This window comes from Lithobates pipiens, unplaced genomic scaffold (assembly GCF_037356315.1).
Source record: "Lithobates pipiens isolate NorthernLeopardFrog02 unplaced genomic scaffold, aLitPip1_a1.2 Scaffold_28, whole genome shotgun sequence".
Classification (NCBI taxonomy): domain Eukaryota; kingdom Metazoa; phylum Chordata; class Amphibia; order Anura; family Ranidae; genus Lithobates; species Lithobates pipiens.
This window is the reverse complement of record NW_027507789.1, coordinates 49,672,351-49,816,529: the sequence shown is the minus strand read 5'-3', so window position 1 is coordinate 49,816,529 and position 144,179 is coordinate 49,672,351. Positions and strand designations below refer to the sequence as shown.

Here is a 144,179-nt window from a genome sequence, read left to right as displayed (position 1 = left end):
CATGTTGGAAATATTTCCCCACCAACTGGGCCAGACGGACCTAATCCGATCATGTGTAGAGCATTTTCATCGGACCAAGTGCCACGCATGCTCATATCAAATTCCTACATCAAAGCTATTGGCTACTAGCCTGAATCTAGTCACATCGTAACGAAATTACGTCATCGCGTTCTGAAAGATCGGATTTTTCGCCAATTTGGCCCGACCGTGTGTATGCAACAGTTTCGGACACAATCCTTCGGACTAAATCCGACGGGCAAAATCCGACGGATTTGGTTGGCAAAATCTCCGACCGTGTGTACGTGGGCTAAGAGATAATCACTTCCTCAATACTGCAATAGACCTGCTGAAAACACTTAAGAGAGCCAGCGCCCCACAACTTCCCTTTAGTTCCAGGAACAGTACATTGAGTCAAGCCATTGATTCATCAAGCCTGTCCATTAACAGACTGACAAGGGGAGTTCCACTCTGCATTGTTTTTCTTTATGTTGCATTATAGTGTCCAGGAGAGAAATTATAAGACAGTGAGTGATTTAGTCCACCAACAGCCATTCATAACTGAATACCAGTTTTGGGTGTATTGTCACTTTTTTAGGGCAAAATAAAGCATGCTAAGCACAGTAACTTGGCAGTAACCAGTTGGTAGTTATCTTACACTAATGTAAGTCGGTGCACTATAATAAGGCCTTACACGTGTGACCAGGGGAGGACGGTAAAAATAGGTGGTTGAGCTGCGGTTTTATGGTACCCCCTTCGACCACCCAGTTAAACTTTCATTGCCCCTGACTGGTACACATGCAAAAATGTAATTCTCTGTAGTACCGCCACCGAACATGACCCATTCAAAAGAATATGGTCACACCACAACCATGAGCAATGCATGTGGTTGCACCATAGCAGTGTGGGGTTTTCAGGATTAAAACAGGCAACATATCGTCTCCCACCCTGCAAGAAAATTGATTCTCAGAGGGGTTTCCTGGGCTGCAATGTGTAAACAAGCCCTTAAGAAAGTTCTCCATTTTCTTCATGTTAATAATTTGCTTGTGTAAGCTTTTTGTTAAAGAAGTTATGTTCATATGAATGCCTTCTCATCCCCAGGTTTGCCATAATCCAAAAACAGAGTCAGAAATATAATTGCAGAACATTGTTTCAGAAGTGATGACATCCAGTCAGATTAAACTCTATGGAGGCTTTTACGTAGTCAAACCCCATCGCAGGTTTCTGGAGGTTTCTCATGCATACACTCTACTCTTGTGGGATAACAATTAGGTAAGTAGTGTATACACCAACCGCTAGATGAGTATGACCATCACTACACATATGTACTGTAGGTTGCACCAAAAGTTTTTACAAACGGAACACTGAACGAAGATGAGCTTTTAAGAGACAAACTGTAATGTGAACCTGATGTCAATAGCTTATGTACTTTAAGTTGTTCTTGGGTACATTACATTAATTCAGGATATAAAGTTTTAGTTTCTTTGAGTTTATTCTTTTTTTTATCTTTTGCAAACAATTTAAGAAATTGTAGTTTTCTTTTAAAATCAAATCAATATTATTTTGATCTATTGTCACAGGGCCCTTAAATGGCATAGGGCCTATGGGTTGGTATGGATATAGTCTGTCTATTTGGTAATCCAGTACTGATGACATCTGTATGCAAATTACATCAAAATTGAATGACTCAAGAAAACTATACTTTTATTATGATAGACATTTTTACAGCACAAATGTGCCTAACTTTCACAAAGCATGTTATCTCCCAAATAATTTAACCACTTGCCGCCCGCCATATAGCAAAATGATGGTGGCAAAGTGGTTTTAATATCCTGACCGGACGTCATATGACGTGATCAGGATATTAAGCCGCTGCGCGCCCCCGGGGGCGCGCATCGCGGCGATCGTTGTTGCAACTACGGTAAGGAGTCTTCCGACTCTTGGCATGCATTATTGTTTGGCACTGACTGGCATCCATCCCTACAATACTTTAAATTACAATGCCGCCTATCAGTGCCCATCCATGCCGCCTATCAGTGCCCATCCTAGCCGCCTATCAATGCCCATCCATGCCCATCAGTGCCGCCTATCCATGCCCATCTGTGCCACCCATCTGTGCCGCCTATCCATGCCCATCCGTGCTGCATATCCATGCCCATTTGTGCCACCTATCCATGCCGCCCATCCATGCCAATCCATGCCACCTATCCATGACAATCCGTGCCACCTATCAGTGCCTATTTGTGCACCCTATCAGTGTCTATCTGTGTCGCATATCAGTGCCGCCTATCAGTGCCACTTCATTGGTGCCACCTCATTGGCGCCCATCAGTGCCGCCTTATCAGTGCCCGTCACTGCAGACCAGTCAGTGCCCATCAGTGAAGGAGAAAACGTACTTATTTACAAAGTTTTGTAACTGAAACAAAAAAAACATGTTTTTTTTCCAAGATTTTCAGTCTTTTTTTATTTGTTTAGCAGAAAATAAAAATCCCAGAGGCAATCAAATACCACCAAAAGAAAGCTATATCTGTGGTAACAAAATGATAAAAATTTAGTTTGGGTACAATGTAGCATGACCACGCAATTGTCATTCAAAGTGCAACAGCGCTGAAAGCTCAAAATTGGTCTGGGCAGGAAGGTGTATAAGTGCCCTGTATTGAAGTGGTTAATAATCTCTAAAAAATCACAGAAAATTGGAAAAGATAGTAATATATCAACTGGAACATTTTGCTATACAGAGGGCTTGGTGTCTTGTAGTACTGTGACTATAGTTAATGAGAATCCTCATGCCTTTACCACAAGATGTTTTCACGTATTTCATAATATTGGGCAAACGGTGGCTTTAAAAAATATAATTTTAAGTATAAGTAAAGGCAAAACTTTTTTTTAACATTTTGGACAGAGTGGAGAGGGATTAGAACATATGTAATTTTTTATTGCTGTCTCTGTCCCCATTAGGGAGATTCACCGTCTCTATTTGTTTTGTTTACCATTATCAATAAAAGTCAAAGTAAAAGAGAATCACAAATTTTGGGTTGTCCTGGGCACAAGTTCTGGGGATTTGGGGGTCCCCAAGAGATTTCCTTAACCACATAAGGACCAGCCTTTTTCAAACTTGTTGTTTACAAGTTAAAATAATTTTTTTTTTGCTATAAAATTACTTTATTACCCCCAAACATTATAGATTTTTTTTCAGAAACCCTAGAGAATAAAATGGTGGTTGTTGCAATTCATTATGTAGCACCGTATTTGCATAGCGGTCTTACAAGCGCAATTCTTTTTAGAAAAAAATACACTTTTTTAAATAAAAAAATAGGACAACAGTAAAGTTAGCCCAATAGTTTTCTATGTAATGAAACAATGTTACACAGAGTAAATCTCCATTGGCAATGTTTAAAATTTTCTACAGGCTAGGTTACCAGTTTTGAGTTACAGAGGAGATCTAATGCTAGAATTATTGCTCTCACTCTAATGATCGCGGCGATACCTCACATGTGTGGTTTGAATACCGTTTGCAAAATCGGCAGGACGGAACGCTTAAAATTTTTAAATTTTTTTTCTTATTTATTTGCTTATTATTTTTTATTTTTACACTGTCCTTTAAAAAATTTTTTATCACTTTTATTCCTATTACAAGAAATGTAAACATCCCTTTTAATAGAAAAAAAAAAGCACAAAATGACGTCTTTAATGTGAGATCTAGGGTCAAAAAGACCTCGGATCTCACATTTACACTTAAATGCAATAAAAAAAGTATTTTTTTTCCAAAAAAAATAAATTTCCTCTTTAAGACCATAACGTCACTTCAGTTATCCAATGTTATGGAGCCGATTGGGGGCCATCTTTCCCTCACTTGGCTCCAGGCCTGTGAGGGGATAAGACTGGATCGTCCCCGGGGGCACCTTCCCCTCCTCCGATAAAAGAGACCTCACAGCAAATTCCCTGCAGAGACCACTTTTATCTGAAAACCGACCGCCCGCCGTTTAAGAGGATCTACTGCCATAAATATGGTATTCCAATGTATAACGACAGCGGCTGGTCCATAAGTGGTTAATTTTCAGGGATTTCCTCTCACTGTGTGGCTGTGGGACAGGAAGTGAAGGTAAATCTGCCAAAATGGGACAAAGATGGCAAAAATAAACCTTACATGTGTTATAACTTTTCCTTACTCTATCCAAAATGAAAAAATTTCTATAATTCTACTTTAAAGTGGAGTCCCACCCACTTTTTTAACTTTATCTTATTTGATATATCATTGGCAACATTTTCTTCATTGATTCCATTTTAGTTCCTCCTTCTCCCACCCGCGGCTAATCACGTCATTTCCTGCGGCGCATTGTCTCCTAGGAAGCTTGGTGTCATAATTTCCAGGAGCCAGTGTGGATCGCCACTGCTCAGCATCGCAAGATATCTTCGTTGCCATCAGAGCAGGCACTTCCGACGATGCCGCCAGTTGTGATGGCAACATGAGAAGTTTCATACTGCACGTGCGCAAGAATGGACGGTGCATACTGGACGCTCAGCTGCACCGTATGCCGGAAGATAGTGCTTGTGGGCTTCACATGCCCACAAACATTATGGGAACTGCCAGGACAGGAGAATATGTTATTTTTTTACTCGAAATCGGAAATCGAGTGGTGATATATATAAAAAACATGAGTGGTATATGTTATATAAGTTATGATCGTAAGATATTCACGTAAAAAAAAAAATATATATATATCATTGGAACTTCGCTTTAAGACACACCCTATGGCAGACACAGAAGATACTGCCTGATTTCTTGTTGAGCTGTTTAAACATGCTGAAAATGTCACAATTAGTGATAAGGAAATATTAATTATATTAATCATTACCAGCGTAGTATGGGAAAAAAAAGTTACTGGTTGATCCTGTTCTAAAATCAAACACATTTACTGTAATTGGCTCTTTCAAAGAGAGCACCAAAGTATTCATTAAAGCTTTAAGTGCTGTTATTTTCATGAAGCCTTCTAAGGCTGGATTCATGCCTATGCATTTTTAGTGCTTTTTGCATTTTGCAGATTTGCACTACAGAACGTGTTCCATAGGAAACCATGTTAAATGGACCATAGTGCAAATCTGCAAAATGCAAAAAGCACTAAAAATGCATAGGTGTGAATGCAGCCTAAATCTCATTCTAGTTTCATTCATAGTTTATATAATAATTATAGTTTAGTATAAAAACATCCTAATTTGTTTGAGAGACTTTTTAGGTATCATGCACTATATCATAAAGATTTTTGTTATTTGTAATAAACCTTAAAATCTTAGAAATACAGTTGGGTTCATACAATTAGATGTTTTATGCCGCGTACACACGAGCGGTTTGTCTGACTGAAAAAATCAGACGGAAGCTTTTCATCGTATATTCCGATTTTTTTTTTTCAAAAATTCTGACGGACCTAGAAATAGAACATGTTTTAAATATTTCCGGCTGAACCAATTCCTATCGGGAAAACCGCTCATCTGTATGCTGTTCTGACGGACCAAAAACGGCACATGCTCTGAAGCAAGTACGAGACGGAGGCTATTGGCTACTGGCTATTGAACTTCCTTTTTCTAGTCTCGTCGAATGTGTTGTAGGTCACCGCATTCTTGATGATCGTACTTTGGTGTGATCGTGTGTACGCAAGACAGTTTCAGCGGAACTCCGTGGGAACTCCGTGGGAACTCCGTGGGAACTCCGTGGGAAAAACCTTCTGAGTTTATTCCGATGAGAAAACCATCCATGTGTACGTGGTATTAGATGTTCAATATATAACATTTCTTCCAATATATATATATATATATATATATATATATATATATATATATATATATATATTATTGTGACAGACCTAGCCGGGACACAGGCTTTTTGAGAGGACTGAATGCGAGCCTCTTGCCGACGGATTATGGGCCCTGGATTTTAAGGGGCACAGGGTGAATGAGAACCCCACTATAATCTGTGCTAGTCAGATTCAATGCTTTATATATGTATATATAATGTGTGTTGTCTCATGCTGTTGGGACACAAACTGTTAGATGCTAATGTCATGAACTCCAGCCACCTGTATGTTGTGTAAATGAGTCTAGTCTGAGTATTGAGTATTCACACATTGTTCTTTGTGCTAATTAACCCTGTGTTTATGTTTATGGTAATGTTTATTGAATTGTTAGTGAGCTAGGAGCCGAAAAGTCTTATCTCTCAGTCAACTAGTCTGAGTGTTGATTTAGATAATTAGCTCATGCTAATTAGGTTAGGTTTTAGTCTTCTACTGTATTATAAATACTTAGCATTTTGGTTCTAATAAAGGAGTCCATGTTAGCACTAAGCAAGTGTCATCTTGTTTTGTGCTTGTGAGCGGTTGGAATATCTGATCTCTATATTCAGACTTAGGATGCGGTATACTGACGGAAGCACTCAATCGGAGTGTGGGATCGGTTCCGTCACATAAATATATAATCAAATACCAAATGTTCAGCAAACACAGATGTATTTTCAATTTTATACATGAAGGATATTTTCCATTCAGTTGAATCTGATTCCTGCAGTGAGATGTGGGATGAGGAAAATTCTCAACGTGTTTCTCAGATCTGCTTCATCAAGAGATATAGGAGGTGTATCTACAATATTATATCGCAATTGGTATTAATAACGCACTGTTTTCAAATTTTAAAACACACACTCATAAGAAAAATATAGCTTACATATGTCAAAAACAACCAACCAATCAAATGATGAACTGGAGACTCACTGTCATCCAAAAGGAGATCGCAGATGACACAAGAAATGGGATGCCAGATGTCATGTAAGGCTTGAGTAAATCTAAACATGAATGTGTAATATAATAAAATATTAAATATAATAATATAATACACATTGTAAATGTTAAAATAAAAGTTTACGTGCCAAACTTATATATTGATCACCAAAAAAAAAAATCCAGTAATTAAAGTTAAATAATTAAAGTTCAGATTATATAAGGACTTGGAAGTGGAAGTCTGGTCTAATTCTTAAATCTGCCCTACCCCCCTTCTAACTCCTATTCATTGGTGTATTGTCCATGTGTGCAGGGTGTGCAGTGAACATGGGCCCACATGGTGGGGGGCCCTCTGTGCCCTGACACATACTGCCCACATGGAGTAAGTAAAAATAGGTCCATGTATTTGATCCAAACAGTAGCTCCCTGCTAGCTCCTCCCTGACTGAAGACCTTTTACATCCATGTGGTAAGCTACATGGTTACATAGTTCCACAGTTACACAGTAGGTGAGGTTGAAAAAAGACACCAAGTCCAACCTATGTGTGTGATTATATGTCAGTATTACATTGTATATCCCCGTATGTTGTGGTCGTTCAGATGCGTATCTAATAGTTTTTTGAAACTAGCGATGCTCCCTGCTAAGACCAACGCCTGTTGAAGAGAATTCCACATCCTTACCTCTCTTACAGGAAAGAACCCTCTAAGTAGTTTAAGCTTAAACCTCTTTTCTTCGACCTTTTTCGGCCACATGTCTTGTTAAACTCCCTTCTGCAAAAACTTTTTATCCCTATTGTGGGGTCACCAGTATGGTATTTATAAATTGAAATCATATCCCCTCTCAAGCATATCTTCTCCAGAGAGAATAAGTTCAGTGCTTGCAACCTTTCCTCATAACTAATATCCTCCAGACCCTTTATTAGCTTTGTTGCCCTTCTTGTACTCGCTCCATTTCCAGTCCATCCTTCCTGAGGACCGGTGCCCAGAACTCGACATCATACTCCAGGTGCCGCCGGACCAGAGTCTTGTAGAGCGGAAGAATTATCATTTTATCTCTGGAGTTGATCCCCTTTTTAATGGAAGCCAATATTCTGTTTGCTTTGTTAGCAGCAGCTTGGCATTGCTGTAAGGGGCAAGTAGTAGGCTAACATGCAGAACAGAGGGTTGTGTTGTAGCAGACAGTGATATCCTGCTATACCATCTGTTCAGAGTAGAGAAAGCCGAGAGTGAAGAAAAGTCTGTATTGGGGTTAATTTAGGGGGAGAGTAGTCTGTACTGGGAATTGTGGTGGGGAAGGGAATTGGGGTCAATATTTATTGTATACTGGCCAATGTGTTATCCACCTCTGAGCCAGAGGAGTATCATCACTGGGTACAACGTATGCACAGCACCCATGGATGAGATGTGTCAGGCACTACAGCTATGCCTGTCACTAAATAAAGGGGTCCCCAACTCCCAGGCTCTGAACCGGTATCAGCCCATGGCCTGTCAGACGCCAGGCCGCACTGCCCCTGGGAGGAGAGAGGCTGATTTTTTCTGCTGTGTCAGATCCTGTGAGCCGGGTCACCTCCTGTGAGACCAGCACATCAGCGGTACATTAGATCTCATAGGAGGATATGAGGGGAACCCTATTGTCAACTGCACATGTGCCGATTGTAGAGTCAACTGGAGAATCGAATGCCTGCTGATCTGGCTGAATCTGTAGCACTGGGGAGAGGCTGCATAGCCATACATTGAGAGGTTTTACTGCAAATAGAAAACTGCATCTAGTGGCAGGATATGGGTGGCAAGTGACACGCAGCATCTGGTGGCAGGCTACGGGTGGCAAGTGACATGCAGCATCTGGTGGCAGGCTACAGGTGGCAAATGATACGCAGCATCTGGTGGCAGGTGACAGTGGCAAGTGACACACCTGGTGGCAGGCTACGGGTGTCATGTGACGCGATACATCTGCTGGCAGGCGACAGTGGCAAGTGACACACCTGGTGGCAAGCTATGGGTGGCAAGTGACATGCAGCATTTGGTGGCAGGCGACAGAGGCAAGTGACACACCTTATAGTAAGCTACGGGTGGCAACAGCCACTCTGCATCTGGTGGCAGGCGACAATGGCAAGTGGCACGCATCTGGTGGCAGGCGACAGTGGCAAGTGACATGCTGCATCTGGTGGCAGGTGACGGTGGCAAGTGACACTGCATCTGGTGGCAGGAAATAATGCCAGGTGACATGCTGCATCTGATGGCAGGCACCGGTGGCAAGTGACATGCTATATCTGGTGGCAGGCAGTGACGTCAAGTGACATGCTGCATTTGGTGGCAGGCGACGGTGGCAAGTGACACTGCATCTGGTGGAAGGAAATAATGCCAGGTGACATGCTGCATCTGATGGCAGGCACCGGTGGCAAGTGACACGCTACATCTGGTGGCAGGCAGTGACGTCAAGTGACATGCTGCATTTGGTGGCAGGCGACGGCAATTGACACACTCTGATTCAGCATTATGGTGAGTTGAACTATTTCATTATATATTGTATAATGCAGTAAAATAAATAATATGATTCAATCATTCTGACACCATACTGAGCATGGTGAAATTTGGTGCCAAAAAGGTTGGAGTCCGCTGACTAAGTGCATACAGTGCTGTTAAGTTTAAACACCACCAGCCAGGATCCTCCTCCGGCTCCCGCTACTTCTCCCAGCACTCTCAATCAGTGTAGGAGGCAGGGCTGCCATCTGCTGCTGACAAGTGCTGGCCGAATAGGAGCTCATTACCTGAGTTCCTGCTGGGAGGCATGCTGGCTGCAGGAGTTCATTCTAAGAGAGGTGGAGGGAGAATTGAGGCCAGTGGTGTATCAACTTAGCTGCACTGCATGTATTTAGTGACAGGCGAATGTGTGGGGGGAGGTAAGTTGGAGGGGTTTAGTAAGATGTCAGGAGGGACTTGTGTGCAGGGACTCGAGGAGGGAGATTGAGATGGCAGGGAGGGGTGAGAGCAATGTCTGCAGGATGGTCGAAAGGCCAGTACTGCTGCTGTTTGCTTGTAGCCAGCGTTCGTTGCTCCATGCATGCCACTGCCCAGTGGCCTGTGTAGTGCTAGAGCAATGACTTAGGACCATATACTTTCCTACCATCTGCACTCCCCTCCCTGCACTAACTATCCACCACCACACAGTCCACACTCCTCGTCCTGCACATACTACCCACCACCATATACTCTGCACTCCTCTCCTGTATATACTACTCATAATCATACACTCCGCACTCCTCTCCTGCACATACTACCCACTGCTATACATTCTGTACCCCTCTAGCTGCACATACTACCCACCGCCAAACACTCCTTAACCCTCTCCTGCACATTCTGCTCAGCACCATACACTCCAAACCCCTCTCCTGTATAAGGATGAGCCGAACACCCCCCGGTTCGGTTCGCACCAGAACTTTCGAACGGACCCCAAATTCAAATGAACTTTAGAACCCCATTGACGTCTATGGGACTCGAACGTTCGAAATTAAAAGTGCTAATTTTAACGGCTAATATGCAAGATACTGTCCTAAAAAGGGTTTGGGGACCTGGCTCTTGCCCCAGGGGACATGGGTCAATGCCTAAAATGTTTTTTAAAATGGCCGTTTTGGCGGGAGCACTGATTTTAACCACTTGACCACTGGGCACTTAAACACCCTTAATAACCAGACCAATTTTCAGCTTTCGTGCTCTCACATTTTGAATGACAATTACTCAGTCATGCAACACTGGACCTATATGAAATTTTTGTCCTTTTTTTCACATAAATGGAGCTTTCTTTTGGTGGTATTTAATCACCGCTGGGTTTTTTATTTTTTGTGCTATAAAAGAAAAAACACAGAAAATTCTGTAAAAAAATGAATTTTTCTGTGTTTCTGTTATAAAATTTAGCAGATTAGTAATTTTTTCTTCATAAATTTTGGCCAAAATTTATACTACTACATATCTTTGGTAAAAATAAGTACAAATTGGTGGATATTATTTGGTCTTTGTGAAAGTTATAGAGTCCACAAGCTATGGTGCCAATATCTGAAAATTGATCACACCTGAAGTACTGACGGCCTATTTGAATTCTTGAGACCCTAACATGCCATAAAAGTACAAATACCCCCCAAATGACCCCTTTTTGGAAAGAAGACATTCCAAGGTATTTAGTAAGAGGCGTGATGAGTTTTTTGAAGTTGTCATTTTTTCCCACAATTCTTTGCAAAATCAAGATTTTTTTTACTTTTTTTTTTTTTTTCACAAAATTGTCATATTATCAGTTTATTTCTCACACAGCATATGCATACCACAAATTACACCCCCAAACACATTCTGCTATTACTCCCGAGTATGGCGATACCACATGTGTGAGACTTTTACACAGTGTGGCCACATACAGAGCCCCAACATGCATGGAGCACCATCAGGCGTTCTGGAGCACCCAGGACAATTCTGACATTTCTCTCCTACATGTAAAAATCATCATTTATTTGCTAGAAAATTACATAGAATCCCAAAACATTATATATGTTTTTTTTAGCAAACACCCTGGAGAATACAATGGTGGTCGTTGCAACTTTTTATCTCGCACGGTATTTGCGCAGCAATTTTTCAAATGCTTTTTTTTGCAAAAAAAAAACAGTTTTGTGCTTAAAAAAAAAAAAAACACAGTAAAGTTAGCCCAATTTTTGCATGTGAAAGATGAAGTTACACCGAGTAAATCGATACCTAATATGTCACTCTTAAAAATTGCACAGGCTCGTGGAATGGCGCCAAACGTCGCTATTTAAAAATCCCCATAGGCGACGATTAAATTTTTTTTTACTGGTTATATGTTTTGAGTTACAGAGGAGGTCTAGGGCTAGAATTATTGCTCTCGCTCTAACGTTCGCAGTGATACCTCACATGTGTGGTTTGAGCACCGTTTTCATATGTGGGCGGGACTTACGTATGCATTCGCTTCTGCATGCGAGCACATGGGGACAGGGGCGCTTTAAAAAAAAATAAAAAATGTTATTGTTCATTTTACTTTATTTATTTTAGTTTGACATTTTTTTCCCCCCCAAAAAATTTTTTGATCACTTTTATTCCTATTACAAGGAATGTAAACATCCCTTGTAATAGGAATATGGCATGACAGGTCCTCTTTACGGTGAGATATGGGGTCAATAAGACCCCGCATCTCACCTCTAAGCTGGGAAGCCTGAAAAACAAAACAAAAAAAACATTCTGGATTTGATCGTATTGGCGAGTCGGTAGAAGCACCGGAGGGCAGCGGGGGGGGGGGGGGGGGGGTGTCTATGGCTGGGTATTGCAGGGTATCACCGACTAAGGCTGGGTATGGCTGGGTATCTCAGAGTATGGCATTGCAGAGTATTGCGTTGCAGAGCATTGCAGGATATTGGAGGGTGTTGCAGAGCATTGCAGTGTTGCACGGTATTGGCGGGTGTTGCAGAGCATTGCAGAGTGTTGCAGGGTATTGGTGGGTGTTGCAGAGCATTGCAGAGTGTTGCAGGGTATTGGCGGGTGTTGCAGAGCATTGCAGAGTGTTGCAGGGTATTGGTGGGTGTTGCAGAGCATTGCAGAGTGTTGCAGAGCATTGCAGAGCGTTGCAGGGTATTGGCGGGTGTTGCAGAGCATTGCAGAGTGTTGGCGGGTGTTGCAGAGTGTTGCAGGGTATTGCAGAGTGTTGCAGGGTATTGCAGAGTAATGCAGAGTATTGCAGGGTATTGCAGAGTATTGCAGGGTATTGCAGAGTAATGCAGAGTAATGCAGAGTATTGCAGTGTAATGCAGAGTATTGCAGAGTATTGCAGAGTAATGCAGAGTATTGCAGAGTATTGCAGAGTATTGCAGAGTGTTGCAGGGTATTGCAGAGTAATGCAGAGTATTGCAGAGTATTGCAGAGTAATGCAGAGTATTGCAGAGTGTTGCATGGTATTGCAGAGTAATGCAGAGTAATGGCAGGGTATTGCAGAGTAATGCAGAGTAATGGCAGGGAATTGAGGGGTTAATTTTCAGTGAGCGGCGATGTGGGCACTGCAGATGCAGCCTCATAACATGACGCCGGTTTGTTTACAAGTGATCACTCCGTCATTTGACGGAGCGATCACGTGGTAAACGACCGCTCATCCGTGATGCGCCGGGTCCATCGCAGATGCTCTCGAGTGCGCGCCCCAGGGGGCACGCGAGAGCGGAATTCTGGGAGGACGTCATATGACGGCTTCCCAGAGATAAGAAACCGCCCTGTAGCCGTCATTTGGCTATAGGGCGGTTGTTAAGTGGTTAATGATGATTAAAGTGAGAAAAAAAAGTGAAATATTCCTTTAAATATGGTGCTTGGGGGGTGTCTGTAGTATGCCTGTGAAGTGCCACGTGTTTCCTGTGTTTAGAACAGTCCCTGCACAAAATGACATTAAACAGAAATAACATCATTGAAAACTGCTTGCGGTTTTAATGTTATATCTGGTTCCTGCAATATGGTTGAAAACCATTGAGAAAAATGGCATGGGTAGCCCTCCCTGCCCATTACTAGCCCCTTTGGGTCTTGTACGCATATCAAGGGGAACCCTGTACCCATATTAAAAAAAGGAAATGCGTGTGGCCCCCAGGCCCTATATACTCAGAACAGCAGTATACAGGCGGTGCAAACAAGACAGGGACTGTGTAGGTTTGTTGTGTTAAGTTGAATCTGTTTGTAATTTTCAACTGGTACATTTTTAAAGTGTAGCTCCAGTCAAAAAAACTATTTTTAAGCTTTTTGGAAAACATAGGGAAGGGTTATCACCCCTGTATAATTTGTTTTGTCGTCCATCTTTTTTCATCTCACTTGCTGTTGTCTCCTTTCGTTTGCAAGTAGGAGATGTTTGTAAGTTGGATGTTTGAAAGTAGGGGCCTGCCCTATATGCTCTGCAGAAATGGCGGAACAAGGTGTTGGTTTTGCCACAACATTGTAAGCCCTCAAAGTGACTCTTGGTGGGCGCTGGAGCGCCCTGCTGTGAACGATTATATCAAGAATTGTAATTACTTGCCATTTTTGAACAGTGGTAGAAAAATTGGGCCTTTGGTGGTTGTGGTGGTGGTGGTGCTGCTGCTGGTGCCATAACACTATAAGTCTTCACAGTTACTCTTGGTGGGCGCAGGAATGGGCCCTGCTGTGAAATATTATATCAAGAATTGTAATTACATGCCCCTGTTAAACGGAAAAATTGGGCCTTAGGCACTGGTGCTGGTACAAAGAATTACCACTCTAAGGTAATGACTTCTCCCAAAACAGCTGTCTCCACAATCCCACAGGGTGCTGGCTCTGTTTGCAACAGGAACTGAAGTAGAAAAGATGTAGCTGGATAGCCACACTCCGAATTATTCAACTTTATTTCAAAAATCTAATTAAAATCATAGCATGCCATTGTTGAACAGTGGTAGAAAAATTTACCTTTGGTGGTTGTGGTGCTGGTGCCACAACACTATAAGTCCTCACAGTTACTCTGGGTGGGCACAGGAACGGGCCCTCCTCTGAAATATTATATCAAAAATTGTAATTACATGTCCCTGTTAAACAGGGGCAGAAAAATTGGGCCTTAGGCACTGGTGCTGGTGCCACGACACTGCAACCTCTCCCATATACTCTAGTTTTATTGCAGGAATTAGCCCTGCTGCAAAGCATTGCATCAAAAATTGTACTTAAACGCCCCTGTTAAACAGGGGCATAAAAATTGGGCCTTAGGCACTGGTGCTGGTGCCACCACACTGCAACCTCTCCCATATACTCTAGTTTTATTGCAGGAATTAGCCCTGCTGCAAAGCATTGCATCAAAAGTTTTACTTAAACGCCCCTGTTAAACAGGGGCAGAAAAATTGGGCTAATGGCATCACCCAGAACCAGAAATGTTCTTCCAACATATCAGCGGAGGAGGAAGAGGATAGACAATCAACATAACAGGACAGTCACTCAGCATCAGCATAGGCAGTCTTGAAGGGATGTGATATTTAAAAAAAAATTATTCGGTTACATCAGCTTCAGGTTCTTGGTAGCTGTGGGTGATCCAAGACTGATTCATCTTGATGAAGGTCAGTCGATCAACTGATTCGGTGGACAGGCGCACCCTGTGATCGGTAACAAAGCCACCAGCAGCACTGAAGGTGTGTTCCGAAAGAACGCTGGATGCAGGACAGGCCAGTAGCTCAATTGCATACTGTGCAAGCTCTGGCCAGTGATCCATCCTCAAGACCCAGTAAGCCAGAGGATTTTCGGTGGGAAAGGTGTCCAAGTCTGACCTTGCCCCTAGGTATTCCTGCACCATGTAAATCAGACGCTGGCGATGGTTGCTGGAACCGATCATACCTTGGGGCTGCGGACTAAAAAATTGTCTGAAAGCATCAGTCAGATGGCCACCTTCTCCACCGCTCCTTCTGACCGATGCCTCAGCAACACGTTGTCCAGGACCAGGAGTTTGTAACCTCCCAGTCTCTGGGAACGCGTTGCACAGACCTTTCTGCAAGGCCTCCCGGAGATGTCTCATCCTCTGCTCCCTCTGCAATGGCAAGATAAGGTCGGCAACCTTACCCTTGTACCGCGGATCAAGGAGAGTGGCCAGCCAGTAATGGTCCCTCTCCTTGATCTGAAGAATACAAGGATCCTTCCGCAGGCTTTGCAGGATCAGGGAGGCCATGCAGCGTAGGTTAGCTGAGGCATTCGGTCCGGAGTCCTCTGGGTCACTAAGGGCAACATGATCCGCAGCTACCTCCTCCCAGCCACGTACAAGTCCACGTGTTTCTTGGGACTGTAAATCATCCCTACAAGACTGCTGCTGCTGCTGCTGATGCTGAGTGCCAGCCTCCACCTCCATGCTGACACAATCATCCTCCTCCTCCTCTTCCTCCTCCTCATCCTCTTCCTGTGTGATGGGTGGCACAGCAGGAACACTGTCTGGATAAAGGGGGCCTTGAGAGGCAAGGAAGTCCTCCTCTTCCTGCCTCTGTTCTGCCTCAAGTGCCCTGTCCATTATTCCACGCAGCGTATGCTCCAAGAGGTGGACAAGAGGTACAGTGTCACTGATGCATGCACTGTCACTGCTCACCATCCTTGTGGCCTCCTCAAACGGTGACAGGACAGTGCATGCATCCCTGATCATGCCCCACTGGCGTGGTGAGAAAAAACCGAGCTCCCCTGACCCTGTCCTGGTGCCGTAGTCGCACAGGTACTCATTGATGGCCCTCTGCTGCGTGTGCAGCCACTGCAGCATGGCCAACGTTGAGTTCCACCTGGTGGGCATGTCACATATAAGGCGGTTCTTGGGCAGGTTCAACTCCTTTGGGAGCTCAGCCAGCCGAGCACAGGCATTAAATGATCGGCGGAAATGCACACAGACTTTCTTGGCCTGCTTCAGTACATCCTGTAAGCCGGGGTACCTGCCCAAGAACCGCTGCACCACCAGATTAAGGACGTGAGCTACACAGGGCACATGGGTCAGTTGTCCCTGTCGGAGGGCGGAGAGGAGGTTGGTGCCATTGTCACAAACCACCATTCCTGGCTTAAGCTGGCATGGCGTCAACCACCTCTCGGCCTGCCCCTGCAGAGCTGACAAAACATCCGCCCCAGTGTGGCTCCTGTCCCCCAAACAAACCAGCGCAAGCACGGCATGGCATCGTTTTGCCTGTGTACTTGCGTAGCCCCTGGAACGCCTACGGAGCACCGCTGGTTCTGAGGACAGAGCACTGGAAGAGGCCATGGAGGAAGAAGAAGAGGAGGGGTGGAGGAGAGAGGTGTGTCACAACCAATAGTAGCATTTTGGAGGCGTGGTGGCGGAACAACCTCCAACACTACTGCACCTTGTCCTGCATCCTTCCCAGCTGCCAGAAGAGTGACCCAATGGGCCGTGAAAGACAGGTAACGTCCCTGTCCATGCCTGCTGGACCATGAGTCAGCGGTAATATGCACCTTACCGCTGACCGCCCTGTCCAGCGAGGCAAGGACATTGCCTTCCACATGCCGGTAGAGAGCCGGAATCACCTTCCGTGAGAAAAAGTGGCGTTTGGGGACCTGCCACTGAGGAACCGCACATTGTACAAATTCACGGAAGGGGGCCGAGTCTACCAACTGAAAAGGCAGCAGTTGAAGTGCTAGCAATTTAGCCAAGCTAGCATTCAACCGCTGGGCATGTGGATGGCTGGGAGTGAACTTCTTTCGCCGGTCCAGCAGCTGGGGCAGGGACATTTGCCTGCTATAATCGGACGTGGGTGTACCGCTAGCAGAGTTCCCGGAAGCACTTGGCTGTGACACACCTAATTCTACACCTTCGTTCCTCTCAGAGCAGGTTTCAGAGAGGACTGAAGGTCTAGTGGGGTTGGAGATGCCAGCTGATGAGGAGCAAGGAGAGGTCCGCTTTGTTCTTTGGTGTGGGTCTTTGAGGTATGCTTGCCAACGAGCTGCATGGCAGGTCAACATATGTCTGGTCAAGCATGTGGTGCCCAAGCGGCTGATTTTTTGGCCACGCGAGATACGCTTGAGACATATGTTGCAAATAGCAGCGGTGCGATCTGATGCACTCGTCTCAAAAAAGGCCCACACCAAAGAACTTTTAGAATAACGCGCAGAGGCAGCGCCCTGCACAGGCGGAGCTCTGCAGTGTGATTCAGTCGGTGTGCTGCCCCTAAGCTGGCCCCCGGAGGGCATCCTGCCTCGTTGGACATGTGCCTCCTCCTCCTCCTCTCTCCTACCAGGCACCCACGTGGAGTCAGTGCCCTCATCATCCCCTCCCTCTTCATCGCTGTAGCAAACCTGGCAGTATGCTGCAGCTTGTGGAACATGACTGCCAGATTGCTGTCCTTCTTGAGCATCCCCTCTCTCTGCGCTCACGCTACTGCCTTCCTCTAGCTGAGTGTCATCATCAGAGCCCACAAAACACTGGGCATCCTCCTGGAGCATGTACCCAACACTGTGCTCAAAGAGTTCAGGAGACTCCTCAGGAGGACGTGGTGGGTCTAGGGAAGGAGTCACTGATGATGACATTGAGAGGAGGGAAGACGATGCGTTGGCAGCTGCTTTGCTAGTACCCTGAGACTGGGTGAGAGAGGATGAGGAGGATGAAGAGGGCTTGGTCATCTACTCTACCAAGTCGTTGGCATGTTGCGGTTCAACATGTCCAGCTGCCGAAAAGAAGGACAAGCGTGTCCCATGGCCACGTGCTGATGACAATGCACCGCGTCCACGACCAGCACTGTTGTCTCTAGACACAGAGCCTGCTTGCCCTCTTTTATCGGCTGGCGCCTGTCTGCCTCTCCTTGCTGGCCTTCCAGACATGGTAATGGCCTGAAGGGAGTTGGGTAAAACAGCAGTGTAATGGAGTCACACAACACCCACTAAGCCCTGCAGATGGCTCTATTAGAGAACAGCAATAAACGGTAGATACAAGTGTATATTGTACTGGAGTCACACAACACCCACTAACTCCTGCAGATGCCTTTATTATAGAACACCAGAGATAAAGGGGTATACTGTAATTGAGTCACACAACACCCACTAAGCCCTGCAGATGGCTCTATTAGAGAACAGCAATAAAGGGTAGATACAGGTGTATATTGTGCCGGAGGCACAAAAAAACCCACTAACTCCTGCAGATGCCTTTTTTATAGAACACCAGAGTTAAAGGGGTATATACAGATGTATACTGTGCTGTGCTGGAGGCACACACAACTTCCAATAACTCCTGCAGATGGCAAGTGGGCTCAAATAGAGAAGAGCTATGTAGGTGGATATAGTGGTGTGTACTGGGTACAGAGCACGCAGACAGCACGCACAAGCTCCTAACACTACTGACTGCAAGCTCTATTATAAAAGATAGATCACTAGCTATATAGGTGAGGTGAATATAGCGGTGTATACTGCGGTCAGGGCACACAGACAACAACCACTACACAACAGCAAGATCGAAAATCGGCCGAAAACGATCGGTGTGTACTGTGTTGAAGGTACACAGAACACCCACTAACTGCTTCAGACGCCAACACACTACATTAGGCCGCCGCGCTGGCGGCCTTATATAGTGTGGGGCGTGTACTACACAGCCTGAGCTATTATTGGCCACAGGCATCCTGCCTGTGGCCAATCATGGCTCTCCTCGCTGCTGGCGCTGTGATTGGCCAAGCATGCGGGGTCACAGTGCATGCTTGGCCACTCATGAGCCAGCAATGCACTGCGATGACGCAGTGCATTGTGGGCCGTGAGCGCCACACTAATTTGGCGCGAGCGGCCCATAACGTTCGGAATTCGCCGAACGGGTGAACAGCCGATGTTCGAGTCGAACGTATGTTCGACTCGAACACGAAGCTCATCCCTACTCCTGTATATACTACCCACCACCATACACTCCTGCACTCCTCTCCTCCACATACAACCCACCACCACCATACACTCCCCACTCATCTCCTGCACATACTACCCACCGCCATACACTCCGCACCCCTCTCCTGAATATACTACCCACCACCATACACTCTGCACTCCTCTCCTGCACATGCTACCTATCACCATACAATCCACACCCCTCTCCTGTATATACTACCCACCTCCATACACTCTGCACTCCTCTCCCTTCACATACTACCCACTGCCTTACACCCTGCTCTACTCTCCCTGCACATACTAGTACTACCTACTACCGTACACTCAGCATTGTACATTACCTATTTAACGTTACCATATTCTGCTCAATGTAAACATCTCAGACACTATTGACCACACCCCTTTAAGCCACACCCAATATTTAGCACAATTTAAACCACACCCGCTGTTTGCTGCAGTGCGCACAACGGCACATTTTTCATTTTCTCCGTGGCTAGGGCCCACTTTTGATCTTGCACAAGGGCCCACTGATTTCATGATACGCCCCTGCTCCTTTACTAACTAGCCTCTAGAGGATGTCTTTACTTACTTACTAGTCTCAGGGTGCTCTGGTCCCGTCGCGTGATCTCCCTCAGCTGGGTACAGGGGAGAAGAGAGAGCAAAGACAATGGCTGCAATGCCTGGGCAATGATGTCACCCATAGACTTACTATGGGGCATCCATTGTCCGCTGTCCATCCTTTTCCCTGAAGCCAAGGCTGGGAGTCGATCACATGACTGGACTGAAATGCCCTTTCGTCTACAGGCAAGGTATCAGTGGCGGCTGGTGCTTCATTTTTTGGTGGGGTGTGGCAAACAAACCAACCAACCCCCCGCCGTTCGCTCGTCCACCCACCAGCCCAACTCCTTCTTGCGTCTCCTTCTCCTCATGGCTTCCTTCATGGTGGCTTCACCCTGCATATCCTACTCCTCTGCGGCTTTACAGTGGCTTCACCCTACATATCCTCCTCCTCCTTGGCGGCTTCACCCTGTGTCTCCTCAGTGGCTTCCTTCTAGGCAGCCAATACGATTGCTTTTCCTTGTGGCCAATTTGGTCTTAAGACCTGCTTCCACATTGGAGGAGAATATGAAATTCGCTATTGTCACACAACTGTGAATATTCACTATTGTCACACAGTTGCAGTGCTCTGCACCCCCAGTCCACCCTTTTTTGAAGCCAATTAGAGCCTCAGGCTCTAATCACGTGTTTAAAACAAAACAAAACATTGAAATCCCTGCGCCCGGCACCCTGCATGTAGATTAGGGACCGGGCGCATGGATTAGGAGAGTAGCACCACTGCACCCTTGTGTTCCTTATGGATGGGCTAGTTAGTATAGGAGTTACAAGGGGTTGGGAGCAGTTTTAAGATTAGAACCAGACTTCTGTTTTAATTTCCAGATTATGTACATATACATAGCAAGATCTTCATGATAGTATTTGTGACGGACCCCCATACTCAAGAAGAGTATGTCTGCCCATAAAAGCTTCTTGTGCCTGGTACCAGCACAATCCAAGGTCCCTTAGCCCACCCAGTCACTTGTCGAGACATAGTGTAGGGTGGAAAACATAAGACTGTTTATTCAAACACAGGCACAAAGATATACACAATCCCCCTGCTTTGCATAATGACACAGGGTGGGGTAAACTACATTCAGAGACACACGGGTGTATTCAAACTTCTCATCAGTAGACCATCTCATCAGCAGGGAGGGCTGTTGGAGGAATTTCCCCCTCCCTCTACCCTGCCCCAGTCTACATGCTAGAAACACATATACATCCCATAAAAGGTTGCTCCCAAGGCAGACAGAAACAATAGAACCAAGCGCATATAATATTCCAGCAGTTTTTCTGGAGGGATCTTGTTCAGAAATATTACTGTCCAAAGTGAAAGAGCCCCTTCATTCTTTCAACACAAACCACACATATAGGACCCAGGATAACAGGATAAACTGAAATGCTGAATCTGAATCTGGTGTGGTTGTACAGTGAGTTGAGTTAGCGCAGACCAGTGGTGACCCATGCATTGAGGGTGTACGGGCGCCACCCCCGATACCTCCACCACTCTCCCTATTCATGTGCGGCCCCTTTCAGGATGGGCACTAATCAGGCTGCACTGATGGGTACTAATAGGCTGCACTGATGGGCACTGATCAGGCTGCATTGATGGGCACTGATTGGGCTGCACTCATGGACACTGATCAGGCTGCATTGATGGGCACTGATCGGGCTGCATTGATGGGTACTGATCAGGCTGTAATGATGGGCGCTGATTAGGCTGCACTGATAAGCTGCATTGATGGGCACTGATTGGGCTGCAATGATGGGCACTGATTGGGCTGCATTGATGGGCACTGATCAGGCTGCAGTGATGGGCATTGATCGGCTGCATTGATGGGCACTGGTGAGGCTGCGCTGATGGTCACTGAAGAGGGTGCATTGATGGGTACTGATCAGGCTGCAGTGATGGCCACTGGTAGGGCTGTATTGATGGCCACAGGTGAGGCTGCGCTGATGGGCACTGATGAGGCTGTATTGATGGCCACTAATTGGGCTGCACTGATCGGGCTGCACTGATGGGCACTGATAGGCTGCATTAATGGGCACTGATCAGGCTGCAATGATGGGCACTGATCTGGCTGCATTGATGGTCACTGATGAAGCTGCATTGATGGTCACTGGTGAGGCTTCACTGATGGGCACTGGTGAGGCAGCACTGATGGACACTGGGGAGGCTGCACTGATGGGCACTGGTGAGGCTGCACTGATGGGCACTGGTGAGGTTGCATTGATGACCAATGGTGAGGCTGCATTGATGGCCACTGGTGAGGCTGCACATTGATGGCTGTGGGTGAGGCTACATTGATGGCCATGGGTGAGGCTGTATTGATGGCCATTGGTGAGGCTACATTGATGGCCACGTGTAAGGCTGCATTGATGGGCCATGGGTGAGGTTGCATTGAAGGCCATGGGTGAGGCTGCATTGAAGGGCACTGATGAGGCTGCATTGGTGGGCACTGGTGAGGCTGCACTGATGGGCACTGATCAGCCGACACTATGGACACTGATAAGCTGCACTGATATATGTCACTGATAGGCTGCATTGATGGTCACCGCCGATAGACTTCATTAACCACTACAGATCCGCGCTAATGCCGTCATTTGGCAATAGCGCGGACTATTGACGTCGTCCCGGATACGAGCGGCCTGCGCGCCCCCTGAGGGGCGCGCGCGGCGCGCTCTGTGATCGGCGAGTCCGTGAGTAGGGATGAGCTTCGTGTTCGAGTCGAACACATGTTCGACTCGAACATCGGTCGTTCGTGCGTTCGCCGAATTCCGAACGTTTGGGCCGTTCGCGGCAAAATTCGTGTGGCCCACAATGCATTGCGATGGCGCAATGCATTGCTGTCTCACGATTGGCCAAGCATGCACTGTGACCCCGCATGCTTGGCCAATCGCAGCGCCAGTAGCGGGAAGAGCAATGGTTGGCCACAGGCATCCTGCCTGTGGCCAATCATAGCTCAGACAGTGTAGTGCACGCCCCACACTATATAAAGCTGCCTTTCAGGCGGCCTCGTGTAGTGTTTGTTAGCATCTGAAGCAGTGGGTGTTCTGTGTACCTTCAACACAGTTACACACCAATCGTTTTTGGCTGATTTACTATTTTGCTCTTGTGTAGTGGTTACTGTCTGTGCCCTGACCGCAGTATACACCACTATATTCACCTCACCTATATAGCTAGTGATCTAGCTTTAATAATAGAGCTTGCAGTCAGTAGTGTTAGTGCGTGCTGTCTGCGTGCTCTGTACCCAGTACATACCACTATATACACCTACATAGCTGTTCTCTATTTGAGCCCGATTGTCATTTGCTGGAGTTATTGGAAGTTGTGTGTGCCTCCAGCACAGCACAGTATACAGCTGTATATACCCCTTTAACTCTGCTGTTTTCTTGTTATTGTCTGCGTGCCCTGACCGCAGTATACACCGTGATATTCACCTCACCTATATAGCTAGTGGTCCATCTTTAACAATAGAGCTTGCAGTCAGCAGTGTCACTCAGGAGATAGTGCGTGCTGTGTGCCTGCTCTGTACCCAGTACATACCGCTATTATCCACCTACATAGCTGTTCTCTATTTGGGCCCGATTGACATCTGCTGGAGTTATTGGAAGTTGTGTGTGCTTCCAGCACAGCACAGTATACATCTGTATATACCCCTTTAACTCTGCTGTTTTCTGGTTATTGTCTGCGTGCCCTGACCGCAGTATACACCGTGATATTCACCTCACCTATATAGCTAGTGATCTAGCTTTAATAATAGAGCTTGCAGTCAGCAGTGTCACTCAGGAGATAGTGCGTGCTGTGTGCCTGCTCTGTACCCAGTACATACCGCTATTATCCACCTACATAGCTGTTCTCTATTTGGGCCCGATTGACATCTGCTGGAGTTATTGGAAGTTGTGTGTGCTTCCAGCACAGCACAGTATACATCTGTATATACCCCTTTAACTCTGCTGTTTTCTGGTTATTGTCTGCGTGCCCTGACCGCAGTATACACCGTGATATTCACCTCACCTATATAGCTAGTGGTCCATCTTTAACAATAGAGCTTGCAGTCAGCAGTGTCACTCAGGAGATAGTGCGTGCTGTGTGCCTGCTCTGTACCCAGTACATACCGCTATTATCCACCTACATAGCTGTTCTCTATTTGGGCCCGATTGACATCTGCTGGAGTTATTGGAAGTTGTGTGTGCTTCCAGCACAGCACAGTATACATCTGTATATACCCCTTTAACTCTGCTGTTCTATAAAAAAGGCATCTGCAGGAGTTAGTGGGTGTTGTGTGCCTCCAGCACAATATAAACTACCCAACTACTGTTTTACCCAACTCCCTTCAGGCCATTACCATGTCTGGAAGGCCAGCAAGGAGAGGCAGACAGGCGCGAGCCGATAAAAGAGGGCAAGCAGGCTCTGTGTCTAGAGACAACAGTGCTGGTCGGGGACGCGGTGCATTGTCATCAGCACGTGGCCATGGGACATGCTTGTCCTTCTTTTCTGCAGCTGGACATGTTGAACCGCAACATGCCAACGACTTGGTAGAGTGGATGACCAAGCCCTCTTCATCCTCCTCATCCTCTCTCACCCAGTCTCAGGGTAGTAGAAAAGCAGCTGCCAACACATCGTCGTCCCTCCTCTCAATGTCATCATCAGTGACTCCTTCCCTAGACCCACCACGTCCTCCTGAGGAGTCTCCTGAACTCTTTGAGCACAGTGTTGGGTACATGCTCCAGGAGGATGCCCAGTGTTTGGTGGGCTCTGATGATGACACTCAGCTAGAGGAAGGCAGTAGCGTGAGCACAGAGAGAGGGGATGCTCAAGAAGGACAGCAATCTGGCAGTAATGTTCCACAAGCTGCAGCATACTGCCAGGTTTGCTACAGCGATGAAGAGGGAGGGGATGATGAGGGCACTGACTCCACGTGGGTGCCTGGAAGGAGGGAGGAGGAGGAGGAGGAGGAGGAGGCACATGTCCAACGAGGCAGGATGCCCTCCGGGGGCCAGCTTAGGGGCAGCACACCGACTGAATCACACCGCAGAGCTCCGCCTGCGCAGAGCGCTTCCTCTGCGCGTTATTCTAAAAGTTCTTTGGTGTGGGCCTTTTTTGAGACGAGTGCATCAGATCGCACCGCTGCTATTTGCAACATATGTCTCAAGCGTATCTCACGTGGCCAAAACATCAGCCGCTTGGGCACCACATGCTTGACCAGACATATGTTGACCTGCCATGCAGCTCGTTGGCAAGCATACCTCAAAGACCCACACCAAAGAACAAAGCGGACCTCTCCTTGCTCCTCATCAGCTGGCATCTCCAACCCCACTAGACCTTCAGTCCTCTCTGAAACCTGCTCTGAGAGGAATGAAGGTGTAGAATTAGGTGTGTCACAGCCAAGTGCTTCCGGGAACTCTGCTAGTGGTACATCCACGTCCGATTATAGCAGACAAATGTCCCTGCCCCAGCTGCTGGACCGGCGGAAGAAATTTACTCCCAGCCATCCACATGCCCAGCGGTTGAATGCTAGCTTGGCTAAATTGCTAGCACTTCAACTGCTGCCTTTTCAGTTGGTAGATTCGGCCCCCTTCCGTGAGTTTGTACAATGTGCGGTTCCTCAGTGGCAGGTCCCCAAACGCCACTTTTTCTCACGGAAGGCAATTCCGGCTCTCTACCGGCATGTGGAAGGCAATGTCCTTGCCTCGCTGGACAGGGCGGTCAGCGGTAAGGTGCATATTACTGCTGACTCATGGTCCAGCAGGCATGGACAGGGACGTTACCTGTCTTTCACGGCCCATTGGGTCACTCTTCTGGCTGCTGGGAAGGATGCAGGACAAGGTGCAGTAGTATTGGAGGTTGTTCCGCCACCACGCCTCCAAAATGCTACTATTGGTTGTGACACACCTCTCTCCTCCACCCCCTCCTCTTCTTCTTCCTCCACGGCCTCTTCCAGTGCTCTGTCCTCAGAACCAGCGGTGCTCCGTAGGCGTTGCAGGGGCTACGCAAGTACGCAGGCAAAACGATGCCATGCCGTGCTTGCGCTGGTTTGTTTGGGGGACAGGAGCCACACTGGGGCGGATGTTTTGTCAGCTCTGCAGGGGCAGGCCGAGAGGTGGTTGACGCCACGCCAGCTTAAGCCAGGAATGGTGGTTTGCGACAATGGCACCAACCTCCTCTCCGCCCTCCGACAGGGACAACTGACCCATGTGCCCTGTGTAGCTCACGTCCTTAACCTGGTGGTGCAGCGGTTCTTGGGCAGGTACCCCGGCTTACAGGATGTCCTGAAACAGGCCAGGAGAGTCTGTGTGCATTTCCGCCGATCATTTAATGCCTGTGCTCGGCTGGCTGAGCTCCAAAAGGAGTTGAACCTGCCCAAGAACCGCCTTATATGTGACATGCCCACCAGATGGAACTCAACATTGGCCATGCTGCAGCGGCTGCACACGCAGCAGAGGGCCATCAATGAGTACCTGTGCGACTACGGCACCAGGACAGAGTCAGGAGAGCTTGGTTTTTTCTCACCACGCCAGTGGGGCATGATCAGGGATGCATGCACTGTCCTGTCACCGTTTGAGGAGGCCACAAGGATGGTGAGCAGTGACAGTGCATGCATCAGTGACACTATACCTCTTGTCCACCTCTTGGAGCATACGCTGCGTGGAATAATGGACAGGGCACTTGAGGCAGAACAGAGGCAGGAAGAGGAGGACTTCCTTGCCTCTCAAGGCCCCCTTTATCCAGACAGTGTTCCTGCTGTGCCACCCATCACACAGGAAGAGGGTGAGGAAGAGGAGGAGGAGGATGATTGTGTCAGCATGGAGGTGGAGGCTGGCACTCAGCATCAGCAGCAGCAGTCTTATAGGGATGATTTACAGTCCCAAGAAACACGTGGACTTGTACGTGGCTGGGAGGAGGTAGCTGCGGATCATGTTGTCCTTAGTGACCCAGAGGACTCCGGACCGAATGCCTCAGCTAACCTACGCTGCATGGCCTCCCTGATCCTGCAAAGCCTGCGGAAGGATCCTCGTATTCTTCGGATCAAGGAGAGGGACCATTACTGGCTGGCCACTCTCCTTGATCCACGGTACAAGGGTAAGGTTGCCGACCTTATCTTGCCATCGCAGAGGGAGCAGAGGATGAGACATCTCCGGGAGGCCTTGCAGAAAGCTCTGTGCAACGCGTTCCCAGAGACTGGGAGGTCACAAACTCCTGGTCCTGGACAACGTGTTGCTGAGGCATCAGTCAGAAGGAGCGGTGGAGAAGGTGGCCGTCTGACTGATGCGTTCAGACAATTTTTTAGTCCGCAGCCCCAAGGTATGATTGGTTCCAGCACCCATCGCCAGCGTCTAATTTACATGGTGCAGGAATACCTAGGGGCAAGGTCAGACTTGGACACCTTTCCCACTGAAAATCCTCTGGCTTACTGGGTCTTGAGGATGGATCACTGGCCAGAGCTTGCACAGTATGCAATTGAGCTACTGGCCTGTCCTGCATCCAGCGTTCTTTCGGAACGCACCTTCAGTGCTGCTGGTGGCTTCGTTACCGATCACAGGGTGCGCCTGTCCACCGAATCAGTTGATCGACTGACCTTCATCAAGATGAATCAGTCTTGGATCACCCACAGCTACCAAGCACCTGAAGCTGATGTAACCGAATAATTTTTTTTGAAATACCACATCCCTTCAAGACTGCCTATGCTGATGCTGAGTGACTGTCCTGTTATGTTGATTGTCTATCCTCTTCCTCCTCCGCTGATATGTTGGAAGAACATTTTTGGTTCTGGGTGATGCCAGCAGCCCAATTTTTCTGCCCCTGTTTAACAGGGGCGTTTAAGTACAATTTTTGATGCAATGCTTTGCAGCAGGGCTAATTCCTGCAAAAAAACTAGAGTATATGGCAGAGGTTGCAGTGTGATGGCACCAGTGCCTAAGGCCCAATTTTTCTGCCCCTGTTTAACAGGGGCGTTTAAGTACAATTTTTGATGCAATGCTTTGCAGCAGGGCTAATTCCTGCAAAAAAACTAGAGTGTATGGCAGAGGTTGCAGTGTGATGGCACCAGTGCCTAAAGCCCAATTTTTCTGCCCCTGTTTAACAGGGGCATTTAAGTACAATTTTTGATGCAATGCTTTGCAGCAGGGCAAATTCCTGCAAAAAAACTAGAGTATATGGCAGAGGTTGCAGTGTGATGGCACCAGTGCCTAAGGCCCAATTTTTCTGCCCCTGTTTAACAGGGGCGTTTAAGTACAATTTTTGATGCAATGCTTTGCAGCAGGGCTAATTCCTGCAAAAAAACTAGAGTGTATGGCAGAGGTTGCAGTGTGATGGCACCAGTGCCTAAGGCCCAATTTTTCTGCCCCTGTTTAACAGGGGCGTTTAAGTACAATTTTTGATGCAATGCTTTGCAGCAGGGCTAATTCCTGCAAAAAAACTAGAGTGTATGGCAGAGGTTGCAGTGTGATGGCACCAGTGCCTAAGGCCCAATTTTTCTGCCCCTGTTTAACAGGGGCATTTAAGTACAATTTTTGATGCAATGCTTTGCAGCAGGGCAAATTCCTGCAAAAAAACTAGAGTATATGGCAGAGGTTGCAGTGTGATGGCACCAGTGCCTAAGGCCCAATTTTTCTGCCCCTGTTTAACAGGGACATGTAATTACAATTCTTGATATAATATTTCACAGGAGGGCCCCTTCCTGTGCCCACCCAGAGTAACTGTGAGGACTTATAGTGTTGTGGCACCAGCACCACAACCACCAAAGGTCAATTTTTCTACCACTGTTCAACAATGGCATGTAATTACAATTCTTGATATAATCGTTCACAGCAGGGCGCTCCAGCGGCCACCAAGAGTCACTTTGAGGGCTTACAATGTTGTTGCAAAACCAACACCTGTTCCGCCATTTCTGCAGAGCATATAGGGCAGGCCCCTACTTTCAAATATCCAATTTACAAACATCTCCTACTTGCAAACGGAAGGAGACAACAGCAAGTGAGATGAAAAAAGATGGACGACAAAACAAATTATACAGGGGTGATAACCCTTCCCTATGTTTTCCAAAAAGCTTAAAGATATTTTTTTTGACTGGAGCTACACTTTAAAAATGTACCGGTTGAAAATGACAAACAGATTCAACTTAACACAACAAACCTACACAGTCCCTGTCTTGTTTGCACCGCCTGTATACTGCTGTTCTGAGTATATAGGGCCTGGGGGCCACACGCATTTCCTTTTTTTAATATGGGTACGGGGTTCCCCTTAATATGCGTACAAGACCAAAATAGGCTGGTAATGGGCAGGGAGGGCTACCCATGCCATTTTTCTGAATGATTTTCAACCATATTGCAGGAACCAGATATAACATTAAAACCGCAAGCAGTTTTAAATGGTGTTATTTCCGTTTAATGTCATTTTGTGCAGGGACTGTTCTAAACACGGGAAACACGTGGCACTTCACAGGCATACTATAGACACCCCCCAGGCACCATATTTAAAGGAATATTTCACTTTTTTTTTTTCACTTTAATCGTCATTAAAATCAGTGCTCCCGCCAAAACGGTAGTTTTTAAAACTTTTTCTTGCAGTGACCCATGTCCCCTGAGGCAGGAGGCAGGTCGCCAAACCCTTTTTAGCACACTATCTTGCATATTAGCCGTTAAAATTAGCACTTTCCAATTCGAACGTTCGAGTCCCATAGACTTCAATGGGGTTCTAACGTTCGTGCCGAACGCGGGGGTCGTTCGCAAGTTCTGGTGCGAACCGAACCGGGGGGTGTTCGGCTCATCCCTATCCGTGAGACTCGCCTGATCACCGATCCGTGCAAGGGGTCGATCCCGACCCCTTATCACGTGATCAGCTGTCAGCCAATGACAGCTGATCATGTGATAGAACGGAGCCGGTAATCGGCTATTATTCCTCCTCGCGCTGACAGCGCGAGGAGAGAAAAAAAAAGCCGATCACCGGCGGCCGTGATCGGGACATCAGTCCCGATCACGGCCAGCAATACAGCTGACCACCTGCCCCCTGCCAGTGCCCACCTGCCCACCGCCGTGCCATCCTGAATAAAAGTAAGTGCCCCCCATCAGTGCCCCCCATCAGTGCCCATAGTGCCCACAGTGCCACCTACAGTGCCACCCACAATGCCACCCACAGTGCCATCCAGCAGTGCCACCAACAGTGCCACCCACAGTGCCCACAATCTGCCTCAAAGGTGCTGCGACCCAGTGCCGCCCATCAGTGCCCAGCAGTGCCGCCCATCAGTGCCCAGCAGTGCCGCCCATCAGTGCCCAGCAGTGCCACCTATCAGAGCCACCTATCAGTGCCACCTATCAGTGCCCATCAGTCCCATCTATCAGTGGTACCTATCAGTGCCCATCCGTGCCACCCATCCGTGCCACTTATCCGTGCCACCCATCCATGCCATCTTATCTGTGCCCATCTTTGCCCATCAGTGCCGCCTTATCTGTGCCCATCGGTGCCGCCTTATCTGTGCCTATTAGTGCCGCCTTAACTATGCCTATCAGTGCCCACCAGTGCAGCCTATCAGTGCCCACCAATGCAGCCCATCAGTGCCCACCAATGCAGCCCATCAGTGCCCACCAATGCAGCCATCAGTGCCGCCTAATCAGCGCACTTCAATGAAGGAGAAAAATGACCCGTTTGCACAATTTTATAACAAACTATTAAAACATGATTTTTTTTTTTTTTTTTGCATCTTTTTTTGTTTGTTTAGCAAAAAATAAAACTCCGAGCTGTAACTAAATACCACCAAAAGAAAGCTCTATTTGTGGGAAAAAAATGATAAAAATTTCATTTGGGTACAGTGTTGTATGCCCGCGCAATTGTCATTCAAAGTGCATCAGCGCTGAAAGCTGAAAATTGGTCTGGGACTGAGGGGGGTTTAAGTGCCCAGTAAGAAAGTGGTTAAAGGGTACTGATGAAGTTGTTGTCGATGATAATATTTTTTTTGTAACTTAATTCTGCATAAATCATTTAACAGTGTCATTTCATGAGATAACTTATGAGGGTGTGTTTAGGGGCGGGGCAGGTGTTGGGTAGGAAAACTGTTTTTAAGGCCTGGCTAGTAGCTCAGGACTTGAAATTTTGAGTCCTGTGTATATATATATATATTAAAAACCTTGGATTGTGAGCATAATTCGTTCCAGAAACATGCTTGTGATCCACAGAACTTGTATATCAAAGCAAATTTCCCTATAAGAAATAATGAAAACTCAAATGATTTGTTGCACAACCATTTATTCATACGTCCTTCAGTTTATAGTCCATATAAAAAGATTATAGTAATGTGATAGGTTGCGTAACCATAAAATGTCCATCCACAAATTAACCCCTACATGGTGTAGCAATATTTCATAAAGGTACAACATTTAGCAACTCACATGGTTGATGATTGAAATAGGCAAATGACACAGGCATCTATGGTAAAGCTGTGCACATAGACTATCCCCCGCACCGAAGACTCTCACCGCTGTCAGTCTGTAATCGTGAATGGGAAGACTACCCTACAGTAGAGCGATCTGAGAGCCTGGCTTGAACCGCTCATGGAGCGCAGCGTGGAAGGGATGACATCAATGGCGGTGATGAGGACGGTCCATGTGGACAGCTTTACCCCGGATGCTTGCTTACTTAGATGTGCCTGTTTTAATCATCAACCATGAGAGTTGCTAAATGTCGTACCTTCATTAAATGTAACCATATTGCCATATTGCACACCTAGAGGATAGTGTGTATATGTCACAGGGCAAGACCTGGGACCCTGTCACTGTGAAAACGGAGGAGAATATGACACAGGGTTCAGATTAAGGGTTATTACGTGGTTCTGTTTCTGAGCAGCAAAGCTGTGTCTTTGGTTTTCTCCAGATTCTGTGTAGTTCTGGATTGGAACCTGAGCAAACAGGTATACAGGATCATTATATACTTAAGCCTGAAGATAGCTCTGAGCTCCCTGTTTGGAGACCATTCCCATTTTGGAAGACAAAATGTCTCACATGGGGGTCAGAGGTGCCCCAGTCAGTAGCCAGGAGACAGGATGTTTCATTCCGGGGGGCAGGTAGGCTCCTATCCAGTCAGGAGTGGGCCATGCAGCAGGGCACTAAAGGCCAAAAGAACCAAGTGAAACAGTAGAGCTGGACAACAATCTCAGACGGATTGGTATGAAGAGCAGCAGTGCTGCCAACAAAGGAGCCAGGTAGCTCGGTATTTTTATTTGACTGTTCATATTGATGTGGAAGAACCTTTGCATGGGCAACTGATGTCTGTGAACTTTCCTTTTTATTCAATAAAGGTGGGCTGCCATGCCCTAAAATACAGTTTGGACTGGGGCAACACATTGGAAAATCACCTACCACATGAATATATTCTCCCCAATATCATTATATATACATATATCTCTCTCTCTATATATATATATATATATATATATATATATATATATATATATATATACAGTGCCTTGCGAAAGTATTCGGCCCCCTTGAACTTTTCAACCTTTTGCCACATTTCAGGCTTCAAACATAAAGATATAAAATTTTAATTTTTTGTGAAGAATCACCAACAAGTGGGACACAATTGTGAAGTGGAACGAAATCTATTGGATATTTTAAACTTTTTTAGCAAATAAAAAGCTGAAAAGTGGGGCGTGCAAAATTATTCGGCCCCTTTACTTTCATTGCAGCAAACTCACTCCAGAAGTTCAGCGAGGATCTCTGAATGATCCAATGTTGTCCTAAATGACTGATGGTGATAAATAGAATCCACCTGTGTGTAATCAAGTCTCTGTATAAATGCACCTGCTCTGTGATAGTCTCAGGCAGGGCTGTCTTTAGCGCAGGGCAAACGGGGCACTTGCCCTGGGCCCAAAGTTTGTAGGGGGGCCCGCACTGCTACCCGTGAATTGGGGCCCCAATGAAGGTTTTGCAGAGTGCACAGAGGACACGGGACGGGAGGCTGTATTCCCGTGCTAGCCAGCTGAGAGGGGGCGGGGCCAGGAGCTCCACTGATGCTCTGACCCGCCCCCGTACAGCCTGTATGCTCGGAACAGAGCGGCTGTAGTTAGAGCAGTGATCGGAGTGGGAGCGTCCGTGGAGCTCCTGGCCCGGCCCCCGGACCTCTGTATTCCCCAGCCAGCATTAATGTGCTCCTTTACTTGCTCAATTATTTAGGATTGCTCCACTGCTCAGTGAGAGGTAATGATGTGTATTAGCCTGTAGCAACCAATCAGCGAACAGTAGTGATCTGCTTTAACCACTTCCCGACCAGCGCACGACGATGTACGTCGACAGAATGGCACGGGCAGGCATATTGGCGTACATGTACGTCCAATCTTCAATGCCGCCCTGCCATCGGGAGCGCGCCGCCGGCGGTGCGCTCCCGCGCTGGTCGGGACCCCCGTGAGTCTGGTCGCGGGACCCGCGGACTCGATCGCCAAGGGCATACCCGCGATCGTCTCACGGGACGGCTGAATGGAGGAAATGCCGTGTAAACAGCATTTCTCCATTCTGCCTAGCAACTAGTGATGCTGATCTCTGCTCCATGTGATTGGAGCAGAGATCAGTGTTCACTAAATGAAAGCCCAACCCCCCCACAGTTAGTAACACACCCCTAGGAACACTTAACCCCTACACTGCCACCCACTGGTTAACCCTTTCACTGCCAGTGTCATTTACACAGGAATCACTGCATTTATATAGCAGTGATTACTGTATAAATGACAGTGGTCCCAAAAATGTGTCAAAAATGTCCGATGTGTCTGCCATAATGTCGCAGTCACAATAAAAATCGCTGATCGCCGCCATTACTAGTAAAAAAAAAATAATAAAAATTATTAATAAAAATGCTATAAAACTATCCCTATTTTGTAAACGCTATAACTTTTGGGCAAACCAATCAATAATCGCTTATTGCAATTTTTTTTACCAAAAATATGTAGAAGAATACGTATCGGCCTAAACTGAGGGAAAAAAAAATTTTTATATATATTTTTGGGGGATATTTATTATAACAAAAAGTAAAAAATAATGCGTTTTTTTCAAAATTGTCGCTCTATTTTTGTTTATAGCGCAAAAAATAAAAACCGCAGGGGTGATCAAATACCACCAAAAGAAAGCTCTATTTGTGGGAAAAAAAAGGACGTCAATTTTGTTTGGGAGCCACGTCGCACGACCGTGCAATTGTCAGTTAAAGCAACGCAGTGCCGAATCACAAAAAGTGGTCTGGTCTTTGACCAGCAAAATGGTCCGGTCTGAAAGTGGTTAATCTCTAGCAGCCAACCAGTAAGTGGTAATGATGTGCATTAACCTTTAGCAACCAATCGGCAAGCAGAAATTATGTGTTGTAACCTCTAGCAACCACCCAGCGAGCAGTAAGGATAGGCTGTAACCTCTGGCAAACAATTGCAATCACTGCGTGATCTGCTGCAGGAAACTGATTTTGAGTCTACCTGCTATTTTTTGTATGTCTCAGAATGGAGGGGGGGGGGGGGCAAGAAAATGTTTGCCCAGGGCCCAATCAAAATTAAAGACGGCCCTGGTCTCAGGGTTCTGTTGAAAGCGCAGAGAGCATCATGAAGACCAAGGAACACACCAGGCAGGTCCGTAATACTGTTGTGGAGAAGTTTAAAGCCGGATTTGGATACAAAATGATTTCCCAAGCTTTAAACATCCCAAGGAGCACTGTGCAAGCGATCATTTTGAAATGGAAGGAGTATCAGACCACTGAAAATCTACCAAGACCTGGCCGTCCCTCTAAACTTTTAGCTCAGACAAGGAGAAGACTGATCAGAGATGCAGCCAAGAGGCCCATGATCACTCTGGATGAACTGCAGAGAACTACAGCTGAGGTGGGAGAGTCTGTCCATAGGACAACAATCAGTCGTACACTGCACAAATCTGGCCTTTATGGAAGAGTGGCAAGAAGAAAGCCATTTCTCAAAGATATCCATAAAAAGTCCCGTCTAAAGTTTGCCACAAGCCACCTGGGAGACACACCAAACATGTGGAAGAAGGTGCTCTGGTCAGTTGAAACCAAAATCGAACTTTTTGCCCACAATGCAAAACAATATGTTTGGCGTAAAAGCAACACAGCTCATCACCCTCAACACACCATCCCCACTGTCAAACATGGTGGTGGCAGCATCATGGTTTGGGCCTGCTTTTCTTCAGCAGGGACAGGGAAGATGGTTAAAATTGAGGGGAAGATGGATGCAGCCAAATACAGGACCATTCTGGATGAAACCCTGTTGGAGTCTGCAAAAGACCTGAAACTGGGACGGAGATTTATCTTCCAACAAGACAATGATCCCAAACATACAGCAAAATCTACAAAGGAATGGTTCACAAATAAACGTATCCAGGTGTTAGAATGGCCAAGTCAAAGTCCAGACCTGAATCCAATTGAGAATCTGTGGAAAGAGCTGAAAACTGCTGTTCACAAACGCTCTCCATCCAACCTCACTGAGCTCGAGCTGTTTTGCAAGGAAGAATGGGCAAGAATTTCATTCTCTCGATGTGCAAAACTGATAGAGACATACCCCAAGCGACTTGCAGCTGTAATCGCAGCAAAAGGTGGCTCTACAAAGTATTAACGCAAGGGGGCCGAATAATTTTGCACGCCCCACTTTTCATTTTTTTATTAGTTAAAAAAGTTTCAAAAATCCAATAGATTTCGTTCCACTTCACAATTGTGTCCCACTTGTTGGTGATTCTTCACAAAAAATAAAAATTTTATATCTTTATGTTTGAAGCCTGAAATGTGGCAAAAGGTTGAAAAGTTCAAGGGGGCCGAATACTTTCGCAAGGCACTGTATATTCACATAAACAAGTCTCTCACAAAGGTACATCTATCATCCCAATGTGTCCTAATAGTCCACACGCATATGACCACTCACTAACTACATGGCTGGCCCAGCCTCAATATAATTGGTTGGGGACAATAATCAGTATACCATTCCTTAACCATATATTGAGTGGTGATAAAAAACACATATGCAACCCTATTGCAGTGTTGACCTAAGTATACATAAATTGAGATTGTCAAGCATATCAACTAGGGCTGTGGAAATTAAAGATTAATTCCTCGATTAATCAATGAATTTTCTGATCGATCAAATTTATTTTGATCGGTACTCACCTCTCCGCCGGCTTCTGGGTCTTCAGGGAGTTCCGTCGGAGATCCGGTGACGTCATAGACATCTACATCACTAGACTCCTCCCCCCTTCCCCAAGTGCCTCCATCTCCTAACGAAGGTTAAGGGGGAGGAGTCTGGCGACGTTGAAGTTCTGATTGAACATAACGCGCATGGGGAGGAGCTACGCATGACGTCACCCGCTGCTGCCCTACGGAACTAACATGATTGTCGGCTTTACATGCTGTGTTTTTATCATCTTTATGTGAGTAGTTTGTGTTTGAACACAAAAATTTAATCTTATACTTAAGCGGTGAGCACTTAGATCTTTTCTTTCTAACCATGACCTGGCGTCCTTGCTGAGATCTAAGGAGATGTGAGAGAAATTTATGGTCCGTGTTAACCCCAGTGCGTCCGTGTTAACCCCAGTGCATACGTCACTGGCTTCCCCAGTGACATACGGGTAACCCCGCCCCCTCTGATGTAACGCAACCATTATTAAAATAACTGCTCCCGCAAAAAACTGCAGTTTTTAAAACTTTTTTTTGCATTGATACATGTCCCCTGGGGCAGGACCCAGGTCCCCAAACACTTTTTATGACAATAACTTGCATATTAGCCTTTAAAATTAGCACTTTTGATTTTGAACGTTCGAGTCCCATAGACGTTAATAGGGTTCTAAAGTCCACACGAAGTTTAGGTCTGTTCGTAGGTTCTGTTGCGAACCGAACCGGGAGGTGTTCAGCTCATCCTTACTTATCATCATAAACTTATAAAAGTTTCTAAATGTCTAAGCAACATAAAATTCTATAATTAATTTCACATCATACATATAGAAGTGTAAATTATTCAAATATGGGTTTAAATTAAGATCCTAATTTAAACCAAGTACCTGCATGACTTTTAGAGATTGTGTTGAGCGAGTTTTATGCCTATGAATTAACTTGTCAGAATTATCACCCCTTAGATCTACATGTATATGATCAAAGGCCACAAATCTGATCCATAATTTATCATAATTATGATTCAACCCGACATGTCTACTGAGTGGGTTCTAGAATTTACAACTTTCAATCAAATAAATGTGATTTCATAATATGACGAAACTGACGTGTTTGTTCATCTTTAAAGCCCCACAATGGCATTGTTTGAAATAAATAATCCCTTTTGCTTGTCAGGAAATGTAATACTTAGGTTTGAGTTTACAACCATTTGGTTATATAACTGTTTCATCATCAATAATCCAAGGACCATGGCTTCAAATGCCATTCTGATATGTCTTATTTTAGAACTTTTTTTGCTATACCCTCTCTTTAGTAACCTTATTAATCAGGAATTGGACTTTTTCCTCAAAGTCAGTCTTGTCTAAAAAGGTACTAAAAACAATATTGGACATGAACAAAAATAACATATAAAGTTTGTTACTAACATTAACATTTCTTTTTGGTCCAGATGATGACCATGTGATCTATGTACCCATACCATGGCAGGTTGTGGCACAAATAGATAGAGAGCAAGGTTTATCAGAAAATACTTTTCCCACAGTATATGTTTGTATATAAGTCCCCTTCGTAACACCCTACACCTGGAGTGGGTAGTAGGGACCATAAAATGAACACATTGTCAAAATGACAAATGCATTGCATGGACGGTTGTGCCTTTTCTTTAGGAAAACTCAACCATTTTAATCCCTATAGTATAAAGGAAACTGCAATATGGGGCTTCAATAAATATGGCCATTCATAAAGCACCTAGGGAACTAATACCCGATCAAAAGACTTTTCCATCTTTCATATAAAATATTAAACTTGTCACATATGGTCTCAAAAAATTATCAACAAGTTGACTTGCGTGTTAAGGTTGACATTCCACCTCTGAAATGATTGTCTACCTGAAGCTGTTTTTGTATATTTATGTGTTTTTTAGGTGTAGCACAGACTCCAGACCAGGCTGGCTGTTTGTTTCCAGGTTTGATTTCCATGATGAGCACATGGCAGCCAGGCACACCGTAGTTCAGTCGCAGAAGAAGGAAAACAGGCCTGGCATGTCTTTTTTGCAGTTTGGTGTGGGTGAGCCTTGGGATACTCCAAAACTAATAGAAATGCAACAGAAGACATTTACAGTATAACTATTCTGCTTCTTTAGGGTGCAACCACTCTCATAAATTCAGAAGTTAAAGAACTTCAGTGCAGGGGACCCCTTGGTAGAGGTATGGCCAGAGCAGTGGTGGCTGGTGACATATTTTTATATTTCTTTGGGGGGTGCGGCAAACAATGCACCCACAGCAGCCCCCCTGTCAGTCACCAGGTCACCTGCCACCCCCCCCGGTTGGTCAGTCGATTCACTGGCCCCGCACATATACCCCATCTAAGTTGCGGCGGCTCCGGGCTTCTCCTGCATCACGCCGTGTGTCTCCTCCCTCCTCTCCTCCGTGTGCCACGTGTCTCCTCCCTCCTCCTCCTAGGTGGCCAATCAGATTACCTCTCCTTTCAGCCAATCAGGGATGGGTCTCCTGACATGCTTCCTGATTGGCTGGGAGGAAAATCAGTGTGACAATAGTGAATATTAATTTGCTATTGTATGTGTTAGGGGTGCAGTGCTCTGTGCTCCGTGCCCACCCTTTTTTGAAGCCTATTAGAGCCTCTGGCTCTAATCACGTGTTTCAAAAAAGAAAACCCCATTGGAATCCATGTGTAGGGTGCCCCGCATGTAGGTTAGGGGGCCGGATGCATGGATGGGGGGGTGGCGCCCCTGCTCCTCATATGGATGGGCAGCCACTGGAGTCAATAAAACTGTAGTGAGTTCTCCCAGAGGTGGTATGGACAGTCTCTAGGATCCTCAAGGCTAGTACCCTTGGGTACCGTAATACTTCCTGAAGTACCAGCCCACCTCTGTACTGGATGCCTAAGGCCTTAATCCTCTGCAACACTTCCTGCACTGCTTCACTGTGCTCTGAATGAGGGTCCCTGAGCTCCAGCTGGGACTGGCACCCCAAAAAGTATTTCTTCTGCCCTGTAGATGACAGCTCTCAGGTTGACTCCTTCCCCAGTGTTGTTCCAGGGTCCAAACTATTTATACCCCTCTCAGCTCCCTTCTGGTCACTGTCCTGACCAGGGACTGACTAAAGCTGTATAAATATGCAGGCCAGGATATGCCTCTCCTACCCATTATATTTCCAGAACTCAGTGGAAAGCAGAGGGAAGTAGTTGAACCTGCACCAGCAGAACCCAGAAAAGCCAAAAGCAATTGAGTACTGCTCCCCTACTACAAGGAAGCCAAATACTAAATTTACCTCAATTATAACAACCTAACTAGGAGGGTACTACATAGGCAATACACAGAATGTGGGTATTCAAGGGTACTTAATAAGCATATATTGCGTTGTATCTTGATCAATAAGGGCAGCTAAATATGCTGCATGAACAATCGCAGTGAATTTGTTTTCTCACCATTTCCCCTAGAATTGGTCTCTTGGTTCATATTATATATTGTGCATAACTACCACTTTGTTCCCTTCATTTGGTTTAATTACTATACAACAATTTTTTTTGGTAAAGTGAAGACTATTTATTGTGTGACTGTGTCAGATTGAAGGGCCCTTTATTGCCTAAGGATAGTTGCTCAACAAATGTCACTAGAGAAATTGAGCAACCATTTTTCCAGACGATAAAATTATTTGTAATCTGATTCACACTATCAGTATAATATCTTGATCAATAAAGGTGGCCAAATTTGCTTTATGAACAATCAAAATAAATCTTATGTTGAAACCTTTCACCTGTTTCATCAGAATTAGTCTATACAATTTTTTTTAACAATGCAAATCTCTTGGCAACGTGTTTATATTGTGCATTGTATATACTGTAACTACCACATTGTCCCTTAAACTGGTGATTTTGATTACTACATGATGCTTTCTGTAAGTGAGCTTGATATTTTGTCATAATGAAAAGCCTGCTAATTTTTATATAACCACTTGCTCTCTTGAAGATTTACCCCCCTTCATGACCAGGCAATTATTTGCAACACTGCGTTATTTTAACTGACAATTGCGTGTTCACTCAATATTGATATTTGATCACTACTGCATTTTTTATTTTGTGCGCGATAAATAATTAAAAAAAAAAGACATTTTTACAAATATATATATATATATATATATATATATATATATGTTTTACTTTCTGCTATAAAACATATCCAATAAAAAAAATGTAAAAAATGAATTTCTTCCTAAATTTAGGCTAATATATATATTCTGCAACTTATTTTTGGTAAAAAAAGTTATACCGTCTACAGATTATGGTATATATACTGACACTTTTGACACTATGGGATATATACTGACACTTTTGACACTTTGTGGATATATACTGGAATTTTTATTTATTTATTGACACCTTGTGGATATACTGTATACTGGAATTTTTATTTATTTATACTAGTAATGGCGGTGATCAGTGATTTATAGCAGGACTGCGATATATATCTGATGACAGTTTGACACTGACACTTTTGACACTTTGTGGGAACCAGTGATACTAATACAGTGATCAGTGCTAAAAATATGCACTGTCAATGTACTAATGACACTGGCTGGGAAGGGGCATTAAACATCCAGGGCGATCAAAGGGTGTCAAATGTGTACATAACCAGTGTTTGTGTGTACTGTGTGTGGTGTTTTTACTAAGGGATGTGATGGATTTTCATTCCCTGCTTGGCAGGGAAATAAAATCGATTACATCCTTACTGTCAGGATGGAGCTCTGCATTGTTTACATATTCAGAGCTCCATCCAGCATCTCTCCTTGACAATCAAACGGACATCCATTGGCCAACACACGCTGATCGGCTTCTGCTGTGATTAATCACAGCAGAAGTGGCGTGCCGGTGGCGGGCGCATGCAACCCCTATCCACAAGTGCAGGATCATGTATATATGGCTGCCCTCTAGCGGTAAATCTACTATGGGGTGGTTGGGAAGTGGATAATATTGTAGACACATCTATGTTTTTTGGTGAAGCAGATCTATGATCTGGGAAATGCGTTGGGAGTTATTCTCATGTATAAACATAATAAATTGATCATCTGACACATATTACTTTATGGACCAATTTCTTTTGTGATTTTACGATTTATTGGAAATAAATATATTTTTAAGATAGGGTATATGATACTCATATTTGAATTTGGCACCTAAAAAGTCTCTTCTACAGATCAGGGTTTTCTATGGTACACTATGGTCAAGTAGGTATGTGGCACATGAACCAATTACCAGCCCAATACTTAATACCCAGGTTTTTTTTTATGCATATACCATATACTATACCTGTGCTTATGCAAGCCGCTGCATATACCCAAGTACGTCTGTAGACAGGGCAAATAATTGTCTATGGGACGCTATACTCAGTTCCTGGGCTACCCAGGTGGGGGAAACGTCCAAGTGACAGTGACTCTTTGCGTCAAGGACATCTTAAAAGGTTTATGTAAAGTCAGTTTTTTCTTCTTTTAGCTTGCGTAGGCAGTTGTAAGAGCATAGCTCCCAACTGTCCCTGATTTCGAGGGACTAGCCCTGATTTGGAGCAATGTCCCTCTGTCCGTCATTCCTCCTCAAAAGTGTTTTTCAGCACTAAACCTTTCATCTGATTTCTAAATTGCTGCATTTGTAAATTCCATAAGCCAATTTAAAGGAATAGTAGTGGTAAAAAAGCACTTGTGGGTTTAACCAATATTGTTTTTTTAAACAATTCTCCTTTAAGGGGGTGTGACCAGGGGTGTATCCTATACCTGCATACATTTGCTGATAGGTGTCCCTCATTCCCATTTCAAAAAGTTGGGAGGTATAAAAGAGTTTCGTTTTTTTTGTGTGTGTCATTAGGGCACGTAGGGGACACAGACAGCAATGAAACTACAACAAAGTTCTAACCCTTCAATATTCTATACAAACAAACAAAAAAATGACTTTTTGCCTAGTATCACACATGTTTCTCCTTTATCTCCCTCACTGTGCTAACATTAAAATAATACTCTCTATTTATTTTCCCTCCTTATCACAGAAAGACAAACAGCGAGTGTTTTCCCAGACCCAGATATACAGCTCCCCTGGTTTTCCTTCCTAGTAGGAACAGAGCTCATGTTTCAGCACAAGTTATAAAGGCTCCTCTCCTGTACTAAAATTGCATATTTTGGCATTGCTTCTCACAGTGTGCATTAGAAGCTACACACAGGGCCGGACTGGCTTACTGGGATACCAGGAGATTTCTTGCTAGGCCGCCTGCCCTGGGGCTGCTTTTAGTTGCAGCTGCATTGGTGCTCTCTACTGTGGATCACAGCGCTGGCTGGCTCTGTGTTCGGCAGCCACTCTGTAACACGGGCCCGCCCCCCCCAGACCGGCTCGTGTGATAGTAGATAGAATCAATGTTCCGCCTATCACATGAGCCGGTCTGGGAGGCTGGGCCGTATTACAGAGCCAGCCAGCGCCGTGATCCACAGTAGAGAGCACCAATCCAACTTCTTTTACTGCCCCCCCCCCCCCCTTTTAGTGCTTTTTGCATTTTGCATATCTGCACTACAGTCTATTCAACATGGTTTCCTATGGAACACGTTCTGTAGTGCAAATATGCCAAATGCAAAAAGCACTAAAAATGCATAGGTGTGAATCCAGCCTTCCTGTTTCAACATCATTGGGCACGAGTGCACAAAGCAGGGTCTATAAAGACATGGATGAGCGAGTTTAGGATGGAGGAACTTGACTGGCCAGTACAGAGACCTGACCTCAACCCGATAGAACACCTTTGGGATGAATTAGAACTGCAAGCCAGGCCTTATTTTCCACATCAGTGCCTGACCGCACAAATGCGCTTCTGGAAGAATGGTCAAACATTCCCATAGACAAACTCCTAAACCTTGTGGACAGCCTTTCCAGAAGAGTTGAAGCTGTTATAGCTGCAAAGGGTGGACCAACTCAATATTAAGACTGGAATGCCATTAAATTTCATGTGCATGTAAAGGCAGGCATCCTAATACTTTTGATAATATATAGTTGCAATAAAAAGTATGTGAACCCTTTTGGAATGATATGGATTTCTGCACAAATTGGTCATAAAATGTGATCTGATCTTCATCTAAGTCACAATAATAGACAATCACAGTCTGCTTAAACTAATAACACACAAAGAATTATTTGTTACCATGTTTTTATTGAACACACATTTGTAAACATTCACAGTGCAGGTAGAAAAAGTATGGGAACCCTTTGCTTTAATAACTGGTTGAACCTCCAGGGGTGGTATTGAGACTGGCTACAGTACAGAATATCCTATCCCCCTTGTCGTCTCTGGGGGGGGGGGCCTTCTACCGCTACCCCCTTCCATGGGTAGCAGTAATTGTTAGAAGAGAGAGAGACTATAAAGAAGAGTGAAAAGAGTTAAGAGACAAGAGAAGGAAGGTTAGAAAAAAGAGAAGGGGGGAAAAGGAATTGGGAAACTCGGATGTGGACGCCCCACCGAGGGGAGTCAGACCAGGCCTAGGCATGCGGCCTGGAGCGTAGGGAACTCATAAAAGATCCACGGCTCCCAGATTTTTAAAAATGTAGCATGTGAATGTACAATACTGGACATGCGTTCTAGAAGTAGCATAGCAGTCATGTGTGTCTTTACCCCTTGGAAATCTACCCGTTGGGTCTTCCAGGCTTGGGCAATGGTCCGCTTGGCAGCTATAAAAAGGTAGGTAGCCAGCTTCTGCTGAGGGCCTTGCAAACCAGACAATGTAGTAGAGCTAGCTTGGAGTCTCTTCGGATTGTTAGATGAAAGAGTTTCTGCAGCAAAGCAAAAACCCTAGACCAGAACCCCACCAGCCCTGGGCAGGACCCCCATGTGTGTATAACATCACCCTGCTGCCCACAGTTGCGAAAGCATCTGTCAGTACTTCCAGGGAAGGCCTGAGCTGTGCGGGCTGGTACCCAGTACCATCGGAATAGTACTTTGTATGCGGCCTCTAGGGTATTTGTGTTGAACGAGCATTTGGCTACCATTCTCCAGGCCTTACTCCAGTCTTCCAAGTCTATTGGGGCCTGAAGGTCCCTTTTCCATTGGGCCATATAAGAGAGGAGTGCTGATAGCAGGCATCCATTCAGGGATGCATAAATATCCGAGATAAGGCCTGGGGACCCAGGGGCGTGTTGGCATGCGTGCTCGAGAAAGGTTTTTTGAAATGGGTAGGTGGACATTTGACACAGGGCTGCAATCCAGGGCTTCAATTGAATGAAACGATAATGCTCACTAGCAGGTGCCCCATGCGTTTCCCGAATAACCTCCCAGGAGGGGAAGAAGCATGAGAAAAGAAAGTTTTGGACTCGTGGGTAGCCATGTGAGGGCCACCAGGAGAATTCTTGAGGCTCCTCCAGACCTGGGGGGAAAAGAGGGTTATGAGTGATGGGGAGCAGGGGTAGAAAGGGGGACATGAAGTTGCCGGAGAAGCGGACTGAGTCCCAAATCTGCAGACCATGTAGCAGCATGGGACTCAAAGAGGGGGGACGCAGTTTCCGGGGGAGCCAGAGCAGTGCTTGGAGTGAACATGGGTCGCAGTCAGGCACCTCCAGAAGGACCCACAAGGGAACATCCGTGGTTGCATGGAGCATGGTTAACGGGGAGATCTGTGCCACTGTGTAGTACTTACAGATGTTGGAGACCCCCAGGCCTCTCTGGAGCCTATGGGTAAAAAGGGTCGCTCTAGGTACCCTAGGGTGTTTATCCTCCCAGATAAATTGGAGGATCTTATTCTGCAGGTGTCGAAGGAAAAAAGTGGCTACTCGGACAGGCAGAGTGCAAAAATAGTAAAGAACTTTCGTCAGGATCGTCATTTTCGCTGCCGAGATCCTGCCAACCCATGAGAGAGTGGGAAATTGCCAAGCCTGCATAAGGGTGGACACTGTACGCAGCAGGGGATAGTAGTTGGTGGAGAAAAGGGAGGAATAGACAAACATTTCAATATGGGCTCTCACTCTCTCATACTGGTCACTGGAAGTTCAACATGGCACCTTATGGCAAAGAACTCTCTGAGGATCTGAAAAAAAGAATTGTTGCTCTACATAAAGATGGCCTAGGCTTTAAGAAGATTGCCAAGACCATGAAACTGAGCTGCAGCACGGTGGCCAAGACCAGGTTCCACTCAGAACAGGCCTCGCCATGGTCGACCAAAGAAGTTGAGTGCACATGCTCAGCGTCATATACAGCGCTTGTCTTTGGAAAATAGACATATGAGTGCTGCCAGCATTGCTGCAGAGGTTGAAGAGGTGTGGAGTCAGCCTGTCAGTGCTCAGACCATACGCCACACACTGCATCAAATTAGTCTGCATGGCTGTCATCCCAGAAGGAAGCCTCTTCTAATGATGATGCATAAGAAAGCCTGCAGTTTGCCGAAGACAAGCAGACTAAGGACATGGATTACTGGAACCATGTCCTGTGGTCTGATGAGAACAAGATAAACTTATTTGGTTCAGATGGTGTCAAGCGTGTGTAGCGGCAACCAGGTGAACAGTACAAAGACAAGTGTGTCTTTACTACAGTCAAACAGTCAAGCATGGTGGTGGGAGTGTCATGGTCTTTGCCTGCATGAGTGCTGCCAGCACTGGGGAGCTACAGTTCATTGAGGGAACCATCAATGCAACATGTACTGTGACATACTGAAGCAAAGCATGATTTCCTCCCTTGGAGACTGGGCCACAGGACAGTATTTCAACATGATAAGGACCCCAAACACAACTCTAAGACGACCACTGCCTTGATAAAGAAGCTGAGGGTTTAGGTGATGGACTGGCCAAGCATGTCTCCAGACTTAAACCATATTGAGTATCTGTGGGGCATCCTAAAATGGAAGATGGAGGAGCGCAAGTTCTCCAACATCCACCAGCTCCATGATGTTATCATGGAGGAGTGAAAGAGGACTGCAGTGGCAACCTGTGAAGCTCTGGTGGACTCTATACTCAAGAGGATTAAGGCATGCTGGAAAATAATGATGACCACACAAAATATTGACACTTTGGGCCCAATTTGGACATTTTCACTTAGGGATGTACTCACTTAGGGATGTACTCACTTTATATTGTAGCAAAGTGTCCTAATTTCTTCAGTGTTGTCACATGAAAATATATAATAAAATATTTACAAAAATGTGAGGGGGTACTCCCTTTTGTGAGATACTGTATAGTACAATCATCAGGTTTTAGCAATTCCTTGTTAGTTTCACATTGGGAGGTGACTGGTTATAGCACTCATACTTTCAGGATCGTAAAAGTTAGCTGACTAACGCCCAGTAATTATAGTTCTTTCTTTTCAGATAAAAGGCAGACAAAACAGTTTAATGGGAGTTCCCAATTCTACAATGTAAGATGTGTATATGTATACTGGTCTTAGGGACTGATTTACCCAATCAACTGAAAAAGAGAAAATAATTAAATGTTTTTGACAAGGTCCACTTCACACTTTAGTAATTCACACATACTTAGTAAATAAAGCCCAGAAGCAATAATAGTTTTAAACATTATGATCATTTTGCAATTCCCCAAACAACATGTATGCAGTTGGTCCAACATAGTGAACATTCTTGCAGGTTTCTTTAGAAGCTGTCTCTTTTGCAACTCCAGTTGTAGTATACATTGCTGTAATGAACATGCAGCAGGGAATGCATATAGAATTAGATACCTTTATGGAAAATAATTTCTATCACTAAGGTGACCCTTGAGGAACATAAAACCAGCTTAGCTAAATTCAAACATTGCACTACGTTACCTTTTTCACAGTGCAACAACCCATGAAGAGCATTGCTCTCCTGATGAAAAGCCCACTCTGGACATGAGAAAAAAAAAAAAAAAACCTTTGCAGTGGGCCCCTCCATATTTCAAGGGTTAAATGCTCTTTAAGTCTAGTGGTAGAGGAAAAAAATCTGCAATATTTACCTTATTATTCCCGCTCTTGATATCTAGCACTTGGGACCCTTAATTTTTAATATGTTTATGGAGGAACTCAGCTACGAGGAAATATTGGAGGAACAGAATTTATTCTCTCTTGAGAAGAGGAGATTAAGGGGGGATATGAGCAACTTTAACAAATATATAAGGAGTCCATATAGTGAACTTGGTGATGAGTTATTCACTTTAGGCTGGGTTCACACTGCTGCGGGGGGAGATCCGGATGTGATTCGCACAGCAAATCACATCCGATCTCCGTAGCACTGCGAGTTCAGCCATACAGATAGTATGGCTGAACTCGCAGCTGTCCCGCAGCAAACTCGCACAGGACCCTTTTTTGGGTCCGCAACGGAATCGGATCGCATGGGGGTTCACACCATGCGATCCGATTCCTGTGCGAGTCGGCAGATCGCACTGCGATATGCCGACGGATCTGGGGGTGTCATTAACATAACATTGACACCCCCAGCCGTCCGCATAGGGCAGTGTGAACTGCCGGCGGGAGGTATGCGATGCGGGAAAACGCCGCGGATTCGCGGCGTTCCCGCATCGCAATAGTGTGAACCTAGCCTTATGGTCAATGCAGAGGACAGGGGGGCACTCTTCATGCCAAATACAGAAAGGTTTCTTCACAGTAAGAGCCCATTCACACAGGGGCAACTCCTGATCCGACTGCAGGTCGCCCCTAGTCGCCTCAGGTCGCCTCAGGTCGGACAACATTTAAAAAGCAATGTAAGTGAATGAGAGCCGTGTTAATGCACGCTACTGAAGTCGCTCCGACTTCAAAAAAGGTTCCTGTACTACTTCTATCCGACTTGTAGGCGACCGGTACCCATTGATTTCAATGGAGGTCGCCTCCAAGTCGGATCTCCGTCTATACGGAGGCGACTTTGACAGAATTATCAGCTCTCAAGAGGGAACTCGACGGCAAATTTCTGAAAAAAATTTGGCGTGGGTTCCCCCTCCGAGAGCATACCAGGCCCTTAGGTCTGGTATGGATTCCAAGGGGAACCCCCTACGCCGAAAAAACGGCGTGGGGGTCCCCCCCAGATCCACACCAGACCCTTATCCGAGCACGCTACCCGGCCGGCCAGGAAGGGGGGTGGGGACGAGCGGGCGGCCCCCCCCCTCCTGAGCCGTACCAGGCCGCGTGCCCTCAACATGGGGGGGTGCCTTGGGGGAGGGGGGGCGTGCGGCCCCCCCACCCCAAAGCACCTTGTCCCCATGTTGATGAGGACAAGGGCCTCTTCCCGACAACCCTGGCCGTTGGTTGTCGGGGTCTGCGGGCGGGGGGCTTATCGGAATCCGGGAGCCCCCTTTAATAAGGGGGCCCCCGGATACCGGCCCCCCACCCTATGTGAATGAGTATGGGGTACAATGTACCCCTACCCATTCACCTGTGAAATAAAGTACAATAAAACACACAACACAGAGAAAAAGTATTTTATTGCACAGCCGGGGGTCTTCCGTCTTCGGGGGTCTTCTCGCCGGACTCCTCCGCTATGTGTGTGTAGCTCTTTTGCCAGCGGAGGAGTCCGGCTTTCTTCCTCCCCGCCGCCGGCCTCTTCTCCCGACTTCGGGGGTCTTGTCCCCCTCTTCGGTTCTTCTGCCGGGCCACCGCGCCTGGTCCGGTGGCCCGGTCTTCTGTCGCCGTCTTCCGTTCTTCTGTCGCCGCCTTCGGTTCTTCTGCCGGGCCACCGCGCCTTCTTATAGCTCTTTTACAGGCGGTGGCCCGGTCTTCCGTCGCCGCCGCCGCCGCCGCCGCCGCCTTCCGTTCTTCTCCTTCTTCTTCTCCTGGAGATGTTGACTCGACGAGCTCTCCGGCCACAATGCCAGGGACGCGCTCCGCTGCCTCTTATATAGGGACAATGGGGCGGTGTCACATGGGTTGATGTCACATGGGTTGGTCACATGGGTTGATGTCACATGGTGACCCCGCCCCCTTACCATGTGACATCAACCCATGTGACCAACCCATGTGACATCAACCCATGTGACACCGCCCCATTGTCCCTATATAAGAGGCAGCGGAGCGCGTCCCTGGCATTGTGGCCGGAGAGCTCGTCGAGTCAACATCTCCAGGAGAAGAAGAAGGAGAAGAACGGAAGGCGGCGGCGGCGGCGGCGGCGGCGGCGGCGGCGACGGAAGACCGGGCCACCGCCTGTAAAAGAGCTATAAGAAGGCGCGGTGGCCCGGCAGAAGAACCGAAGGCGGCGACAGAAGAACGGAAGACGGCGACAGAAGACCGGGCCACCGGACCAGGCGCGGTGGCCCGGCAGAAGAACCGAAGAGGGGGACAAGACCCCCGAAGTCGGGAGAAGAGGCCGGCGGCGGGGAGGAAGAAAGCCGGACTCCTCCGCTGGCAAAAGAGCTACACACACATAGCGGAGGAGTCCGGCGAGAAGACCCCCGAAGACGGAAGACCCCCGGCTGTGCAATAAAATACTTTTTCTCTGTGTTGTGTGTTTTATTGTACTTTATTTCACAGGTGAATGGGTAGGGGTACATTGTACCCCATACTCATTCACATAGGGTGGGGGGCCGGTATCCGGGGGCCCCCTTATTAAAGGGGGCTCCCGGATTCCGATAAGCCCCCCGCCCGCAGACCCCGACAACCAACGGCCAGGGTTGTCGGGAAGAGGCCCTTGTCCTCATCAACATGGGGACAAGGTGCTTTGGGGTGGGGGGGCCGCACGCCCCCCTCCCCCAAGGCACCCCCCCATGTTGAGGGCACGCGGCCTGGTACGGCTCAGGAGGGGGGGGCCGCCCGCTCGTCCCCACCCCCTTTCCTGGCCGGCCGGGTAGCGTGCTCGGATAAGGGTCTGGTGTGGATCTGGGGGGGACCCCCACGCCGTTTTTTCGGCGTAGGGGGTTCCCCTTGGAATCCATACCAGACCTAAGGGCCTGGTATGCTCTCGGAGGGGGAACCCACGCCAAATTTTTTTCAGAAATTTGCCGTCGAGTTTCCCCTTGAGCTCATTCTCTGCTTGGCCGCGGCAAAAGTCGCCTGGCCTGGGGCGACTTGTAAGTCGTCCCAAGTCGCGCTTGAAGTCATCACAAGTCGTTTTGAAGTCGTCCCAAGTCGCCGCTGTCAAGTCGTGTCCAAGTAGCCTGATCAAGTCGCCTACAAGTCGTGTTGCCCCTGTGTGAATGGGCTCTAAGAGCTGTGAAAATGTGGAATAGAATCCCTCCAGAGGGTGTTCTGGCCAGCTCAGTAGTTTGCTTTAAGAAAGGCCTGGATTCTTTCCTAAATGCACACAATATAACTGGGTACTAGTAAAGTTGATCCAGGGAAAATCCGAGGAAGACATTTTTTCCCCGCTGTAGCAAATTGGATCATACTTTGCAGGGTTTTTTGCCTTCCTCTGGATCAACGGTCGGTATACGATTTGGTATATGGGATTGTTTGATATTATTTTTTTATTTGTTTATTTATTTTTATGGTTGAACTAGATGGGCTTGTGTCTTTTTTCAACCTGACTAACTATGTAACTGTGTAACTTGGTGAAGTGGGAATACCTGTGGCTTATTCTACACAATTTTGATTTAGGGCCCAACTTCATCTCTTAGCTACGGTTACTGTACTCGACCCCAGCAGCTAGAGTCTGTACAAATGGTGTATTGTCCCCTCCACTGATGCACCAGGCAGGGTTGTCCCCTCTCCCCGGTCCTCTTCGTGCTGGCTTTTGAGCCATTGGCAGTGCTACTGAGAGCTTCAGGGTGCAGGGTATTTAATTTCCCCCACTGGTTGAAAAAGTATCCCTGTATGCCAATGACACGCTTTTGTATCTCTGAGATGCCCAGCAGTCGTTGACGGCAGCCCTTTCTATTATTAACCGCTTTGGCTCCTTCTCGGATATCAAGGTGAACTGGCACAAATAGCTCTTGTTCTCCTTGACTGATGGTGGGTGTCGCAATTTAAATACCTGTGCACACACATTCAAAATGACCCAAAGCGCTACCTAGAGGATAATTTATACCCTATCCTCCAACAATTTCTTCAGCGCTGCTCAGTATGGAAAGCTTTGCCACTAACCCAAGTAGGGAGAGTGAGTTAAAATGTCCTTCCTTTCTAAGTTCCTATATGTCTTCTGTCACACCTCGGTCGCTATTTCCAATGCCTTCTTTGTTAAATTGCATCAGGCCATCACCTCCTTTATATGGGCGGGTTCGACCCCTGGAGTGGCTAAGACTACTCTGCAGCTCTCAGTGATGGGAGGACTGTCTTTGAATAGCTTTAAGAAATACTATTGGGTGGTTGTCCTGCTTACTGTGAGGTTTGCCCAAGACCTTCAAACTGGCAGTAAATTTGGAGGAGACAATCCTAGGCTTCTACTCATAATTTGGTGTACAGGGGCCCGAGATATAGCTCCCAGGTCACTACCTCCATGAAAGCGATGACTGCAGTCTGGAAGCAGGTTATCTTGCATCTAAATGACCCAGGCACTGTCTCTCTGCATACCCATGTTGTGGAGCAACCCCACCCTACCACATTTCCGATCTTCCCTCATTTGTAGAGATGAAACGTCACTTTAAATTTCCTCCCCAGATGTTCTTCAGGCACTTGCAGCTCAGGCATGCTATGCAATTTCCTGATGGGGTGATTCTTGTCGCTCACTCAGTTGAATCTCTCCTCATGGCTACTAATATTGATCATACATTGTCCTCCATTTATTTTAGACTTACTTGCAGGGACACTTCTAAAATGCTCAGGCTGTTTAATATGTGGCAACGGAATGTCCCTGCCTTGACGGAGGAGGATTGGGCTGAGGGTCTGCGAAAATACATCCCACTTATGATCTCAGCTATAGATCACTTTGTACAACTAAAGTTTTTACATAAAGTGTATTATACTCCTCACAGGCTGGCTGTTATTTACCCGGGTGTGGAGAACACATGTCCAAAGTGCAGGCAGTCGGAGGGGACCTTTATTCATATGTTGTGGTCATGCTTTCTCCTTCAGACTTATTGGTGGGCAGTGGTCGCTGACGTTAACAGGGTTGCTGGAGTTAACCTAGGCATGGCTCCGCTTTTCTTTCTCCTGGGGATCACTGATTATCTGGCAACTACTAAACATATTAAGTTATTTGTGTTTTATGCAGCCTATTATGCCAGAAAAGACAATTCTATCCCGATGGAAGCTCTCTGACCCCCAGGGCCGCCATCAGGGGGGTACAGGCATTACACATGTAAGGGTCCTGCATGTCCCCAGGGGCCCGGCTGTCACCCCCTAATATTCAGCGCACTGTCAGTGAGAGGAAGAGAGTGACACTATCTCTTTAGCCCCCCCCCCCCCCCAGCTGCTGGAGAGAGGAGAAGAGAACTTGTAGAGAGGACATTTTTTCGGAAGCAACCTCCCCCTCCTCCGTTATATCAGCTGCTGGAGAGATGCAACTCGTTTATCTTCATCCGCACCCAGCATATACTCCATCCCTTCAGTCTCCACAACCCACGCATCCCCACCCATGCCGCGCAGGATCCATCTCTCCAGTCTCCACAATGCACGCATCCCCACCCACGCCGAGCACCATCCATCCCTCCAGTCTCCATAATGCACGCATCCCCACCCACGCAGAGCACCATCCATCCCTCCAGTCTTCACAACGCACGCATCGCCACCCACGCCGAGCACCATCCATCCCTTCAGTCTACACAACGCAAGCATCCCCACCCACATCAAGCACCATCCATCCCTCCAGTCTCCACAACGCACGCATCCCCACCCACGCCGAGCACCATCCATCCCTCCAGTCTCCACAACGCACGCATCCCCACCCACGCCGAGCACCATCCATCCCTTCAGTCTACACAATGCAAGCATCCCCACCCACACCAAGCACCATCCATCCCTCCAGTCTCCACAACGCACGCATCCCCACCCACGCCGAGCACCAATCATCCCTCCAGTCTCCACAATGCACGCATCCCCACCCACACCGCGCACCATCCATCCCTCCATTCTCCACAACGCACGCATCCCCACCCACGCTGAGCACCATCCATCCCTTCAGTCTACACAACGCAAGCATCCCCACCCACACCAAGCACCATCCATCCCTCCAGTCTCCACAACGCATGCATCCCCACCCATGCCGAGCACCAATCATACCTCCAGTCTCCACAGTGCACGCATCCCCACCCACACCGCGCACCATCCATCCCTCCATTCTCCACAACGCACGCATCCCCACCCATGCTGAGCACCATCCATCCCTCCATTCTCCACAACGCATGCATCCCCACCCATGCCGAGCACCATCCATCTCTCATGTCTCCACAACGCAAGCATCCCCACCCACGCCGAGCACCATCCATCCCTCCAGTCTCCACAACATATGCATCCCCAATCACGCCGAGCACCATACATCCCTCCAGTCCCCACAACGCATGCATCCCCTCCCACGCCGAGCACCATCCATCCCTCCAGTCTCTACAATGCACGCATCCCCACCCACGCCAAGCACCATCCATCCCTTCAGTCTCCACAACGCACGCATCCCCACCCACGCCGAGCACCATCCATCCCTCCAGTCTCCACAACATATGCATCCCCACCCACTCCGAGCACCATCCATCCCTCCAGTCTCCACAACACACGCATCCCCACCCACGCGGAGCACATCCATCCCTCCAGTCTCCACAAGATACGCATCCCCACCCATGCCGAGCACCATCCATCCCTCCAGTCTCCACAACACACAGAATGTTGGGGGTCAAGACCCAGGGGGCCCAGGTCTAAAGCTATGTAAAGGGCCCCAACATTTCTGATGGCTGCCCTGCTGACCCCCCTATGCTTTCGGTCTTGAAGGCCCTAATAAATGCCGTATTTCCACTATAATGACTTATATGGGATGTAATTGTCCACAGAAATTCAACAAAATTTGGGCGGCATGGCTAGACACCTAACAGTATAAACAGTTACTGTTTTATTCCCTGTGTTGCTCTGTGAGCTTAAGCTAATTTGACAGGCCTGGGCTCCCTCTCTCTGGGGTTGTAGGTGCTTTTTGTGTCTCCCGTTGCTCCTTTTTGGCTGTGGCCTCAGGTTCTTACCTATTTCTCAATATGTGAATCATGTTGTTTATCTATTTATCTTATATTTACTGTTTGCAACCATGTGGCATTCTGCCTAATTGTATGTATGTATATATATGAATATACATACAACCCATGATTATTACCATGTACTATACTACCTACACATTTAATAAATTTGACCTTATATTTATCTGCGTGCTTCAATTAAAGTCTCACCTCTTCTCTTTTCTCAGCTCAAGATCCTTTTCCCAAGCCCGCGTGTACGAGGGGAGGCAAAAAGAATAATGGACTTTAAATAATCGCAGACAATGACAAACATGCTCAAATAAACTATATTCACACAAAAACATTCAGTTTTTATTAGTTTCACAAAATATATATGTTTAACTCCATTACAATTTTAAAATGAGGAGAAACAAAGGATGGGCGCACTCCCATACACAATGCAATTAGGATTTATTGGAAGAGTAAAAACATCAGCACACAATGGTACATATGCAGGGGGACACGGGTGACACATTTCACATGACATACATATATATGTGTGTGAGGTGGTTATTATGTGTAAGGGTCTGACAAAGCACACAAGTCATGTGAAATGCATCAGCCATGTCCCCCTGCCTATGTACCATTGTTGTTCTTGTTCTTACAATAAATCCGAATTGCATAGTATGTGGGAGTGCATAATACCAGTCTCTGTTGCAATGACAGAACGTGCGCCACTACCTATGGGCTGTTTAACTTGGAACCCTGTCTACACACCTGGAGCAGCTAAATGTATTTGTTTAAAATGAGGAGAGTCTTGCCTATAAAGCGCTTTATAATCCCTGAGTCATATATCAATATTTATCATTTATTTAACGGTCTTAAGCAATAAGCCGCATAAACCAGTAGATAGTTTCAAGCCATAAACAGTTCAAAGCTTGGACATGGAGATATGGATAGCATAACTGCTCAATAAAAGGCAACAGTGCCAAATATGTATTATTTATGCCAGTTTACTCTGGAGCTGAAGTAGTTGTCTCAAAGATTTGTTTTTATGTACAACAGGCTGCATTCTTAGTTAAAAGTTATCACGCAAGTTGCCTTTTTTTTTTTTTTTTTTTTTTTACAAATATTCCAATTAAAAATATAAATCAGATTTTTGTGCAGTACTAATTTTTGTCCATTAACCGTTGAAATATATATTTTTTTCATTATGAACTATTATTTTATCTTATGAGTTGATATTATATCTCTGATGGCCCCTTTTCTAAGGACAGCTGTTGCCCACCAGCTCCCAAGCAACACAAGACCCAAAGACCCAACTTGCCTCTGCAAACATTAAGTGGCTGACTGTCAGGGCTGGGCTCAACCCTTCCTTCTCTGAGCTGGCCACTCAGCTGTCAGCTAATTGCCAGCTCCTATCTTTCCACAGTTACTCAGCTGTTGATGATATCCTGCTCATCAGTCCTGCCTACTAAGCCATCCAGTCCAGGGGAGCTCTGCCTTTGCCTTGGTCAACATCACAGAAACTATCGCCTGCGATCCTGTTCAAGTCTTGCTTTGCTGTCATCCCTTCTGGCTCCAGATCCTGCTTGCTGTTCTACTACATTGATCCCTGACTTCTGGTTTGGCTGATTATCTGTTCCGGTTACTGAACTTTAGCTATGTGATTTAACTGTACTTCTGTCTCGGCCTGATTTCATGGTTTCTGACAATGACCCTCCCACTCCATCTCTGATAGCTTCTTCCAAAAGCAGACAGAAGCAATCTACCCCCAAGCTTAGGGAAACCTGTCCAGATTTAGTAAATCAATTGCCACCCCACTGAGAACAGCAGAGCCAAAAAAACTAAATTTAGCTTGACTAGGGCAGGGCACTACAGTGTGACTGGCAAGTTATTTTAATTCCTGCAAGGGTATGATTGTTTACACGTGTCATGTATTTGCAAATACTAACGAATATCTAACTTTATCATATCAGTGTTGTTTTTTTTTCTCCATTAATTACCAACACCATATGTCTGTTTGAGGTTACTGTATTTCATAAATATCTGTGCAACTTCCTTCATGTGACATCAGAATGACACAGTAGGTCTCATATTGCCTTGATTCACTTTTTAATAGCCTGTATTGTGTCAGGTCAATAAACAGAATTAAACTTTACAATTTGGTTTCTCATATCTCTATGGGAGTCTACTGGCAATTCATATTATGAATAATGTAATAGGAGGGACTGGAATAAGCAAAAGTGGGCATGGAAATGCAAAACTCACAGGTGGGAAGCAACAAAATTGGGAATTATGGTGGAATATTTTACTGTTGCAGTATCCAAGATATATAACCGTGGACTTTTGTCCGAAGGGCCGTTGGCCCAAACTTGTCTTGCATACACACGGCACACAATTGTTGGCCAACAATCACAAACATAGTGACGTACTATGTGGTTTTTCAGCTCTTTAGCGCCACTCTTTGGGCTCCTTCTGCTAATTTTGTGTTAGTAGAAGTTTGGTGAGTGTTGATTCACGCTTTTCATTTTGTGCTTTTCACTTCGCTTCTGAATGGCTGTTCATCAACCAGACATGTTGCGGAATCGGAGGAAATAACGTGTTATTTATTATTGGCCTTGGAGTTATTGCTCTGACATTATTTTTTTGGTTGAATAATGATTTGATTTTGTATATTTTCTATATTTTTGGATGTATAGAATGCAGTTTTTGGTAAAGTTCTATTGGCAGATAGCATGTCTAATTTCATTTGTTTCCTTTTTTTAATGCACAATAAAAAAAATTGTGGAGAAAACTACTTGGCTATGTGTTTTACTTCAAATTACAGGTTGGGAGTAGGCAGTTACATTTAAAAAAAGACAATGTAAAATTGACAAGGGACACCAACATAGTTGTATCTTTGATCTTATAAAACTACAGGACAATGGTGTTGTGGTAACTTGCCCAAAAAAATTAATAAAAATGCATGATAATATTATTCTTTTTTTTTTTTCAATTCAAATGTAGCAAAGTGAACAAACAAAAGAAAAATCTTCTTCAAATTGTAGCACCGGATCCTGAAGAGCACGCGCTATGTGTTTTGTCATTTAACTTTTCCTGGAACCGCCGTTTGGTTTTGGGTTTAATTACTCAAGATTTTGACCTCAGTACCAGTTTGGCTGGACTGCATGGTGTTCTGCCTGACCATAGGTGGCGTTATCATCCCTGGCAGGGTCAAGAATGCAGTCTAGTTGGGCGCATTAAGTGTTTACTTTCTCTCGGAATCAGCCCAGTGGGAGTGTCACTCTTGCTGTGCCTTCTTGGAGAGGGTACTTAAGGCGGGGATGTCACGTGTTTTGGGGTTTCGGTCCAGAAGTGCTTTCTGGCTGTTGGTCCTGGTCCTCCTGACCAGCCCCCAGGGCTCTCATGGCCTGGGGTGCAGATCCACCAGACTACAAGTCTCGGGGCTGGCTAGCCTGAGGCAAAGAAACTGAAAGAAGGATTCAGAGGTGGTCCGGTGCTGTCTAGGTTTGTGGAGAGGCCCAGCAACTGTGATGGTATCCAGGGGAGGACTCTTTGGGAGAAGGCTACGCAAAAGTTGGCTTCTCAGCAAGAGCCTGGACAAGTTGAAAGACCCCAAGTGAATCTGGTCTCGTGTGGTATCGCCGGACCGGCTGCAAGACACTGGTACCATACAAGGGTTCAGTGAGTTGTCTACACCTTTCAGTTTTATTCAAGTGTTCTACAACAAGTCTGTGGCAGAGACTTGGTTTGATTTAAGCACCCGGTTGGCTGCTAGGCCTGGTGAGAGAAGGACTATCCGATAAGGGTGAGGATCCAAATCGTAAATGGCTATTCTCTGGATTTCCAAAGTGAGAGATTTTTTTCCTATTTGACTTGACACTAAGAGTACCTGGACTTTCCTACCTAAACCCTCTGGATCTGGTGTCAGTCTCTGCAGTTCTTGGGCCATCTACCTCGGGATACCCCTAGACGTAAGCCCAATTAACTCAGCCAAATTATTACAGTGACTCTTTAAATGACCTTTGGCTTAACAAAACAGCATTATTTTGAAAAGGCACTTTCTTTGATTTCAGAAATATGTTTACAGTTCGAAATTCGAATTTCAGAAATTCGGATGACATTTGGACAAATTTTGTTTTGTTATTCAGAGCATTTGGTAAACTTTGTTTATACTGTAATTCGGGTATTTATCCGAATTTCTGAATAATGAAAATTAGTCTGAATATTTATTCTGAGCAAAATGAACCGCACGTCTACTTTGTAAATACAATGCAATGTCATAACAAGGACAAGGCTATGGCAATAGTTTTTCTCTGGAGTCACCAATAAGGGGGTGTGCTGAAAGCAAGTAGTTTTGACACGATTGATCTCCTGTATAGTTTTGGTGCCAACATTTCTCAGCAGAGCCAGAGCTAGAGATTAGGAAACAATAGACTCTCTCCACTCTTACATATACATAACAACCGACCACGATATCTGTTCAGCTCAGCTGCCCACACAGACCACCAGTATAAGGGGGCACTTTATAATACTAACCACCAGTTTAAGGGGTTACTTTTCCACTGACCACCAATATAAGGAGGGGACAGTTTTGGATTGATCACCATTATAAGGGGCACTTCTGCAATGATCATCAATGCAAGGAGGCCCTTCAACATTGAGTGCGAATGTAAAGGGACATCACACCATTGACATTCAGAGTAAGAAGGCACAGGGCTGCTATATACTGCTGATGAGAAAAGGTATTTATCAGTTTATATTTACTAAAATACCGTAATTGCATTTCCATATTCTGTGTACTGTGGGAGACCAGATAGTGTACTGTGGGAGACCAGATATAGTGAATGCAGGTTCTGGGTTTAGTAACACTTTAAGACAACTTTAGATCTACTCATTGCTACTGCAATACATAGCAAAGCACGAACCATGGTGCATTGTGATGTTTTTTAAAAGGTACCCCAACACACTACAACAGTGCACCTCAATGTTTCTGCATTGCAGCAAACCACACCACATACTTCTAGTATATAGATGAACCTCTAGTTCATAGATAATGTAAGTGGAAGTAATTAAGACCAGCTGTAAGTTGATATACAGAGACAGGCAGAGTGCCCATCTCTGTATGCTGTGTAGCAGGGCTGCATGTTTGCTCTTACTATCGCCTTCCCTCCCTACTTGTGACTGATTGTTAAAGCAAAGCTAAACCCTCCACTCCTTTACAGCCAAGGAAGCAGCCATCTTAGCTTCTATTTATTTGCAGTTCCAATTGTGCTACACATATGATTCATTATGACATCAGCCACAAATACCATTCACAGTATGTTTTGTAACTTTTTTGGGAAACAGTTACATGAATGGGCTTATTTCTGCTTTAAGGTTGCAGTTGGCCAACACCATGTAGCAACCAGTGATGCTAACAGTGGGTGAAGCAAGATGGGGAAGCTGAGAAACCATCGGACCCGCTCTCCTTGTGATTGATAGCAGGCAGTGAGCGGATTCTACAGCTAATATCAGACTGTCTTTTGGCTATGGATCCACCAACTGCCTGCTGCCAATCAAAATGGGAGTGGACCTGATAGAGGACTAGTGTTTCTGAATACTCATCATGATCCAACACAATGGACACAAACCACCACTCACTCCAACAATAACACTCTTGACCTCGTATTCTCCCCCTGCAATCTCCTTAACACACCCTTTCCTCTCTCTGATCACAACCTTATCCGTTTCATTCTCTCCTTGTCTTCTACATCCCATGCTGCCAACCTACAAACCACTACCCACAGAAACATTTGCAACCTCAACCCTTCCCTTCTTCACTCTGATACTGATGGCCTTTATGACAAAATCGCACCCCTGTCCTGCCCAGACCTAACCACTTCCATCTACAACAACACGCTGTCATCATCCCTAGACATACCTGCTCCTCTTTCTACGCGCAGAACAAGGCCCCGTCTGCCATAACCCTGGCAAACAGACGACACCAGCAGTCTCAAGAGACACAGCTGTGCTCTTGAGCGAGCATGGCATAAATCTAAGTCCCTGCAAGACTTTACCCTCTACAAATCTGCCCTTTTCAAATACAACTCCTGCTTCCACACTGCTAAACAAACCTATTACAACACTCTCATCAAAACCCTCTCAAAACCCTTAATTCCTTACTTCACCCATCACTGCCATGAGTCGCTACCTCATGTACAACAACCTTCTCGACCACCTACAGTCTGGCTTCTGCCCACAACATTCTACTGAAACTGCCCTACTAAAACTCACCAATGACCTACTAACTGCTAAAACCAATGGGCACTACTCCATACTCATACTTTTAGACCTCTCTGCTGTCTTTGACACAGTTGACCACCTCAGCAAATTACGCTCCCTTGGCCTCTGCGATTCTGCTTTATCCTGGTTTTCCTCCTACTTATCTTGGCGCACTTTCAGTGTCACTTACAACTCCATCTCCTCCGCTCCCCTTCCTCTTTTTGTTGGGGTACCCCAAGGTTCTGTCCTTGGGCCCCTTCTATTCTCGCTCTATACCTCTTCCCTGGGCCAGTTAATAACCTCCCATGGTTTCCAATACCACCTCTATGCCGACCACACCAAGATCTATCTCTCCACTCCTCAACTCACCCCCTCGATCTCCTCACAACTTACTGAATGACATATCAGTATGGATGTCACACCACTTCCTCAAACTCAATCTTTCTAAAACTGAGCTTGTTATATTTCCCCCTTCACGATCCCCCCTGTGACTTCACCATTAATATCAACAACACAACCATTGGTCCCTCCGCACATGCCAGGGTCCTGGGTGTAATCCTTGACTCTGACCTCTCCTTCAGCCCCCATATCCAATCACTGTCTAAATCCTGCCATCTTCACCTCCGCAATATCTCCAGAATTCGACCCTTCCTGACTAATGACACCACAAAGCAACTCATTCACTCCTTGATTATTTCCCGCCTTGACTACTGCAACTCTCTCCTTAATGGCCTACCCTTAAGCAGGCTAACCCCCCTTCAGTCTATTATGAATGCTGCTACTAGACTAATATACCTCACTAATCGATCCATGACTGCCACCCCTCTCTTCCAATCCCTTCACTGACTTCCCCTACCCCACCGTGTAAAATTCAAAATGCTAACCATAACATACAAAGCCATCCACAATATCGCCCCCATCTACATCACCAACCTCATCTGCAGATATCACCCAAATCGTCCCCTCCGCTCCTCCCAGGATCTCCTGCTTTCTAGCTCACTTGTTACCTCCTCTCATGCTCGCCTTCAAGACTTCTCCAGGGCCTCTCCCATCCTCTGGAACTCCCCTGCCCCAGTCTGTCTGATCAGCTCCTACCCTGTCCACCTTTAGGAGATCCCTGAAAACTCATTTATTCAGGGAAGCCTATCCCACACCCACCTGAAAACTGTCCCCGAGCCACCCCCATCAAATCATTCTCTGCAGCTATTACCTTTTGTACCCCCACCCTTTAGAATGTAATCACTATTAGCAGGGCCCTCCTGTACCTTTTGTATTGTACTATAACTGTGTTGTCCCCCCTTATACATTGTAAAGAGCTGCGTAAACTGTTGGCGCTATATAAATCGTGTATAATAATAATAATAATCCAGCTTCAAAACGCAACGCCACTGCTCTGTCTGTGTAACAGGTGCAGCAACAGAAGGTAGACATGTGCAGAGTAAAATATTTTGTTTCGGAATTTCGTTTTCGTCTGAAAACTTAATTTATTTAGTTACTCCCGAAATTCGTTTTTATTTATTTCGTTTTTCGTTCAAAAATTGCATTCGTCCGAAAATCCACATGAATTACGGTCGAATCTGTCTTGGAAGGCTTATGGTGTCTGTCGAATGTATAAAGAAGATTCGATGGAGCTAGTATATAGCATACTTTAGAACCCTATTAAAGTCTATGGGACTCCAACGTTCAAAATCTAAAGTGCTAATTTTAAAGGCTAATTTGCAAGTTACTGTCCTAAAAAGTGTTTGGGGACCCGGGTCCTGCCCCAGGGGACATGTATCAATGCAAAAAAAAGTTTTAAAAACGGCCGTTTTTTCGGGAGCAGTGATTTTAATAATGATTAAAGTGAAACAATAAAAGTGTAATATTCCTTTAAATTTCGTAGGGGGGGGTTGTCTATAGTATGCCTGTGAAGGGGCGCATGTTTCCCGTGCTTAGAACAGTCCCTGCACAAAGTGTCATTTATGCAGGAAAAAAAGTCCTTTAAAATCACTCGCAGCTATAATGAATTGTCGGCTCCCGTAATACAGAGAACACTCATTGAAAGTCATTGATAAAAAAATAAATAAATAAATAAATAAAAAAAAAAGCGTGGGGGTCCCCCAAATTCAATTACCAGGCCCTTCAGGTCTGGTATGGATATTAAGGAGAACCCTGCCTCAAATTTAAGAAAAAATTTGACGTGGGGTTCCCCCTAAATATCCATAACCAGACCCTTCAGGTCTGGTATGGATATTAAGGGGAACCCCGCGTCAAATTAAAAAAAAAATTGACGTGGGGTTCCCCCTAAAAATCCATACCAGACCCTTTATCCGAGCACGCAACCTGGCAGGCCGCAGGAAAAGAGGGGGGGACGAGAGAGCGGCCCCCCCTCCCTCCTGAACCGTACCAGGCCACATGCCCTCAACATTGGGAGGATGCTTTGGGGGTCCGTGACCCCTCAAAGCACCTTGTCCCCATGTTGATGAGGACAAGGGCCTCATCCCCACAACCCTGGCCGGTGGTTGTGGAGGTCTGCGGGCGGGGGGCTTATCAGAATCTGGAAGCCCCCTTTAACAAGGGGACCCCCAGATCCCGGCCCCCCCCCTGTTTGAAATGGTAAGGGGGTACAAAAGTACCCCTACCATTTCACAAAGAAAGTGTAAAAAATGTTTAAATAAAACAAACACACTTTTTAAAAATTCCTTTATTAAAAATAAAAAAAAGATTCCAGCGGCGGTAATCCACTCTTGCTATCCAGCGACGGACGGTCATATCTCCAGCGATGTCTAATGTCATCCAGCGCAGCGCAACATCCTTCTTCTGTCTCCTCCACGGAGACACTGGAGGCATTCCGGTGCTGACGTTTCTTATATACGGAGGGCGGGGCCACCCGTCACCTGACCCCGCCCCCCTCTGACGCAAGGGGAAACCCGGGGTTCCCCGTGACGTATGGGTGACCCCGCCCCCCTCTGATGTAACGGAAACCTGCCTGTGCTACATCAGAGGGGTGCGGGTCACCCCTACGTCACAGGGAACCCCGGGTTTCCCCTTGCGTCAGAGGGGGGCGGGGTCAGGTGACGGGTGGCCCCGCCCACCCTATATAAGAAACGTCAAGCCGCCGGAATGTCTGTAGTGTCTCCTCCACGGAGACAGAAGAAGGATGCTGCGCTGCGCTGGATGACATTAGACATCGATGGAGAGATGACCGTCCGTCGCTGGATAGCAAGAGTGGATTACCGCCGCTGGAATCTTTTTTTTATTTTTAATAAAGGAATTTTTAAAAAGTGTGTTTGTTTTATTTAAACATTTTTTACACTTTCTTTGTGAAATGGTAGGGGTACCCCCTTACCATTTCAAACAGGGGGGGGCCGGGATCTGGGGGTCCCCTTGTTAAAGGGGGCTTCCAGATTCTGATAAGCCCCCCGCCCGCAGACCTCCACAACCACCGGCCAGGGTTGTGGGGATGAGGCCCTTGTCCTCATCAACATGGGGACAAGGTGCTTTGAGGGGTCACGGACCCCCAAAGCATCCTCCCAATGTTGAGGGCATGTGGCCTGGTACGGTTCAGGAGGGAGGGGGGGCCGCTCTCTCGTCCCCCCCTCTTTTCCTGCGGCCTGCCAGGTTGCGTGCTCGGATAAAGGGTCTGGTATGGATTTTTAGGGGGAACCCCATGTCAAATTTTTTTTAAATTTGATGCGGGGTTCCCCTTAATATCCATACCAGACCTGAAGGGTCTGGTTATGGATATTTAGGGGGAACCCCACGTCAAATTTTTTCTTAAATTTGAGGCAGGGTTCCCCTTAATATCCATACCAGACCTGAAGGGCCTGGAAATTGAATTTGGGGGACCCCCACGCTTTTTTTTTTCTTTATTTATTTATTTTTTTATCAATGACTTTCAATGAGTGTTCTCTGTATTACAGGAGCCGACAATTCATAATAGCTGCGAGTGATTTTAAAGGACTTTTTTTCCTGCATAAATGACACTTTGTGCAGGGACAATTCTAAGCACGGGAAACATGCGCCCCTTCACAGGCATACTATAGACAACCCCCCCCTACGAAATTTAAAGGAATATTACACTTTTATTGTTTCACTTTAATCATTATTAAAATCACTGCTCCCGAAAAAACGGCCGTTTTTAAAACTTTTTTTTGCATTGATACATGTCCCCTGGGGCAGGACCCGGGTCCCCAAACACTTTTTAGGACAGTAACTTGCAGAATCTTTTCTCTCTGTCAAATCTTTTTTCTCTGTCGAATATTTTCTCTATATAATCTTGGACTAATAGAGGTAAGGTTAAGCACATTCGACCACAGGTTCTATAGACAGATTGTTATCGTCAGAGTCATGTCGAATCTCCTATTCTATATCGAACTGTTGTAACAATGAAAACGAAAATAAAGCATTTATTTATGTCGGATCTTTCGTTTTTCGGATTTTGTGCTTTCGTTATCGTTTGTGAAAACGAAAACGAAAATAGCTGAAATTCGGACGAAAATGCATTCGGACGAAAACGAATGCACATGTCTAACAGAAGGGAGTTCAGCTGCAGCAAGTACTAAGTGTCCATATGGACACTCCAGTCTCAGTACATCTACTCTTCATGCTCAGAACTTCCCACAAATTATGTATCTGTTTCCAACAAAGGAATGGTGATATCTAGAGCTTTTTGAATTCCCCTGACTGTGTGTTGTGTCATATATAATAGTGTGTGTCCCAGTTTTGCTCCTTGGTGGTGTGTGGCCAACCTATTCAAATGAACATCCTGCCTTATCGCAGAGCAGGTTAGTGTACAAGTTAATGGGAGTCCACACAGCTGAGCATATAGATCTGAATGGACCTTCAATGTTCAGTTTTGATTGGATTGTCTGAAAAAAATACATAATTGTGACCTTATGTGCCATTGGCCATGGAGGCAGGGCTTTACTTCTTTGTGTCAGAGCCTCAAGAAAGTGGAAGAGTGAGCACACATAAGGGAAATCATCAAATCCCACCCCAGATCTCCTATGGCTAGCAACCAGAGGTACCAGTGTAAGAGTAACTCCACTTTTGTTGAGAAAAAAATCATTCTCATTTGGGTGATCAATCTACTTTGCAGGGATTCTAACAAACTTTGTTGCAGATTCCTACGGTTTGTTATTCTGAAGAAATAGCTGTTTGTTTGTCTGTGTCCATGTGAGTGAGTTTGTATAGGAGGAGTATCATAATCAGATGCTGCACCTGAAAGGTTCTAATGAGGAAGATGCTGTGTCTACATCCCTTTAGACATGATTTCCCTTTGGGAGTATCTCACCACAAATGCAATTTTTGTTGCAGGGGATGCTTAAAATCTGATCTATAAAAATCTGATTTGTATCTTAGTGCAGAATTCTGGGAGAATTAGTGAGCCAATCACAGAAGAAAAAAGTGGCATATTAGGGGGGCGTTCTTTACACCATCTGTGTACAGAACATCTCCAGGTTAGCCATATTGCTTCGTATTTTACAGAAAATACAGTGCTGCAGATTGAAAACGAAAGGTCATTTTTAGTAAAATTTAATTACAATATGACTTGTGTCACAATTTTTCCCACAAAAGCAGAGTTACCCTTTAAATCTCACAGTTCAAATATGAGGTTGTAGGCACACTCACATACCAGTAATTGCATCACTATTTTTCATACAAAAGATACATTTTTTAGGGTACTGTATAAGCAAAGCCAATGGTTGTATACATAGTAAATCTTTATTTTTTTGAGTTCCAAGCCAATTAACAACAAAACACATCAAGAAGATGATACAGAGAAGAATTTTAAATAATATACTGCATATATATTGTTTATTAGACTTTTATGTTGAAGTGTTCTTCATAATTTTAGTTTTTTTAAATTTCTTATGCATTTGTAGAAAACTTAGCAGTATGTCAATGAGAAGATATGACTCCAATAAACACCTGGTTACATAGGAAGTGATATGTCTCATAAACATATTGCCCCAACAAAATACCAATCTCAGCATGTTAGTATGTAGGGCAGGGATATGCAATTAGCGGACCTCCAGCTGTTGCAGAACTACAAGCGAGACTCTGACAACCACAACCATGACACCCAGAGGCAGAGACATGATGGGACTTGTAGTTTTGCAACAGCTGGAGGTCCGCTAATTGCTTATTCCTGATGTAGGACAATCAGAAAATACAAGGGCTTAATACCAGAGCTTTCATAGGGGTTAGCAAGCTGGGAAAAATGTAAGAGATCTGGCAAGGAGGAGGAAAAGAAAGAAAAAAAAGCTATAGAAGAAGAAGGAGAAAGACAGTTAAAACCTTTCAAACCATCCCTAGTGAAGCATTGTGAAAAATATGATTTTGCTCAAAGTGCTCTTCATAACTTTAAACAGTACTTTCCTCCTATGAAGTCATAACTAACAAACAATTGTTCTTTTGATTTGTTTTACTAGGGTGTGAAGAACAATAAAGACCAATACATTTTCATTTTGGATACAGTGAGGCAGGATTATAACCCCTGTCAGATTTTTTCTCACCTGTTTCCCATCGAGGAGACTATCCATTGCTTCGTGTCTCATAGCCACGAAGTGAGAGGATAGCCCTCCAAAGCGATGGAAATCTCTGGAAGTCACCAGGATCACTAGAACTAGTGTCCCCATTGAAAGATTTCCCCCTATTTCTGTTCTGGTGACCACTCAAAATGTGGGATTTTATTTTGCTTTCATTCTTGGTGATTATGGTTACCAGGACAAGATGAGAGGGTGAATCTCCCTAATTGGCAAACAGACACCTGACAGGTGTTTTAATCCCTCTGGAAGTGTTTGCCTTTCATTATACTTTAAGCACTAAAATAGTAATAATAAAGTAGAAGTTCACTCTAAAATCGAAAATCCCTGTATCTATCTAATACTAACCTATCTAACCTTGTAAAGAAAAAAAATCCCTGTATCTATCTAACACTAACCTATCTTACCTTGTAACGAAAAAAAAATCAGTACACATACCTTTTTTGAAGCCGTTCCGACCCGATCTCCAGCAGCGGAAGCTCTGTAGAGGACACAGCTGACAACAGCTGTGAAATGAATGGGAAGGGACGTCACCCATAGAGTTAATATGGGGCTTCCGTTGTTGGATGTGTCGGATGTGTCCTCTGCACCCGCCTCCACAGCGATGCCGTGGCTGACAGCTCAGCATGTGATCGGGTCGGAGTGGCTTAAAAAAAAAGATATGTATACTAACTTCTTCTTTACAGGATTAATGAGTTTAGTGTTAGAGCGGGGATGTCTATAAATGCAGGGATTTTAGTTTTAGAGTAGACTTCTACTTTAATTGGCAGTATCTTGGCACATGAGAGCAATAGGATTAAACCTTTTAAACTGAGTAGAATGATAAAATACCAGAAGTAACATTCTTGAGGTTGTCATATGGTATATTTTGTAATTTAATCCAGGAATTTAAGATTCTTTTACCACAATGATCAGGAAACCCTCGGTAGTGACAGTTTTTTTGCAATCAACCACAATGTTTAATTGTTTGGAGCCCGCCACGTAAGGCTTGAATTCAATGGTCACAGTTGTCTTCTCTTTGGGCTTCAGTGAAATTCTGCATCATAAGACAAAAATGCATTTAATTTGGTGTTGTGTGACACATAACATGTTTTTAAAAATACCCTAAATTTCAAGGAGTTTCACTTCCACTATCTTGAGCAAGCCAGCAGTGGTCAAATGCGTCAAGGTTGGTTTTTGGGTGTAGACATGATTATATGCAGTCTTTTGTGACAATCATGAAATACATGTATGAATGGTTCAGTTTTGGAGTGGGGCTTATATTTCTGATAGTCGAACTAGTTCAGATTTGCTTCTAATGGAGAGATGTGTGTGCTTTTGTTTAGCTGTATCCTCTTCCTTTCAGAGCAGAATTATCATCCCAGTCTCAGGCTAATGTCCCAGTGGTGATTCTGCTGCTGGCCGAACGTCACCAAGGTGCAATGACCATTTTCCATAAGGGCATTGCAATAAAAAATCTCACTTGCTATGAACTTGCTTATTCTTCCTTAATGAGGTGACAGCACATCCCCCATGTCACAGAAGAACCCTCATTATTGATATAGGTAGGGTGGGCCAAGCCTGTTCATACTATTGTAGTTCAATGTAGTGGAGGTGCGGAACACCAATTCAAGATAATGAAGAGGCAAGCATCCAGATTTGAATCCATCTATCAGTAATACTAGCACAAAGAAGTAAAATTAAGGAGAACATTAATCCTAAAACATTTTTACTACTTTCGTTGTATATCTTTATACCTAAAAAGGGGTACATTTTAACCTCTAAAACATGTAGTATGTCTTTAACCCTGAAGAAGGGGTGCATTTGTACCTCCAAAACATGTCCATGTTTATCCCTGAAAGGGGGGGGGGGGCATTTTATGGCCAAAACATGTAGACAGTATTTAGCCCTGAAAAAAGAGGGTGCATTTTTACTACCAAAACATGTAGTATTTCTTTAGCCCTGAAAAAGGGGGTGCATTTTTACCCCTGAAGCATGTAGCATGTTTTGAGCCCTGAAGAAGAGGGGGCATTTCTACCCCTTATTTATGTTGTATGTCTTTATGCCTGAAAATGGGGGTTCACTTTTACCCCTGATGTAGTATGACTTTAGCCCTGAAGTAGGGGTGTATTTTTTCCTTCAAAACATGATAGCTTCTTATCTGATGTCATTATCAATAAATGGATTTAACCCTGGAAACTTGCCCCCTCCTTCGCTCTGTTTGGTGCTCTGTACCTCCAGTATATTGGAGGATTTCCCTAGGTAAGTCTTTTATATTGTGAGTGGCCTTTATCTGACCTCTTATTTGGAATCCACAGACATACATAGTCACAGAAAATGCTGCTATAAGAACACTTCTGAAAATGACATTACTTTTACGAACAAAGGACCAGAACACCAAGGGGTTGATTTACTAAAGGCAAATAGATTGTGCACTTTGCAAGTGCAGTTGCACTCATTTTCCCCAGAGGTAAAGGTCTGCTAATTTCCATCATCCAATCATGTGCAGGTACAAAATGTTTTTTTTTTAAATTTTCCTTGCACCTGATTGTGTATCTTCACTACATTACATTTACTAGGGAAAATGAGTGCAGCTGCACTTACAAAGTTCACAGTCTATTTGCCTTTAGTAAATCCACCACAAGTGTTATTACAACTTGAACAATGCATATGAGTGTTTCAACTGCAAGTGCACTTCAATGCCTCTCCTATGTCAAAGAACCAAATTGTGTAACCTAATATGCACATTTTTTCCTGCCTTAATACTAGTGGAGTTGGAAAAAAAAATATTTTTCCTAATTTTACTAGGAGGGAGGAGCATTCATGAGCCCAAAGGTAAGGTGAGTGAATGGACACACCTGGGCACTTCCCAGGGGCCCCAGGTGCATGGGGTCTCAATGATAATCTTGCATTACATCATACTTTCCAACTGTCCCGGATCTGCCGGGACAGTCACGCTTTTTACTAAGCTGTCCTGGGATGGTAGTATCCTGGAAGCATCCAAAACCTGTACTGTGCTGACATGATCCCAGTATTGTGCCCTCTGTATTATGCCCCTCTGCCTCCCTCTGTACTGTGCCCTTTGTGTTGCTTAGTCTTTCATTTATGGCATGTTTTCTTATTGTTTAAAATTAATTTTATTGAAAGGACTAATAAATAGGTTTCATTCTATCAACTATACTTCAATTCTTGCAAGTAGGTGTGTAAAATTGGGACAGGTTAGTGGGGACCCCAGGTCATTAGTTTGCCCAGGGGCCCATTAAGACAGCCCTGGGTGAGAGTCTTATTTCGTGGCGCCTCTAGAGGTTACTACCTGACCCAAAATTCTCACTTTTCCTTGCGGTATGAGAACTCATGTACAGTAGATGTCATGCATAATGGATCACTGTAGGTACATCATTCTACTTACTTCTTTTCAATTTGATCTTTAATCAGCCCACTGCCCTCTGCAAAAATTGCACAGTCTGTTAGATTCTCATTAAGTGGGTTAGTGAATGTGACTTCAGCAGTTAGTGGATTATTTACAACAGCATCTCCGAGAACCTAAAAAAAATAAATAAAAAAAAATAAAAAAAAATATGCTTACCGACCCTAGTTTGGCCGATTTTCTCCCAATAAACCAATAAAAACATGAAAGACCTTCATAGTCATTTTTTACACAGGTGAAACTAAATGTGAACAATTAAAGTGGACGTTATTTTTTTTTCCCATGCAAGTCATAATGTGCTAGTATTCATCCCATACTAACACATTATGTGACACTTACCTTAAAATGAAGCTGTTCCAGAACCACAATGTCAGCACTGCAGGGGCTCCCATCTTCACCCATCTTGCTCCTGGGTTTGTGGGCTCCGGCTCTGTGACTGCCATGTGCGTGGGAGCCGCCGGTCACAGCACAGGCTTCTGAAGGAATGACATGGGTAGCCGTTCCTTCAGAGAACATGCACCTGATTTCATTGCCTGAATGTAAATATCTCCTAAACAGTGTATGTTTAAAAGATATTTACACTACCTATAGGTAAAAGTCTTCCTCTTTAACTACTAGACGAACAGCCACCGCAGTTATACTGAGGTAGGTTGGCTCGCCCGGGCAAATCGCCATAGGTGTACGCTGGCCGCTTTAAGACATAGCCGATGCGTGTGCCCGGCAGCCATGATGTTCGTCGGGCACCCACGATTGCTCCTGAGAGACACAGAACGGAGATCAGTCAATGTAAGCAGACAGTTCTCCATTCTGTCAGGGGCGAGGAGACACATCTGCTGTTCATACTAAGTATGAACAGCGATATGTCTCCTCCTTAAGGCAGTCCCATCCCCTCACAGTTAGTCTCACTCCCTAGGACACACATATAACCCCTTGATCGCCCCCTGCGGTTAACCCCTTCCCTGCCAGTGATATTTATACAGTAATCAGTGGCTGTTTTTAGCTCTGATCGCTGTATTAATGTCAATGGTCCCAAAAATGTGTCAAAAGTGTCCGATCTGTCCGCCGCAATGTCGCAGTCCCAATAAAAATCGCAGATTGCCGCCATTATCAGTAAAAAAAATAATCATAAAAATGCCATAAATATAGCAACTATTTTGTAGACGCTATAACTTTTGCTCAAACCAATCAATATACGCTTATTGTGATTTATTTATTTTTTTACCAAAAATATGTAGAAGAATACATATCGGCTAAACTGAGGAAGAAATTAGTTTTTTTATTTCTTGGGGGGATATTTATTATAGAAAAAAGTAAAAAATATTGCTTTTTTTTTTTTTTAATTGTCACTTTTTTTTGATTATAGCGCAAAAATTAAAACCGCAGAGGTGATCAAATGCCCCCAAAAGAAATCTCCTTTTATGGGGAAAAAAGGACGTCAATTTAGTTTGGGTATAACTTCACACGACTGCACAGTTGTCAGTTAAAACGAGGCAGTGCCATATCGCAAAAAATGGCATGGCCATTAAGGGGCAAATCCTTTCCGGGGATGAAGGGGTTAAAGCTTGGCTCACAGTTGCAGTGTGATCCTGCAATGAAAACATTTTTATTAATAAAAACCAGAAGACAACAGTAGTGCCTCCTGAAGTGCCTCCTGAAGGCCTATTAGCCGTTGCTCTCTTTTCAGAGGGCAACGGCTAGAGGCTTTAATTGGCTTAAAAAAAGGGTAGGCTTGGGGTGCAGAGCACTGCGCTCTGAGCCCACCCAGTTGTGTGACAATAGCAAATTAATATTCACTATTGTCTTCCTGATTCTCCTCTCAGCCAATCAGGAAGTGGGTGAGACAAAGAGAAGCGATCATATTGGCCGTGCTGAGGGAAGAAGGATGGAACCCGCCACTGGTGTAGCCCCTCCTGCCTTTCACTCCCATTACAAATGACCTGTCCAGTGTAAGAGATCAGCCATGACATTTAGACTGGCTTTACACCTATGTGTTGGTGCAAACAATGCCATTCACTTAAAAAAGAGCTCCAGTCTCCTTAAAAAAAAAGCCTTGCGGGTTCACAGCTGGTTCCCTACTGCACATGCGTGAAGCATGCTGCGCTCTGTGAATGGGCCAGCTGTGGTGGAAGGAGGAAGGAGGCTGAACTCCCCAAAAGGTGCCAAATGTGGCAGCAGAGGGGAGGAGGAGGCAGACAAGCAGAGCTTCCCCTTTTGGGTGGTGCTCCGCTTTAACCGCTTCAGCCCCAGAAGATTTTATCCCCTTACTGACCAGAGCACTTTTTGCAATTCAACTGTGTCGCTTTAACTGACAATTGTGCGGTCAATAGACATTGCGCCCAAACAAAATTTACGTCCTTTTTTCCCCACAAATAGAGATTTCTTTTGGTGGTATTTGATCACCTCTGCGGTTTTTATTTTTTGCACTATAAACAAAAAAAAGAATGGCAATTTTGAAAAAACTTAATGTTTTTTACTTTTTGCTATAATAAATATCCCCCAAAAATATATAAAAAAAGTTTTTTTTTCCCTCAGTTCAGGCTGATACGTATTCTTCTACATGTGTATATACAGTGTATATTGATTGGTTTTCGCAAAAGTTATAGCGTCTACAAAATAGGGGATAATTTTATGGCATTTTAATTATACATTTATATATTTTTTTTTACTAGTAATGGCGGCGATCATCAATTTTTTTCCGGACTGCGACATTATGGCGGACACGTCGGACAATTTTGAAACGTATTTGGGACCATTGACATTTATACAGCGATCAGTGCTATAAAAATGCATTGATTACTGTAAAAATGTCACTGGCAGGAAAGGGGTTAACACTAGGGGGCGATCAAGGTGTTAATTGTGTTCCCTGGGCGGTGATTTTAACTGAAGGGGGGAGGGGACTGTGTAGGGGAGATAATAGATCGCTGTTAATACTCCGTATGAACAGACAATCTGTCATTTCTCCCCTCAGAGAACCGGAAACTGTGTGTTTACACAAACAGATCCCGCTTCTCGGCGGCACTCTCTTCGGCTCCATGGGTGAGCAGGGGAAGCGCCCCTAGTGGTCACAGGGCGAAGTGACGTTGCATAATGTTGCTTCGCCCAGCCGTGCCATTCTGCTGCAATACAACTGCAGCGGCTGCTCGTCAAGTGGTTAAATGCCACCCCAATGCACCTCCACATTGTGCATTTGCTCTGCTGTGTTGGAAAAAAGGTGCAGATACTTTTCTATTCAGTCTGAATGAATGGCTGCATTAACACAGTACATTTTAGCAAAGAACATTATGCACATTAATGCAGCACACCAGAGCAGGCAGGGCCCTTAAGGATTTTACCTTATATATCAATAAGGGGTTATATGTTTGAGTGCTTAAGCAATGTTTTTATTTACCTTAATGTTGAGTGATGGGTTCTTTAATGTAATAACTTGGGATACAAGCAGTTCCTCTTTCTCATCCCACTTACACAGAGCTGTCACCTCTACCACCTTATCATCCAGGAGACTCTGTATATATTTGCTGTAAGGGATCTTGAATGGAATTTCTTTTTCTGAAATAGCAAATGTATCAGTACAATCATATAGTTTATGCACTTTTCAACATTATGTTTTGTCAATGTTTTATGTTTTGTGGATGCTGAGGCTTCATATAAAAGGGAACTGTGTATATTTAGTTTTTTTGTATTCTGGATTGATTTTTCTAGAAGTGGGCAGGGTAAAAATAAAGTAACTATATTTATTATTATATTTATTATTATATAATTATTAGTTAATGGATCTGTATTTAAAGTGGTCTGTAGGTAGGCAATGAAGAATATTGACATACTACTCTCCTTTGGATGACACAGGATCTCTGAATCAGGGACGGATGGATAATTGATAGGTCCACTCCATTCATACACCCTGTGTCATTCATAAAAAAACAAAAAAGACCAAAAATTTTGAAAAAAATTTAATAAAATACAATTGTTTTTTTTTGTTTTTTTTTTAAATAGGTCATTTTTTTACTTTACTGATTTGTGCTGATGAGGCTGCACTGATGGGCGCTGATAGGCTGCACTAATCAGCACTGATGAGGCAGCACTGATAGGTGGCACTGATAGGCACTGATAGGGGGCACTGATGGGTGCTGATAGGTACTGTAGGAGGCACTGAGAGGCAGCATTGATAGGTGACACTGATGGGCACTGATTGGCAGCACTGATGTGCACTGATTGGTAGCACTGGTGGGACTGCACTGATAATCAGGACACTGATAATGAGTGCCCTGATAATCAGGACACTGACAATCAGTGCGCTGATTATCAGTGCTGATGTCCCTTTAACATAAGCTGGTTATCGGCTTTCTTATTCTATCATCTCGCTATCAGAGTGAGGAAAGAAAAGCCAATAACCAGCTTGTGTTTACATCCTGTGATTGGCTAACAGCTGATGATATGGTAAAGGTCCGCTATGATTGGCCCTTTACCTTGATCTGCGATCAGCTAAATCCGAAGGACTCATGCTGGCAGCATCATCACAGGAGGACATCCATGGATGCCCTAACGGCAAACTAAGCCTGCACTGTAGCTGTCTTTTGGCTATAGCATGGGCAGGAAGTAGCTGAAGGAGTTGTAAAGGCAGAAGGTTTTTTTATCTTAATGCATTCTATGCATTAAGATAAAAAAAACTTCTGTGTGCAGCAGCCTCCCCAGCACCCCTCTAATTACTTACCTAAGCCCCAACTCTTTACAGCAATGTTCAGTAATAGTGATGGCCGAACGGTTCGCCCGGCGGTCGTTTCGCGGCGAATTTCCGACTTTCGCCGTCCGCGGGTTCGAACGCCTTTTTCCGTCGTTCGCCCCGGCGGACTTACGTGTTTAATGTATACAAGAACTTTAACCTTTCGTGACACGTTTATCATGTGTTACAGGACAACCAATTGAGACATGACAGCTCATGGACACTTGGACATTCCCCCTAACCTATAAATACACCCGATCCGGTGGCCATTTTACATTCTTTCTTCTGTCACTGTAGGGAAAGGATCCTGTGTGGAGTAGGGACAGAGAAAACGCTAGCTATTTGGTACACAAAAGTTCTTTTCAGGACTGGTATAGGTGTTAGGTCAGCAGCCTGAGTTTCTTTTGTCAGTTTAGATAAAGGGACAGAGCGCTGTATGCTGCTATTTTAGGGACAGCTCAGCCAGATTAGTCTTTCTTCATCATCATCATCATCATCATCATTAGCTGTTACTATCAGGTCCACAAAAGAGCTGTTCCAGCTAATCGTTCCAGCCTACTCTTTTTTGCCAATTTGTATAGGGACAGGCAGGAAGCAGTGTGTCAGGCAGTGAGGATAATTTTAAAGACTTGCTGTTACTATTAGTTCCACAAAGGTTCTTTTCAGGACTGGTATCAGTGGTACGGTAATAGGCTTGTACACGTATAATATTCTTTCTTCCAAATATAGAAAGAATATTATACTTGACTGCTGCCCTTCTGCTGCAGTCTGCTAATCATTCACAACTCACTTGTTCCACAAAGCTCTTTATCAGGACTGGTAACTTGGTCTGTCTAGGGTGCTACGGTACATAGGCTTGGGTGCGGTACAGTCTGCTGTTCTGTAAGGACCGCTATCGGTCCACAATACATAGGGTTGCCGTGCACTACTGCTGACCGCTGCCCTATACTGCAGCAGTCCTTCATTGGTATAGGGACTGACGTACAGTCTGCTAATCACTAACACACAACCTGCTTGGTCCACAAAAGTTCTTATAAGGACTGGTAACTTGGTATAGGGTGCTACGGTACATAGGCCTGAGTGCGTTACAGTCTGCTGTTCTGTAAGGACCGCTATCGGTCCACAATACATAGGGTTGCCGTGCACTACTGCTGACCGCTGCCCTATACTGCAGCAGTCCTTCATTGGTATAGGGACTGACGTACAGTCTGCTAATCACTAACACACAACCTGCTTGGTCCACAAAAGTTCTTATAAGGACTGGTAACTTGGTATAGGGTGCTACGGTACATAGGCCTGAGTGCGTTACAGTCTGCTGTTCTGTAAGGACCGCTATCGGTCCACAATACATAGGGTTGCCGTGCACTACTGCTGACCGCTGCCCTATACTGCAGCAGTCCTTCATTGGTATAGGGACTGACGTACAGTCTGCTAATCACTAACACACAACCTGCTTGGTCCACAAAAGTTCTTATAAGGACTGGTAACTTGGTATAGGGTGCTACGGTACATAGGCCTGAGTGCGTTACAGTCTGCTGTTCTGTAAGGACCGCTATCGGTCCACAATACATAGGGTTGCCGTGCACTACTGCTGACCGCTGCCCTATACTGCAGCAGTCCTTCAGCGGTATAGGGACTGACGCACAGTCTGCTAAACACTAACACACAACCTGCTTGGTCCACAAAAGTTTTTATAAGGACTGGTAACTTGGTATAGGGTGCTACGGTACATAGGCCTGAGTGCAGTACAGTCTGCTGTTCTGTAAGGACCGCTATCGGTCCACAATACATAGGGTTGCCGTGCACTACTGCTGACCGCTGCCCTATACTGCAGCAGTCCTTCATTGGTATAGGGACTGACGTACAGTCTGCTAATCACTAACACACAACCTGCTTGGTCCACAAAAGTTCTTATAAGGACTGGTAACTTGGTATAGGGTGCTACGGTACATAGGCCTGAGTGCGTTACAGTCTGCTGTTCTGTAAGGACCGCTATCGGTCCACAATACATAGGGTTGCCGTGCACTACTGCTGACCGCTGCCCTATACTGCAGCAGTCCTTCATTGGTATAGGGACTGACGTACAGTCTGCTAATCACTAACACACAACCTGCTTGGTCCACAAAAGTTCTTATAAGGACTGGTAACTTGGTATAGGGTGCTACGGTACATAGGCCTGAGTGCGTTACAGTCTGCTGTTCTGTAAGGACCGCTATCGGTCCACAATACATAGGGTTGCCGTGCACTACTGCTGACCGCTGCCCTATACTGCAGCAGTCCTTCATTGGTATAGGGACTGACGTACAGTCTGCTAATCACTAACACACAACCTGCTTGGTCCACAAAAGTTCTTATAAGGACTGGTAACTTGGTATAGGGTGCTACGGTACATAGGCCTGAGTGCGTTACAGTCTGCTGTTCTGTAAGGACCGCTATCGGTCCACAATACATAGGGTTGCCGTGCACTACTGCTGACCGCTGCCCTATACTGCAGCAGTCCTTCATTGGTATAGGGACTGACGTACAGTCTGCTAATCACTAACACACAACCTGCTTGGTCCACAAAAGTTCTTATAAGGACTGGTAACTTGGTATAGGGTGCTACGGTACATAGGCTTGAGTGCGGTACAGTCTGCTGTTCTGTAAGGACCGCTATCGGTCCACAATAGATAGGGTTGACGTGCACCACTGCTGACCGCTGCCCTATACTGCAGCAGTCCTTCAGCGGTATAGGGACTGACGTACAGTCTGCTAAACACTAATACACAACCTGCTTGGTCCACAAAAGTTCTTATAAGGACTGGTAACTTGGTATAGGGTGCTACGGTACATAGGCTTGAGTGCGGTACAGTCTGCTGTTCTGTAAGGACCGCTATAGGTCCACAATAGATAGGGTTGACGTGCACCACTGCTGACCGCTGCCCTATACTGCAGCAGTCCTTCAGCGGTATAGGGACTGACGTACAGTCTGCTAAACACTAATACACAACCTGCTTGGTCCACAAAAGTTCTTATAAGGACTGGTAACTTGGTATAGGGTGCTACGGTACATAGGCTTGAGTGCGGTACAGTCTGCTGTTCTGTAAGGACCGCTATAGGTCCACAATAGATAGGGTTGACGTGCACCACTGCTGACCGCTCACCTATACTGCAGCAGTCCTTCAGCGGTATAGGGACTAAGAGTTTTGTCACAGGGTCATTTAAAAAATGACATGCAGAGGAAGAGGCAGGCCCTTCCGCAGGGGTGGTAGGGGTAGGGCAGGAGCAACAGGCTTGAGCCAAAGTGGGAAGTTGCAGAAGGTGCGTTCAATTACTTTAAAGGATGCACCAGACTTGGTTGAGTGGCTCGCTCAGCCTTACTCTTCTGCACCCTCCTCATCCTCTCGATCTGCACCCTCTTCTTCACTCTCTGCTATGTGCACCCCCAAAGACACTACCACCAACAACACGACCACCACCACCACCACCACATACCTTCCGCTTGAGTCACTGGAATTATTTTCCGATCCATATCAAGAGGACATTTCTGATGCGCAGCCACTCTTGGTATTGGATCAGGAAGAGGAGGTAGCAACAAGCGCTACTCAGCAGTCTGACGCCAGTACCCAGATCAGCCCAAGGAGGAGGTTGGTCCCCGGTGTTGCTGCCTACTCTACTTATAGCGGTGGGGAAGGTGACGTTGATGATGACGTGTCTAGTGATGTCACGTGGGTGCCCACAAGAGAGGAAGAGGAGGGGAGTTCAGAGGGAGATATGGACCAGCAGATAGGGAGGAGAAGCAGCAATGACTTACATTGCACAGCAGGGACAAAGCAGACTGCAAATGTATCAGGAGCGAGTCATCGACCATGTACGGTCACATCTGGCGCTCCCAGGACACCGGCACATGGCTCCGCAGTGTGGGCTTTTTTTAACGTGTCCGCTGCTGACAATAGCGTTGCCATCTGCAATCTTTGCAGTCAACGCGTTAGTCGCGGTAAGCCCAATACTCACCTAGGGACGACCGCCTTAAGAAGGCACATGAGCAGCCATCACCGAGCCCAGTGGGAGCAACGGAACACACAAAGCCACACTGCAGGCTCTCACCGTCCAGCCTCGTCTTCTACTTCTCCTTCTCCTCTCTCCTCACAATTGTCCTCCACTCCACCTTCCATCACGCCAAGCTCACATTTTTCTGCAAAAAGGCAGGCTTCCGTGGGCCTAATGTTTGAGCGTAAAAAAATGATGACGCCGGATAACCCTCTTGCCCAACGGTTGGCGGCTGGCTTGTCAGAACTCATAGCCCGCCAACTACTGCCATATAAACTGGTGGACTCGGAGGCCTTTCACAAATTTGTGGCCATTGGAACACCACAATGGAAGGTCCCAGGAAGGAAGTATTTCTCAGAGAAGGGCATCCCAGAGCTATATGGCCATGTTCAGCGGCAAGTGAATGTATCTCTGGCACACAGTGTCGGTGCCAAGATACATCTGACCACAGACACGTGGTCTAGCAAACACGGGCAGGGAAGGTATATCAGTTTTACTGCCCACTGGGTGAACCTTCTGACGGCCGTCAAGCATGTAACCCGTGGCACCCGTGTAGATTTGGTTTTACCGCCACGGATTGCATGCAGGCCTGACTCTTCTTCTCCTCCTCCTACTCCATCCTCCTCCCTCTCCTCCTCAGCTGCCTCCTCCTTTTCCGCTGCTAGCGTCTCTTCCACTGCACCGCCCAAGCTCCCCAGAACCTATTCCACATGCCAGGTGAGACGTTGCCATGCCGTGCTGCGTCTGTTGTGCCTGGAAGCAAAGAGCCACACTGGCCCGGCACTCCTTTCAGCTTTGCGTTCACAGGCAGATGAGTGGCTAACACCGCTCAATTTGACAGTTGGTAAAGTGGTGTGTGACAACGGTGCCAATCTGCTTAGCGCATTGAAACAGGGCAAAATCACGCACGTGCCGTGCATGGCACACGTCTTAAACTTGGTCGTGCAGCGATTCCTTGTCAAATACCCTGGGGTCCAGGACATCTTGCGGCAGGCAAGGAAAATCTCGGCCCATTTCAGAAGATCTTACACGGCCATGGCTCGCCTTGCTGACATTCAGCGGCGACACCATCTGCCGGTCAGACGTCTTATTTGCGATTGCCCGACGCGATGGAACTCAACCTTCTATATGCTTGATAGGCTGCTCCAGCAGAAACGTGCAGTTAACGTCTACCTGTATGAACTCTGCGAAAGAAACGGTTCTGGGGAGCTGGGTTTTTTTTCACCGCGCCAGTGGCTGCTCATGCGCGACACATGCAGACTTCTGCGGCCATTTGAGGAGATCACCAAACTGGTCAGTCGCAGCCATGGCGCCATCAGTGACATGGTACCTTATGCCTTCTTTCTGGAGCGTGCATTGCGTCGTGTCATTGATCAGGCTGTGGAGGAGCAGGAGCGGGAAGATGAGGAAGTCGCAATGCTGGATGAATTCCCAGGGGGGGCTACTCTATCTGAGACAAGTCAACAACAGGAGTCTGATGAGGAGTCAGAGGAGGATGGTGCCGGGGCGGATGAGCAGGAGCAAGAAGAGCATGCTTTAAACCTTTCTGGGATCCCTGTTGTGCGAGGATGGGGAGAGGAGAATGAAGAGGACGACATTATCCTGGATGATGAGCAGGAGCCAGGCCACCACACCGCTTCCACTTTAGTGCAAATGGGGGCCTTCATGCTCCAGTGTTTTAATAGGGACCCCCGTATAAAAAGCATGAGGGTCAAGGACCAGTACTGGGTGGCAACGTACTTAGACCCCCGGTACAAACACAAAATGGCGGAAATGTTACCGCCGTCGCAGAGGGCTGTCAGAATGCAGCACTTCCAGGCCTTGCTTCGAGAAATGCTGCATTCTGCTTTTGCGTGCGCTGGCAGAGGAGCAATTCCCACTCCCAGAGAAGGATTTGCGGGTACCAATCCAACAGCGCCTGCAAGAAGAGGCCGGTTTGAAGATGTGTTGGTGACTTCGGATATGAGGTCATTCTTTCAGCCGACCCATCGACAGGTGTCATCCGGATCCAGCATCAGGGAACGCCTAGACCGTCAGGTGTCCGACTACATTGGGTTAACGGCCGATGTGGACGCTCTGAGGAGTGATGAACCCCTAGACTACTGGGTGGGCAGGCTTGACCTCTGGCCAGAGCTTGCCCAATTTGCAATCGAACTGTTGGCTTGCCCCTCATCCAGTGTCCTGTCCGAAAGGACGTTCAGCGCAGCAGGGGGGATTGTGACCGATAAGCGTACTCGCCTAGCTCACCACAGTGTTAACTACCTCACATTTCTAAAAATGAATGAGGCATGGATCTCGGAGGAATTCAACACATGTGATCAGTAGACCATGTATATGTCTATAAACAATTTTTGGAATCAAGCACACAGACCTTCTTAATTCATTTGGCTCACTTCCCTGACCCAAAAAAGCACACCGTACTATATGCCCCTACCCTCCTCTTTGAAGAGGTTGAGCGGTGTCATATTTCTACTGGGGCTGCTTATTATGAGGGGTTCCCACCATCCCTGTGCTGTGCTGACTTCCTCCTGGGTGTTCTTATTATGAGGGGCTCCCACCATCCCTGTGCTGTGCTGACTTCCTCCTGGGGGTTCTTATTATGAGGGGATCACACCATCCCTGTGCTGTGCTGACTTCCTCCTGGGGCTGCTTACGGTGCTGCTGTCAGCGCTGTATGTCACGGAGCTGCTGTCAGCGCTGTATGTCACGGAGCTGCTGTCAGCGCTGTATGTCACGGAGCTGCTGTCAGCGCTGTATGTCACGGAGCTGCTGTCAGCGCTGTATGTCACGGAGCTGCTGTCAGCGCTGTATGTCACGGAGCTGCTGTCAGCGCTGTATGTCACGGAGCTGCTGTCAGCGCTGTATGTCACGGAGCTGCTGTCAGCGCTGTATGTCACGGAGCTGCTGTCAGCGCTGTATGTCACGGAGCTGCTGTCAGCGCTGTATGTCACGGAGCTGCTGTCAGCGCTGTATGTCACGGTGCTGCTGTCAGCGCTGTATGTCACGGAGCTGCTGTCAGCGCTGTATGTCACGGAGCTGCTGTCAGCGCTGTATGTCACGGAGCTGCTGTCAGCGCTGTATGTCACGGAGCTGCTGTCAGCGCTGTATGTCACGGAGCTGCTGTCAGCGCTGTATGTCACGGTGCTGCTGTCAGCGCTGTATGTCACGGAGCTGCTGTCAGCGCTGTATGTCACGGAGCTGCTGTCAGCGCTGTATGTCACGGAGCTGCTGTCAGCGCTGTATGTCACGGAGCTGCTGTCAGCGCTGTATGTCACGGAGCTGCTGTCAGCGCTGTATGTCACGGTGCTGATGTCAGTGCTCTGTATTACGGTGCTGCTGTCAGTGCTCTGTATCTCCTGCACCCTCTTGTTTGCCTACCCTGGTCCCTGACCTTCCCTCTCCTCCATTGCCTTCATTAGCTCCATAGTCCTGAATTGTCAGAACAATTTCCCAAATAAAAAAAAAATGCTTGTAGTTATCGATCCCAAATTCACCTCATACATGTATTATGCTATTGTCCAGGTGGTGGGACTACGTGCTACCCCCTAATAATTACCCCGTGGCCGCAAATTCGACCTAAAGGTTTGCGAAATTCGCCTCCCATTGAAGTCAATGGAGCCCGCGGCGAACGGTCGTTTTCGCGAACGTTTGTGCCCGTTCGCGTTTCGCGTTCGCGAAACGTCCCGTCGGAAGTTCGTCCATCACTATTCAGTAATGCCTAAGCCGTCCGGGACCCTCTTCATGATTGGTTGAGTCACAGCAGCGATGTCATGGGCTCCCATGGCTGTCAATCAAAGCCAGTCAGCCAATCGGGAGAAAGGGGGCAGGACTGGGTCGGGGGCCTGTGCAGGGGCGGACTGACCATTGGGCCACTCGGGCACTGCCCAAGGGGGCCCCATGCCACTAAGGGGCCCCATCAGGGTTGCCAGCCTCAGTAAAACCAGGGAAAGTATGTAAAAATCTGTGTTTTTTTTTACATCTGTCTCTGAAATGTCCCTTACATCCTTTTGGTCTAAAAATACCAAGATTATAGCTGCCCCACCCCTCCAGTACCTTCTTAGCTAATAGAAACATGTCTGTGTATACTGTGTGAGTGTGTGTTTGTGTATACTGTGTGGCCCCATAATGTCTGATTGCCTGGGGGCCCCATGATCTCCTATTGCCCGGGGACCCCATGAGTTGTCAGTCCGCCCCCGGGCCTGTGTCTGAATGGACGCACAGAGTTGTGACTCGGCTCCAGTGCCCCCATAGGAAGCTGCTGACTGTGGGGGCACTCGATAGGAGGGAGGGGCTAGAGCACAGAAAAGGGACGTGGAAAAGAGAAGAGGAGGATCTGGGTTGCCCTGTGCAAAACCAACTGTACAAAGGAGGTAAGTATAACATGTTTGTTATTTTTATTTTTGCTAGACAAGCCTTTACAATCACTTTAAAAAGTTAAATATTACTGGAATCAAAGATATTTGTTAAGGAAAATAATTTTCCAATGCATAATTCTATTACCTTCTTTGGAAGACATTGAAATGGACACAGATTCCATCAACAACTTTGTCATAACTCTGCGGGTGTATCCAGTGATATTGGCATTAAGATTTACTGTTATTTTTTTGTCGGATGACGCTCCATTTGACAGTACCAATGTGAGATTAATATCTTGGCCAAGCTCTGGAGTTTCCAGTTCTTTGAACTTTCCAGTTATGTCCTGGGCATAGACTGGTCTCACTCTGCTCATCCAGGCCACCTCATTTGATTCTTCAGTTGATTCGCTTATCTCTTCTTCACTGCTTATGTTTTGCCTTCCATATAAATTTATTAGGGCATTGTCGTACGCTTTTCTTTCAGCAGCGGTGCCTGTTTGAAACATAAAACAAAATAATATGTTTACATAAATATCTGAAACCAGCCAGGGATGACACAGCTGATGTATTTATCAGAGTGTTTGTATTGCTTCTTAAAGAAATATGAAATAATTACTGCATTCTAAATAATGGGGGAGGCCTTGATATCATATGAGACAACACAGATTATAAGTGAGATGTTTTTTTTCATCAATGGGGCAACCTATGTTGCCTAGAAAATAGCCATTACAGAATGGAAGATTCATATTGTGTGTTTCTTTTATGAGCTCTAAGGCTAATAAAGCCAAATGTAGTGTAGCACTGCCTCCGTAGTAGCTGCTCGTATTTTCCCAGGCACACATTATTTCCCACAGCCAGGTGCACAACTTCTGCTCGTTACTCCAATGACCAGTCTAGGGGTTGTAGTGTTTTTTTTTTGTTTTATTTTAGTTTAGGAACTTGGATAGAAGAAGGGGTATAGTAGGATACTCCATTTGAAATATTCACACTTGAGGACAGCTTTCACAGTAGAATGGTGTACAGAAGGGAGCAAAGTCCCCTTTTTAAAAGAAGGAATTTTAGTGGACCCACTCTTCAAGACACCAGACAGTGTCTCCTTTAGCCTACACCCAGCAGCTGACTTCTAGCACCCAGAGGAGTATTCAGTAACACCAGTCACTACTTTCAATCTGATGCTGCTTACACGACGGCCGTGTGTAGTGCTGTTAGTGTGGACGCAGAGATAGCTTGATTTAGACTAAGCAGGCAGGTTATTCAGTTAGTGGCAGTGTATTTGATTGAGATATATACACTCTGCTTTCGGTGTAGCCTATATCTACAGTGTATTCCGTGGTGTACTGTTTCTAATATACTTCAAGCAGTGTACACAGTATCTAATAAAGTATGTACAGTTTCTACTACACTTCTAGTGGTGTACACAGCACACAATGCAGTGCAGTCACAGTACAGTTGCTAATATAGTGCAGGCGGTGTACACAGTAGCTAATACCATGTGTACAGTTTCTACTACACTTCTGGTGGTGTACACAGTACACAATACAGTGCAGTCATAGTACAGTTCCTAATAAAGTGCAGGCGGTGTATACAGTATCTAATACAGTGTGTACAGTTTCTACTACACTTCTGGTGGCATACACAGTACACAATACAGTGCAGCCATAGTACAGTTGCTATTACAGTGCAGGCATCACCCATATCTCTTTTTTTTTTTTAAACAGTTAACGTTTTTATTTAGAAAAAACTGTATAAAAGGTGACATTGACACAGTACATGGACAACAGATATATGTAGTAGGTCACAAGGTCTGAGTTAACAATAGAGCTACAGCTAGCAGACATTCAATCGGGCACATGATAAGAATCAACAGTGTAAACATAGCAGTATTCATAATCCCGGTAACAATTGCAGAATTACAGCGGGAGAGAGGGGGAGGTAAGGGGTTCGGGAAGGAAGAAGAGGAAAAAAAAAAGGGGGGGGGGCGTTAGAGGGATCTCACATGAAAGTGACATTACCAGCTACAGCCATGGAGCATTATTGAGGGGAGCCCGAGCATCCGGGATACACGCGTTTGCCCTAAGGCTCCTATCCATATGCATCAACCCATTGAGACCAGACCTTATCAAACTTTTTAGGGCAGTTTCTACTCTCGTATGTTAGCTTGTATAGAGGCAAAACAGAATTTATCATGGCTGTCCATATATAATGCGTGGGGGGGCCAGGCTGCTTCCATCTGAGGAGAATTTCCCGCCTGGCATAGTATAGTGCATAAAACAAAAACAGTTTCTCATGCCTAGATGCTTCAACATTTTCCATGCTGCCTAATAAGGCTAGGGCCAGATCCAGTCTGAGGGACCAATCCCCAAATGCATTCAGAGTGCCCATGACCCCTTCCCAATATGGCCGCAGCACAGGGCACGACCACACCATGTGGAAAAAAGTGCCGGGTGACACTCCACACCTGGAGCAAAGATCACTCGTTCCAGGATATATGTTGGCCAATCGCACAGGGGTATAATATGCCCTATGTAGGAATTTGGTTTGAATAAAACGGTCCCTTGCTGAAATAATTTTTGTGGTGTACTCAGATACTATGTCCTCCCAGCTGTCCTCTGTCAACCCCGGGATGTCAGCCCTCCTCTTAGTAAGGACCTTTGTCAGAGATGTCATGTATGCAACGGAGAGGTAGAAATATAGGGAGGACAAGGGTTTGACCATTACCTTGGCAATGAGCAGTTGTTCAATTGCGTCAGTCTGTAGGGTCAAAGGGCCAGGAAACTGGGCTTGTGTTGCGTGCTTGAGTTGATAGTATCTAAACTTCATGAAGGCAGGAAGGTTATGTTTAGCTTTCAGTGTCTCAAAGGAGGAGAAGGACCCATCAATGTAAATGTGCTTAATGGTGAGTATCCTCCTAGCTGCCCACAGGTCCGGAAGCCCGTGGAGGTGTGGCAGCGAGGGGTTTCCCCAAAGAGGCGTGTGGGGGGAGATGGTAGAGTCTGACTTGTAGATGGCTCTCGCCCTGTGCCACACCTGTATAGTAGTACGCATAAGAGTTGTTATGTTGGGGTGGGCCCTGGGCCCCCTATAGGGCAAGTTAGTTAGCGCTGCGTAAGATCCCAAGATGGCCGCCTCAAGGGCCACCTCCGGGTTCTGCCTGGGCTGGTCAAACCACCATCGGACGGTCACCAAAACTGCCGCCCAAAAATATAGCAGAAACAATAGAGTCCAGTTTCTGAAAAAAGGTTTTGGGGATAAGGCAAGGAGTATTTCTAAAAAAATATGTGAACTTGGGAAGGTAAATCATTTTTATTAGATTCACTCTGCCCACAGGGGACAGCGGCAGGGTCTTCCATAACTGTAATTTCTTACCAAGTTGGGTCAGGAGGGAGGAGAGATTGTCATCCATGTATGCCCGTGGGGATTTCCCAATGACCACCCCAAGGTATTTAAATTCTTCCACCCACTGGAGTGGTGTGTTAGTAGCCACCCTGGGGTTCAGGGGATTAAGGGGGAAAAGGACCGATTTATCCCAATTAACTCGAACCCCTGAGTAATTCCCGAACTGGTTAATTATCTCAAGCGCAGAGGTTAAAGAGGAGCCAGCGTCGGCCAGGTATAATAGGGTATCGTCCGCATACAATGAGATTTTTTCCTGGAGCACTCCAACCTGTATGCCCTTAACTCGCTGATTTTGCCATAAAAGGATCGCCATGGGCTCAATGGCCAAGGCAAAAAGCCCTAGGGACAGGGGGCAACCCTGCCTGGTTCCCCTGTGAAGCCTAAACGGGGGGGAGGCAACAGGCCATTAACTCTTATCCGGGCAGGTGGGTCTCTGTAGAGTAGCTGGATCCAGGAGATGAATCTGGGTCCAAATCCAAAACGCTCCAGCAACTCCCAGAGGAAGAGCCACTCGACTGAGTCGAATGCCTTTTCAGCATCAAGCGCAGCCACCACTCCCGCCCCCTCTCCCACTGCCAGGTCAATATGGGTAAATAGCCTACGGATATTAATGTCCGTGCCTCTGCCCGACATAAAGCAAGACTGATCTGGGTGATCTGGGTGGACCAGAGCCGTGATCACCCCATTCAGCCTTGTCGCCAAAATTTTGGCCAGCAACTTGGCATCCGTCAAAGAGATCGGGCGATATGACTTGCAGAGTTCAGGGTCTTTGCCCGGTTTAGGAATGACCACAATCACTGCCTCTGACATGGAGGCCGGGAGCGCCCCCTCTCTCAATGAGGTCAGGAGCATGGAGTGAAACTTGGGAGCTAAATCCTCTGCATACATTCGGTAGAATTCCATAGGGAATCCGTCTGGGCCTGGTGTTTTCCCAGCCTGAAGTGATGAGATAGCCCGGTGCACCTCCGTGAGAGTGATGGGGGAGTCAAGTTGGTTTCAGTATGTTTCAGTCAGGACAGGGAAGTCTACGCTTGAGAGATATATGTGTAGGTCCTCCATGGAATAGTCAACCCGAGTGGAGTAGAGGTGAGCGTAGTAGGACGCAAAGCCCTTGTTAATCGCTCTGGAGGAGGTCCGTCTGACCCCATCCCCGTCGATCAACGAGGAAACACTCATAGAGTCTGACTGTTCCCTTGCCAGCCAGGTCAAAAGTCTACCACCACTTTCCCCCTCCTCAAAAATCCTCTGAGACTGCTGAAGTAGCTTCTTTTTGGTGAGTGATGTACGGATCAGCATAACTTCCCTAGTGCTCTCCTAGAGCCTAGTATAGGTCTCCCGGTCCCTATTTTGGGTATACTGCCACTCTAAGGAGGCAGCCCTTTCCTCAGCCCTGGCCAGATCTGCCTTCATCTGTCTGCAAGCTCCACCAATAAGTGACTGGTAATGACCCCTAGCTGAGGCCTTAAAGGCATCCCACACCACCGCCGCCGGGGCCGACCCTGGATTGAGTGCCCAATAGGTAGCCATTTGTGAGCAAAATCCAGAATCCACCCCAGGGTCAGAGATCTAGAATCTAGACAGCCGCCACAACCTATCTGTGGTTGATCCTTCCAAGGAAAGCTGAAGGAGAAGCGGTGTGTGGTCGGATATCCCCCTCGGAAGGATAGAAACCTGCTGAACCCTGGGCAATAAGGAGCTCCCCGCGAACATAAGGTCAATGCACGAGAGAGTTCTGTGAGTAGCGGAATAGCAGGTGAAAGACCTGTCTGAGGGGTGCCGCCACCTTCACAGATCCGTCAGCCCATATGTCTCAGCCCAGACCGACAGGCCCGAGGTGGTTCCACCCAAGGATTAGAAACGATCGAGCCCTGGGTTTGGCGTCATTTTAAAGTCCCCCATGTACAGCAAATTATCAGTGCCATAGTTAGCTAAAAGGGGGCCCAGTTTATGGAGTAGTTTAATTGAGGCTGGGGGGGGGGGATATATACTCCCACCAACACCAATTCCAGGCTCTCCATCATTGCATGCATAATTATGTAACGTCCATCCGGGTCAAGCTCAAGCCCCAGAAGTCGAAATGGCAGGCATTTGCACACCAGTACGCTAACCCCCCTAGCAAAATTAGGATAGGTTGAGTGATAGTGATGTCCAACCCAGGGTTTCTTTAAGCTAAAGACCTTCCTGCCCACCAGATGGGTCTCCAGGAGGAAGCAGATATGAGGGTTGTAGGATTGTAGAAATTGGAACACCAGTGACCGTTTCACAGGAGAGTTGAGGCCCCTGGCGTTCCATGAAACTATTGTTAACGATGCCATTCAGATACCCAGTATAGCAGTAATGAAGAGCTTCCAGGGGATCGGCCCGACCTGGATGGAGCGAAAACATCAGACAGCCACATTGTGCCAAGAGAGTAGCCCGTAAGGGGCAATAAGACTATAAGCCCATTAGACTGTGTCACAAATACATATGCATAGAAAGCAATAAAACATAAAATAAAACAAGAACAAAACAACCCTCCCCCGCCCCGCCAGCCCTTCCAAAACTGTGGGTGGCATTTCTTCCCAAAAAACAGCACGGCAATCGGCCATGCTTTGGAGGTAACGTGTGCAAGAGGCTTACTGAACATAAGTCTGCTGACCCATAACAGAAAGGGTCGTCCGGATATAAGTTGTGGTGCCGGTCTCCCAGCAAGCTGGGGGTACAAAACTTAGTGCAAGTGTGCCAAAAAACAACAAAATAAATAAATAAATAAATAATAGAGAAGGGCAGTTATCAGGGCTTCCGGCTAGGATAAACTGGTCCTCCGTAGACTACGTCAGGTGGCATAAGGGGGAAGGGGAGTTACAGGCAAGTGGGGTGTCCAGGCAGCAGAAAGGGTGTCGGATAGTGATCCCCTCTCCCAGTGGGTGCAGGGGGAAAACAGGATTTAAAAAAAAGGGAGGGGGGGGTAACATTGCCACTGACATCTTAGTCCCAGTTACTGAGGGAGGGTTAAAATCAGCCATCAAAGAAGGCCAGGAAGTCACAGTGATAGCGCCAAATTGTAAAAGTAAGTTGTAGGAGGTACTGATGGTATACTTGCATCACTTACTTCAGCCCACGCGGATCGTGTCGAGCCAGGAGGACGCCTCCTCAGGAGACGTAAAAAATCTCACCCGCTCTCCATCTTGAACTCGGAGTCTAGCAGGGAAAAGCATGCTGTATTGCAGATTCTTGGCGTGAAGGCGGGAGCGTACATGGTCGAATGATTTCCTCTGTCGCTGTGTCTCGATTGAATAGTCCGGAAATATAAGGAGCTTAGCATTCTCATACTTGAGGTCTCCCACACTTCTGGCTTCCCGCAGAATAAGGTCACGATCCCGATAATTCAGCAGTTTAAAGATATACGTACGTGGGGGGGCCCCTTGTGGACCTCTAAACGCGGGGATCCTGTGGGCACGTTCCACCACGAAGTGAGGGGAGAAGGGGGCACGAGGCAAAAGTGAGCCGCTCTGTAAATGCGGTGGTATCATTCCCCTCAGCTCCCTCAGGCAGACCAATGATACGCAGGTTGTTGAGTCTGCTGCGATTCTCAGCATCCTCAGTGCGGGATTCTAGATGCTTGACCCTGATCTTCAATGAGTGGAGGTCAGTCGCATGTTCCCTCTGCACATCCTCAACAGCAGACACACGATTTTCCACCTCAGCCACTCTGCCCTTAAAAGCATCAATGTCTCTCCTGATCAGGCCCAGTTCAATATACACACTGTCTATTTTCTCTGTAAGGGCCGTTTTGCACCCATTAATAGCTTCCAGGAGGGCTGTGTGTTCAGGGGGGCCTGAGGGGTGTTTTTAAAACTGATACAGGTCCCTTGGGGCAGGACCCGGGTCCCCAAACACTTTTTATGGCAATAACTTGCATATAAGCCTTTAAAATTAGCACTTTTGATTATTCTCGTTCCTATCCTATAGACTTTAATGGTGTTCGCACAAATTTTTTGCCTGTTTGAATGTTCTGCTGCGAACCGAACTGGCGGTTGTTCGGCTCATCCGTAATGGTCACATGGATGTCAACCACATACAGTACTATGGCTGCAAGAAAGTGGCGAAAAGCTGAAAACACTCCTTAAAGTGGTTATAACCCTAAGGACATTTTTTTTTTTTAAAGCGATTCTGTTCCCTTATAGCAGATAGCCCCTCTCTAAACTGTAAAAAACCTGGCTGATCCTGCCACTTCCTGTGTCCCCCTCTGTGTGCTGAGCTCTGATTACCATGGTCAGTGTAAGTGTTTGTTTAAATTGATGCCTCTAAATACCTTTTTTTCAGTTATCTTCAGGCTGATTATGTTACTCCCGGACGCTTTCCTACTACGACCCAGGGCTACAGTGGGAGGGGTTTGGCGGCCAGCATGGAGGTCACCTGACTTTCCGGCTGATGTCAGAGGGAGATCTCAGCCCCTCCCGCTGTAGCCCATGGATCATAGTAGGAGAGCGTCCTGGAGTCACATGACCGGCCTGAAGATAATTAAAAAAAGGTATTTAGAGAGATCGATTTAAACACTTAAACTGTGTGTTATCGCTGGATAAAAGAGAGGGGCTGGCAGTGAAAGGGTTTTTAAGGTTTTTAACAACCACTTTAAGTTGAACGTATAGGAAAAGTAAGGCCCCTTTCACACTAGGGTGGGAACGGCGTTGGCGGTAAAGCAGTGATATTTTTAGCGCCACTTTAGCGGTGGTATTCGGTCGCTAGCAGGGCGGTTTTAACCCCTGCTAGCGGCCGAAAAAGGGTTAAAACCACCTACAAAGCGCCGCTGCAGTATAGCCGTGCTGCCCCATTGATTTCAATAGGTAGGAGCGGTTTAGGAGCGGTGAACACACCGCTCCTTCACCGCTCCAAAGATGCTGCTAGCAGGACTTTTTTTACTGTCCTGCTAGCACACCGCTCCAGTGTGAAAGCCCCCCGGCTTTCACACTGGAGTGAAAGGGGCCGGATTTTTTCAGGCGCTATTTTTAGCACTGTAGCGCCTGAAAAATGCCTCAGTGTGAAAGGGGCCTTAAAGGAATACTAAAACGCACAGTCTTACCTTCTGCATATTTGTAGCTGGAAGTAATATCATTGCGATTTCCAGAGCCAACAGCCTTTGTGCTGGTAAATTTTCCAATGGTGCTACTGTTGGTCTTGATTTTGTTATAATAATCTTTGTCCTTGTAGTAGGTCCAGGATATCTCATCTGCATTCACCTCAGAGAATACAAAAGCACCATCATACTTTAGGTGAACATCTCCTGCCTTTATTGCCTTGACTGATGTTGGTCCAAGCCGATAAACCCCTAGAAGAAGAAAAAAGCTGAAAATATTTTCTTTTCACTCGGTAGTCAAATTTTGGCGATGATGTAACATGCAATTAAAATCTGAGTTTGTTGATATACAGCAGTGATGGCAAACCTTAGCACCCCAGATGTTTTGGAACTGCATTTTCCATGATGCCCAACTACACTGCAGAGTGCATGAGCATCATGGGAAATGTAGTTCTAAAACATCTGGGGTGCCAAGGTTCACCATCACTGATATACAGTATATTAAAGTATATCTAAATCCAAAAACTAAGATTTAATACATAGCTCCCAACTGTCCCTGATTTTGAGGCACTGTCCCTGATTTGGAACAAAGTCCCTCTGTCCCTCTTTCCTCCACATTTGTCCCTCATTTTGGTCTGATCTATATAGCTGTATACAAAATACACTATTTATCTATCGATAAGAATATTTTTAAATTTCAAAAGCCAATATAAAGGAATAGTAGTGGTAAAAAAAGCACTTGTGGGTTTAAACAATCATTTTTTTTGCATAATTCTCTGTTAAGGGGGCGTGGCAGGGGTGTGTCCTATGCCTACATACATTTGCTAATAGGTATCCCTCGCTCCCATCCCAAAAAGTTGGGAGGTATGGTGATATATTTCTGCTTACCAGTACTTAGATGTGCCTGGCTGCTGTCAGTCGATCGATATGGTGCATTAATTTCCTTTTTCACATTTTACTCCATTGTTTTCTCCTGCTGACACTTCCTGTCCCCTGGCATCTACACTCATTTCTCAATCGTATCTAAAGATGGAGCCGTGGCTGTCACATAGGCTGGGCCTCATAAAGGTCTGCTTTTATTAATCTCCATTACATAGTGGATTGATGAGACTAGTAGTTTACACAAGAAGGATGTCTACGTTTTCATTTCAGCTCACATAATGATGATAAGCATTTTGAATTTCTGGCAAGATCAACACATATTTTCTGTACTTGCTGAGAATGCTCCTAGTCTGAAAAATGCTTGCTAATGCAGCCAGCATTTTAGACTTGGTTTATAGACCAAGCACGGGCATGTTTCCATGCTTTTTATGCATGTTAGTAAAGCAGCTTATTCATTTTAATGGAAACTCAGAAAAAAAGTCCCTGACTCTTTTCTGAAAATGCGCCACGCCCAACCTGAATGGTGTCTGGCGTACGAGAAAATGGGTGCAGGTGTGTGGGGGTGCCACATCTGCTAAATGGCAGTGCATTTCTGTGTGTGTGCAAGCACAATTTTGCGCACATTCCCGACATGTATAGATGTAAAACTAGCTTTAAGGTTTTGTAAGCTGCAAAATATTTATATTATTGTTTTAGGTTTCAATACACTTTAAGCTTTTAACCAAAAGTTGGCTTACAGTTTTTAATTTTATTAGATATCACCATTTATTAGATGTCACCATCTATAGTATACTGTATATAAAACTAAATATGCAGATATTACAATATGCAGAAAAAATTAGGGAAAGTACTTCTAGGTGTAACAAATACAATCTGTTAATAATAAGTAATCAGCTGAAGATCTTTCTTTTGACAACTACTGGAATCCTATATCGTTACATTTACATACAGTGCTTTGAAAGTTGGATTTGATAGTAAATATTCCTATCGGTTCAAGCCTCACCTCCATAAGAAATATTACACTGCAGATGCTAGGAAAGCCTTTGTCTGTGAAGCAGGGTATGCGTCTAGTGAATAGGTGGGCAATTAGTTAATGCTAATAGTAATTACTCATTAATTTTCAGCTCTTCAATTATTTTTTCTTTAATGCAATGTTTGATTTTGAAGATAAACTCTGGGCACAAAAGCATTTATTTCCATTTATAGTTACAAACTATATAAATCCACAGTATTAACCAAGTGCCTTTGCAAAGCCAGCTATTGCCTCCTAAAAACACCATTGCCATCCTTGCTGTTTTGCACATGGTATGTGCAGAGAGAAGGGCTGTGATTGACACAGCAGGACCCACTCAATATTTCCTGCCTGCACAGAATTAGGCTACTTTCACACTGTAGTCCGGGCCACGTTATCGTTAAAGGGCCACTCGTTTTAAGCACCAATTTTCAGCTGTTGGTGGCCAAAGAAGGGGTTAAAGCACCCATGTTGCGGGGCTTCGGAAGTGCTTTTCACGCGCTTCGGAAGTGCTGCCCATGCATTCCAATGGGCAGGGGCGGTTTAGGAGCGCTGTTTACACCGCACCCACACCGCCCCAAAGATGCTGCTTACAGCACCTTTTTTCCCATCCTGCAAGCACACTGCCCCAGGGTAAAAGCACTCAGGCTTTTACACTCAGAAGGCAGTTTTCAGGCACTTTTTATTCCTAGCACTAAAATGCCTGAAAATTGCCTTCGGTGTGAAAGGGGTCTTAAAGGAGGGGGCAGAGACAAGACCAGTCATTATGCACATGGAGAGAGAGCAGCAGTGACTGGTCTTTAATAATGGAAGCTTCTGTTTCATACTGGATTACTGCACAGATCTGGATGAAATACAAATATCTCACCATGATTCAAGTAAGAACACACATGCCTCTTTTATTTGGACAATAATTGCTTATCCTAGTGTTTGACACAGTTCCTCATCTGTGGCTAATGTGTAAGGTAAAGTTAACAGGCTTGGAAAAATCAGTTTGTAATTGGATAGAAAACTGTCTAAAAGACCGAATTCAGAGAGTAGTGGTTAAGGATTCATACTCTGAATGTTTTACAGTTATTCGTAGTGTATTCCCAAGGTTCAATGTTGGGACTCCTACATTTCAATATATTCATAAATGATATAGGGTATGGTCCAAGGGTCTATATCATATAGGATATATCTCCATTTTACAAGCCGGCCTCAGTGAACTGTTTCAAGTGATGCTAAAGTCTAAAGTTTTTTTTTTTTTAAACTAACATGTTATACTTACCTGCTCTGTGCAGTGGTTTTGCACAGAGCAGCCCAGTTCCTCCTCTTCTCGGGTCCCTCTTCGACTCTCCTGGCCCCTCCCTCCTGTTAAGTGCCCCCACAGGAAGCAGCTTACTATGGGGGCACCTGAGCAGAGCCGCAACTCCCATTCAGATACAGAGCCACGCTTGGCCCCGCCCCCTCTTTCTCATTGTCTCACTGACTTTAATTTACAGTAGCGGGAGCCAATGGCACCGCGCTGCTGTCTCAGCCAATGAAAGGGACAGTTGAGTCTCTCGTTTAGGGATGAGCCAAACACCCCCAGTTCGATTCGCACCAGAGCCTGAGAACAGACCTAAAATTCGTGTGAACTTTAGAACCCTATTAAAGTCTATGGGACTCGAAGGTTCAAAATCAAAAGTGCTAATCTTAAAGGCTAATATGCAAGTTATTGTCCTAAAAAGTGTTTGGGGACCTGGGACATGTATCAATGCAAATTTTGTTTTTTAAAAACTGACGTTTTTTCAAGAGCAGTGATTTTAATAATGCTTAAAGTAAAATAAAAGTGTAATATTCCTGGGGGGTGTGTATAGTATGCCTGTAAAGGGGCGCATGTTTCCCGTGCTTAGAACTGTCCCTGCACAAAGTGTAATTTCTGCAGGAAAAAAAGGAAAAAATTGAAAAGCACTTGCGTCTATAATGAATTGTCGGCTCCCCGTAATACAGAGAACAGTCATTAAAAGTCATTGATAATAATAATTAAAAAAAATGCGTGGGGTTCCCTCCAAATTCAATTACCAGGCCCTTCAGATCTAGTATGGATATTAAGGGGAACCCTGCGTCAAATAAAAAAAATGAAGTGGGGTTCCCCCTAGATATCCATACCAGACCCTTTAGGTCTGGTATGGATTTTAAGGGGAACTCCACGCCAAATTTTAAAAAAAAATGGCGTGGAGTTCCCCCCAAAAATCCATACCAGACCCTTTATCCAAGCACGCAACCTGGCTTTTTTTTAATTTGGCGTTGAGTTCCCCTTAAAATCCATACCAGACCTGAAGGGACTGGTAATTGAATTTGGGGAGAACCCCACGCATTTTATTTTTATTTTTTATCAATGACTGTTCTCTGTATTAAGGAGCCGACAATTCATTATAGCCACGAGTGCTTTTAAATTACTTTTTTCCTGCAGAAATTACACTTTGTGCAAGGACAGTTCTAAGCATGGGAAACATGTGCCCCTTTACATGCATACTATACATACCCCCCTAGGTACGAAATTTAAAGGAATATTACACTTTTATTGTTTCACTTTACGCATTATTAAAATCACTGCTCCCGAAAAAACTGACGTTTTTTAGAACTTTTTTTTTGCATTGATACATGTCCCCTGGGGCAGGACCCAGGTCCCCAAACACTTTTTATGACAATAACTTGCATATAAGCCTTTAAAATTAGCACTCTCCCACAGACTTTTACAGGGTGTTACAGGGTGCAATGTTTGAGTCGAACATGAGTTCGACTCGAACTCGAAGCTCATCCCTACTCTCGTGCAACATCATTGGATGGAGATGGGAATCAAGTAAGTATTAGGGGGCTAAGGGGGGCTGCTGCACACAGAAGGTTTTTTTATCTTAATGCATTGAATGCATTAGGATAAAAAAACCTCCTGCTTTTACAACCAGTTTAAAGGCGAGTCTGCTAAGCATAATAAAATACCCCAGCGCTGCCTATCCGCCTCCCCCCTTCCTTATCCAACCATGCCTTCATTCCTACTGTCCATGCTGTCCCTTGAGTCCCCTCCTCCTTTCTCCCCCCTTTTCTCAAACGCAGCTATAATTAATAATGATACATATGAAATAATCAACATGGGTCCCCTCAGCCAATGAGGAGGGGAGTGCCAGACAGCTGAGTCTCTCGTGCAACATCGCTGGATGGAGATGGGGCTCAGGTAAGTATTAGGGGGGCTGCTGCAAACAGACTCTGAAAACTCTGTTTTCTCCTGATATTACTATTGTATTCATTGTCAGATAAAACTGCAAATGAAAATGTGAATATTCTCCCTGACACATCCTTTAAGATGCTCCAAGACCAAATGTTTGTAAACTGTTGGCGATATATAAATCCTGTATAATAGTAATAATAATCTACTATGTAAAAAGAGATGTTAGCATACATGTTGTAAAAAGATTTTGTGTGTTTTTTTTGTTTTTTTTTATATAATTTACTTGTCACACCGACCAGAGCTTTTCTCTTGTGGGGTTGCATCCAGAACTTGCCATCCCTTATAAAAGGATCCTATATCAGGTCTAGTGAACCAAGACTCATTCCATACATGAAAGTTCCTGTAGAAGACAAGGTAAGTGTTGGAATCAGACAGGAATTATTATTATACATCTACACAGCTGTTTGTACAGCCGAACTCAGCCATATTGATGCCAGGCAGTCTCACATGTTTAAAAGCAAGGAATGTGACACAATTTGAATAGCAGAATGAGTTCTATTCAGCCCACCTGGAATGTACTGAACTTCAAAGATAATATGGCGCCGGCTTGTCTGCAAGAACAAAGGACAGCTGGTGGGGCGTCCGAGATCAAGCCACAAGATGGCAATCCAGTCGGAGCAGTTGCAATTCATGGGCAAACACTGCCCCCCAGAGGCCAAGTATGGCAGGACTGTTAGCCTGGGGGAGGAAACGCCCCAGAGACGCTGATTGGTCTACGGGAAAGAGTAGGATGGGCTATGGGGTGTGGTATGGCTGAGGTATGTTTAACAAAAAGGTTTGCAACCATGAGGTCTCTCTCTGTCTCTTTTTATTCCATCATGAGGTGTAGCTGCGAAGGTCGGATAAGTATGGCTTATATTATACTTTGATTGTATGCTATGTATTATTGTAACTTCTATTGATACCTTATGCACGCTGTATTATTTCCTTGGGAAATAAATGAGATTTGATTGATCTTAGACCGTGTATTGATTTCATAGACAAGGGTGGTAGTATTGTGATATTAACAATAACATGTGCTTGGCGTAATTGATAGATTAGCTGAACTATAGGGACTAGACAAAGGAATACATAACTGATAATAATAAGAATAGAGTGAATTGATCAGTTACTTCATTTGGCACCCCAGAAGGCGTGTAAAACGTATTTTTACACAGAATCCACAAAAATCTAAGGTATTTTTGTTTGAGTCCCTGTAAGCACAGATGCTCAAAGCCACCCAGAACTGAAAGTCATCTCTAGTGTGGACAAGATTGGCGCTGGCTCGCGAATTCTGAAACCACGCTTGGATGAGCAGGAAAATTCTGTGAGATATTTTACTGGTATAAACGCACGCGTAAAACCTGGTGAGAACTGTGACTGATATATATATATATATATGTACGTATTGTTGTGTTTGCTGCAGAAACTTGTAACCAGAGGGCAAATTGGCGCACTGGCGAGATAAGGGACTGATCATCCCTGGTTATGTGATATAACCGCAGATTGACAGGATAAATCATACAATTTTGAGGGAAAAGTGGAAATATCCACGTGATTGTGAAAAAGCTTTCTGTCCCAAAAAGAAATTCCCTATGACCTGCTATCGGATAGGAGGGCATTGAATAAGAGTGTGTTCTCCTAAAGAAATTTGTGGGTAAACGGATTTGTATTTGTTTTTTTTTTTTTTGTTTTGTTTTTCTGTATTTGGAGTGGGACTACAGGTCAAAGCTAGCTTCTAAACAGCTTCATCTGTGTCTTTGTGTGCTTGGTATCTGTTTGTTTAGTGTATTGCTAATGCACAGTGTTGGTTAGAGAGTGATATAGCTCTGGTAAAATAACCTGCAGCCTAAGGCATTGATTAAGAGTGTGCCTTGTGTCTTGTATGCTGTAGAACCACAAGTCACTGTAGATTTAAATGTTCGTATCTGTTTTCTTTTTTTGTTGTTGTTTTTTTTTGGTAAGACTAGGGGGGGTTGTCCATTTGTTGTCTGTTTTCTATTGTCTAAGCAACTGTAGTGTGGATAGGCTAATTAGCATGTCAATGGATATCCTTGAAGAGTTTCTTGGGAAAAATGCTTGTATTCAATTCAACAGTATAGGAAAGGATGCTTTAACACACCAATTCAATGATCTATTGAAACAATGCAATACTCATAATGATGCCATAAAGTATAAAAAATCTTCAAAAAAGGGCAAGAAAAAGAGAATAGCCAATTCTGTATGCATGTTGCTGAGAATGAAAGAAATTGCGGAACAAAAAGAATTAGAATGGTTTGCTGATAGAGAAAAAGTGATGGAACAGGTAAGTGATATAGCAATGAGGATTGAAAAGGCTGATGCAGATGCTTGTAGTCGGATTAAACAATTAGTGACTGAGAAATGTGTATTGCAACAGAGATTAGATGAAGTAGAACAAACGTGTAAATTAAGAGAAAGTTGCATTGCCTCTTTGAATCAAAGGGAGGCTGAGAATTTGCAGGTTATCACAAGGCTTAAGGCACAAGCAGCCATAATGGAATTATCCTCCAAGTGTGCAATAGTGGAGGTACCCTCCGCACATGCTCAGTGTACAGAAAAGCTAGAAGTGAAACATGAAGAAAACCCGTATGCTAGTATCACTGCAAATGATAGTACTGTGATGGGAATCGATGTGGAAGAAGCAAATAAAGGTGGGATAACTGCACTTGAAATTGACTCAGGAGTTGACACTTCGGATGACTCCTCAGACAACGAAAGTGTAAAGTCTGTGCATTCCAATCGCAGTAATATTATCCAGCAATGTGGGTTTCCAGAGCCATATGCTAAAAAAATGGCCTATGCAGGGAAACCAGAACTAAAATGTTTTTTGTGTAAAAGGGGGGGTCACACTTCAAAATATTGTCGGGCGGCGAATAATGATATCGAAAGGAAATTATACCCGAAAACGACCCCAAGGCTTCATGTGTGTTATTCAGCCAGGTGGGGTAGCCATCCACAGCACGGAACCCATAGTAATCAAACCCAGTTCCCGTGTAAAACGAAAATGCGGGGTCTAGAAACTAAAAAGCAATATGTAGGACAGTTGCTTAGAGTCAAAATGGAGATAGACGCATGGTTACTCAAATATAGCACTGGGGGAAACAATGTTAGCAGAACTTAGTGAGCTGCAAGCATGGTAAGAATATTCTGGTCAATGTTTCCCGGCTATGAAAAAGGTTTGATGTAAGTTTCAGGTTCAGAATATGATAGAGGACCTTTGGTAGGTCAGTTATGAAAGATAGCAGCCAGGACAGATTACACAGTTCTGAAGGAGAGATAAGGAATGACAGTTCACACCCTAAGCACAGCCAGCAACAAGACTGCATGAACATTCCAATATTTGCGCCCTGGGCTAATCTACCATTTTGGCTTGTATGTAATTGGACACAAATGGCATTGACATTTTTCTTGGGTAATATGGCAAAGATTTCCAATACCACTGCGTAGTATAGAAAGGTATGGCAACTATATTGCATTAATGGGAAAGGCTTTGGGGATAGTGATGGACGAACTTCCGACGGGACGTTTCGCGAACGCGAAACGCGAACGGACACAAACGTTCGCGAAAACGACCGTTCGCCGCGGGCTCCATTGACTTCAATGGGAGGCGAATTTCGCAAACCTTTAGGTCGAATTTGCGGCCACGGGGTAATTATTAGGGGGTAGCACGTAGTCCCACCACCTGGACAATAGCATAATACATGTATGAGGTGAATTTGGGATCGATAACTACAAGCATTTTTTTTTTATTTGGGAAATTGTTCTGACAATTCAGGACTATGGAGCTAATGAAGGCAATGGAGGAGAGGGAAGGTCAGGGACCAGGGTAGGCAAACAAGAGGGTGCAGGAGATACAGAGCACTGACAGCAGCACCGTAATACAGAGCACTGACATCAGCACCGTGACATACAGCGCTGACAGCAGCTCCGTGACATACAGCGCTGACAGCAGCTCCGTGACATACAGCGCTGACAGCAGCTCCGTGACATACAGCGCTGACAGCAGCTCCGTGACATACAGCGCTGACAGCAGCTCCGTGACATACAGCGCTGACAGCAGCACCGTGACATACAGCGCTGACAGCAGCTCCGTGACATACAGCGCTGACAGCAGCTCCGTGACATACAGCGCTGACAGCAGCTCCGTGACATACAGCGCTGACAGCAGCTCCGTGACATACAGCGCTGACAGCAGCTCCGTGACATACAGCGCTGACAGCAGCTCCGTGACATACAGCGCTGACAGCAGCTCCGTGACATACAGCGCTGACAGCAGCTCCGTGACATACAGCGCTGACAGCAGCTCCGTGACATACAGCGCTGACAGCAGCTCCGTGACATACAGCGCTGACAGCAGCACCGTAAGCAGCCCCAGGAGGAAGTCAGCACAGCACAGGGATGGTGTGATCCCCTCATAATAAGAACCCCCAGGAGGAAGTCAGCACAGCACAGGGATGGTGGGAGCCCCTCATAATAAGAACACCCAGGAGGAAGTCAGCACAGCACAGGGATGGTGGGAACCCCTCATAATAAGCAGCCCCAGTAGAAATATGACACCGCTCAACCTCTTCAAAGAGGAGGGTAGGGGCATATAGTACGGTGTGCTTTTTTGGGTCAGGGAAGTGAGCCAAATGAATTAAGAAGGTCTGTGTGCTTGATTCCAAAAATTGTTTATAGACATATACATGGTCTACTGATCACATGTGTTGAATTCCTCCGAGATCCATGCCTCATTCATTTTTAGAAATGTGAGGTAGTTAACACTGTGGTGAGCTAGGCGAGTACGCTTATCGGTCACAATCCCCCCTGCTGCGCTGAACGTCCTTTCGGACAGGACACTGGATGAGGGGCAAGCCAACAGTTCGATTGCAAATTGGGCAAGCTCTGGCCAGAGGTCAAGCCTGCCCACCCAGTAGTCTAGGGGTTCATCACTCCTCAGAGCGTCCACATCGGCCGTTAACCCAATGTAGTCGGACACCTGACGGTCTAGGCGTTCCCTGATGCTGGATCCGGATGACACCTGTCGATGGGTCGGCTGAAAGAATGACCTCATATCCGAAGTCACCAACACATCTTCAAACCGGCCTCTTCTTGCAGGCGCTGTTGGATTGGTACCCGCAAATCCTTCTCTGGGAGTGGGAATTGCTCCTCTGCCAGCGCACGCAAAAGCAGAATGCAGCATTTCTCGAAGCAAGGCCTGGAAGTGCTGCATTCTGACAGCCCTCTGCGACGGCGGTAACATTTCCGCCATTTTGTGTTTGTACCGGGGGTCTAAGTACGTTGCCACCCAGTACTGGTCCTTGACCCTCATGCTTTTTATACGGGGGTCCCTATTAAAACACTGGAGCATGAAGGCCCCCATTTGCACTAAAGTGGAAGCGGTGTGGTGGCCTGGCTCCTGCTCATCATCCAGGATAATGTCGTCCTCTTCATTCTCCTCTCCCCATCCTCGCACAACAGGGATCCCAGAAAGGTTTAAAGCATGCTCTTCTTGCTCCTGCTCATCCGCCCCGGCACCATCCTCCTCTGACTCCTCATCAGACTCCTGTTGTTGACTTGTCTCAGATAGAGTAGCCCCCCCTGGGAATTCATCCAGCATTGCGACTTCCTCATCTTCCCGCTCCTGCTCCTCCACAGCCTGATCAATGACACGACGCAATGCACGCTCCAGAAAGAAGGCATAAGGTACCATGTCACTGATGGCGCCATGGCTGCGACTGACCAGTTTGGTGATCTCCTCAAATGGCCGCAGAAGTCTGCATGTGTCGCGCATGAGCAGCCACTGGCGCGGTGAAAAAAAACCCAGCTCCCCAGAACCGTTTCTTTCGCAGAGTTCATACAGGTAGACGTTAACTGCACGTTTCTGCTGGAGCAGCCTATCAAGCATATAGAAGGTTGAGTTCCATCGCGTCGGGCAATCGCAAATAAGACGTCTGACCGGCAGATGGTGTCGCCGCTGAATGTCAGCAAGGCGAGCCATGGCCGTGTAAGATCTTCTGAAATGGGCCGAGATTTTCCTTGCCTGCCGCAAGATGTCCTGGACCCCAGGGTATTTGACAAGGAATCGCTGCACGACCAAGTTTAAGACGTGTGCCATGCACGGCACGTGCGTGATTTTGCCCTGTTTCAATGCGCTAAGCAGATTGGCACCGTTGTCACACACCACTTTACCAACTGTCAAATTGAGCGGTGTTAGCCACTCATCTGCCTGTGAACGCAAAGCTGAAAGGAGTGCCGGGCCAGTGTGGCTCTTTGCTTCCAGGCACAACAGACGCAGCACGGCATGGCAACGTCTCACCTGGCATGTGGAATAGGTTCTGGGGAGCTTGGGCGGTGCAGTGGAAGAGACGCTAGCAGCGGAAAAGGAGGAGGCAGCTGAGGAGGAGAGGGAGGAGGATGGAGTAGGAGGAGGAGAAGAAGAGTCAGGCCTGCATGCAATCCGTGGCGGTAAAACCAAATCTACACGGGTGCCACGGGTTACATGCTTGACGGCCGTCAGAAGGTTCACCCAGTGGGCAGTAAAACTGATATACCTTCCCTGCCCGTGTTTGCTAGACCACGTGTCTGTGGTCAGATGTATCTTGGCACCGACACTGTGTGCCAGAGATACATTCACTTGCCGCTGAACATGGCCATATAGCTCTGGGATGCCCTTCTCTGAGAAATACTTCCTTCCTGGGACCTTCCATTGTGGTGTTCCAATGGCCACAAATTTGCGAAAGGCCTCCGAGTCCACCAGTTTATATGGCAGTAGTTGGCGGGCTATGAGTTCTGACAAGCCAGCCGCCAACCGTTGGGCAAGAGGGTTATCCGGCGTCATCATTTTTTTACGCTCAAACATTAGGCCCACGGAAGCCTGCCTTTTTGCAGAAAAATGTGAGCTTGGCGTGATGGAAGGTGGAGTGGAGGACAATTGTGAGGAGAGAGGAGAAGGAGAAGTAGAAGACGAGGCTGGACGGTGAGAGCCTGCAGTGTGGCTTTGTGTGTTCCGTTGCTCCCACTGGGCTCGGTGATGGCTGCTCATGTGCCTTCTTAAGGCGGTCGTCCCTAGGTGAGTATTGGGCTTACCGCGACTAACGCGTTGACTGCAAAGATTGCAGATGGCAACGCTATTGTCAGCAGCGGACACGTTAAAAAAAGCCCACACTGCGGAGCCATGTGCCGGTGTCCTGGGAGCGCCAGATGTGACCGTACATGGTCGATGACTCGCTCCTGATACATTTGCAGTCTGCTTTGTCCCTGCTGTGCAATGTAAGTCATTGCTGCTTCTCCTCCCTATCTGCTGGTCCATATCTCCCTCTGAACTCCCCTCCTCTTCCTCTCTTGTGGGCACCCACGTGACATCACTAGACACGTCATCATCAACGTCACCTTCCCCACCGCTATAAGTAGAGTAGGCAGCAACACCGGGGACCAACCTCCTCCTTGGGCTGATCTGGGTACTGGCGTCAGACTGCTGAGTAGCGCTTGTTGCTACCTCCTCTTCCTGATCCAATACCAAGAGTGGCTGCGCATCAGAAATGTCCTCTTGATATGGATCGGAAAATAATTCCAGTGACTCAAGCGGAAGGTATGTGGTGGTGGTGGTGGTGGTCGTGTTGTTGGTGGTAGTGTCTTTGGGGGTGCACATAGCAGAGAGTGAAGAAGAGGGTGCAGATCGAGAGGATGAGGAGGGTGCAGAAGAGTAAGGCTGAGCGAGCCACTCAACCAAGTCTGGTGCATCCTTTAAAGTAATTGAACGCACCTTCTGCAACTTCCCACTTTGGCTCAAGCCTGTTGCTCCTGCCCTACCCCTACCACCCCTGCGGAAGGGCCTGCCTCTTCCTCTGCATGTCATTTTTTAAATGACCCTGTGACAAAACTCTTAGTCCCTATACCGCTGAAGGACTGCTGCAGTATAGGTGAGCGGTCAGCAGTGGTGCACGTCAACCCTATCTATTGTGGACCTATAGCGGTCCTTACAGAACAGCAGACTGTACCGCACTCAAGCCTATGTACCGTAGCACCCTATACCAAGTTACCAGTCCTTATAAGAACTTTTGTGGACCAAGCAGGTTGTGTATTAGTGTTTAGCAGACTGTACGTCAGTCCCTATACCGCTGAAGGACTGCTGCAGTATAGGGCAGCGGTCAGCAGTGGTGCACGTCAACCCTATCTATTGTGGACCGATAGCGGTCCTTACAGAACAGCAGACTGTACCGCACTCAAGCCTATGTACCGTAGCACCCTATACCAAGTTACCAGTCCTTATAAGAACTTTTGTGGACCAAGCAGGTTGTGTATTAGTGTTTAGCAGACTGTACGTCAGTCCCTATACCGCTGAAGGACTGCTGCAGTATAGGGCAGCGGTCAGCAGTGGTGCACGTCAACCCTATCTATTGTGGACCGATAGCGGTCCTTACAGAACAGCAGACTGTACCGCACTCAAGCCTATGTACCGTAGCACCCTATACCAAGTTACCAGTCCTTATAAGAACTTTTGTGGAACAAGCAGGTTGTGTGTTAGTGATTAGCAGACTGTACGTCAGTCCCTATACCAATGAAGGACTGCTGCAGTATAGGGCAGCGGTCAGCAGTAGTGCACGGCAACCCTATGTATTGTGGACCGATAGCGGTCCTTACAGAACAGCAGACTGTACTGCACTCAGGCCTATGTACCGTAGCACCCTATACCAAGTTACCAGTCCTTATAAGAACTTTTGTGGACCAAGCAGGTTGTGTGTTAGTGTTTAGCAGACTGTGCGTCAGTCCCTATACCGCTGAAGGACTGCTGCAGTATAGGGCAGCGGTCAGCAGTAGTGCACGGCAACCCTATGTATTGTGGACCGATAGCGGTCCTTACAGAACAGCAGACTGTACCGCACTCAAGCCTATGTACCGTAGCACCCTATACCAAGTTACCAGTCCTTATAAGAACTTTTGTGGACCAAGCAGGTTGTGTATTAGTGTTTAGCAGACTGTACGTCAGTCCCTATACCGCTGAAGGACTGCTGCAGTATAGGGCAGCGGTCAGCAGTGGTGCACGTCAACCCTATCTATTGTGGACCGATAGCGGTCCTTACAGAACAGCAGACTGTACCGCACTCAAGCCTATGTACCGTAGCACCCTATACCAAGTTACCAGTCCTTATAAGAACTTTTGTGGAACAAGCAGGTTGTGTGTTAGTGATTAGCAGACTGTACGTCAGTCCCTATACCAATGAAGGACTGCTGCAGTATAGGGCAGCGGTCAGCAGTAGTGCACGGCAACCCTATGTATTGTGGACCGATAGCGGTCCTTACAGAACAGCAGACTGTAACGCACTCAGGCCTATGTACCGTAGCACCCTATACCAAGTTACCAGTCCTTATAAGAACTTTTGTGGACCAAGCAGGTTGTGTGTTAGTGATTAGCAGACTGTACGTCAGTCCCTATACCAATGAAGGACTGCTGCAGTATAGGGCAGCGGTCAGCAGTAGTGCACGGCAACCCTATGTATTGTGGACCGATAGCGGTCCTTACAGAACAGCAGACTGTACTGCACTCAGGCCTATGTACCGTAGCACCCTATACCAAGTTACCAGTCCTTATAAAAACTTTTGTGGACCAAGCAGGTTGTGTGTTAGTGTTTAGCAGACTGTGCGTCAGTCCCTATACCGCTGAAGGACTGCTGCAGTATAGGGCAGCGGTCAGCAGTAGTGCACGGCAACCCTATGTATTGTGGACCGATAGCGGTCCTTACAGAACAGCAGACTGTAACGCACTCAGGCCTATGTACCGTAGCACCCTATACCAAGTTACCAGTCCTTATAAGAACTTTTGTGGACCAAGCAGGTTGTGTGTTAGTGATTAGCAGACTGTACGTCAGTCCCTATACCAATGAAGGACTGCTGCAGTATAGGGCAGCGGTCAGCAGTAGTGCACGGCAACCCTATGTATTGTGGACCGATAGCGGTCCTTACAGAACAGCAGACTGTACCGCACCCAAGCCTATGTACCGTAGCACCCTAGACAGACCAAGTTACCAGTCCTGATAAAGAGCTTTGTGGAACAAGTGAGTTGTGAATGATTAGCAGACTGCAGCAGAAGGGCAGCAGTCAAGTATAATATTCTTTCTATATTTGGAAGAAAGAATATTATACGTGTACAAGCCTATTACCGTACCACTGATACCAGTCCTGAAAAGAACCTTTGTGGAACTAATAGTAACAGCAAGTCTTTAAAATTATCCTCACTGCCTGACACACTGCTTCCTGCCTGTCCCTATACAAATTGGCAAAAAAGAGTAGGCTGGAACGATTAGCTGGAACAGCTCTTTTGTGGACCTGATAGTAACAGCTAATGATGATGATGATGATGATGATGAAGAAAGACTAATCTGGCTGAGCTGTCCCTAAAATAGCAGCATACAGCGCTCTGTCCCTTTATCTAAACTGACAAAAGAAACTCAGGCTGCTGACCTAACACCTATACCAGTCCTGAAAAGAACTTTTGTGTACCAAATAGCTAGCGTTTTCTCTGTCCCTACTCCACACAGGATCCTTTCCCTACAGTGACAGAAGAAAGAATGTAAAATGGCCACCGGATCGGGTGTATTTATAGGTTAGGGGGAATGTCCAAGTGTCCATGAGCTGTCATGTCTCAATTGGTTGTCCTGTAACACATGATAAACGTGTCACGAAAGGTTAAAGTTCTTGTATACATTAAACACGTAAGTCCGCCGGGGCGAACGACGGAAAAAGGCGTTCGAACCCGCGGACGGCGAAAGTCGGAAATTCGCCGCGAAACGACCGCCGGGCGAACCGTTCGGCCATCACTATTTGGGGACTTAAAAAGTCAATTGTCATGATAATTGTGTGTAATCACTGTCTTTGTGTTTTTTTTTTCCACAGACCATGGAAGAAGTTAAATGGCTTTAGATACTAACATTTGCATTTGTTTGCAGGTCTGTCAAAGTGAAAACAACAGTGGTAAAATATAGCAGAACATGGGTTAGGTTATTGTAAATGCATAATCGATTATCACATGGTACCTTGAGCTCATTAGTTAGTAATTGTTTGCAAACAATGAAAAATAAATAGTGCTAAAAAGAGTTACAAATGAAGCTAAAATGTTGTGATGATACATATGCTTTGTTTTGTGTTTGTTTTTCGTTTTCCCCCATTAACTAATTGTATTTCAGATGGGAATAAGCACTCTTTGCAGGAGAAAAGTCCATGGATCTTAACTAAAAGTTGAGTGTTTGTCATTGTTTTATGGTGGTTGTCTTGTCATGTTGTTTGTGTGATCATGGCCAGATTTTGAATTTTTTTACATTTTTTTTTTTATTTTTATTTTATTTTATTATTATTTTTTTTTTTTTTTTTTTTTCCTTCTAAAAAATTTTTTTATGATATTGGTTTAGTCCTCTATGTTAGTTATATTTTTATTCAGGTGGAAAAGTAGTAGGTCTAATCCACCTGAAAGGGGGGGAATTGACAATGCCCTCAGTTAGAACCAGTCACCTGAAAAGGGGTAGTGCATACATCGTAAAGATACAGATAGATGCATTGTTTTTTTTAGTTTGTAAAATTTGAAGCTTTTGAGAGGCAACACTGACGTTCAGTTTTAAACATTTTTTGATCATACCATGGGGATCCATTTTACAGTGGGTTCAGCCTAAAGAGGTCATGGTTGTTTGGATAGTTTGGTCAGAGTTGCAGAAGCCAGGAATACTGAGGTCCTGGGCTCCAAGGAGGGAACTATAAGTAAACATGGTAAGCGATCAGATATTGTGGATAAGAATTTGATACTGCTCTTGTTTTTCATTTCCAGAATCCAAGTGGAGCGAGAATTGGAGAGGCTTCTGGAACATGGATGACAGATGATCATCTGGTTGGCAGTTTGTCTGTGCCACACCATACCACAAATTAGTTCCGATAAACATCAGGAGAGAAGGAAAACTGAAAGATTCAGATTAATACCTGTTTTTTTTCGTATGGACAATTTGGTGCTAATGCTGAATCTGAAAGACTGTGCCTAGCAAGAGAACTTGTGAAATATTTTTGCTGAAGTCTCTCCTGATGAATGCAAACATGTTATTTATACATGTGCAATGGGTTGGAGGTTGGGGAAGAATTATGACACATCCAATCCGTCAAAACATGAAAGTGTAAAATATGTGTTTTTTTTGTTGGAAGGAGGAATTGAAAGAAGAAAGGTTTTAAAGTATTACATGTGTTGATGTAACGGAGACAATATGGTGCAGGTACCCAGGAGGTATACTGGCGCTTATGCATAATAAGGTGGCTGTTGGTCAGACTAAAGGGTGCCAGGTGATACATCAATGGGGTGGAAACTTCCTCGTAGGGGTGGTGTCTCAATCCTAGTGGTCCTAGAGAGAAGCTTTCGGTTACAGGACATGCGGGACACCAGAACTAGACACGAGGAAGATACGCCCGGTTGGTGTCTCACCTGAGAAGTTGAAACCCTGCACAGATAATGCCAGTAAATACACACAGGAGCATGCTCCGTTAAAATAAAGGGAACAAACGCTGGCTACCAGGGTACCGTAGGACTTCACCACATGGCGCTGCAACAGCTCACGGTGGTTGACGAAAACCTATCACCCTATATGTGCTGAGTATACACTGAATCAAGTGCGGTCATTGCACCAGTGACTTACTCCCAGAGAATGAGGTCCATGCAGGATGCTTATGTCTGAGGAGAAACCCGAAAGAGGAGGGATGTATTCAGCACTACATTGGGGGGGGGAACAATAGCTGGGATGGGTGTTGTTAATGGAGTGGACATCAGCCTCCTGAGGAACAAACTCACAGCCATAGCTTCAGAGAAGGAGCGTGACTTTGTTACCCCGGGAGATTGGTGGTATCCTTGATAACATTCAATGAAGTCACAGAAACACTCAGGTTAGAGTGGCTCCGGATTTTGTCAACCATGTTGAGAGGTTGGTAGAGAGGACAGAAACCTGTCATTGGCTCTGGCGCGCACTCTGTGGCAGGTGGAAATATCAGCCAACATCAAGCTGATTGTACCGTCTCTGTATGAAGGGGCAGTGGCCTGATGAGTTAGCATCACCGCTCAGTAAGATTTTGCCAAAACACGTTGCTTACACTAATCCAAAGTAGTGGTCGAATGCCTGTATGGGCTGTACTAAGTTGGATTGTGAAAGGTGTTATGCTGTATGTTCTCATATACAGAAGTGCAGACTTGGTCTGTATATTTGGTGGCATCAATGGGCTTACTGACTGGGGACTCTATCTTGTTGCATTTAAGGCTATATCACACATGTGATCAGAGAAGATGAACAGCATGACCATGATGTCCTTTGTAGGCCAGGTCAATACATGGGGATGAACGAATAATGTTGGGAGGTTATTTCTCTCTGTATTCTGGATGGAGAGGTCATTGCTGGGAAGAAGGCACCCAGGTATTATTTAGGACATAGGCGAGTTTTTGTTTCTTTGTCCTAAAGAATACCGGTGTAGTGTTAGTCATGGGACTAGAGGGTTCCTTGAACCTAACCGTAGGTAGAGGTGCATGGTATACAATGGGCATGATCTCTGAAATCCAGGCACAGGGGTGGAGTTGTGTGGGTTTGGTAATTGTTGTAAACTTATATGTGTAGGTAAGCGATATTTATCTAGAAGGGTCTCCCAGTTGTCTATGCAAGTTGAGGGACGATTTGACGGTGAGCTCTCTGTGTACAAATTGGAGACGTTGCTGCCACATCAGAGCCCTGCAACGCTGCTGCGAGCAAGCCTGCCTAATCCCGACCCGTATTTACAGTAAAAGGTTATAGGAGGTTGGGAGAGGGGTGCGTAATACATATATAGGTATATATTATGGTAATAAGTTGATTTATGTTTGTGGTAGAGTATGACCTATGGGTATTGTAGGCTAGTAATATGGGCAAGAAAGGCCCTCCTCAAGACTCTGGGTCTGAAAGCTGGGCGATATGTTGCTCTGAATGGGTGCTGGTGAATGGTGAATGAATGGGCATCCCTTGCCTGTACTGCCGTCCTGAAGATACCCAAGATGCAGAATGGTGACATGGAAGCTGTCGCTGAAGAATGGTGGAGATGTGTCACTCAGTGGCAAAGCGGCACGTGTTGGGAAACATCACATGGTAAAACAATTATGGACTGCTCCATAGGACCTGTTTCTACACACGTTGAAAGCATAGCGTGGTAAGACACTTGTGTACTGTTCCATAAGAGATGTCTCTGAAGCGCTCGTTGGAAACAACCACGCGTTACACAAGCTAAGGATTGTGCCCCAGGTACTGGTTCGGAAGCACATGTTGGGGAACCACACACGTTAAGACAGTTATGGACTGTTCAAAAGGAGCCGTGTCTGAAGAAGGGTGGTATGCGCCTTTTAGGTGCAAAGCGGCCTTTGTTGGAATCAGACAGGAATTATTATTATACATCTACACAGCTGTTTGTACAGCCGAACTCAGCCATATTGATGCCAGGCAGTCTCACATGTTTAAAAGCAAGGAATGTGACACAATTTGAATAGCAGAATGAGTTCTATTCAGCCCACCTGGAATGTACTGAACTTCAAAGATAATATGGCGCCGGCTTGTCTGCAAGAACAAAGGACAGCTGGTGGGGCGTCCGAGATCACGCCACAAGATGGCAATCCAGTCGGAGCAGTTGCAATTCATGGGCAAACACTGCCCCCCAGAGGCCAAGTATGGCAGGACTGTTAGCCTGGGGGAGGAAACGCCCCAGAGACGCTGATTGGTCTACGGGAAAGAGTAGGGTGGGCTATGGGGTGTGGTATGGCTGAGGTATGTTTAACAAAAAGGTTTGCAACCATGAGGTCTCTCTCTGTCTCTTTTTATTCCATCATGAGGCGTAGCTGCGAAGGTCGGATAAGTATGGCTTATATTATACTTTGATTGTATGCTATGTATTATTGTAACTTCTATTGATACCTTATGCACGCTGTATTATTTCCTTGGGAAATAATTGAGATTTGATTGATCTTAGACCGTGTATTGATTTCATAGACAAGGGTGGTAGTATTGTGATATTAACAATAACATGTGCTTGGCGTAATTGATAGATTAGCTGAACTATAGGGACTAGACAAAGGAATACATAACTGATAATAATAAGAATAGAGTGAATTGATCAGTTACTTCAGTAAGAAGGTGTGTTCATCATTTTATGAAATGTAAACATTAGCATAGAGTACAGGGATTTACAGTGAAATGAGAAAGCTACAGTGCATGGTAGATTTTAGATAGCAGTCGGCATAAGCTAAAAACGCTACTTAAAATTCCCACCTAATGATATTTACAGTGCCTTGAAAAAGTATTCATACCCCTTGACATTTTCCACATTTAGTCACGTTACAATCAAAAACGTAAATGTATTTTATTGGGATTTTACAAATAAATATCCAGAAAGTCTTGTGTGCATTTGTATTCAGTCTCTTTTAGTCTGATACCCCTAACTAAATTCTAGTGGAACCAATTGCCTTCAGGAGTCACCTAAATAGTAAATAGTGTCCACCTGTGTGTAATTTAATCTCAGTAAAAATACTGAGGTTTGTTAGAGAACCTAAGTGAACAAACACTATCATGAAGGCCAAGAACACACCTGAGAGGTCAAGGATAAAGTTGTGGAGAAGTTTAAAGCAGGGTTAGGTTATGAAAAAATATCCCAAGCTTTGAACATCTCACAGAGAACTGTTCAATCCATCATCTGAAAATGGAAAGAGTATGGCACAACTGCAAACCTACCAAGACATGGCCGTCCACCTGAACTGACAGCCAGGCATGGAGAGCATTAATCAGAGAAGCACCCAAAAGGCCCATGGTAAATCTGGAGGATCTGCAGAGATCCACAGCTCAGGTTGGAGAATCTGTCCACAGGACAACTTTTAGTCCTGCATGCCACAAATCTGAGTGGCAAGAGTGGCAAGACGAAAGCAATTGTTGAAAGAAGGCCATAAGAAGTCCTATTTGCAGTTTACAAAAAGCCATGTGGGGGACACAAACACGTGGAAGAAGCTGCTCTGGTCAGATAAGACAAAAAATAAACTTTTTGGCCTAAAAGCAAAGCGCTATGTATGGCGGAAAACTAACACTGCACATCATCATCCTAAACACACCATCCCCACTGTGAAACATGGTGGTGGCAGCATCATGTTGTGGGGATGTGCTTCTAAAGCGTCGGTGGTTTTTGCTGTGCTTTAGTAATGTTTTAGCGTTGATTTGCGCTGGTTTTTGTGTGCCAGCGGGCCATTTTTTGTTTAAGATTGCCTGACGCGACCTTAAAAAAACTCAAGAAAAAGAGCCACTTTGGGGTGCTTCCCGAAACACTTTTTAGGCTCTTTGGAAGCTGGGCAGGGGCGTTTTGGGAGCTCTATTAACAGTGTACCCAACCCACACCAAAGATGCTTCTTGCAGGACTTTTTGTAACTTCCTGCAACCGCACCACCCCCAGTGTGAAAAGACCACACTGTAATGAATGGGAGGCAGTTTTCAGGAGTTTTTCAGAGGCTATTTCTATCGCTAAAATGCCTGAAAACTACCTTAGTGTGAAAGCGGTCTTAATAACAACAGTGCTTAGATATAGATATTGTGTGGTTTTTGCAAGTCCCTGTGTTAAAATGAAGTACCCATCCTGATCTACACCCCACCTCTGTCATTCGCTTACCAAATGCCAAAACTTCAGTAAGCAATAGAGATAGAGGCTTAACTAGAACCTTTAGTGCAAGAAACAATGAAGGGCCCCCTTGACCCTCAGCCAGGGCCCTTTCCACTTATCCGGGGGCCCTTTACTCCCATTATGGGATCCTTTAATATTGTCTGCAGCATGCTCCCCCCCCCCCCCCCACAGCGGCAAACACCAGGGCCCAGTCACAAGTGCGACCTTTGCAACCCTGGTGTCTGTAGTTTTTTGTTTTTTTTTTATAATTTTTTTTACATTTTATTTATGTATTTATTTTTACATTTTTCTTTTTTATAATTTTTTACTGTTTTTTAGGAGTCCTGTTTGGGGAGCTTTGTGAAAAAACAGGGGTCTAAACAGACCTCTGATGTTCCACCTTTGGGACAGAGAAAGGAGATTGAGGACACAGCCCTCAATCTCCTTCTCTGCAGCCTCAGTTTAACAGATTAAATGGACAGGAATAGCTTTGTACAGAGCGTATTATTCATTCACAAACTGAAGCATAGTACACACAGTTTGCTATGCCTCAGTTAGGAATAGACAGAGTCAGTGATCCGTACTGAATTAAATTATATATTTACTGACCCCCTTCTCCGCTCTCCATCCTGGCACATCCCCTGCAGCATCCACGGGGAGAAAGGAGGGGGAAAAATGCCAGCACTGCGGGGAGTGAGGGGGACCAGAAGAGCACATAGTGGCCTGGGGACAGCAGGACCTGGACAGGAGGAGTGGCAGGTGGTCTCCATTTTCCCCCAGCAGCCGCTGGGAAGTAGGGATGAGCCGAACACCCCCTGGTTCGGTTCGCACCAGAACTTTCGAACGGACCCCAAATTCGAACGAACTTTAGAACCCCATTGAAGTCTATGGGACTCCAACGTTTGAAATGAAAAGTGCTAATTTTAACGGCTAATATGCAGGATACTGTCCTAAAAAGGGTTTGGGGACCTGGCTCCTGCCCCAGGGGACATGGGTCAATGTCTAAAATGTTTTTAAAAATGGCCGTTTTGGCGGGAGCACTGATTTTAATGACGATTAAAGTGAAAAAAAAAAAGTGAAATATTCCTTTAAATATGGTGCCTGGGGGGTGTCTGTAGTATGCCTGTGAAGTGCCACGTGTTTCCCGTGTTTAGAACAGTCCCTGCACAAAATGACATTAAACGGAAATAACACCATTTAAAACTGCTTGCGGTTTTAATGTTATATCTGGTTCCTGCAATATGGTTGAAAATCATTGAGAAAAATGGCATGGGTAGCCCTCCCTGCCCATTACCAGCCCCTTTAGGTCTTGTACGCATATTAAGGGGAAGGGAACCCCGTACCCATATTAAAAAAAGGAAATGCGTGTGGCCCCCAGGCCCTATATACTCAGAACAGCAGTATACAGGCGGTGCAAACAAGACAGGGACTGTGTAGGTTTGTTGTGTATAGGGGCCTGCCCTATATGCTCTGCAGAAATGGCGGAACAAGGTGTTGGTTTTGCCACAACATTGTAAGCCCTCAAAGTGACTCTTGGTGGGTGCTGGAGCGCCCTGCTGTGAACGATTATATCAAGAATTGTAATTACATGCCATTGTTGAACAGTGGTAGAAAAATTGACCTTTGGTGGTTGTAGTGCTGGTGCCACAACACTATAAGTCCTCCCCGTTACTCTGGGTGGGCACAGGAAGGGGCCCTCCTGTGAAATATTATATCAAGAATTGTAATTACATGTCCCTGTTAAACAGGGGCAGAAAAATTTGGCCTTAGGCACTGGTGCTGGTGCCACCACACTGCAACCTCTCCCATACACTCTTGTTTGATTGCAGGAATTAGCCCTGCTGCAAAGCATTGCATCAAAAATTGTAATTAAACGCCCCTGTTAAACAGGGGCAGAAAAATTGGGCCTTAGGCACTGGTGCTGGTGCCACCACAATGCAACCTCTCCCATACACTCTTGTTTGATTGCAGGAATTAGCCCTGCTGCAAAGCATTGCATCAAAAATTGTACTTAAACGCCCCTGTTAGACAGGGGCAGAAAAATTGGGCTGATGGCATCAACCAGAACCAGAAATGTTCTTCCAACATATCAGCGGAGGAGAAAGAGGATAGATAATCAACATAACAGGACAGTCACTCAGCATCAGCATAGGCAGTCTTGAAGGGATGTGATATTTCAAAAAAAATTATTTTGTTACATCAGCTTCAGGTGCTTGGTAGCTGTGGGTGATCCAAGACTGATTCATCTTGATGAAGGTCAGTCGATCAACTGATTCGGTGGACAGGCGCACCCTGTGATCGGTAACAAAGCCACCAGCAACACTGAAGGTGTGTTCCGAAAGAACGCTGGATGCAGGACAGGCCAGTAGCTCAATTGCATACTGTGCAAGCTCTGGCCAGTGATCCATCCTCAAGACCCAGTAAGCCAGAGGATTTTCGGTGGGAAAGGTGTCCAAGTCTGACCTTGCGCCTAGGTATTCCTGCACCATGTAAATCAGACGCTGGCGATGGGTGCTGGAACCGATCATACCTTGGGGCTGCGGACTAAAAAATTGTCTGAAAGCATCAGTCAGACGGCCACCTTCTCCACTGCTCCTTCTGACCGATGCCTCAGCAACACGTTGTCCAGGACCAGGAGTTTGTAACCTCCCAGTCTCTGGGAACGCGTTGCACAGACCTTTCTGCAAGGCCTCCCGGAGATGTCTCATCCTCTGCTCCCTCTGCGATGGCAAGATAAGGTCGGCAACCTTACCCTTGTACCGTGGATCAAGGAGAGTGGCCAGCCAGTAATGGTCCCTCTCCTTGATCCGAAGAATACGGGGATCCTTCCGCAGGCTTTGCAGGATCAGGGAGGCCATGCAGCGTAGGTTAGCTGAGGCATTCGGTCCGGAGTCCTCTGGGTCACTAAGGACAACATGATCCGCAGCTACCTCCTCCCAGCCACGTACAAGTCCACGTGTTTCTTGGGACTGTAAATCATCCCTACAAGACTGCTGCTGCTGCTGCTGCTCAGTGCCAGCCTCCACCTCCATGCTGACACAATCATCCTCCTCCTCCTCTTCCTCCTCCTCATCCTCTTCCTGTGTGATGGGTGGCACAGCAGGAACACTGTCTGGATAAAGGGGGCCTTGAGAGGCAAGGAAGTCCTCCTCTTCTCAATGTTGAGTTCCATCTGGTGGGCATGTCACATATAAGGCGGTTCTTGGGCAGGTTCAACTCCTTTTGGAGCTCAGCTAGCCGAGCACAGGCATTAAATGATCGGCAGAAATGCACACAGACTTTCCTGGCCTGCTTCAGGACATCCTGTAAGCCGGGGTACCTGCCCAAGAACCGCTGCACCACCAGGTTAAGGACGTGAGCTACACAGGGCACATGGGTCAGTTGTCCCTGTCGGAGGGCGGAGAGGAGGTTGGTGCTATTGTCGCAAACCACCATTCCTGGCTTAAGCTGGCGTGGCATCAACCACCTCTCGGCCTGCCCCTGCAGAGCTGACAAAACATCCGCCCCAGTGTGGCTCCTGTCCCCCAAACAAACCAGTGCAAGCACGGCATGGCATCGTTTTTCCTGCGTACTTGCGTAGCCCCTGCAACGCCTACGGAGCACCGCTGGTTCTGAGGACAGAGCACTGGAAGAGGCCATGGAGGAAGAAGAAGAGGAGGGGGTGGAGGAGAGAGGTGTGTCACAACCAATAGTAGCATTTTGGAGGCGTGGTGGCGGAACAACCTCCAACACTACTGCACCTTGTCCTGCATCCTTCCCAGCTGCCAGAAGAGTGACCCAATGGGCCGTGAAAGACAGGTAACGTCCCTGTCCATGCCTGCTGGACCATGAGTCAGCGGTAATATGCACCTTACCGCTGACCGCTCTGTCCAGCGAGGCAAGGACATTGCCTTCCACATGCCGGTAGAGAGCCGGAATCGCCTTCCGTGAGAAAAAGTGGCGTTTGGGGACCTGCCACTGAGGAACCGCACATTGTACAAACTCACGGAAGGGGGCCGAGTCTACCAACTGAAAAGGCAGCAGTTGAAGTGCTAGCAATTTAGCCAAGCTAGCATTCAACCGCTGGGCATGTGGATGGCTGGGAGTGAACTTCTTTCGCCGGTCCAGCAGCTGGGGCAGGGACATTTGCCTGCTATAATCGGACGTGGGTGTACCGCTAGCAGAGTTCCCGGAAGCACTTGGCTGTGACACACCTAATTCTACACCTTCATTCCTCTCAGAGCAGGTTTCAGAGAGGACTGAAGGTCTAGTGGGGTTGGAGATGCCAGCTGATGAGGAGCAAGGAGAGGTCCGCTTTGTTCTTTGGTGTGGGTCTTTGAGGTACGCTTGCCAACGAGCTGCATGGCAGGTCAACATATGTCTGGTCAAGCATGTGGTGCCCAGGCGGCTGATGTTTTGGCCACGTGAGATACGCTTGAGACATATGTTGCAAATAGCAGCGGTGCGATCTGATGCACTCGTCTCAAAAAAGGCCCACACCAAAGAACTTTTAGAATAACGCGCAGAGGCAGCGCTCTGCACAGGCGGAGCTCTGCGGTGTGATTCAGTTGGTGTGCTGCCCCTAAGCTGGCCCCCGGAGGGCATCCTGCCTCGTTGGACATGTGCCTCCTCCTCCTCCTCCTCTCTCCTTCCAGGCACCCACGTGGAGTCAGTGCCCTCATCATCCCCTCCCTCTTCATCGCTGTAGCAAACCTGGCAGTATGCTGCAGCTTGTGGAACATGACTGCCAGATTGCTGTCCTTCTTGAGCATCCCCTCTCTCTGCGCTCACGCTACTGTCTTCCTCTAGCTGAGTGCCATCATCAGAGCCCACAAAACACTGGGCATCCTCCTGGAGCATGTACCCAACACTGTGCTCAAAGAGTTCAGGAGACTCCTCAGAAGGACGTGGTGGGTCTAGGGAAGGAGTCACTGATGATGACATTGAGAGGAGGGAAGACGATGCGTTGGCAGCTGCTTTGCTAGTACCCTGAGACTGGGTGAGAGAGGATGAGAAGGATGAAGAGGGCTTGGTCATCCACTCTATCAAGTCGTTGGCATGTTGCGGCTCAACATGTCCAGCTGCCGAAAAGAAGGACAAGCGTGTCCCATGGCCACGTGCTGATGACAATGCACCGCGTCCACGAACAGCACTGTTGTCTCTAGACACAGAGCCTGCTTGCCCTCTTTTATCGGCTCGCGCCTGTCTGCCTCTCCTTGCTGGCCTTCCAGACATGGTAATGGCCTGAAGGGAGTTGGGTAAAAAAGCAGTTGGGTAGTGTATATTGTGCTAGAGGCACACAACACCCACTAACTCCTGCAGATGCCTTTATTATAGAACACCAGAGATAAAGGGGTATATACAGATGTATACTGTGCTGTGCTGGAGGCACACACAACTTCCAATAACTCCTGCAGATGGCAAGTGGGCTCAAATAGAGAACAGCTATGTAGGTGGATATAGCGGTATGTACTGGGTACAGAGCACGCAGACAGCACGCACTATCTCCTAACACTACTGACTGCAAGCTCTATTATAAAAGATAGATCGCTATATAGGTGAGATGAATATAGCGGTGTATACTGCGGTCAGGGCACGCAGACAACAACCACTACACAACAGCAAGATCGAAAATCGTCCGAAAACGATCGGTGTGTACTGTGTTGAAGGTACACAGAACACCCACTAACTCCTGCAGATGCCTTTATTATAGAACACCAGAGATAAAGGGGTATATACAGATGTATACTGTGCTGTGCTGGAGGCACACACAACTTCCAATAACTCCTGCAGATGGCAAGTGGGCTCAAATAGAGAACAGCTATGTAGGTGGATATAGCGGTATGTACTGGGTACAGAGCACGCAGACAGCACGCACTATCTCCTAACACTATTGACTGCAAGCTCTATTATAAAAGATAGATCATTAGCTATATAGGTGAGGTGAATATAGCGGTGTATACTGCGGTCAGGGCACGCAGACAATAACCACTACACAACAGCAAGATCGAAAATCGGCCGAAAACGATCGGTGTGAACTGTGTTGAAGGTACACAGAACACCCACTGCTTCAGACGCCAACACACTACACAAGGCCGCCGTGCTGGCGGCCTTATATAGTGTGGGACGTGCACTACACAGCCTGAGCTATGATTGGCCACAGGCATCCTGCCTGTGGCCAATCATGGCTCTCCTCGCTGCTGGCGCTGCCATTGGCCAAGCATGCGGGTTCACAGTGCATGCTTGGCCAACCATGAGCCAGAAATGCACTGCGCCATCGCAGTGCATTGTGGGCCGTGAGCGCCACACGAATTTGGCGCGAATGGACCAAAATGTTCGGATTTTGCCGAACGGACGAACAGCCAATGTTCGAGTCGAACGTATGTTCGACTCGAACACGAAGCTCATCCCTACTGGGAAGCACAGTGTGCTGTTGCTTCTCCTCCCCCCAGCTCTTATGCAGCTGAAAACAGAGGGAACACAGGGAAGGTGATCACTTATAAAAAAGGGAAGAAAATAGATTGATAATGTTTTTTAATAGCTATACACAAATGTTTTTTTTTATCACAATAAAGTTTATTAGAAAGAATATAGTAGATACAGAAAGTAAATACATAATAGAAAATGTATGACAGTAAGGAAATTATGGACATTGAGATTGGTCTTGTAATCTTAGGGGTGTATCTTATGAATACATTCACGTATGAAAAGGGGTTATAACAACTATTATATATGTATGAGGAAGGGTGCATATAATCATACCATTGCAGTGTACTAATCTGGGTAAAAAAGAAAAAAAAAAAGAAAATGGTTAAGTTGCTTGGGATAAAGGCTAAGAGTAAATACATCAAAGAAAGGCATGTATTGTTCATTGCGACGAAACTTTCCCAATAAAATTCTGTTACAGAAAAAAAAGAAGAAGAAACAGTTAAGTTTACATATTATGTTATGAGATTACGATAAGTTTGTGTCTTGCAAAAATTTCGCCAGGGTTCCCACATTTGTCTGAATTGAATGATAGAGCCCTGTTTAATAGCAATAATTTCTTCCATATCGTAGATATGGTGTACTTTACGAAGCCAGTCTCCGACTGAGGGTAGAGAGCGTGAGTTCCAGTGTAGTGGGATCAAATTTTTGGCTGCATTGAGGAAATGTCTGGACAAGGATTTTTTATATGTTCTATATGAAAGGTTGTTTATGTGCAGCAGACACCAAGCTGCGTCAAGGGTTGTGTGTGAACCTGTAACATGGTTGGTCCAGTGTCGGACTTGATTCCAAAAGGGTCTCAGTAGTGTGCAGTTCCACCAAATGTGGAGGAAGGAGCCCTTTTCAGATCCACATCTCCAACAGAGCCTGGAATGCTGATGAGACCAATTGTGTTTGGTGAGTGGTGTAATGTACCATTGTGTGCGAATCTTATAAGAGGTTTCCTGCATTCTTGTACTAAGTGCACATTTGTGTGTGAAGAAATTAGCTTTTTCCCATTGTTTCGTGGAGAATTGGGTATTGAGATCTTTTTCCCATTTGAGTTTATATTTGTCTCTTTCATTTTTATTTTGACATAGAAGCCATTTGTATAAGATGGAGGTTGTTTTTCTAATTGGTGTTTTCTTTAGGCATATGAGTTCAAATGTAGACATGGGTCTGAGGATCTGGTCTTTGTGTTTGTTATTGTTTATGAAGTCATGGATTTGCATGTATGACCATTCTGATAAAGGGTGTGTTGGGAGTGTCTTGTTTAGTTTCTGTCTGGATTTCAGTTTGTTATTGTGGATGCAGTGTGTTATTAATAGAGGGTCAGAAGGAAAGGTAATGTACATCTTTGGGTTGTTAAGTCCGGGAATAAAATCTGGATTATTAGCTAACGTCGAAAGAGGTCCTGTGTTCGTGGATAATCCTAGAGGGACTGCGACTTTTTTGAATATTTTGAGTGTATTGTTAATAGTGGGGTGTTGTTTAATTGAGAGAGGGAGGTTTAGGTAGTTTGTCCATGGGAGATGTGGTATGTCCAAAGTGGAGTAAGCTTTTTCTAAGTCTACCCAATCTTTGTGGCTGGCATGGCAATGCCAGTCTATAATTCTGGATAATTGTGCAGCCTGATAATATTTCCTGAAATCAGGTAATCCGATCCCTCCTTCGTGTTTTAATCTATAAAGGTATGTAAGTTTGATGCGTGATTTTTTATTTGCCCACAGAAAGTTTCTTTGTATGCGGGAAAGACGTGTAAAGAAAAACTCAGGCAACTCTATTGGGAGGGTGTGAAACAGGTATAATAGTCTTGGCAGAATTGCCATTTTTAAAATCGCAGCCCTGCCAAACCAAGAGAATTTCCCTTTCGTCCATTTTTTTAGGTCTATTTCTATTTTGGTCAGGAGAGGGTGGAAGTTGAGTAAGTATAGGGAACTTGGGTCTTGGGAGAGATGAATCCCCAGGTATGTCAGGGAGTTCGATTCCCATTTAAATGGGCAATTGGATTTGGTTAATTTTTCGGTTTGTGTGTCTAAATTCAAACCCAGGGCCTCACATTTTTTTTGATTTATTTTAAAATTGGAAAGGTGGTTAAAGTCATGGAATGTTTTCAATAGGTTGGGGATTGATATATGCGGTTGTGTGATGTAGAAGAGCAGGTCGTCTGCGTACGCTGCAGTTTTGTATTCCCTGTTCTGAACTTTAACTCCGTGAATCGCTTCATGTTTGTTTATTGTTCTGATCAGGGGTTCGATCGACAGGATGAAGAGTAAGGGTGAGAGTGGACACCCCTGTCTTGTGCCATTTTTGATAAGAACCGTATTTGATAGGGAGCCATTCACTTTAACGTTTGCACTAGGATTCGAATAAATAGCATGCATCCATTTCATTAGGTTTTGTCCAAATCCCACATGTTCACATACCTTAAACATGAAGTCCCAGGCGACTCGGTCGAAGGCCTTCTCCGCGTCAGTTGACAGGAGAAGGCCTCCGACTCCCTCCTGCCTCATCCTGTGGATTAGATTTATGGACTTAGTGGTGTTTTCCTTTGCCTCGCGATTAGGCATAAAGCCCACTTGCTCAGGTCCAATAAGCTTGTTTAGCATTGGTCTTAGTCTATTGGCGATAATTTTAGTTAAAATTTTTAGGTCTAGGTTGAGGAGTGATATGGGCCTATAGTTTGTGCATTCTGAGGGATCCTTGTTAGGCTTGGGTATGATGGTTATGTGAGCTGCTAAGAATTCGCTGGAAGGTCTACTGCCTGAGGTAATTGAGTTAAATGCTGTGGCCAGGTGTTCTGATAGAGTTTGGTCAAAGATTTTATAGTATTGGGCTGTCAGGCCGTCTGGACCAGGGCCTTTCCCGTTTGTCAGGTCATGAATAGTCTTGGAAACTTCCGCTGTGGTGATCGGCGTTTCTAGAGCGTCAGTGTCATCTAAAGGTAGAGATGGCATTGTACATTCCGTTAAATATGAAGTGATTGCTTGATCTCTAGTGGTGAAGCCTGGTTGCTTCCTTGTTTGTGTTGGAATGTTATATAATGTTGAATAGTAATTATGGAATGTATCTGCTATTCTTCGGGTGTCATGAGTAATAGAGCCATTTCTGGTGCGTATCTTGTAAATATTGTTTGAGTTCATGGTGTCTTTAAGTGTTCTCGCTAGTAATCTCCCTCCCTTGTTTCCATGTTCATAATACAAGGATTTTCGGAAGAATAAATTCCGTTTAGTTTTATTATCAAGTATATCTTGGAGTTCTTTCCTAGCTGTTGTAAGTTCTTCTAGACCTGAAAGGGCTAGGGATCTTTTATGTGTTAATTCAAGTCTGTAGATTTTTAGGGCTAGGTCAGTTATGTGTTTTTCTTTCTCCTTCTTCTTTCTAGCCCCCCATCTGATCAGTTCTCCTCTTATGACACTTTTGTGAGCTTCCCACACCGTTATTGGGGAGGTATCCTGAGAAATATTCTCAGAGAAGTAATCTTTTAACACTTTGAGGATCTGGGTCTGAACAGTTGGGTCTGCCAAAAGTGAAGGGTTTCGCCTCCAATTAAAGGAGGAGGGGCGGCTGTTGAGGAGGTTAATTTGTGATGCTATTGGGGCATGGTCTGAAAAGCCAATAGATCCAATTTTAGCCTTTATCAAGTTCTGTATATCTCTTTGTGTAATAAAAAGGTGATCAATTCTGGTGTATCTGTTGTGAACTGAGGAGTAGAATGTAAAATCTTTTTCTGTAGGATGCAGTGATCTCCAAGTGTCAATGAGGGCAAGGGATTGTAAGAGACCTCTAATTTTTTTTAAAGTGGAATAAGCTATGCTTGATTTGCCTGAGGAGGTGTCGAGGTGTGGTTCCAATGGGATGTTAAAATCCCCTCCCAGAATTATACATCCTTCTGCGAAGCCTTTGAGTTCGTCTATTACTAGTTTACAAAAAGTTACGTGGGAGGAGTTGGGGAAATAAACGTTTGCTAGGGTAATCAGCTTGTTGCCTATTGTCCCTTTTAAGAATAAGTATCTACCTTCAGGGTCTATTAGTTGGTGTTGGACATCTAATTTGAAGTTCTTGTTTATGAGGATAGAGACTCCTTTTGTTTTAGCCTGTGGGTTTGACGCATGAAATGCTTGTGTGAAAAGGTTATTCGTTAATTTGGGAACTTGTGAACTTTTGAAGTGTGTTTCTTGTAAGAATACAATCTGTGGGTTGCTTTTTTTGAGTTCATGTAACAATTTATGTCTTTTCGTGGGAATATTTAAACCATTAACATTGTGTGATATTATGGTGGGTGATTTGCCCAGTTCTAGATATGCAATAATTAACAACTGGAGGTTGAGAAAATAGAGGGGAGAAGAGGAAGAGGAGGTGAAAAAGGGGTTTGACTAAGCAAAGAATAAAGAGGAGGGGGAGAGGGGGTAGAGCTACAGAAGAGAGAGGAAAAAGAAAATCCAGAAAGGAAGAAAAGGGTAATAACGGAGGTGACGTAAGCGTTACAATAATCGTCTTTACGTCAGTATATTTGTGAGAAGATAATAATGAAAGGACAAAGTCCGTAAGCATATAAAATAGAACAGAAAACGTTTCTCTGTGGGAGCGTGGCGTGGACCCACTGAGAGCAATTATCTATAGATAATCAATAAGTATGAAACAACAATAAGTAAACAGAACTATTGAATGTCATGAAAAAACCGGGAGAGCAACGGCTCTCAATTAAAAAATAAATAAAAGAAAAATCAGAGCGTTATCAAGTCCGAGTGGACGAATAGCTCAGAGCCCTGAGCATCTCTACTAGTTCCGGAGACAAAAAAGGTTAGCCTGTGAATTAAGCGTATGTAAAAACAAAGGGTCATAGTGATAAGTTGTTCTGACGTAGATTGAATAGTTTCCTTGCAGGCTTAGAATAGAAGCGTACCCTTTAGTATGGTATAGGTGGGGGTTTGTAGAGCTCCAGAGTTCCTGTGGGATAAAGAAACGCTGTACTCAGATTGTCAGTTCGGTTGATCTCTTAGGTGAAATTGAACGACCATATCCAGGCTTTGAAAAGTACAATCGAGGTTAATTGGGGTAGCAGTTGAGCTTATCAAAGTCTCTGGTATGTAGATGGGAAACCTTAGGCCCAAATGTTGAGGGTCTGAGTAGAGGGGACTATGAGGTCTTGTTCTGTGGTTTGATCCTGGGGGAATTGGTGGGTTCTGGTGGGTGGTTTAGATGTTTCCCAATGCGGGTGCAGAAGAAAAATGGAAAATAAAAAGGTAAGCTTTTACCTTGTGTGCTGGTTGAAGAACGCTGTGTGGTTGGTGGGGTGTCACAATGGTTCGTCTGTTACATCGATAAGTCTTCAGCAAGGAGAGTAGAGGTATCGACCACTTGAGTATCAGTGCTCCGGTTGCTTGGCGATGTTCTTCAAAGTGGTGTGGAAATCCTCGGTGTGGTCCCTGAGCTTATTTTGTGAGGATAGAGAAAAGTTAGTTCATTCATTTGTGTTGGACAACGTAGAAAACATGTGTGAGAGTTAGCATATCCTTTTATTGTATGATGCTGCCATCTTGTGGTTGAAGCAGAAAAAGCCACTTTTGTGAGGAAAGGATTAAAACAGGATATCAATGTTACTTTATGACTATGGAAAGCGTTTAATCACAGTTATTCCTTATAATTCAATAAGTCCAGGTCTCCGGGTCAGTAAATCACAGGTTAGTTTCAGCGGCTGTCTCTGAGTTTGCTAGATTTGTGCGGTGGGGTGCAGAGATTAAAGTTATCATAGAGTTTCTGTTTCTTTCCGCCCAAACCTTTTACAAATGGCGATTTACTTGGCGAGATACGTGGAGGGGAGGTTGGGGTAGTAACCGAGGGAGGAAGTTTAAATTCCTGGTACCATTCTGGTAATTGTGATCGATTTGTAAAAAATTACAGAAGGCAGGTAGCTCATCTGGTGTGCGCAGCATGTGGGTTTTCCCATTATAAGAGACCTGTATGGCGAAGGGGAATTTCCATCTATACTGTATTCCTTTTTCTCTGAGTACATCAAGCAGTGGTTTGAGAGCTTTTCTATTTCTCAGTGTGATAGGGGAGAGGTCTTGGAATAGCTGGATTGAGGTGTCATTGAAAAATATCTGGTCATTTTGTCCCGCTTTTTGGAGGATTTCTTCCTTCAATGTAAAACTTGTGAGACAGCAAATAATATCTCGAGGTGGAGCAGGATCAGGGGCTCTAGGTCTGAGCGCCCTGTGTGCTCTGTCGAATTCAATGGGGGATTCTTGGGGCCTTTCTAGCAGTTTGTTAAAAACTGAGCAGAGTACTGTTCTGTTTTGGTCAGGGGTGATCGTCTCAGGTATTCCTCTGACTCTGATATTCGATCTTCGTCCCCTGTTGTCCAAGTCCTCTAAATGTCTATTGACGTTTATCAGATGGAGGGAATGCTGGTGTGAGACTTCTTCTAGCCTTTGGAGAGCTCTGTCCCTCTGTTTGCCTGCTCTCTCCCCTGCCGCCATTTGCTCAGTCAGCATAAGTATGTCTGCTTTAAGGTCGGTTATGGCCGTGGAGAAAGACGATTTAATGTCTGCAGCTATCTCCATCATTGCTGCGTGTGTAAGAGGGTGGTCAGGGGGTGAAGAGTGTCTTACCAGCTCCTCGGAGTTCGCCAGAGATTCTGTGTCAAAGTCCTCTTCCTCCTCCTCCCTCGTGTTAGCCTGCGCCATATTGGCTTCCGCTGGGCCTCTCCTTCCCTGTCCCTGGGACAGGAAAATGTCGGGGATTGCCTTGTTTTTGGAGGCTCCCGGTGTCCTTGGGTGGTTGTGCTGGGTTCCCCCCTTGGAAAGTCTGCCCATGGTGTGTCGGTTCGTCCCGGAATGCTGCGAGAGCCGTTGTTCTATACCGGAGCTCCGTCTCAAGCGTCCATCACCCTCGTGCGCCAGGCCACGACCCATACACAAATGTTTTGCCTTTCGTTTCTATTTTAAACAAAATGGATTGTTTTATAAGGTGATAATTTAATCACTTTAAGGTTGGTGCTTATCCAATGGCGGCATTAGTAGGATGGCTTTATATTTACTAGCATCTCTAATGCCCCGTACACACAATGGGATTTTCCTACGCAAAATGTGTGCTCCATCACACATTTTTCATAGGAATTTCCGTCGCACAAAATTTGAGAGCTGGTTCTCAAATTTTCCGACAACAAAATCCGTTGTCAGAAATTCTGATCGTGTGTACACAATTTCAACGCACAAAGTACCACACATGCTCGGAATCAAGCAGAAGAGCAGCACTGGCTATTGAACTTCATTTTTCTCGGCTCGTCGTACGTGTTGTACGTCACCACGTTCTTGACGTTCGGAATTTCCGACCAACTTTGTGTGACCGTGTGTATGCAAGACAAGTTTGAGCCAACTTCCGTCGGAAAAAAAACATGGGATTTTGTTGTCGGAAGGTCCTATCATGTGTACAGGGCATTCGTTTTATTGTGGAGGTCTCTATTTTCTATATGACATTGACCACTTCAGCCCAAGAAGGTTTCACCCCATTCCTGACCAGAGCATTTTTTGCAATTTGGCACTGCACTATTTTAACTGTTAATTGCGCGTTCATGCAACAATGTACCCACACAAAATGAATGTCCTTTTTTTCCCCCACAAATAGAGCTTTCTTTTGGTGGTATTTTATCACCTCTGAATTTTTTATTTTTTGCGGTATAAACAAAAAAAGACAGACAATTTGAAAAAAAAATATTTTTTATTTTCTGCTATAAAACACACCCAATAATTTAAAAAATCTACTGCTAATTTCTTTATAAAATTTAGGGCAATGTGTGTTCTGCTACATGTTTTTGGTAAAATATAATAATTGGTTTAATCAAATGTTATCGTGTCTACAAACTATGGGATAATTTCATGGCATTTTTATTTTTCCTAGTAATGGTGGCAATAAGAAATTTTTAGTGCGACTGCGACATTGTGGCGGACAAATCTGACAGTAAAGCCCCATACACACTATACGATTTTCTGCTAATTTTTTTCCTTCAGATTTGCCAAAACCATATAATATGAGGTCAAACCTTAGGAGTTTCAGCTTATATGCAATCAGGCAAGCCCTTGCACTACATGATTTTGGTAAATCTGAAGATAAAAATAGTGTGTATGCGGCTTAAGTTACACTTTTTGGGGACCAGTGACACCAATACAGCAATCAGTGCTAAAAAAAATGCACTGTCACTTTACTAATGACACTGGCAGGAATGGAATTAACATCAGGGGCGTTCAAAGGAAAAAAATGTGCTCCTAGGAAGTGTTTGCCAACTGTGTGGGGGATGCTTTGACTGAGGGAACAAAGAGATCTGTGTTCCTGCTTAGCGGAAAAAACACAAGATCTCCATCTTCCCCTTTGACAGAATGCCGATCTGCCTTGTTTACATGGGCAGACCACCATTCTGCCTCTGTCGGGAGAGATCGCTAAGTAGCGGCGAACATTGGGTCCCCAAGACCCGCTGATTGGCTCCCGCTGTGTCCAGTAAAATGTGTGGTGGGAAGTCTGGAACTGGTTAAAGCAAGCAACTCTATCCTATGGACCGAAATATACAGTAGATAGGGTGGTATTTTCTCACAGAACAAAGCATGAAAATACAGTATATTTACTGATGAGGAATAAAAAAAAAAAAAAAGAAAGAAATATCTTCTCTTGACCAGCTATTCATTCATTCATTACCAAATACTGTCTTTTCCTCCCAGATTGTTCCCGTCTGAATCATAAATAGTATCAATACTGAGATTTTCATCGGTGTCATGAGCAGAGGAAAAATTGGTGACAACGCGATTTGGAATGCCTAGGCATCTCATTACTAAAAGAAATAAAAACATGATGATTGTACATTCAAAACAAAAAGGAAGGGTTATTAGGGACTTTATGGAAAGCATGACCTGGTGCATGGTCACACATTTCGATCCCTAGGGACTTTAAATGAAATAATGGCCTGGTAAGGTCTTAAATTTCCATCCCAGTCTGAATCAAGAGAGGAAGGGGTCTGCACCCAGGGCAGATGGGACTTTACATGAAGCACATGACAGCAAACAAATGTAATGGGGTGATCATAAAGGAATTTTATTGATGTATAAGTTACAATCTCTACATGTGTAAAAAACATACATAATTAAGTAATACGGTATATACATACATAATAATGCTCATATCAGATATACAATCAAAAACAAAGCGAAAAATCAATCATAACTCAAGGTATAACCTTAATAAAATTCCAAGAGTCACCACAATGCTTGTACAATGATTGTACATTGTTGGTTTGTTATGCCAGATATACAGCTGTGGGCAAAAGTTTTGAAAATTACATAAATATTAATTTTCACAAAGTCTGCTGCTTCAGTGTTTTTAGATGTTTTTGTCAGATTTTACTATAGTATACTGTAGTATAATGACCTGCATTTCATAAGTGTCAAAAGCTTTTATTGACAATTACATTAAGTTTATGCAAAGAGTCAATATTTGCAGTGTTGACCCTTCATCAAAACCTCTGCAATTTGCCCTGGCATGCTGTCAATCAACTTCTGGGCCACATCCTGACTGATGGTAGCTCATTCTTGCATAATCAATGCTTGGATTTTGTCAGAATTTGTTTCATTTTTTTGTTCATCACATGTTCCCAATGGGACTCCCTTAGGAACTTTCCTGGCCATTAACCCAAAATTTTGTTTTTCTTACCCCCAAGCCACCATAAGGCAAAAGTGATAACTAATGCTGGTGTAGCACCCTCTACTTTAGGTAGATGCTAGAAGTAGGATTTTTGTAAGTGCAGGTAAATTTAATCAGGCCTGCTAACTTTGTTGGCTCAGTGTAGGCTGGTGACTCACAGATAGCATCATCTTTCAGTTACTTCCCTTCTACTTCTAGAGGATTCTAGAAGGAAGGAGGGGAAGAGAGATGAAGTTGTCTGGGGTGTTTCAGGGAGCCCTGACCAATCCCCAACTAGGATTGGCAGGGGGCAGGCCTCCTTAAATACCCAAGGTCAACCCAGCTGGGGAGGAGTTGTCGGGTGGAAGAACCTGGAGATGGAGCACTAGGTTGTTGGTGCCTTTGAGGCACTCCCTAGTCTGGGTAGATTGTGTGAACTTGGGCTTGAGGGGTTCTGGTGCAAGTTGGAGCCTTGCTGAGAAACAAAGAAGAATCTAGACAGGAGGCACAGAGAGGAACCGAGAAAGACGATGGGAGCTAGTTTTTCCAGGCAAGTCTCTAGGAGGGATCCACTGGAGTGCAGCCAGGAGGGCTGGTGAGTGACAGGCACAGTTGGGAAAGCTGGGGAGGCATGCCGGAGCAGACTGGGAGTGTGCAGTCTGAGATGGATGTAGCACCAGCAGGAGAGACTGTGATGTCATGGGCAGTGAAGTCAGGCAGCTGCAGTCAGGAGGGCTGGCAGGGCCTGAAGAGGACTGACTGGGAGCAGTAGTCCACCATAGGACAGCTAGCACTAAAAGACCTTTCTTTCTACCAGTTTGTTGCTACATTACAGGGGCCCGCAGTCCCTGCCTGAAAATGACAGTTTCTAAGGCCCGACAGAGTCAGAGTTGGGCCTACCATGTGTCATGGTTATGCAATAGAGTTAATCTGCTTACCTGTTTCCATGTGTTCATCTCTAGAGACCAGCCGACCCTCACCTGACTGCTTTTGTAATCCATCCTCTGGCATGACTCCACCCTAGCTCCTATCAGAGAACTCTATATTAACCTGTGCACTGCAGGCCAACCCTGCTGATCAACCATTGTGTATTCCTTTGTGTGTTTAGCTTCCTGTTACCTGCCGTGTGCTCGTCTGTTGTTCAGTTACCGACTTTGACGTGTCCTTGACTATCCTTGTTTGCCTGTGATCCTGACCTATTGGCGTGTCCCTGACTATTCCTGTCTGCTTGTGGCCCCGACCTTGGCTTTATCCCTCACTGTCCCTACCCTCCTGTTGCCTACTGTGGGTGCGAGCTGGGGGACCCTGGGGGTCGCGACCTGGAGCCAGTTGCAGCCAAGTCCATCTTCACCACTAGAGGCTCTGGTGAACACCTGCTGGCTCTTAGACTCCGTGCCCCAGGGAATCTTACGCTTTAACCTCGGTGGGATCTGTCTCCCGTCCGCAGCAGTCAGCCTTAGGGTCCACAACCTTGCGGTGCACTCCTGATCCCTACGGTGTGCATCTGTCACCTCACCTCAAGGTGACCTGACACCATGTGCTAGCTGTGCCTGGAACCAAGTATTGTACAGGAGAGAGAACAGTCTGCAAATAAGTGTTGTGCTGGAGGAGACTGGAGCTCTAGAAGTGTAAATAGACGTTCCATCTAATCATCTAATCAATTCTACTATTGACTTTGGGCACCCCATAATTTCCCTTACCCTATCCAAGTTCAAAATCCCTCAATAAAATACAAAACAAACATATGGACTGTTCATTGTCTCAAGAGTGACTGGGATGTGAATGTCGGGCTGGGCAGGGTGACAGGTGGACCGAAATATCAAGCAGCCCCTATGCGGGGGGGGGTACTGCTACACTGGAAAAGGCATTGTTCCTCACCAAACTGTTCTTGGATTGTTGGGAGAAGTTGCTCTTGGAAAATGTTTTTGTACCATTTTTTATTCATGGTTGTGTTCTTAGGCAAAATTGTGAGTGAGGCCACTCCCTTGGCTGAGAAGCAACCCCACACATGAATGGTCTCAGGATGCTTTACTGTTGGCCAGTGGCGGTTCGTGTTTTTTTTTGGGGGGGGGGGCGGGCGCAAACAACCAGAATATCAGTCTGCCCCTGATGTTTTTTCTGGATAGAAGTGGCTTCTTTGCTGCTCTTCTTGACACCAGGCCATCCTCCAAAAGTCTTAGCCTCATTGTGCATGCAGATGTACTCACGCCTGCCTGCTGCCATTCCTGAGCAAGCTCTGCACTGTTGGTGTCATGATCCCGTAGCTCAGGGGTGTTCAAACTTTTTTCAAAGAGGGCCAGATTTGATGAAGTGGACATGTGTGAGGGCTGACCATTTCTTCTGACATTCTTTGAACCATTAAAATGAAATGCAAATTAACTAATACACTGCCCAACAAGAATTCTCTTGCCTTTGCTACCGTAGCTGAATCAACTGTAGGAGACGCTCCTGGAGCTTGCTGGACTTTCTTGGGCCCCCTGAAGACTTCTACACAAATGCAGTGGAAATATTTTTTATGGGATTAAGTTAATTTTCATGGCAAAGAGGGATTTTGCATGACCAGGGTAGTCTAAAGGCCCCCCACTATTACCTGTTGCCCATATACTCCAACCTCCACCCCCCCCCATGTTATTCCATAAGTAAGAGACCACACCTTGCTTTGGAGTAAAAATGGCCACAACAGCCTTTATTACAAACCTCAAAAATACTCCAACCAAAAATATATAAATATATATCTCCATAAATATATATATATATAACCGAAAGAATGTACAATATAAAAATATACTTATAAACATAAACATATAACCAATAACACACATCTGGTAACGAAATAGCATCTAGCTAACATGCCCGGTCTGGTGATCTCTGACGGTGACCCATAACTTTACCAACCCAACAAGCCACTGCGGTACCCACTTCCCACTTCTCCAGGCCTCCAGCTGTGACCGCTCGGAGACAACCTCCGCAGTGACAACCATACCGGTATTCCCTCCAACGTTCAGGAATACACCGGAGGGACCCATCTTAGCAATGGGCCCCCCACCCCATATCAGATGACTTCTGCTTTTTACCGCCAACCGTCAAAGACCACCAGACACACACCGCCACAGCCCACAAGGGTGACTACCTTACCCTTGCAGGACACCCCACACCCGCAACGCCCTTCGGATGCCCTCCTGCAGACCCAAGGACCACAAATCAATCCCCACATCAGACAAATGCACCCCATCCCGCCTAAGGTACATACCCACATTGCACTCCAATTCCCGGTGGCGAACCACAATCCCGCCCTGACTGGCCACAAATCGCCCAATAACCTTGTTGACCCGAATACGGGTCTTCTGGATGCTCGACACCGAACGAGCCCACCGCCACGCCGTCCGCGCCACGATGTCCGACCACACCAGTACCGTACCCGGAAAGCGGGAACGCAGCCGCAGAAAATCGGACTTGATATCCGCGAGCAAGTCCCGGATCTTCACGACCCCCAGGTCATTCCCCCCCGCGTGAATCACCAGCACCGCCGGGGGACCCCCCCGAGACACATGTCTCTCAATCTCCGCCACCAAACTACCCCAGCGCAGCCCAGGGACGCCCAACCACCGCAAACACGCCTCCCCCCTGGAAATCCCCAGTTGCCTGCCCTCCGGACGCTGATCTCCTCTCCTGGCCCCCCAACACACATAGGAGTGGCCCACGATCCAGACGAGGCGAGCCGGACCTCCATCTGAAAGAAAAAACAACAACGTAAAAGCACCCCAACCCCAGGCCCCAGCGTCACTCCAGCGAAATTAACAACACCTCAACCACCCAAACAACCCACCAGTAAAAAACCCCCAGGGAAAGGAACAAAACATCGAGCATAACACAAATTCACACACAGTAACAGACAGATATGAAAACAGAACCATACCCGCAACCCTAGCACAGGTAGTGCAGGAAAATCACCAACAGAGTCCCGTGCACGTCCTACGCTGGATTGCAAACCCCTTTTTTTTTTTTTTTTATTAAAGAGCCCATATCACCACAATTAAAGTAAAACCAAGTGCGGCCTGACGTAAGAACGAAAACGCCGCGACTCCCACCTCCCAATCCTGCGAACCGCAGCCTCATCCAGACCACACCGGGCCGCCTCCGTGGCCGCCCCGATCCGGAACGAATGGGATGCAAACTCCTTCCCATCCAGGCCCACCGCCCGTAAACACTTACGAAAAACCGAAACAAACTGGTATCTCGACAAGAAGGACCCCTCCGCTTGACACAGGAACGGACCCTCCCCCCCACCACGGACAGCGCGAAAATCCCGCACCGCCGACACCGGGCACACCCCGGATCCTGGTAAAGCAAACAGCGACACCAGCACCCCTCTGCCCAGCTGATCCGTCTTGGACCTGCGCAGCCAGAGGCCCACCCTGTCCGCCCCTAAGCGAACCTCCCCGTCAAACAACCCCCCGGCCACGTGCTTGGACGTTCTAACCAGCTCCCCGACGCGAAAAGCCCCATAGAACGCCAAGGAAAAAGCGGCCCGAAACAATCGCACCTCATACTCCGAAGAACACACCCCCCCCAACTGAGCACAGATCGCCTGCAAAATAGCAAACGTCACTGGCCTCCTCGTATCCTGAACCCTGCAGCGCCTGCGATAACCCTTCAACGCCTGACGCACCCAAAAATCCTTCGTCCAGTCCTCCACCCGCAACAGCTTAAACAAAAAGGCCAAACCCGCCAACTTCCGACCGATCGCAGACACAGACGCCCCACACTCCATATTCCGAGCCACAAAATAGATCACCAACAACCGCCAATCAGCAACCCGATCGACCACCCCCGCCTCCCGAACCAGACCAGACCATTCCGACCAAACCTTAGAATAGGCCAACCAGGTGGGCCCACTCACTGACCGCCGAATCCATCCGGCAGCGACTCCAAGGGCAGCTTCCAAATCCACTCCGGGCAAGGTGCCCCGTTCGCCTCTGCGCCCGGCGCCAGCTCCCGGAACCGGTCCCACTGAAAACGAGATAGGGAGTCAGCCAATTCGTTTTCCACGCCCGGGATATGAACAGCGTAAACAAAAACATTAAGCTGTAAACAACGCAGGACCAACCGCCGCATTAAACGAATCACAGGAGGGGAAGAAGCCGACACCCGGTTCACCACCTGCACCACCCCCATGTTGTCGCAATTAATGCGCAACTTCAGATTCCGACACTCCTCCCCCCACAGCTCCATGGCCAACACGATCGGAAACAGTTCCAACAGGACCAGGTTGCCCAGGAACCCCGCCTTCCGCCAAGCCTCCGGCCAAGGCTCCGCACTCCACCGTCCCCGGAAAAACGCCCCGTAACCCGAGGAACCCACCGCGTCCGTAACCAAATCCAAATCAAAGTTACTGACCGGGCCCGCCATCCACATGGCCCGGCCATTGTAAGAGGCCAAAAACTCGTGCCAGACACGCAAATCCTCCCGGTGCTCACCCCCCAGCCGTACGAAGTGAGTAGGAACGCTGACCCCCGCTGTCGCCGCCGACAGCCGCCGGCAAAATATCCTCCCCATGGGAATAATTCTGCAGGCGAAATTCAGTTTACCCAAGAGCGACTGCAAGGTCCGCAACTGGACCTTCCGCCGACCCTGAATCTCCCGAATCTCCCGCTGCAAATCCAACAGCTTGGCCTCTGGCAGCCGACACTCCATAGCCTGTGAATCAATCACGATCCCCAGGAAACTCAGCTCAGACGTCGGACCCTCCGTCTTATCAGCCGCCAGGGGAACCCCAAACCTGCCCGCGATGTGCTGCAACGTGGACAACAAAATCGCACACACAGCGGAGGCAGGGGGGCCCACGCAGAGAAAATCATCCAAATAATGAATGACCGACTCCAGACCCGCCGTATCCCGCACCACCCATTCCAAAAAGGAGCTAAACGTTTCAAAGTACGCACAGGAGATCGAACAACCCATCGGCAGGCACATGTCGACAAAATACTCGTCGCGCCAGCAGCATCCCAACAGCCGAAAGCTATCAGGATGAACCGGAAGCAGCCGAAAAGCCGACTCCACATCGGCCTTGGCCATCAGTGCCCCACGCCCATACCGCCGCACCCACCGGACAGCGGCGTCAAATGACGTATAAGAAACAGTGCACACCTCAGGGTCGATGAAATCATTCACCGAGCCCCCCCTCGGAAAGGACAGGTGATGAATGAGCCGAAACTTCCCCGGCTCCTTCTTGGGGACCACCCCCAACGGGGAAACCACCAAGTCGGGCCATGGCTTGTCCGCAAGCGGCCCCCACATGCGCCCCAACTCCACCTCCTTCCGCAGCTTTTCGCCCACCACCCCCGGACGCTCCAACGCCGACTTCAAATTCCTGGCAACCCGCGGTACCCCCGGCAACGAGCACGGAATCGGAAAGCCATCCCGAAACCCCGCCTCCAACAACCGAGCCGCCGCCCTATCCGGATACCTACTTAGAAAAGGGAGCATCCTTGCCAGCATCACCGGCGTCCTCCCTCTTCTGAGCGGCATCCCCGGCCCGCTTCCCTTTACGGAAACAACGGGACAACGCGTGGGCCCCACCGCAACCGGAACACTCGTGCTTGAACTATCACGTGCCCCCGAACTTGCAGGCACCTTCATTATATTGCCAGCAAACCCCCCACTTTTTTCCGGCCGACAGTCCCGAGGTAGGCGCACTCCCGGCCCCCCCCTGAAAAAACTGAGGCGCAGCCCTCGCCGAAGACATCAGCCGCATCCAAAGGCTGATGTCCTTATGGTCCCAACGCAGTTCCGGCCGCACCGCCTTGCGCTGCCGAAACTGCTCGTCGTACCGGGGCCACGCCACCCCCCCCATACGCCCGATGGGCCTCACCGATCGCATCCATGTAACAGAAAAGCGCCGAACAATGCTCGGGGCTTTTCTCGCCGATGACACTCGCCAAGATGGCAAACGCCTGAAGCCAGTTGGAGAACGAGCGCGGAATCAGCCGATACCGCCGCTTCTCCTCGTCCTCCTTCTTGGAATCGTCGGGCTTGACCCTATCCAAGTTAAACTTCTCCAACGGGAGAAGTGAGAAAATCTCCACAAACTCCCCCTTCCAAATTTTTTCCCGGACCTCCTGCTTCAAATGAGCCCCCAGCGGGCCCTCAAAACACACGTAAACCTCACACCGCGCCGCGTCGGCCAACCGCACGATGTCCTCGCGCACAATCGCATCCTTCTTCCCTCCGTCCGCAGCCGCCACTGGCCCCGACGCGGGCGCCACAGGGGCCGCCGTGGGAGCAGCCACGGCGGCCCCCAGGGCCGTCTCCGGCACCCCCGCCGGGGGAGCCACCCACGGGGCCACAGGCGGTGGGGCCTGTCCCCGGTCGAAGCGACCAACCAACGCCCGCAGCCCATCCATCAGATCCCGCAAGGCCCCGGCAGAGTCCCCCCCCCCCCGGCACCCCCCCACCCGAGACGCCCGCCCCCCCCGGCTCCCCCCCCACCGGCGGCACTGGCCACCCTGTGCCCGCCTGTACCCCCCCCAACAAGCCCTGCAATGCATGCGACAATGACAACGCATCAGGGGACTCACCTGGCGGCCCCGGGGCGTTCATCACCGCCGGGCCGGCGACAGCACCGCTAGGATCCGGCAATTCATCATCTTCCGAGACTTCCCCCTCCGAGCGATCATCTGGCCCCCACGTAGGCGGTGGTGTAAGCCCCCCGGGGGAAGAGACCCCGGAGGCCGACGGTGCAACCCGCAGGGGAGCAGCCACACGCACGGCCGATCCATCCACAGCAGTCTGGCGATGTGAACCAGCCCTGCCAGCCCTACGTGCAGCAGACCCCTGGCCGCTTCCTGATCTCCGCTGAGCAGAGCATCCCGCAGGCGATCCACGTACCTGCCCGGGCCCTGTGACATCTCCCCCGTCCCGAGCAGCCGGAGCCAAAGCTGAGCCACCCCGAGCCACCCTCCCCCCCTCAGCAGAGCGTCCACCAGCACCAAGGAGTCCACCCCCCCCCCCCCCCCGAAGGCAGGATGGCCGCCCTCCCCCCCTCAGCAGAGCGTCCAGCAGTCCGAACAGCATCACCCCCCCCCGGCAGGCAGGATGGCCGCCCTCCCCACCTCAGCAGAGCGTCCAGAAGCCACAACCCCATCACCCCCCCCCGCAGGCAAGATGGCCGCCCGCCGTCCACGAGGCCCGCCCGCCCCTCCCCCCCCCCGGGTACGCGGCGTGAAGGCCGCTCAGCACCCCCCACAGTCCCCTGAGACCTCTTCGCCGGCAGAAGAGAACGATCCTCCCCGGGGCTACGAACCATACGAGGCGGCCGAGGGTCAGGTCCGGGAGAAAAACGCGCCGGAGGCCTAGACCTCCGCGCGGCAGCATCTCACCCCTTCGATCGTCCCCTTCGTTCGATCCGACCGCTCCCGCCAGTCCACCGATCCGCGCCCGCAGCCAGTCCGGTCCACGCTCCTCCGCCTGACGCCGCAGCTCCGCAAGCAGACGATCCACTTCCGACATGTTCCGAGGAGCAGCGACACAACTGCCTCCTCTCTGGTTCCCCTCCGACGGACTGACTCAAAGCTCCGCCCCCTCCACCTTTTATGCCGCTCCGCCCCCCTCCAGCAACGGACTCTCCCGGCTCCTCCTCCCAGCCTCTGCATCCAAATTAACCCCCTGCTGCCCTTATCCAGCCCTGTCATGCCCGGTCCTCCGTTATACTCCTTCCAGTCGTTGCACTCCGGGCCTCACTATTAATTGCAATTCATGTGATCACTCTTCATAACATACTGGAGTATATGCAAACTGTCATTATAAAAACTGAGGCAGCAAACTTTGTGAAAATTTATATTTGTGTCAGTCTCAAAACTTATGGCCACGGCTGTAGATAAGTAAGAACTATATGACAACCAATCATAATCTATAATTCAATCATATGACTTTAGTAAACACATATTTGCATGAGATAAGCCCTTCAGCTTTGTTTTTCTGCTATTGACAAATGTGTTATTTGTGAATCATACTGTACAGGGAAACGCATTTTTGGTTATATTTTTGTTTTGATGCTGTGGTTGAGGCATTAAATGTACCTGTACATAGTACTCCAGCAAAGACCCAGCACTGTCCATACCGAACTGGACCAGATTTTGCCCACTGTTTCAGTATGGCCACACTTCCTGACCAACTTAAAGGGCTGCGACCATCGGCGTAATTCCCATCCCACCTGCCCTGAAGCACGCCATTGTCATCATTACTGTTAACCTTTAAAGAAAACAGGCAACTTATACATCAGATTGGTAGAAAATGTGTGTAGAATTTTAAATTATTGATAATACATCTGTTCATTTCTTTAGAATTCCAAATAAAGCACTAATGATATAGTAACAACAGTAAAACAAAAATAAAATTACCTTATCAATTTATGTAAATGTACAGGAGGAAGGGATTAACTTCCTATGCCTTGAGCAGGCTTGTTCAACCTTTTAACCCTAGAGGAACCCCAAATTTTTTTTTCATGTCTCGAGGAACCCTTACTAAAACCAAATCATCAGGGCTCCATAGGAACAATGCTCCTTATATTAGTGGTCAATAGGAAGAATGTCCCCTTAAAGTTGTGTTTAGAATGCCACCCTTAAAGACAGATAAAAAGATATTTGGTGTCATGCTGTTGGCTTTGCTAAGTGGTGCTGAACCTTGAACTCTGTAGGCATCATCAAATAGGGGGTTCATCAGCCACAGCTCAGGGAACCCCTAGCAACCTCTGGAGGAACCCCAGGGTTCTACTGGTTGAGAATGGCTGGCCTAGAGGGTTCTAGAGACACTATGACATGGACCCAGTAGCATGTAGCCCTCTTTGCCAATAGAAGGTCCACTTGGGTCTGAGTGAACCCTAGGAATTACTCTATGAATCATATTTAAAAACAAACATATATTACATTGCAGCTTACCAGTTCTTATGACTGGTGACTGTATTTGTTTTCTTTTACTAGCCATGTTTCTTAATTTTCATCTCCTCTCACAAGAAATTTCTGGCAAGATCCAAATTTTTTTTGCACTTATCAGATACAACTAAGTGTCTTAACTCTAACTTTTGATTAAAAATTATAAATGCACATGTAAGCACAAAAAAAAAGTGTTTATTTTTGATTTCCAAATGAGCCTGCAAAACATTGAAACTGTGATCAGTGAATGACATTTGCTCTTGCAGACTTGTTCTCCAGCCGTACGTCCATACTGAGGTACAGACTTTTGTTAGACAGCTGGAAGACGTGTCAATAAACTATAAGTGTGGTCATCACCCCATTTGTGTTTCATTGGGAACCACAAGTCTGTTTGCTGGCAGATGTGTTTGCTATTCATCCCTGTGAATATATGATATGACTGCATTGGGAGAGCTGTATCGAGTTCAAATCTGACAGCAGCCAAAGGGAAGTAGCACTCCGTGTATGCTAGAAGGGTGTTCTTATGAGTGTTACGGGGTCTAAATGCGCTAGCATTTAGGTGACAGGTGCTTCTCTGGCCTTCTTTGATGCTGCTCTTCTGGCTCGTTCTTATTTCCAGTATTAAGCTGGCCATAGATAGGCCAAGAGTAGGGATGAGCTTCGTGTTCGAGTCGAACGTACATTCGACTCGAACATCGGCTGTTCGTCCGTTCAACGAAATCCGAACTCTTGGTCCGTTCGCGTCAAAATTTGTGTGGCGCGCACGGCCCACAATGCACTGCAATGGCGCAGTGCATTGGTGGCTCATGATTGGCCAAGCATGCACTGTGACCCCGCATGCTTGGCCAATCGCAGCGCCAGCAGCGAGGAGAGCCATGATTGGCCACAGGCAGGATGCCTGTGGCCAATCATAGCTGAGGCTGTGTAGTGCACGCCCCACACTATATAAGGCCGCCATTGAGGCGGCCTTGTGTAGTGTGTTAGCATCTGAAGCAGTGGGTGTTCTGTGTACCTTCAACACAGTACACACCAATCGTTTTTGGCTGATTTCCTATCTTGCTGTTGTGTAGTGGTTATTGTCTGTGCCCTGACCGCAGTATACACCGCTATATTCACTATTCACTTCACTATATTTATATATCTTTAATAATAGAGCTTGCAGTCAGTAGTGTTAGGAGATAGTGCGTGCTGTCTGCGTGCTCTGTACCCAGTACATACCGCTATAATCCACCTACATAGCTGTTCTCTATTTGAGCCCAATTGCCATCTGCAGGAGTTATTGGAAGTTGTGTGTGCCTCCAGCACAATATAAACTACCCAACTGCTGTTTTACCCAGCTCCCTTCAGGCCATTACCATGTCTGGAAGGCCAGCAAGGAGAGGCAGGCAGGCGCGAGCCGATAAAAGAGGGCAAGCAGGCTCTGTGTCTAGAGACAACAGTGCTGGTCGTGGACGCGGTGCATTGTCATCAGCACGTGGCCATGGGACATGCTTGTCCTTCTTTTCGGCAGCTGGACATGTTGAACTGCAACATGCCAACGACTTGGTAGAGTGGATGACCAAGCCCTCTTCATCCTCCTCATCCTCTCTCAGGGTACTAGCAAAGCAGCTGCCAACGTATCGTCTTCCCTCCTCTCAATGTCATCATCAGTGACTCCTTCCCTAGACCCACCACGTCCTCCTGAGGAGTCTCCTGAACTCTTTGAGCACAGTGTTGGGTACATGCTCCAGGAGGATGCCCAGTGTTTGGTGGGCTCTGATGATGACACTCAGCTAGAGGAAGGCAGTAGCGTGAGCGCAGAGAGAGGGGATGCTCAAGAAGGACAGCAATCTGGCAGTCATGTTCCACAAGCTGCAGCATACTGCCAGGTTTGCTACAGTGATGAAGAGGGAGGGGAGGACGAGGGCACTGACTCCACGTGGGTGCCTGGAAGGAGGGAGGAGGAGGAGGAGGAGGCACATGTCCAATGAGGCAGGATGCCCTCCGGGGGCCAGCTTAGGGGCAGCACACCGACTGAATCACACCGCAGAGCTCCGCCTGTGCAGAGCGCTGCCTCTGCGCGTTATTCTAAAAGTTCTTTGGTGTGGACCTTTTTTGAGACGAGTGCATCAGATCGCACCGCTGCTATTTGCAACATATGTCTCAAGCGTATCTCACGTGGCCAAAACATCAGCCGCTTGGGCACCACATGCTTGACCAGACATATGTTGACCTGCCATGCAGCTCGTTGGCAAGCGTACCTCAAAGACCCACACCAAAGAACAAAGCGGACCTCTCCTTGCTCCTCATCAGCTGGCATCTCCAACCCCACTAGACCTTCAGTCCTCTCTGAAACCTGCTCTGAGAGGAATGAAGGTGTAGAATTAGGTGTGTCACAGCCAAGTGCTTCCGGGCACTCTGCTAGCAGAACACCCACGTCCGATTATAGCAGGCAAATGTCCCTGCCCCAGCTGCTGCACTGGCGAAAGAAGTTCACTCCCAGCCATCCACATGCCCAGCGGAATGCTAGCTTGGCTAAATTGCTAGCACTTCAACTGCTGCCTTTTCAGTTGGTAGACTCGGCCCCCTTCCGTGAGTTTGTACAATGTGCGGTTCCTCAGTGGCAGGTCCCCAAACGCCACTTTTTCTCACGGAAGGCGATTCCGGCTCTCTACCGGCATGTGGAAGGCAATGTCCTTGCCTCGCTGGACAGGGCGGTCAGCGGTAAGGTGCATATTACCGCTGACTCATGGTCCAGCAGGCATGGACAGGGACGTTACCTGTCTTATACAGCCCATTGGGTCACTCTTCTGGCAGCTGGGAAGGATGCAGGACAAGGTGCAGTAGTGTTGGAGGTTGTTCCGCCACCACGCCTCCAAAATGCTACTATTGGTTGTGACACACCTCTCTCCTCCACCCCCTCCTCTTCTTCTTCCTCCATGGCCTCTTCCAGTGCTCTGTCCTCAGAACCAGCGGTGCTCCGTAGGCGTTCCAGGGGCTATGCAAGTACGCAGGCAAAACGATGCCATGTCGTGCTTGCGCTGGTTTGTTTGGGGGACAGGAGCCACACTGGGGCGGATGTTTTGTCAGCTCTGCAGGGGCAGGCCGAGAGGTGGTTGACGCCACGCCAGCTTAAGCCAGAAATGGTGGTTTGTGACAATGGCACCAACCTCCTCTCCGCCCTCCGACAGGAACAACTGACCCATGTGCCCTGTGTAGCTCACGTCCTTAACCTGGTGGTGCAGCGGTTCTTGGGCAGGTACCCCGGCTTACAGGATGTCCTGAAGCAGGCCAGGAAAGTCTGTGTGTATTTCCGCTGATCATTTAATGCCTGTGCTCGGCTGGCTGAGCTCCAAAAGGAGTTGAACCTGCCCAAGAACCGCCTTATATGTGACATGCCCACCAGGTGGAACTCAACGTTGGCCATGCTGCAGCGGCTGCACACGCAGCAGAGGGCCATCAATGAGTACCTGTGCGACTACGGCACCAGGACAGGGTCAGGGGAGCTCATTTTTTTCTCACCACGCCAGTGGTGCATGATCAGGGATGCATGCACTGTCCTGTCACCGTTTGAGGAGGCCACAAGGATGGTGAGCAGTGACAGTGCATGCATCAGTGACACTGTACCTCTTGTCCACCTCTTGGAGCATACGCTGTGTGGAATAATGGACAGGGCACTTGAGGCAGAACAGAGGCAGGAAGAGGAGGACTTCCTTGCCTCTCAAGGCCCCCTTTATCCAGACAGTGTTCCTGCTGTGCCACCCATCACACAGGAAGAGGATGAGGAGGAGGAAGAGGAGGAGGAGGATGATTGTGTCAGCATGGAGGTGGAGGCTGGCACTCAGCATCAGCAGCAGCAGTCTTGTAGGGATGATTTACAGTCCCAAGAAATACGTGGACTTGTACGTGGCTGGGAGGAGGTAGCTGCGGATCATGTTGCCCTTAGTGACCCAGAGGACTCCGGACCGAATGCCTCAGCTAACCTACGCTGCATGGCCTCACTGATCCTGCAAAGCCTGCGGAAGGATCGTCGTATTCTTCGGATTAAGGAGAGGGACCATTACTGGCTGGCCACTCTCCTTGATCCACGGTACAAGCGTAAGGTTGCCGACCTTATCTTGCCATTGCAGAGGGAGCAGAGGATGAGACATCTCCGGGAGGCCTTGCAGAAAGGTCTCTGCAATTCGTTCCCAGAGACTGGGAGGTTATAAACTCCTGGTCCTGGACAACGTGTTGCTGAGGCATCGGTCAGAAGGAGCGGTGGAGAAGGTGGCCGTCTGACTGATGCTTTCAGACAATTTTTTAGTCCGCAGCCCCAAGGTATGATCGGTTCCAGCAACCATCGCCAGCATCTGATTTACATGGTGCAGGAATACCTAGGGGCAAGGTTAGACTTGGACACCTTTCCCACCGAAAATCCTCTGGCTTACTGGGTCTTGAGGATGGATCACTGGCCAGAGCTTGCACAGTATGCAATTGAGTTACTGGCCTGTCCTGCATCCAGCGTTCTTTCGGAACGCACCTTCAGTGCTGCTGGTGGCTTTGTTACCGATCACAGGGTGCGCCTGTCCACCGAATCAGTTGATCGACTGACCTTCATCAAGATGAATCAGTCTTGGATCACCCACAGCTACCAAGCACCTGAAGCTGATATAACTGAATAATTTTTTTTTAAATATCACATCCCTTCAAGACTGCCTATGCTGATGCTGAGTGACTGTCCTGTTATGTTGATTGTGTATCCTCTTCCTCCTCCGCTGATATGTTGGAAGAACATTTCTGGTTCTGGGTGATGCCA

General features: G+C 46.4%; 1 protein-coding gene across 1 annotated transcript; it reads right to left on the bottom strand.

Moving 5' to 3' along the window:
* Positions 1-65,877: 65,877 nt before the first annotated feature.
* Positions 65,878-140,036, bottom strand: LOC143934788 (protein-glutamine gamma-glutamyltransferase 6-like). The gene is made up of 9 exons (XM_077458413.1): positions 139,878-140,036; positions 138,551-138,722; positions 128,496-128,628; positions 96,950-97,053; positions 91,576-91,821; positions 83,263-83,610; positions 73,405-73,562; positions 69,999-70,132; positions 65,878-67,646 (listed from the first exon to the last, which is right to left on the bottom strand). The coding sequence occupies exons 1-9, from the start codon at positions 140,034-140,036 to the stop codon at positions 67,499-67,501; spliced, it is 1,602 nt and encodes a 533-aa protein (XP_077314539.1). The 3' UTR covers positions 65,878-67,498.
* Between the last annotated feature and the right edge of the window lie 4,143 nt (positions 140,037-144,179).

Excerpts from the sequence above, each read along its gene's own strand:
- LOC143934788 (XM_077458413.1), bottom strand. The coding sequence starts at position 140,036 with ATGGCCAGCTTAATACTGGAAATAAGAACGAGCCAGAAGAGCAGCATC. Across the intron at positions 128,629-138,550 it reads TGCTGGAGTACTATGTACAG|TAATGAGATGCCTAGGCATT; the intron begins GTACATTTAATG and ends TATTTCTTTTAG. Across the intron at positions 91,822-96,949 it reads CCCACAAGAGAAAAGCTCTG|GGGTTTATCGGCTTGGACCA; the intron begins GTCGGTGTGACA and ends TTCTTCTTCTAG.